General features: G+C 35.1%; 2 protein-coding genes, 2 long non-coding RNA genes and 2 pseudogenes across 5 annotated transcripts; 2 read left to right on the top strand and 4 right to left on the bottom strand.

The window, feature by feature from the left end:
- The first annotated feature begins 3,305 nt into the window (after positions 1-3,305).
- Positions 3,306-18,654, top strand: LOC120193171 (annotated as a pseudogene).
- A 22,688-nt stretch (positions 18,655-41,342) lies between these two features.
- LOC120193167 lies at positions 41,343-42,065 on the bottom strand. Its single transcript, XM_039195748.1, has 2 exons — positions 41,657-42,065; positions 41,343-41,578 (listed from the first exon to the last, which is right to left on the bottom strand). Exons 1-2 carry the CDS (start codon positions 42,063-42,065, stop codon positions 41,343-41,345), a joined length of 645 nt encoding a protein of 214 aa, XP_039051679.1.
- Positions 42,066-47,570: 5,505 nt separating this feature from the next.
- On the bottom strand, positions 47,571-74,138 carry LOC120193092. Its single transcript, XR_005522832.1, has 4 exons — positions 74,033-74,138; positions 60,306-60,319; positions 47,902-47,909; positions 47,571-47,581 (listed from the first exon to the last, which is right to left on the bottom strand). It is a non-coding gene; the product is annotated as an uncharacterized LOC120193092 (long non-coding RNA).
- LOC120193244 lies at positions 53,005-53,159 on the bottom strand (annotated as a pseudogene).
- Positions 71,882-74,817, top strand: LOC120193091 (zinc finger BED domain-containing protein DAYSLEEPER-like). Its single transcript, XM_039195702.1, has 2 exons — positions 71,882-71,992; positions 72,465-74,817. The coding sequence occupies exon 2, from the start codon at positions 72,479-72,481 to the stop codon at positions 74,630-74,632; it is 2,154 nt and encodes a 717-aa protein (XP_039051633.1). The 5' UTR covers positions 71,882-71,992; positions 72,465-72,478; the 3' UTR covers positions 74,633-74,817.
- A 10,174-nt stretch (positions 74,818-84,991) lies between these two features.
- LOC120193169 lies at positions 84,992-87,099 on the bottom strand. Of its 2 annotated transcripts, none has more exons than XR_005522838.1 (4): positions 86,891-87,099; positions 86,722-86,792; positions 85,973-86,211; positions 84,992-85,488 (listed from the first exon to the last, which is right to left on the bottom strand). It is a non-coding gene; the product is annotated as an uncharacterized LOC120193169 (long non-coding RNA). The 2 variants fall into 2 exon arrangements; XR_005522839.1 differs by having other exon boundaries at positions 85,989-86,211.
- Positions 87,100-124,746: the final 37,647 nt, after the last annotated feature.

The following is a 124,746-nucleotide window of genomic DNA, read 5'->3' as shown; positions in this document are numbered from 1 at the left end:
AACCCTGGTTTTTTTGCAAGGTGATGTAAATGATATACTATCATAAGCAATTGATATCAGTAAATCATCTAAGAGGAAGGCTAAATGTTCAGTCGAGTTCAGGAGAAGAAACTCTCCTGTTTGGGAGCATTACACCTTCATCAAATCTGTCGATGGTTCTATTTATGCCGAGTGTATTTAGTATTGTAAGCAAAAATGCAAAAAGGTATAAGTTGATATTGGTACATCTAACCCTAGAAGGCATACTGAGAAATGCCAATCTTATAAGGAACATCTTACTGAAAATCCTACTTTGGTAAGTTCTTTTGATCAAAACAAATACTGTGAATTGTTTGCTGAGGCTATTCTGTGTCATGGTTATGCATATAGTATTGTTGAGCATGAAAAACTTAGGGATTTGCATCATTACCTTAATTCATCTGTTAAGGATATATCTAGGTATATTGTTACTAAGTATTGCATGTTGGAGCATGAAAAGCTTCTACAAATGATAAAATGGTCAGGAGACTAAAAGATGATTTGAATGTCATTTCTCCTCTTCCCTACAATGGTAAGTACTTCCATATAAGGTGTGCTGCCCACATTTTAAACTTGATAGTTCAAAAAGGTTTGAATGTAATTGAATCTTCTGTTATTAAACTGTTGTTTTACTTGATCCTCGATATAAATTATAACTTCTGAAAGAGTTGTACAATGTTTTTTATGTTGAGGATGAGGTTCAAAGGAGGGTAAGTCTCATTTATAATGAGTTTCTTGAGTTATATATATTTTATTCAAAAAATGCACCTTGTGGTTCTTCCTCTTCTTCTTCTTCTGTCCCAAGTAACACATCCTTAGGCAGAAGTGACTTAAGTTCCGATTGGCCTCGACCATTTAGAAAATCAGATCTATTTCAGGTTAGTTATTACAATTTTAAGTTGAATTTTATCTTATTTATTTCCTGTTTTCATTTACTAATTTTTATCTTTTATTTTTTAGCATTTTGATGCCAATTTAGCTGCTTCAAGGAGTGGACGATATGATGTTGATTCTTACATCAGTTTGTCTTTTGTCCCTCATACTGGAGAAACTGACTTTGATATTTTGGATTATTGGAAAAATCAAAGTATTTCATATCCGACACTTTCTCGTATGGTGAGAGATATATTGGTTATTCCAATTACTTCAGTTGCATCTCAATCGTCCTTTAGTATGAGGGGTCGAATTTTGAACAAATTAAGAGCTAAACTCTTACCTAAAAATGTTGAGATTTTTATAGCAACCCCTAATTGGTTGTGTGGTTTTGAGTCGGAGGATAAGGATGAAGAATACCTTACCGTGGTTAACGAGTCTTCTATGTAAAAGTAATCCAAATTGTTTTTTTATGTTAATGTCATTAATATTTCAAATTGTTTATTAATTATTTTAATTTTCCTTTTAAATTTTTAGGGTGTCTAATGGTCACTGAAACCATTGGAATTGGAGATTCTGTATTCTTTATTTCCTTCGAAGGTAACTTAATATTTTATATTGATTATGTTTATTTAATAAAAGTTTCATATAGTTCATTAATAATTCTTTTTTTGTAGGGTGCCTTACAAGAAGCAATAGTTGGTGCTTGATTATGCTTTATATTGTTTGTTTCTATTTGATATTGCTTGCTTCTACTTGATATTTGTAAGGGTTTGGTAAAGTCGGAAATGTTTGACACTGTTGGCCATCGAATTCCCTTTGGCTTTACCACTGATTGTATGCTTTCTTAATGCATGATGCTTGCTGAATTGATGCAATGATGCTTGCTGAATTGGTACAGTGATGCTTGCTGGTTGCCACTGTCTATTACTCACTGATGCCTTATAAATTATTGTGTTGGTTTGACTTAAATCAATTTTTGAACCTTATAAATTATTATCTAAATAGTTACTCATGTTAAATTATGTTGGTGACATTTTGGCTTTTAAATCTAGAAAGTTGCCCATAATTGAACATGTTGGCAGCATTTAGATATAAAGGCTCGATGATGATATTTCTGGTAGTATAGTTAGGCTTTTAGCCTGGTAAAACCTTAGCTATAAGATATGAGAGCATTTATTTCAACATAAATTTATTTTGTTTAGTTGATGTTATTGTAATTTTATTGTATTCAAGTAAATTTTTGTTTTAGTATTTGTTATGTTATTCAAGTTTCAAATTTTTAATAAGTTCATCATTTAAACTAATATATATATATTTTTTTAAAATTTCAAGTTAAGTTATACTTAAATTATTAATCAATTTTCACATTAAAAGTAAATTAGATTTATGAATATTTTAACTCAATTTATATAATTTAATAAAATCATGTTTAATAAGACAATATCTAAATTTAATTTAGTTATTATAAATAAAATTTATAATATAAGAATTATAAATAATATAAAGAATTGTAAATAATATAAAAACTAAATTTATAATATACAAATTATAATTAATATAAAAATTAAATTTTAAAAAGTATTCATATTAATTTAATTATCATAAATTTATTATAAATTTAAAATAACATAACTATATTAATTGTAACTTATTACTTATAAGTTAGGTAAATATTAGATCACTTTAACAACATGTCAGATCATTTACAGGTTGAGTCAATTACATGTCAGGTTCATAATATGTCAGGTAGAAAACAAGTCAGGCAATACCAATTATTTACCAGGTCAATCTCGGGTTCGAGTTTATATTAGTCGTATGCAGTTCGAGTTCGGGTATCATATTTTTCGGTTCAATTCGGGTTCATGTCGTTCTCAGGTCGGGTGCAGGTCGGGTTCAGATTCATAATTTCCAGGTCCAACTCGGGTTCAGGTCAACACCAGCTCCGACTCAAGTTGGTTTCAGATCGTCACAGCGCAGATCAAAAACAATTTTAACTCGAATCGATTTCAATCAATTTTACAAATCAGATCAACTTTTAAAAGGTCTAAGCCTTACTAATGAATACTAAACTTATTATACGACTAAGGGAGGTGTCACCTCTGGAAATTGTTGGCACATCCTTAAAACAGTTAAGCAAAAAGAGAAAAAAAAAGGAAAAAAAGGAAAATGAAAGAAAAATGGTGGGGCAGTATATCAAAACGTGTTCGTTCAGTCCATGTACAAAACAAAGTTAACAAACAAAATCCAATCTTTCTGGCTATGCCCTCATATCCTTTCCTTCTATCTTTTTGCTGTTTCCGGTTAAACTGTAGCTCAACAATCTAACATGGATCACGATATTAAACCCAAGTTCTTCTCTTCTTGAGAGAGATCAATTTTATCCAACACCCTTTTCTCAAAACCACTTAAAACTTTTTTTTAATAAAATGGCAGCCACTGCTTCTCTATCTCTGCTGCCTGCATCACTTGGTTTCCCAAATGAACGCCCTTCTAACACTTCCCAATCTTTTTCGTATTCCTGTTCTGTTTTCCTCAATGGTTGAACCCGTCTCAGGTCACACGACAGCTTCGCTTGTGTGAGTTTCCCTTCTTCTTCTTCTTCTTCTTCTTCGACTTGTTCTTGGAGATTGAATAATGGTAGGGCTGGTACTCACCGTTTTGGGACGCTGGTGGTGGCTGCTTCTGGGGATTATTATGCCACTCTTGGAGTACCTAAATCTGCTTCCGGTAAAGAAATTAAGGCCGCTTATCGTAGATTAGCTCGTCAGGTACTTCACTCAGTTCAATTGTTTTGCATTTCCTTTCTGGGTTTTGTTACTGGCTTGTGTTCTTGTTGAAATAGTTAAAGATAGCTCAATAAGATGTTGGTGGGTTCTTTTTTTTTCTAGCATTTGAGTTGTGATAAAGAGGCAATTTTCCCCCAGCAAACTGAGAGCTCAAGGCTCAGGTTTTAACTGTTGGAGTTGGTGGATATGAGTGAATGCTTAGTTTTTGGTCTGATTTAAGTGTCTCATTTTTACACAAACCTTGTCTTCATTCTTTGACTGATTGAATATAATGGGTCATTCTATTGAGATGCTCAGCATTATTGTTTACTTGGAAAGTTTATTTGTGTTTAATTTGACTGCCTTTGGTGTCTTTCCCATTGTAGCTGATAGCCAGCCTAAACTTATATATCAATTCTATGTCTGCACCAGGAAAAACTGTCTAAGATGTTTTGCTTTCTTGTAAGTATTCCTAGTGCACTTGTATGTAACCTGTTGCCAGTCATAATATCAATGGCAGAAGAGCTATGATTAGAAATTATACGATTCTAATTGTACCTCATACACCACTATCACAAGCTGGTGTTTTCTATATTATGCTGTGAACTTCTGATCTGGTTTGATTCAATCAACCTATTTCCTTTCCTCTAGGAAATAAGCCTTCTGAGAAGGCAAATTGGTGCTTTTCCTCGATTTTTTTATTTGTATATGTCCTCGCATATAAATCTGAAGCTCCTAAGTTTGTATTGACACTGTGAACAATAATGAATTAACTATTTTTTAACTTTTGTTTCATTTCTCTTTGTAATCCAGACATTGTAACTTCTCATCTTCTTTTGAAGTATCATCCTGATGTCAATAAGGAGCCAGGAGCAACTGAAAAGTTTAAGGAGATTAGTGCTGCATATGAGGTATGCACAAAAAAATCTTAGATCAAGTTGCATTCATGTTGTTTGGCATTTACCATTTAGATTAAAAGGACTGTTAGTAATAGCCTTCATATTTTTCTGCCTTGAAATATTAAGTTATAGCTTCTCTTGTTTATCCTTTGGTTGCATATAAGGGTCTTGATATTTATACTGTTGATTGACATGGTTGTTTTATATTTTATTCCTTTCTCTGTTAATGACATAATTTTTTTGCCACCGGGAATGCTGTGAATTTTCTTTCCTAGAGGCTTAATTGTTTACACTACCATGTTCAAATTCATTCATCATATTGTCTTTTGAACAATGAAGTGCAACACTGTCAGGTGTTATCAGATGATAAAAAGAGATCATTGTATGATCAATATGGTGAAGCTGGAGTCAAGAGTGCAATAGGAGGACAGTCCAGTGCTTATACGGTATGCATTTACTCGTGTGTGTATGTTTAAGTTTGTACTTGGGAGTCATAACGGGAAGGGATATCTGGTATATGCTATGAAGTCTAGGCATACTTTACCATGATATTTTCTTCATTTAAATATATATTTTGGTTGTCTATTTCTAAATATTGGGTTGCCTGAGCATAAGGGATTTAAATAGCAGTTCGCTACCGCAATAGTGCCACTATATAGCAGTAGTGTTGCCATCCGAAACCATTATTGCATGACCACGATATCCACAATCATCGCAATAGCGTCTGCTAGGCCTGCAATGGCGATAAATGCAACGCAACCAAAAAACAATTTAAATCCCCGAGAATGTCACTTTGAATACGGAATTCACCTGATCATTGTGAGTAATTTTTTATGAGATTACCTGTCTGAGTCAGTATTGCCTTTTCACTTGCCAATTTGTGATTTGTCTATACCTTTAGGCAATGACTTCCTTTTGTTGCATAGTTAGGGGGTTCTCCCCCCCTCCCTTTGTGGAGATGTAGGCTTTGATTGTTTCACATTAGATGAGAAATCAAACAGTGGTGCACCATCATTCTGTGAAATGTTATAAAATGCTGTGATTGATGCTCTATGAACTAGCATGCAATTAGCCTATGCAGCACCAGTGACTAGGCATCTGTCTGTCTAAGTACCACTCAAGCATTATTTTTCTTCTCCTGCAGACTAATCCCTTTTATCTATTTGAAACATTCTTTGGATCAAGTATGGGTGGTTTTCCTGGCATGGATCAAGCTGGATTCAGAACAAGCCGTCGAAATACGGTTAGTAAAGGTGATGATATACGGTAAGTTGAGATCTTTGTTTGGTGTTTTGATGATTGTTACTGGTCCTTCATTATTCACTTTGTTTACAGTGAGTGTTGATTGACTGATTAGTATGTTTACTAAGGTTGCTACAGTCATCAATTCATATGTTTACTTAACTGTTTCTCGTTGAGTTTATTATTTTACAGCATTTCATTTTTTTGGGACAGTGTTTTCTTTCCTTGTTTAATCACGCTATTTCCAATGTTTGGATTTTTTAATCATTTGATTGTTTTCGTTTTATGCTCAAAACATGCTTCTCTCTGCACTTTTCATTTTTCTTTTTTTTTTGATAGGAATATAAGGCCTCAATAAAACCCCCTTCGTGATTAACGGAACTTAAAAATAGTTCCTTAATCCGCACAAGGAGGAAAAGAGTGCCCTAGGATTTTATTAAACTCAAATATAACAAAGTAATACAAACTAATCTCCCTTAAGAGATACAAAACCAGAAAGAAACAGCCCTTAACAGAACATAATTCAACCAATACCAGCCTTAGCTAGGACATCCGCCTCTATATTGGCTGTCCTACTAACCCAACTAATAAAACCTTCAAAAACACTAAGCTTTTGAATAATGTCTTTAACAATTTGAACATAAACAACAGGACAAGAGACCACATCCTTAACCCAGCCAACTGCCATCTTACTATCACTCTCAATAATCAATCTATCTTTAAACCTATGACAAATAGATTCATAAAAATCTAAACCATTTAGGATAGCCTTTAATTCCATTAAAGTTGGGGGCCCCGGACCAGCAGGCTCTTTGAAGGAGCCAAGAATCGAACCAGACATGTCTTTCAAAATACCACCTAAACCACTCCTCTTCCAATCACTCGAAGTAGCCGCATCCACATTCCCTCCCATCATATATCACTTGCCTGAGTGCTCTTTTTGATAAGTTTCAAATATGTCTTGCAAGTTTTGTTATGAAGAAATGTCCTTTATGTTAGATAAACCCTTGCTAATAATGTTAATCAAGTTTTGTTGTGTACAAGTTCTATATGTTTTTTTGTATGCATCTATGCATCATGGTTCAAAGGCTTTTATCATCAATGTTTTTCTGATAATTCCAATTTTTTCAGTTACAACATTACTTTAGAATTTTCAGAGGCTATTTTTGGAGCTGAAAAGGAATTTGAGCTTTCCCATTTAGAAACATGTGAAGTTTGTCTTGGAACTGGAGCAAAAGTTGGGTCAAAAATGAGGATATGCTCAACTTGTGGTGGAAGGGGTCAAGTTATGAGGACTGAGCAGACACCCTTTGGCATGTTTTCACAGGTAATTGGAATTTTTCTTGCCTAATGGACTGATCATTTCTTGATGTGGCCTTTTTTTGGGTTTTAAGTGTCTATCTGCCTTTAGGATCAGGACCTTGGTGGTAGTAGGCATTCTATTTACTTGTAGCAATGACCTACTATCTACTTGACATACATTTATTGTAGCCAATGGTGAAATTGAGGTTGGTTACCTGGATGATCGAAAGGTGGGATCGGTTCACTGGTTCTTGAGTTGGTCACATTTTATGCTAAAAAAAACCTATTATGTAAAAAAAGAAGTGAACATGAGAGTTTGTAATAGAAGCAAATTTTTTTAAAAATTGGAAAAGATAAAAAACAAAATAGGAATATTTGTTAGATGTAGCATTGCAAGAAGCTTGACACAATTACAACCAATAATCTCGAAATTCACATTATAAAATTCACACCTGAAACTAAAAACAACTCCTAGGATATTTATAACAAATGGCTCGGACTATTTTTTTTTATAGAAGTTGGAGGCCTCATTAAAAACTCCCTTCGTATTCGTCCATATACTAAGAAATATGTTAACGAACATTGGAAGGAAGAAAAGAGTACGTCATAGTTTATTAATAATAGTATCGAATACATATGGAAACACCAAATATTCTCAAATGGAGAGATACACCATTACAACAAACCAAAAACACCTAAAACTCTAACTTCCTCAACCAGAAAATCCCATCGACAATCATCCTGTCAATAATTTACTGTAGAAATCAGAGTAATTCTCTATATTTTCATATTATTTTCAATAGGACAAATTACATCTTTACATACAAATTATCTCTTTAAAGTAGGAAACACTTAAGAAATGAAAGATACTAATCCTAGGATGTGATCCCTTAAAATAAGGGATTGTATAAATATATGTACATAATCCCTTAACTAAAGGAATGATATCAAATCATAACAAATCATATCTCTATAATTCTTACACTCCCTCTCAAGCTGGAGAATATACATTGTATAATCCCAGCTTGAATATGAATTTATTGAAAACAGGCTTTGGCAAAGCCTTAGTAAGAATGTATGCAACTTGTTCTTCTGAAGGAATGTACGAAAGTGTGACTGTCTTTTTGTTAACTTGATCAGCTATAAAATGCCTATCAATCTCAACATGCTTTGTCCGATCATGTTGAACTGGGTTCTTGGCAATTTGAATAGCATATTGATTATCACACAAGACTTTAAAGTGATCCTCTTGCTTAGTGCCAAGTTCTTTTAGTAGCTTAAGTAGCCAAATTCCTTCGCATATTCCCAATGCTAGTGCTCTGAATTCAACATTAACACTACTTCTTGAAACGACAAATTGTTTCTTACTTCTCCAAGTTGTAAGGTTACCCCAAACAAATGTTCAGCAACCACTAGTGGATCTCTTTTCAGTAAGGTCTCCGGCCCAACTAGAGTTTGTAAAAATTTTAATAGTTCTGTTTTGTGTCTTCTTAAACATTAAGTCGTGTCCTGGAGTTTTCTTCAAGTACTTGAGAATTTTATTTGCTGCTGCCATATGCTCTTCAGTAGGATTAGTCATGTGTTGACTTATCACATTTACGAGAAATGCTATATTTGGCCTTGTCAAGGATAAATAAATTAGTTTCTCAACTAATCTTTGAAATTTCTCTGTCTACTAAAGACTCATCTTCTTTGCTAAATTTCAAGTTTGCTTCCATTGGTGTATCACTCGGCTTACAACAAAAAAAAAACCATTTTCTTTGAGTAAATCAAATACATATTTTCTTTGGTTGATTACAAGTCTTTCTTTTGATCTTGCCACCTCCATTCCTAGGAAATACCTTAGTTTTCCCAAGTCCTTGGTTTCGAATTCCTCATTTAACAACTACTTCAAATTGCAAATCTCTTCTTCATCATCTCCGGTAAGAATTATGTCGTCCACGTACACAATAAGGATAACTTTCTTATTTGTAGAAGTTACCTTGATGAAAGAGTATGATCGACGAGGGACTTCTTGTAGCCGTTTTTCATAATGACTTTAGTGAACCTCTCGAACCAAGCTCTGGGTGATTGTTTTAATCCGAATAGAGACTTGTTGAGCTTGCACACCTTGTTACTTCATTCAACAGACTTTAAGCCAGGTGGCAACTTCATATAGACTTCTTCTTCTAGCTTGCCATCAAGAAAAGTGTTTTTAAGTTTGTGGTTGTAATTGTTGGCTTTTATTTTGCTATGTTATATTACATCTTGAGGTGTATTTTACAAATAGAGTTATTATCTTAGGAGCTTTTTGTATGAAGATGTAAGATTTTTAGGTGATATGGTTTGTATTGGTGTATATTCTCGTATGAGGGTTCGGTGTTACCACATGTACTTGGTCTTCTATTTAATAAAATATGAGGCACTCTTTCTCCCTTCTAATGTTCTTCAACATACTTTTAAGTATGTGGAAGAATATGAAGGGAGTTTTTAATGAGACCTCCAACTTCTATAAAAAAAAAGAAAAGCGTTTTTTACATCAAGTTGGTGTAATTTCCAATCGCAATTTACAACCAAACTTAGGAGTACTCAAACAGTATTCAGCTTCGCCACAAGTGTAAAAGTTTTTGTGAAATCTATCCCATATGTTTGAGTAAAGCCTATGGCCACTAGTCTAGTTTTGTATCGTTGAATACTACCATCGGAGTTATACTTTACAGCAAAGATCCATTTACAACCAACAACCTTTTTTCCTTGAGGAAGGTCCGTAACGGTCCAAGTAGCATTTTTCTCTAGTGCACAAATTTCCTCTTCAACAGCCCTTCTCCATTTTGAATCCTTTAGAGCTTCAACTATGCTTGTGGGAACCTGTTCTTTATCCAAGTTTGCTGTAAATGCTTGAAAAGACGGCATCAATGAATTATAACCAGCAAATTTTTCAATAGGATGCTTGGTGCACTGTCTAACCCCTTTTCTAATAGCAATAGGGAAGTCATCTAGAGTAGGGGAAGTGGACTTACTGATTTCTTCTTCTATTTTGGCAGCTGGACCCAAATCTAATTCTCGGTAAGCATCAGATTGCAAAACAGCCTCAGGAATATGTTTTCTTTTCCTTGTATATACACGAAGTTGTTTGATTGGTGATGTTTGTGGAAGATTTTGAATGTGAGTAGGTGTGTTTTTAGGAAGGGTGTTTAAAGTAGGTGTGGGTTAAGTAGTGATAGGTACTACAGATGAATCAATGGGAGTAGTTACAGGTGACATATCTGCAGGTAAAGACAAAATTGGTGGCAATTCTGAAGGTTGAGAATGAAGAGTAGGAGGAGATACCTGATGTGGCTGAAAATCCTTCCATGTCTCCCCTTGAATTTCAACCTGAGTGAAATAGGGATCTTGCTCATAAAATGTTATATTCATAGTGGTAAAAAATCGTTTAGAAGGAGGATGATAGCATTTATAACCCTTCTTAAGTGAAGAATACCCAACCAATACACATTTTAATGATTTAGGATCTAACTTGGACTTATTAGGAGCAATGTTTTGGATAAAAACAGTACAACCAAATATTTTAAGTGGAAGAATGGAGAAGATAGGTTTAAAATGAGGAAAGTATTGCAAAAATATAGATTGAAGTGTTTGAAATTATAAGACCTTACTATGCATTCGATTAATTAAATATGTGGCAGTTAATAAGGCTTCCCCCCACAAATATTTTGGAACATTAGTGGTAAATAGAAGAGAAGAGCAACTTCAAGGAGGTGTCTATTTTTTCTTTCGGTAATGCCGTTTTGTTGTGGGGGTGTCAACACAAGAACTAATCTGAACTATGCCCTTTTCCTTGAAAAACACACCCAAAGACTTAGCAAAAAATTAAATGCCATTATTAGATTTAAAGAGCTGGATTTTAGACCAAATTGAGGGAGAACCATGTTATAAAATTGGGTAAAAACACCAGTAGTTTCAAATTTATCTTTTAGCAAATAAGTCCAAGTTATCCTACTGTGATAAACCACTTACAATTATCAGCATTTTTCACCCGAGAAGGGCCCCAAATATCACTGTGTATCAAAGCAATAGGGTGAGAAGGCTTATATGTAGAAGGAGAATAAGTTGATTTAGTATGTTTGGCAAGAGAGCAAACTTTGCAAGAAAAAGAATTTGGCCTTTTATGAATGAATAGAGAAGGAAAAACTTTTGCAAGATAGTGGAAACTAGGATGGTCTAAACGATAGTGCCATAACATAACATTATCATTTTTTTCTAAAACGGTGAAAGATTTTGAGATTTCGGTTTTAGTAGAGGCAGGAAGAATATAGAGACCATTCTGCAAGCTGGCCTTACCAATCATCTTCTTCGAGTTCAGTGCCTGCAAAGTACAATCAATATCATTAAAAATTGCAGAGCAGTGCAAGTCGGTGGAAAGTTTACTAACGGAAACGAGATTGCAAGCCAGATTTGGTACGAAGAGGACATTTTTAAGTACAATCTGGTCATTGAGAATAACAGTGCCCTGTCCTTCTATTTTGCACAAGGAACCATCAGCCGTTTTGATAGCTTTACCAAAGTTTGGAAAGAAATTGCAAAACAAATCCTTATTACCAGTCATATGATCCGTAGTACCAGAATCGAAGATCCAATTAGGGGTCAACTGGGAGGAGAAAAAAATTGTAGCATGAGGTTTACCTTCTAGTTCTTTCATGACCAGATGACCTTTTGATTGAGCAGCACAACCAGAAAAAGTTTATGGGTTTGAAGTTATCTCAGGAGTAGGATAAGAAGTTGTGGACATCGTAACCTAATCTGATACCATGTAGAAATCAGAGATTCTCTGTATTTTCATATTATTTTCAATAGGACAGATTACATCTTTATATACAAATTATCTCTCTAAAGTAGGAAACACTTAAGAAAGGAAAGATACTAATCCTAAGATGTGATCCTTTAAAATAAGGGATTGTATAAATATATGTACAGAACCCCTTAACTAAAGGAATGATATCATAACAAATCATATTTCTATAATTCCTACATTTACACCTCCAGCAAAAGGAACAAAACAACTCAAAAGAACAAAACAGAAAATAAAACCAACACCTGCAACCATTAAAGTAAATCAAAGCCCCAATTGAAGAAAAGAGATCTAATGATTATCGACTCGTCAGAGACCCCAGAATTTGATTTGAAGGAAGGCTCAATTTCATCCACCAATATTTTGAATGAGTTAGCACCGACCTTCAACTCCAACGACTCGTCAATTCTCAATTTTGCCTTTGTGATGATTTGAATTTTTGCTCGATCAAAAGATAATGGTGATTGACAGCTTTCGTCGATTGCTAATAATTTACCCCACTTGTCTGCAATGTTTTTGAAAGTATTCCAATTCCAAGCGTGAAAAGAACTCCCTCGCAAACTAACCACACTCGACGACATTCCACCACCACACTTTCTGACCAGGCTTTAACTCTGGAGAACCACTTAGCGAGAGTCTTCAAAAATCATAAGTACTGCATTTCCAGCAGCTCTTATCAATGAGAAACCAGTGAGTCCATTGACTTGCATTTGACTAGCGAGATTACCGATTTTGATAAAGTCCTTGCACCAACCCATTAGACATTTGCTCAACACGTGAAGTTTATCCTCGTCCATAACACCTTCAACTTCATTATGAAAATTTCTCGAAACAACTTCCATCCCCGACTTATGGTGAATAGTTATAGAGGACTTTCTCCAAAAAGAATGTCGAGGTTTAAATTTAGCCAAAGAAACACTAATTTTGCTTTCGTCAATATAGGAGCCATTCATTTATGAGATTGCTTTCCTTGCTTCTTCGATTTTTGCAAAACGGATGAACCCAATGCGAACGCCTTTTGAATTTCTTTTGTTTGGAATGAAAGCATCGATAACCGGACCGTGGATGCAAAAAAAAGATCCAAACCTCTTCCAATGGATCTTCTTTGGTAAATTTTCGATAAATAACGTGTAGCAACCACTTCTGTACCATTACGGATTTTCGGTTGGCCTTCCTTCCACCAATTCCGAGACTCGATTTTCCTCTTCCTTGCTTTTTCAGACGACTTTTCATCGGAACACCTCTTTGAATGCATTTCCCCACTTGATCTCGACTTACCCCTTCTATCTCCACCGCTCAACGACTGCTTCCGATTACCACCATTAACAATTTCCTTCTCAACAGGTGTATCTCGCCATTCACGGCTGACGATTTTCCGATTGTGATTGGGTAACTCGTTGTCGCCTCCTACCCTTCATCTTTGAGTAGGGATGGCAACTCAACCAGACCCGTTCGAGTCGAATTTTTTTAAAAAAATTTCGGGTTCGGGTCAAGTTTTTTTTTAATGCACTGTTCGGGTCGGGTTTAGGGTGAAAAAAATCCGACCCGACCCGAAAAATATATATAATTTTACCTATATATTTAGTGATAATTACAATATTACCCCTCTATATATAACTTTTTTCAATTAAATCACTGTTTTTATTGAATAAAAAAATATTTTTTAATTATTTCGGATCGGGTTTCTAAGTCATATATTCGGGTCGGGTCGGGTGAAACCTTAATTTCTTCGGGTCGGGTCGGGTCACGGGTGGAGGACCCTTTCTTCTCGGGTCGGGTGACCCAAAAACCCGACCCGACCCATTGCCATCCCTATATTTGAGCCATAACTCTCGGGCAGAACCATTAACCGAAATCTGGCCTTTCCTTTGGCAAAACCCAAAGGTGAGAAGGCCTTATATAACATCGGAACCAACCTGTCTCGGATCTGAGACGATCCAGCGGCTACCGAAGGAGAATACATTAAAAGCCGAACTGATGTCGTTCGATTTAAGGAGAAGGAACCCAAGCTCGAAACTGAATTACTGTAGACGGAAATAGTAACCGTCGATGGCGGCAGAAATAAAGAAACACTCGGCTTAGGTTCACTATGAAAGCCTATCCTTGATGCTGGCGTTCAAGCGAGCAAACCAGGAAGTTCCGATGTTCAACTGCAGAAGAGAAGGATGGAAAGTAGAATGCGTCGATTGGTGGTGGATAATCTTTTCACAAAGCAACAACTTGTTTCTTCAGGAAAAGCGGCTGGCAGAATCAACAATCTTCCTCTATATCTACAACGATCTAATTCGATTTTGAAAAAACCAGCGTCCGATCCATGCTTGGGGTGAAGAGATTATTTCCAGTGGTATATTTTCCTTCTTTTTCTGATGCCGGCTAGCGACGGTCGGAGACTGTTGACGGTGACTGTTGCGGCAGTGAAGCAGTGGCCGACCACTGGGTTATGAAAAAAGTGACGCCAGGGAGTGTGTATGAGATTTTCAAAGAAAGAAATTTTTTGAAAACGCCTGATTTTTAGAGAGAAGCTGGAGCTTCTCTCACTACACCTTTTAGTCAGTTAAAATTTTAATGGTTCGGACTATTATTTGCTGAAAACAAAACTAAATTCCTATAAAATAGAGGATAATGGATAACATGGCTGAACTGAAGTTGTGGAACATGGAGGATATCCAGGTTGTCAAGTAAGATTTGCAGCTCCTCTTTAGCATCATGTATATCATGGGAATCATGTAGGTCAAGTAGTTGAGAAAGGTGGACTTGGTCTTCCACTATCTCCACAAGAGCAGTGGAGCTATCTGTTTGACTCCAAAGATCAGTTTTGTACAAAAGAAATGTGTACTGCCTTACTGCTCGGAATCACTGAGAGAGCCATGTAGGCACATCTATGGAGGGATTTTTGTCTACCTTAGTAAAAAACTGACGATGCTGTCATGTAATGTATTACAGCCATATAAATTGTAATTTTTTTTTATTGATTCCGAATGTTGAATTTGACTCAATAAACATAAAGGAAGTAACACCTAAGACTTTGTTATGTTCTGTGTGCAGAACAGAGAGGTATTGAACATTTATAATATCTGTATTGGATGTAGGAAGGGTTTGATGATGTAGCTTTTAGATTAGGAAGCAATCATGTTTAAATATAATGATTTGATGAAATTTTAATTTTTTTCACAGTTTGTAGTTCGAACCTTGATTTCTGCTTAGAACCTATGTGATGATTTTATATAAGGTATTTCTTATATAGCTTCTCCATTGCAACACATTAGGTTTCTGTTTGTCCAAATTGTGGTGGGGACGGTGAAATTATTTCTGAAAATTGTCGGAAATGCTCTGGTAAAGGATGTATACGTGTAAAGAAAAATATCAAAGTCAAGGTTCCTCCTGGAGTTAGTGCAGGCAGTATCCTCAGAGTTGCAGAGGAGGGTGATGCTGGACCAAAAGGGTATGTAGATGGACTTTTTATTGTGTCTCTAACCTTGATGATGTCTTCTGCTATTAAAAGCTAATTACATTCTGAACTTGCATTTTTTTTCCGATCATACTAGATAGGTTCTTCCTTTAAAATATAGTATTGGATATATATAAGCTCATTTATGTCAGACATAGTGAGCTGATATGAAAGTTGCCCATAGGTTTCTTGGCAGATATAGATTTATATTTGTTTTGGACATTTAAAGGGTAAACATTAGTTTAGTGGTTACCTGGAAGAAGTTAAAATACGATCCAAGACTATATCTTACATCCTAACAGCCAATTCATGTTATATTGAATCACAAGGAGTGCATTTCCAGTCTTACAAGTCAACAGTTGTGAAGTTTGCCTTAAGTTATGATGATACTGATTTTCATTTTCTTGAATTCCTTGACCATGTTGGTTGAGCTTAACTTCTTGCAACTGTACTATGATTACACTGCTTTTATTCAGTATTGATATATATGGAGGATGGAGACAAACACACACACATATATATGTTTTCATTGAAGTGTTGCCACTGAAATGTTCTTATATTGTCCTTTTTAACCATTCCAGTTTATGTTCTTCCCTTTTGTTCTCAACTAGCACATTTTGTAATTTTTTTTCTGAATTCTGTTGCCTATTTATATTGTTTACGCTTTTTGGTTTTTGCAGGGGCCCTCCAGGTGATCTTTATGTATATCTAGATGTTCAAGAGATCCCAGGAATTCAAAGAGATGGCATAAATTTTTCCTCAATGGTGTCCATTAGTTACCTTGATGCCATACTTGGGTCTGTTGTCAAGGTAGTTCACTTTTCTCTATATCATCATATATATTCATGTATTTAATTCTTGACGCTTTAGTTTTCATATCCATTATTATAAATGGAGAAAGTTGTGTGAAAAAGCATGCATTTTTCTTTATTCATGCACGGTTTTGGAGAGTAATTTTGCTTATGGTAAACATGGGTCTGCAAATTTTCTCATTCATTCTCTGGTTCTTATTTGGTTGAAGATTGTTTTCAATATTTTATTTTTCAATAGTTTACTGTGCAACCCTATTCTTATCTGTTATACATTACCTTACAAAAGCATGTTCTCTAGTTTCCATAACCTGGAATAGCTTCAATCGTAGAGATGCATATGGCATTACGCCAAAAAGACTCTTCTTGAGAAATCTCATTCTTGCCCTGCACACCTAAGTTGTGTTTTCAGTTTCCTTAGCTATATCTGCTAAATTTTGGTTTGTTAACATGATATAAATATTTATGGTGGTAGCAGCTATATTCGTATTTCCCCGTCATCACTTCTCTTCGTTACTATGTTACTCGGACATGCGAGTGTTTATAAATTTGGGTTCGTTATTCGGTTTTCGCAATTATGAAGGGTGTTTTTAACGAGACCTCCAATTCTAATAAAAAAACTTTTACTCGGACATGGAGTGTTGGACAATATGTCCAGCACAGATATGTTCAATTTTTTTTTCAAGATTTTCATGTATGTGGATAGTTCTTGTAGGACCATATCCCTATACTCTTGTTCAAATATGCTTTTGATGTGGGTGTTGGTTACTTCAAGAAGAAGAGCCTAAGAACATATTTGTATCAAGTATTTGGCTCATTTTCACTAAAACAGGTGAAAACAGTGGAAGGGGTAACTGACCTACAGATCCCGCAAGGGACTCAACCAGGGGATGTATTAGTCCTTGCAAGAAAAGGCGCACCAAAGCTGAACAAACCATCTATACGTGGAGATCATTTATTCACAATCAAAGTTACCATACCGAATAGAATTAGGTACAATACTAATTTTATTATTGTTTAATTATGTGGAAATAGGATTAGCCAAACTGTGTTGAGAATTGAACATATAATTGTGATTTTTTTTAGATATTCCTTTCGGACCATATTTTTCCAAAAACAACTCATTTACCCAGAAGTCAACAAGTGGTCTAGTTTATGATGATGTAGTGAAGTTGCAAAAATCCATGTTGATCTATTTTATGGTGGCAAATTAGGTCTTAGTGCTAGTTGGGAAGAACATATTCTTTTTAATGGCCTAATTGGAGTTGAGAATGGTGCATTAATGCTATATTAGGATTTTTGTTAATTACACTTCTTGATTTTGAATCTTGTTAAAGAGCTGCATAAAAATAGTTCATGATGGGATATCTGAAATTTTGATTAAATTAGTTAATTTATGGCGTTTTACCGGAAACTGTAAATTAGTAACCTTTTTTTTGATAGATTATGTGAAAATTGTTCAATGGATATAGCAGTTTATTCTAATGATCTGGCCTGTTCCCTCAACGGCGTGAATTTATCTAAATTAGATATTTCCAGTAACCACATGCTGATTTTTTTCTTATATTTGCAGTTCCACAGAACGAGAATTGCTTGAAGAACTTGCCTCTCTGAGTAATTCAAGCGGCAGTCGCTCTCGAATTCGCCCCAGGACTCAGCCTTCGAGTAAGCAATGGCTTTTGCCTAATGCGGAAGACTATTTAGTTGTTAGTGTGGAAGTCTTACACACTGTCGTATAGCAAAAGCTTTCCGAATTTAATTAATACCACTGTCAATCTGGATTGTATGCATAAAGTTGTTTTCTTTCTCTTACATCCGCAAGATTAATGCTGTGGTAATCATAGATATTAGTTGTTTATTGTTTGGATTACATGAATTTAACGTTCATATTTACTCTTGCAGCCAAAGCTGCCGGAATTAAGGTTGGTGCCGATGCAGAGAAAACTGAAGAAGCAGCAGATGAGAATAATCCGTGGACAAAGTTAAAAAATTTCGCCGGGTAATCTCTCTTGCTGTGTTTCTGTGAGCATGCACATTCTCACAGGCTCGTCTTCTTCATGGATGTACGACTCCATATATATATATTAGATTCTATAAAGAGAAACTTGCGATGATATTTATTTCTTTGGCTTGGAGTGTGGAATTTTCGAGTTTGATGCACTGGGTATGAAACTTTACCGGCGCAGTCGTTTTAGAACCGCACAATCTGGAATTATGAAGCCAGATTTTAACTGTTTCTTTGATATGCCATTCACAGCAGATCTCTCTAGGCCAATATTTCCATTTCCATTGTCATTTTCATTCGAGTTTCTTTGTTGGTTTCCGGTTTTATGCTTTTACAGTAATAGAAAACGTGGTATTTTGCAGGTCGATTGCAAATAGAGCTGTTAAATGGTTAAAAGACAACCTTTAATTTGATGGATAGGGTTTCCTGCTCTTTTGCTAAATATTGTATCTTCCTTGTCATATAACATGGTGTCAACTTAATGTGGGAATTTTCTGTAGCTGCAAGTTCTTGGTTTTGCACTGAAGAGGAAACTGCAGCAACTTGTTTTAAATTTTCATTTGTATGCACAGTTTATTTTGGAATTAAAAGCAGCTGTGTATGCTTTTTGCAATTATTCAAATTACAAGCATAGTTTTGTTATATTTTAATAAAGCCATTTCATCTTGACAATATTGGTGAATTTACATTCAACACTTGCAATGATTTTTGCATATCTATTGGAATGAGTGTTGAACAACTTGCTCATTTTCATACACAAAAAATGGTCTTGTTGATTCATTTATCAAAAATATTAAGTTGATTACAAGATCATTACATGTGAAGTCAAAACTTTTGATTTTTGCTTGAGAAAATATCATATTGCATACAATAACACTAAGTTGCATAAGGCTAACAAATATCACAAGTTCTTCCCGTTACCAAATATTTTTAATTAAAAATTAAATGTTTCTCATCTGGAAATTTGAGTGTGTAATATATTTTTTGATTACTCTGTCACAACGTATAAAAATGGGTCAATAAATCATGTCATATCTAGTAATAACTGAAACTGTAATAAAAGTCGATGATATACTTCCATATTATATACACTAGAAATTTTAATTGATAATGTAGATCATGAACTGATATCAATTGGGCAATGTTGACTAATCATATGATAAGAGGTTTTATTTTTTAATTTTTATGAAAAATATAATAAAATCATCAATTCAATATCTCTTAAAAAGTTCATTTGATTATACAACTAACACTTGGAAGAAAAAAAAATACACCTGTAGTTTTATACTGTACACGAAATATTAAAAAAATAAAGATAATAAAATTTATGTAAATTGAATTATTATTATTATTACAATATGAAAATGTTTTAATATAGATTTAGAATTTTAGTATCTTTATTTTTAAATTTATTATTATAATGTATTTTTTAAAAGAATTTTAAGGGTTCTAAACCAAGTTTTTATAGTTCGGGGCATTTTTCAATGAAACAAACAATGGATTAACATACATGAGATCAAAAAAAGAGTGAAATACCTCGTCCTAAACACCATCTTTGCTATGTAGGCATCATTAATCTTTAACTGGTAATACCCTACCACAAGTTTATCTTGGAGAACATATACGCTCCTTTAAGCTGGTCAAAGAGGTCATCTATTCTAGGGAGGGGATAATAGTTTTTGATGGTTACCTTATTTAGCTGTTGATAGTTGATACACAACCTCATTGATCCATCTTTCTTCTTAACAAAGATAATTGGCGCTCCCTAAGAAGAAATGTTTGGTCGGATGAAACCCTTCTCTAGCAACACTTGGACTTGGCCTTCTAACTCCTTTAGCTCTGTTGGTGTCATGTGATAGGGAGCAATGGAAACCAGAGCGAAACTTGGCAACACCTCAATGCTAAATTCTAACTCTTGGTCTGGTGGTAATCCTGACAATTCTTCAGGAAACAAGTCCGGGAAGTCTCGAACGGTTCAAATATCGTTGAAGTGTGGGAACAAAAATTATGGCATCGATCACGTGAGCTAGAAAGGCTTTACAACCCCGATCAATCATCCGTTATCCCTTAATCACTGGAACAATCCTTATTCACCCAAGTTTCTCTCCAATCATCACTACTTTAGTTCCATCATCCTTCCTAAGCTTGAGTTGCCTAGGCCTGCACCTCAAAATAACATCGTGCTTCGAAAATTAATCCATGCCTAAGATTAAGTCAAACTTTCTAAACAATAATTCCATTAGGTCGGATGGGAAAACATTACCTTGAATTTTGACCGGATATTGACGATATACCTTAATGATAAAAACATCTAACCCATAGGACTAGACACTTTGACTTCTATCTCTAAATTCTCGGCTGACAGGTTTCTTTATCGTACTAATTCATAACATATATAAGAGTGTGTGGATCATGGGTCTACTAATGTTGTAACCGAAATAGAAAACATAGTAAAGGTACATGAGATCACGTCAACCGCGTCACACTCCTTCTAGGATCGAATGACGTACTGGCATAAGGCTACACGAGGTTCTACTCCAGTCACCAATCATCAGCGCCCCTAATGTGCTACTCAGAAGCAGAACTCCTACCTCGCGAAGGTCGTCCCCAACCCCTCTGAACTATCTGAACAAATATCTGAGTCGGTGCTGGAGTCTCACTCTATGTCTTGGGGCAATCCCGCCGAAGCATCCTCTAGTCCCAAAATGGCATGCTCCAAGGTTCCTCTTCTCATCGGTCAGACATGCTAGGAAATACATCCCCACATATCCACAATCTACACTCTAATCAGATCTCTTGGATTGATCACTGGGGTGTTAGAGTATGCCCAAAGACCAATCATATGATGATTGTAATAACACTTTTATTTATCGATTTTATTGAATAAAGACATTGCCGCTATTTCTTTCATTTATATATATGTGTTTAACATAAACTGGAAGATAATAAAGTCCATATAATGACATAATTATTATTATTAAAAGATCCCTAATCAAGTATTATTATGGGCATGGACAATAATAATACGCTTAAGACTAACATGTTATTAATTGATGACAACGAGTTGTCATTGACATAGAGATGTCAAAATTGATACATTATTATATTGTTAGAGAACAATGTATTGGATTGACCGACCATGAGCATATGTCTTGGATTATTATGTGACAATCATAACATTGCTCATGGTGATGACTATATGTATGATCCTCAGACTTGAGATCAATACTATCCCAACATATATTGTTGTATGTTTTGATGCAACTAAACAAGCTCCGTAACTGGTTGCTCTATAAAGACTGTTATTGAATATATCTCAAAATATGTAGTGGGTGTGTATGATTAAGATAGGATTTGTCCTTCCTGCATAATAGGAAATATATCACAGTCCACTTGATTGAGTAAGACTAGAAACGCATGGCCATGCTCGAATAAGTTGATATGAGATATCATAAACTATTCGTTAATTAAAGTCTACTCTAGATATCAAGAAACAATAGATGGGCTATACAAGTGTGACTATTCCAAGACTTGTGACTATTCTAGATATAAAGGACATAAGGATGTAATACATAAAAGAGTTAATCACCAAGATGATATGTCTAATCATATTTTCTTGTAACTTAGGTGACAATGATATATTGCTAGATGTCACTCATTGTATGTAATATTATAATTGTTCTAATAATTACTGCTAACGTTACAAGAACCTACAAGGTCACACCCTAGGATTGAAATGAGCAAAGATGTACAATTTATTGTACGTTACTAAAATATATATCTAGAGTTAATTAAATATATGTTTTAATAATCCTGAATATTTAATTTCAATTAATTAAATATAGATTTAATTAATTTGAAATAATAAAATCCCTAATATGATTAGGATAACTTGGATATAAAAAGGATTATTAAATTCTATTAATTAAATATAGATTTAATTAATTTGAAATAATAAAACCCTAATATGATTAGGGTAACTTGGCTATAAAAGGGTGTGTTAGGTCTAGCATCCGTTTTAGAACACACACACAAAACCTTCAGCCATTTTTCTCTCAAAATTGTTTTGGGGAAGAAAAATATTGCTCTCAATCGGGTGACCTGAGTAGAGGCTGAGACGTGATTTCGTGGAGGCTTACGATTCGAACCGATCTACACCACCAGTATTCACTGTTGTCCTTGCTGTTTTTCAAGGAACTCGCTGTAAGTATTCGTATCCTTTCCTCTCGATTTTAGTTTTTCATACTTGGATCACTGGTGAGACCGTCTAGTTTTGTTTCTGCTACGCCATGGGGTACATCAACGGTCCCAACAGTGGCATTAGAGCCACTTGTACGATCTGCATTTGGGTTAAATTTTTGGTTGATGCGATATGTATGAGATGCTTGTTTTAGTTTTATCGTTTTCGGTAAATATGCTGATATTATTGTTCGAATCGATAACCGCAAAGATTAATATGTTAATTTGTTAATATGTTTTTCAATCGATTTGTTGCTGGATGATCTGTGGGAGTGCGATAGTAGATCACGTTTGGAAGTGGAATAATGGTTGTTCCGATGCAGAAAACCTGGATTGAAAATCCCAAAAGCACGATTCTGTTGATAATTGTTATCAAATCGTGAAGTTTTTCCATGGAAACAGAAGTACTATTTTTCAAAAAAAAAATCCAACCGGTCGTACCACGACGGCCTAAGCGCGCTTGGGGCTCCGCCCCTATACCCCGCAAGGGGCTTCGCCCATTAACACCTCATCAGCAATAAAAATTGAAGGCCCATATTAATATTTTTAACAAAGGCGTAACAACATGTATATATATATATATATGATATGTTTGTTTTGCACGGTGTTTGATAAGCATAGTTATAACTCTTGTTCAATTTACAATGGTTTATTTTGAAATACGGTCTGTGAGCCGCGCCTTTCTATATCTCTGTTGTATTTCTCTTCTCATCTTACTCCCTCGTATGTAAACCGAGTTTCTTTTAAAATTGTAAACCTATGAAGATTCACAAGGAGCAGAAGAATGGTGAGAAGATGCTTAGAGAACAGTATTAGGCTTTAGGGTTCTTGGTTCTCCCATTAGCTTGGGATAGGCCACCTTAGTCATTGTTTTGGGCTATAACAACTGCATCTTATTTATTTTTATATTTGTTATGTATGCAATGCATCAAATGATAAAATAAGAATAAATATTGATGAGATCAATAAGGGCCTAATATTAAAACGAACAATGATGAGATAATTACGCAAATCCCTCTTTATAATCTAAGTTAACTTAACCGTCCAATATTTACCCTCGTTAAGGCTTTGATCAATATTGTGTGGGCTTTGTCAAAGCATTGGCACATAAATCTATCTTGGTTAAACGCGAATAATAAGCAAGTGATATTCACCAGTTGAAATATTGGTAATAACTTAGCTAGGTTATTCTAATAGGATTAGAAACCTAGAGGTTAAATATTTGGATAAGTCATGAGATGACTTGAACAAAAGTTGTTCATCAAAATGAGGAGTTACATGAGATGTAACTAGTAAAGTGTTACTTACCTAAATAATCATTATCCTAAAAAAAGCCAAAGCTGTTTAGGAAATTGATGTATTATGGATCCTCACCCACTAGAACAATTTTTGTTGAATTTTTTCAAAATTAAAACAAAGAGGGTTTTTAATTTTGAATAAAATAGTGGGAGTAATTTGTAAATAAAGTCCTATTTATAAATTTTAATTCGGTAAATTTACTTACTTTAATATTTCCATTGTTGTAGATTGCAAACAACACTTTATCACTGCGATCACTCCTTGAGAAGGATAAACTTAATGGCATAAACTTCCTTGACTGGTTTCGTAATTTGAGAATTGTTCTCAAACAGGAAAGGAAGGAATATGTCATTGAGGAACCTGTTCCTGATGAACCGGCAGTTAATGCTTCAAAAGCTGACAAAGACAAATTCAAGAAACATGTGGATGATATGTTAGATGTTGGATGTCTAATGCTTTCCACTATGACTCCTGAGCTTCAGAAGCAACATGAGGACATGGTTGCATATGAGATGATTCAAAATATCAAAGAAATATATGAAGGGCAAGCACGTCAAGAGAGATATGAGACTTCTAAAGCTCTATTTCAATGCAAAATGGAAGAGGGAACTCCTATAGGAGCTCATGTCATCAAGATGATGGGCTACATCCAAACGTTGGAAAAGCTGGGATTTCCTCTCAAAGATGAATTGGCTACCGATGTTATCCTGCAATTGTTTCCAGATAGCTTTAGTCAATTTGTCATTAATTTCAACATGAATGAAATTAACAAGACTTTACCACAATTACTTGGCATGTTACGAACTGATGAAAGTAACATGAAAAAGGTTGGACCTAAGCCCATTATGATGGTCCACAAGGACAAAGGAAATGGAAAGAAAAAGGTAGTGGCAAAGTCTAAGGGCAATGGTAAGACCAAACCAAAAGGAAAAAAATGCATTGAAACCCAAAGGGGGAGTTAGCAAAGAAGGAAAATATTTCCATTGCGATAAGACCGGACACTGGAAGAGAATCTGCCCTGTTTACATTGAAGAGGTCAAGAAGGCAAAAGCAAACAGAACGTTTGTTTCAGGTATTTATGTTATTGATGTTAATTTGTCAACATCTACTTCTTGGGTATTAGATACTGGTTGTGGTTCTCATATTTGTACTTCTGTACAATGACTGCAAAAGAGAAGGAATATGGTTAAAGGAGACGTGGACCTACGAGTGGGAAATGGAGCAAGAGTTGTTGCATTATCTATAGGGACATATGTTTTATCTTTTCCTAGTGGACTTGATTTAAATTTAGAGGATTGCTATTATGTCCCTAGTTTGATTAAGAACATTATTTCTATTTCTTATTTGGACAAAATTGGCTTTGAGATTATTATTAAGAATAATTGTTGTTCTTTTTATCTCGATAGTGTTTTTTATGGTTCAACACAATTGGTTAATGGTCTCTATATTTTGGATCAAGATAACATAATTTATAACATAAATACTAAGAGATCAAAAACAAATGACTCGAATCAAACTTATATTTGGCATTGTCGTTTAGGCCATATAAGTGAGAAACGCATATCAAAACTCTATAAAGATGGATTCTTAGATTCATTTGTTTTCGAACAATATGATGTATGCGAATCTTGCTTGTTGGGAAAAATGACTAAAGCTCATTTTAATAGTAAAGGTGGGCGAGGAAGTGATTTATTAGGGTTAATACATAGTGATGTATGTGGACCAATGAATACACAAGCCAGAGGAGGATTTCATTACTTCATTACTTTTACCGATGACTTCAGTCGGTATGGGTATATTTATCTTATACGCCATAAATCTGAAGCCCTTGAAAAGTTTAAGGAATTTAAAAATGAAGTACAAAATCAACTAGGAAAGAGTATTAAGGCACTTTGATCAGATCGAGGTCGAGAATAATTAAGCATAGAGTTTGATGAACTCCTAAAAGAATGTGGGATTGTCTCACAGCTTACACCACCTGGTACACCACAATGGAATGAAGTTTCTGAAAGAATGAATCGAACACTGTTAGACATGGTTCGATCGATGATGAGTCATAGTGATCTTCTGACTTCTTTTTGGGGACATGCACTTGAAACATCCGCTTTCACACTAAATCGTGTTCCATCTAAATTGGTTCAAAAGACACCATACGAGATATGGACTGAGAAACGTCCCAGTATGTCTTTTATGAATATTTGGGGGTTGTGAAGCTTATATAAAACATCAGATGTCTATAAATATCGAACCTAAATCTCATAAGAGTATATTTGTTGGATATCCTAAAGAAACTAAGGGATACTATTTCTTCAACCCTAACGAGAATAAAGTGTTTGTTGCTCGAACATGAGTTTTAATCGAAAGATAATTTCTCTCAAAGAAAGGGAAGGGTAGAAATATTTAACTTGGAGAAGTTCAAGAGCAACAAATAAATGAACCTAAATTTGAGCATGTTTCACAAGTTGTTGAGGAGCATTCAACAGATTTAGAAACAAAATCACTGCGTAGATCCACAAGAAAACATCGTGCACCTGAGAGATTTGGATTTCTCGTTACGACACATGGAGATGTTCTTCTTATGGATCAAGATGATCCCATGACTTATCAAGAGGCAGTGTCTAGCACAGACTTTGAGAAATGTCTTGAAGCCATGAGATCTGAGATGGATTCCATGTCAGTAAACCAAGTATGGACTTTGGTTGAACCACCTGAAGGGGTCAAACCTATAGGGTGTAAATGGGTTTTCAAGAAGAAAACTGACATAGATGGTAATGTACAAACATACAAGGGGCGATTAGTCGCTAAAGGTTTTTGACAAGTTCATGGTGTAGACTATGACGAAACATTCTTCCCTGTAGTTATGTTTAAGTCCATCCGGATCCTGCTCGCAATAGCTGTATTCCATGATTATGAAATATGAAAAATGGACGTCAAAACCACCTTCCTTAATGGAAAACTTGAAGAGGATGTGTATATGACACAACCAGAAGGTTTTATCTTTCCAGGAAATACTGGAAAGGTTTGTAAGCTATAAAGGTCTATTTATGGACTAAAGCAAGCTTCTCGAAGCTGGAATCTTCGTTTCAATAATGCATTCAAAGAGTTTGGTTACAATAGAAATGAAGATGAGCCTTGTGTTTATAAGAAGGCTAGTGGGAGCATTGTTTCTTTCCTAATCTTGAATGTAGACGACATACTCATCATAGGAAATAATATACCTACTTTATAGCCTGTTAAGACTTGGTTAAGTAGTTGTTTTCCTATGAAAGATTTGGGTGATGCAGCGTATATCTTAGGAGTTAAGATCTATAGAGATAGATCAAGATGACTTCTAGGTCTGTGTCAAAGCACATATATAGACAAAGTGTTGAAAAGGCTCAATATGGAAGAATCCAAGAAAAGATTTTTGCCTATGAGACATGGCATTTCTCTTTCTAAGGAAATGTGTCCTTCAACTCCACTAGAAAGAGAACGGATGAATAAGATTCCATATGCTTCGGCTATTGGTTCTATAATGTATGCCATGATATGTACTCAACCAGATGTATCGTATGCTCTAAGCATGACTAGTCGGTATCAAGTAAACCCTGGTGAAAATCACTGGGTTGCGGTTAAAAATATCCTTAAGTACTTAAAAAGAACTAAGGATAAATTTCTTGTCTATGGAGGGGAGAAAGAGCTTAGTATAAAAGGTTATACTGATGCTAGCTTCCAAACTGACAAGGATGACTCACGATCGCAATCGAGTTTTGTGTTTTGTCTTAATGGAGGTGCTATGAGCTAGAAAAGTTCGAAGCAAGACATAGTAGCTGATTCCACAACAAAGGCTGAATACATTGCAGCTAATGAAGCAGCAAAAGAGGCTGTTTGGATCAAGAAGTTTATATCGGAATTAGGGGTTATTCCTAGCATATCAGATGCTGTAGAACTCCGTTGTGATAATAATGGAGCCATTGCACAAGCAAAGGAACCCATATCTCTTCAACAATCCAAACATATTCTTAGGCGCTTTCATCTCATTCGAGAGATCATTGATCGAGGAGATGTGGAAATATGTAGAGTACACACGGATGACAACATTGTTGATCCCTTGATGAAGCCTCTTACACAACAGAGGTATGATCGTTACACTGAGTCACTCGGTATTAGATATGTGAATGATTGGTCTTAGTGCTAGTGGGAGATTGTTAGAGTATGCCCAAAGACCAATCATATGATGATTGTAATAATACTTTTATTTATCGATTTTATTGAATAAAGGCATTGCCGCTATTTCTTTCATTTATATATATGTGTTTAACATAAACTGGAAGATAATAAAGTCCATATAATGACATAATTATTATTATTAAAAGATCCCTAATCAAGTATTATTATGGGCATGGACAATAATAATACGCTTAAGACTAACATGTTATTAATTGATGACAACGAGTTGTCATTGACAAAGAGATGTCAAAATTGATACATTATTATATTGTTAGAGAACAATGTATTGGATTGACCGACCATGAGCATATGTCTTGGATTATTATGTGACAATCATAACATTGCTCATGGTGATGACTATATGTATGATCCTCAGACTTGAGATCAATACTATCCCAACATATATTGTTGTATGTTTTGATGCAGCTAAACAAGCTCCGTAACTGGTTGCTCTATAAAGACTGTTATTGAATATATCTCAAAATATGTAGTGGGTGTGTATGATTAAGATAGGATTTGTCCTTCCTACATAATAGGAAATATATCATAGGCCACTTGATTGAGTAAGACTAGAAACGCATGGCCATGCTCGAATAAGTTGATATGAGATATCATAAACTATTCGTTAATTAAAGTCTACTCTAGATATCAAGAAACAATAGATGGGCTATACAAGTGTGACTATTCCAAGACTTGTGACTATTCTAGATATAAAGGACATAAGGATGTAATACATAAAAGAGTTAATCACCAAGATAATATGTCGAATCATATTTTCTTGTAACTTATGTGACAATGATATATTGCTAGATGTCACTCATTGTATGTAATATTAGAATTGTTCTAATAATTACTGCTAACGTTACAAGAACCTACAAGGTCACACCATAGGATTGAAACGAGCAAAGATGTACAACTTGTTGTACGTTACTAAAATATATATCTATAGTTAATTAAATATATGTTTTAATAATCCTGAATATTTAATTTCAATTAATTAAATATAGATTTAATTAATTTGAAATAATACAATCCCTAATATGATTAGGGTAACTTGGATATAAAAAGGATTATTAAATTCCAATTAATTAAATATAGATTTAATTATTTTGAAATAATAAAATCCTAATATGATTAGGGTAACTTGGCTATAAAAGAGTGTGTTAGGTCTAGCAACCGTTTTAGAACACACACAAAACCTTCAGCCTTTTTTCTCTCAAAATTGTTTTGGGGAAGAAAAATATTGCTCTCAATCGGGTGACCTGAGTAGAGGCTGAGACGTGATTTCGTGGAGGCTTACGATTCGAACCGATCTACACCACCAGTATTCACTGTTGTCCTTGCTTTTTTTCAAGGAACCCACTGTAAGTATTCGCATCCCTTCCTCCCAATTTCAGTTTTTTATACTTGGATCGCTGGTGAGGCCGTCGAGTTTTGTTTCAGCTGCGCCATGGGGTGCACCGACAGTCCAAACATGGGGTCCTTCATGAACCTTGAGAATCTTTGGATCTCTTGGTCGGTGCCTGAGTGGGTCTTGAGGAATCTATCTCTCTGACTTTGTCTTGAAGCAACCATGAATGATCTAGACCTCATCCCCAAAACCCTCTCAATTATCTTCTCTTGACGAGTCAACTAGACGAAGATCCCAGGTGGGTCAATAGCCAAGTGAGTGAGAATTTCGAGATGGAGACCCTCCTTGAACCTTATGCAATGGTGGTACTAAGACGCCACCAAATCTGATGTGTACCTACTCAACTGGAGAAACTCCCTCTCATACTCGAACATCGATCGATCTCCCTAGGTCAGATGAAGGAATAAGTCTCTCATATCATCATTGTGTGCCTCCCCAATGTACTTCTATTGAACTCTGACAAGATGTTCTCCTACATCGGTCTATAGAGCTCTATGGCCATCTCGATGGTCTCCCACTAGCCTATGGAGTCACCTTTTTGCAAGATAGTAACGTACTTCAGATTATACTCGGGGGTTAAATGCAACCATCAAAGTGTACGTAACTTCTCCCTAAGCCACTGATCTATAACTACAGGGTCTTCGTCCTCAGAACCAAGGAATCGATCATCTTGTGTCTACGAAGTCTCTCGATAATAACTCCTGATGAGCTATGACTGAAGGAGATGAAGGTGTAAACGGGGTAGGTGGTACAACTGAAGTTCTAGGAATGGTCCTCACTATATGCCTCCGCAGTCAAATCCTTAAAAAAGGTCACCTCGTCGACACTAGCATCTCCCAAAATCTATAACTCAAAGTCCAAGACAAACTTATTTTCAGTGTCGCCTGCTAAGAAGGCTCGACTCTCCTCTCTACGCTCGTGGCTAGGGGTGGTGCTATCTTCCATGACTTTTCTTTGAAATAAACAAGGGGAAAAAACATTATCGTTGTTCCATATACCAAAGTACATCTCAATACTCTAGGGGAAATGTACAAATATATACTCTTATTGACTCTAACTTGCGGGTCTTATGAAAGAATGAACCTGATGCTCTGATACCACTAAATCTAACGTCTTAATCCAATATGATCCGAATATCGATTGACCAAGACATCACACGAGACCACCTGAAGTGGTTAACCCAAAAAATCATTTTAAAATAATTAAATCATAAATTTAAAGTCATCTATGACAATAAAATAAAAACATAGTGTTGAAGTTTACAAATACGGGGAGTCCCCAAAAATACATCCCAAATAAGTTTGACATGTATTTGAAAATATAATTATGACTTGAATACAATAAGGTTCATATACAATACATGCCCTCTAAAAATACTCAAGATGTACTTAAAAGCTTGTGTTAGTTTGGAATGCGGGCTATATGATAAGCTCCTCGAACGTTCCTCCTAAGAACCTACACATGAAAACAAATTTCGATCACTGAGCTCACAAGCTCAATGCCACACTAATAACCAAACTACATTACATGCATCCATTACATGCACATGTTAGTAAACGTAACTATTAGCATATGAAGATGCTAAGCTAAATATACACACAAAGGTAGGCATCGTGATGCGATATGAGGGTTTCACTACATCTCAGAAACACCCCCTCTAGCCTACCTAGGGTGAGATCCATAATTTCTACAGCGGAAGCGTTCACCCAATTAACTTACTCCTTTTGAGTACTTGAGGCATCTATGCTCGGTCGGAATGAAGTGCCTTGTGCACTATCTGAGACTTGTCTGGAAATTCTAACATACAAATGTTATCCTGCTACTAAAGTAACTCGGGTGTCCTGGTTGTTTCCTGAGTATCATACAAAGGCTAGTTTTATGACTTCCTAATTCATATTGTTTCTAGATGTAATTATAATTATCAGCATTGTTTCCACTTGAAATCTTATTTGTGAAGTTTCGATGAACTTTGATTGCTCTACCTGGACTCTTAAATCGAAGAGGGTTTCTTACCCAAATCATGGCAAGGGTACCGATAATGGGCCTTACAGCATCGATACTGACCCTTAAGTATCGATACCTATCCTGGGTATTGATACCAAAAATAGTTTTGGTGTTTTGAGAGTTTGCTCAATATTGATACCCTTAATTGGAGTACTGGTACTTTTATATAAGGGTATTAATACTACTCCGAGTACCGATGTAGAAAATGGCTTTGATATTTGAAAAATTGGCTGAGTATCGATACCCTTACTTAGGTTATAGATACCCATGGTATCGATACTCCTTTGAGTATGGATACCAAAATTGGCTACTAGAATTCATAATCTATAAATGGCATCAATACTACCTATTGAGTATCGATACTGTTTGAATGAGTGTCTATACTCTTGGCGTAGATACCCAAGCCTAGAAATACTCTGTTTTGAGCATGAAAATACAACCCAACATTACCCATTCTCCCTCTTAAGGTCATCAAGCGATGTTTAAGTCTTATGTTATTTGATAGGGGTCATAAAGAGTCATTTTTCCATGCTTGTAACACCATAAACTAGGATTTACCGTGAACGTACTCATACGCTTCATAAATTAATGCAAGCTAAGCAGATGCACTTAGTGACCCAAAAATGATGTAAGAAGGCTAAAAATGTGTTACCAGCTTTTAAGTTGATGGACACGTCTTCAATCAACCAAGAACCAATTTCTCATTGCCCTTGGTTTTGGAGCCTTCTCCAATCTCTCTCACTAATATAACATGGGAAATAAGTTACTAACTTAATTAAGAGACTAAGATGAAACTAGGAACACTTTCCCTAACTCAAACTTACCAAAAACAAACTAGAAATCCCTAGTTTCCTGAACCCCACTAAACCCCATCTATGGTTATTATGATTAAACTTTGAGATTGAGAGCTTAAAGAAAGCTTGAGGTGAGGGGATCATGATTCTTACCTTAGAATTTTTGAAATGAACTTAGAGGATTACCGAGTTTTCACCTTTACACTTTGCTTAGGGAAAGGAAACTATGAAAAATGAAGAGGTAGAAGGTAGGGGGCAAGAAAGGACGAAAATGAGGAAGAAAAGGTGAGCGGTTTAGCCTATTACATCACCCCATTAAAACAAATCAGCATTTGAAATAAAAATGGCGCAATAGCTCCTTTAGTCCTTCCTCTTCCATACCTGTGCTAAAAATACCCTTTTATGACATCATTTGGGCTTAATCCAAGCCCAAATCCATCCTTTAATTAGTCCAAGCTTTCCTATAAGTCTATTGGACTTATTTAAATCATCTCAGTTTAGTCCGAAACTACTAACCCGAGATTTGAGCATTACAATTTTTGAAGGTATTCATGTTCGTTCATGTAGCATTCGTGAACATGTATATTTAACATTAGTTTATATGTGTGTGAATATGTTCATTTGCAAGCTAAAAATGGTAATGTATAACACTAGTGTTTAAAATCGTTAAGCTTTACAGTTTAAACTTCAAATTTCATCGTGTGTTCAATTTAGTTCATACATTCACCAATACTTAAAATGTAAAAAAATAAAATAAAAAATAAACGAGTTTATAAATAGTCATGAACATAAACATTGAGTCGATAACGAGCTTGTTTGTGAACATAAATGAACCGAATACACATCTGTTGGTGTTTATTCGTGTATTAAATGAACATAAAAATTGTGTTCATACTTGTTTATTTAGTTTAACAAACCAACATAAACAAATGTTATGTGAACAGTTCACTTAACGCTATATTCATTTACACTCCAAATAATATAATTTATCCTTAAATTAATTACTCTGCATCGTTAAAATGATTTATATACTTTTTTATTAAAAATAATTTATAGCTATTTCAATTTTTAATTACTTAAGTTTTTTCAAAAACCTTTCGGTTTGTCTCTAATTTCTTCCTCCTACGTCTCATTTTCTTTCTAGATTTTCACTTTTTCTTTGTCTCATTTTCTACTTAGATTTTCACTTCAACACCTCTATTTTTGTTCTTCTCTCAAGATTGAGGTAAGATATCATTGTTTTCTATCTTCTTCAGGATTGTTTATGCCTTTTAGATCAAGCTTCGATACCCTCAATCATGATTTCTAATTTTGATGGAAATTTCATACGAGACTGATCTTTAAATGTCATTTTTCGTTCTTGATTATTAAACCTCGATTTACGAATGATTTTGTTTTACAAACTTGATTTGAAAGATTAAAACAAAATTTTAAATATCTTGATTAATTTTTCAGAATAAGATTAAGATGATGATTATTATGTTACAAAATGTAATTGATGTTTAAATATGATTAGTTTAGATTATAATAATGGACAGTTGATTGTGTGAATTCTCATCTGTAATCAAAATCATTGGATATAATGTCATGCCATATATCAAGAAAAGGAAATTATACATGTTGAACGGAGATTGGGACCAGGTGGATTTCTATTGGAGACATCTGGAGAAAATCAACTTGCATGGTCTTTAATGGCCAAATCTGGTCTGCCCCAGAAATTGTTCGGTCAGCTTGGACGTGGGCAAACCATCCGACAAAACCAAGCTTGGAAATCCCAACGCACACCAACATCCGTCGTTTACACGGGTGGTTACCGCCTCTTGCCAACGTAGTGAAGCTTAATACCGACGGTGCAGTCCACCGAACATCAATGGAGGCGACTAGTGGAGGAGTCATTCGCGTCAAGGATGGCAACTGGATAGCTAGCTATCACAGGAACATAGGTCGATGCCCCATGTTTCAAGCTGAACTCTGGGCAGTTCTGGATGGACTTACTATAGCCTGGAACAAGGGTTGTGGCGATGTTATTGTGGAGATTGATAACACTGAAGTAGTGAGATGCCTTAACACGCAGAATGGTGTGACAGACGACGCCATTACTCGCCGGATTCGTCGATGTGTTGACCAGCAGTGGAAGGTTAGATTCACTTGTACTAGCCGAGCAGTCAACCGACTTGATGACATCATAGCTCACCTTGAAAATGAAGGTCACCTGGGGCTTACCGTTATCCAAAGATCTCCGGCTGAAGTGCTGACAATCGTCAATGTTGGACTTCCCAAATAAGCAGTAGTTAAACCAATAGTTTCATAGTGGTTTTTTTTTCTTGTTACCAAAAAAAAATTATACATGTTGAAAATATAAGGGAATTGTGATGTGTTAACATCGTTTCATCGAACTTATAGTTATATTGAGCATAAAAATTATTAATTATTTTTCATTTAATTAAAAATTATAGTTTAAAAAATATTTATGAAATAAAATTACCAAATAATGTTCAAAAGGAAAAATAAAACCTTAAAACACAAATGCTTCCATTTTTTTATCAAACAAGGCCCTAATGTTTCCAACTATAATTTTTTTTATTAAGTTGAGGTGATTATAAAGTAGTATTTTTTTTTAAATATTCTCAACCATTTGACAATGAACGCTCAATTACCCTGTTGAAATTGATGGTGCTCAAACCCATAACCTCTAGGAACAACAACGATTCCTTTAACCATTAAGGTAAGTTGGTTCGCGCATTACAAATTTCAATCCTGGAGACAAATGTTTGTTAATTTTGAAATATATACTTATGTAGACCACTAATCTTATTTTAACTTCAAGCCAAGTTATAAATCGTAATGTTTGAATAATTGAAAACTAACTAACAAGTTGATTGAAGTAGTAAGCAATTTGATATCGATTAAGTAAGGTCTCAAGTTCGAGTCTTGTGTATGCAAAAAAATCCCCGCTCGGAGACTCACCCACCAAAACTAGGTGTGCGACCCGGGTCGGTCTAGAATAGTCAAGGCAAAGCCTTGGAACTGGAGGGCAACCAAAAAAAGTAATTGAAAATTAAAATGATATCGTTTTGATTTTTAGCATATTAATTTAATTACTTTTTTATTTGGTCCATAATTTTCATATTTCTTCAATTTTGATTTGTTTTTAGTTTAGTTTTGATCAAATTTGAAATACATACTCCTCAACCACTATAGAATATATATGTACAAATTCAATTATTCTATTTGGCCAAAATTTTATTATTTTTAGTTTAATTCCTTAACTTTATATTTTATTTAATTCGATTCTCTACCCGTAATTCTTCACAAATTTTCATTGTCATCAATTTGTTGATTTGTTTAATACTTCACTCCATATTTTATCTTCAAAATCACTCTTTTTTTAAAATAATATTTATAAATATATTATATAATTTTAGATGATATTAGTGATGCACCTATCTCTATTGCCCTTATTAGTTAATGATATCAAACCAAGTCTTATTTCAAAAAATCGATGATATTTGATATTTAAATAACATTATAAATTTTAGTTATACATGTGAAAAAGAATATGAAAAAATATATGTTAATTGCATATGATTTGTCACACCTCTATTTTATTTTCATTTATTTAAATGAATTTATTTTACTTTTTGAGGACCAAATTGCAAGATCATGAAGTTTTTAGGATAGGTTTTAAATTTCTAGAAAATTCAGAGACCCAACCCCAAATCTGCCCAACCCCTATCAGCCTAGAAAAATTGAAAAAAAAAGATGAAATAAGGCTAAAAAAGATTGAACGTATGACCTTAGGGTATGGTGTGCATTGCCTTAACCACTAGGTTAAGGTATTATTGATGTTTTAATTATTATAACTCATTTTTATTGGATCTGAACGAGTTAACACCCCCAAAAACCATTCTTCAACGTTGCCCGTTGCCCTTTGAAGATGAAGCTTCAACCTCCACCGTCCGACAACCGCAAAGTTCACTGTCGCCACCAATGTACTTACTGTTATCTCGCGATGAAAACGTCAGTCCCCCTTATCGAGAATCGACACCATTTTTCGTGGAGAGCTCCTGCCGTTGTTTTTCATGATTTCTTGTCAATCTTGATATTCGTTCACCTCACCACCCTGTCGTTGACTTCTATGTATCATTTCGATCAGAACCCAATTGATCAAACCTTCCCTGTCACCTCTATTGTGAGGGGTGAAAGGGAAGACGCTCTGGTCATTCTTGTAAATGTTTTCCCATTAGTTTTTGTTACAAATTGAGTATGAGCACTAGCTTAAAATCACATAATTCGTGATTTTGAAAAGTTTGGTGGCTATCCGACCACCAGAAGCGTTGCGCCCCCCACACGTTACCCCTATACGTGGCGTTTCTCTATATCCTGAGGGAAACTTTCAGATCGAGACCACATGAGCCGGTCCAGACCAGTTAAATCGGGCCAAGTCATGCCTGAGTCGATTTGAGTCGTGCCTAATCGATCCAAGCTATGCTTAGCTAAGTCGAGTTGTTTCTAGGCGAATCGTTGACCTTCATTGGCCTTTGTTTGACCGTTGATCGGGCATTGACTTTCTTTAAGACCACATATCATAGGCATTGACTATTTTCTAAAACCTCATATCCTGATATTTCAAGACATTTTGAGTTCAATTTTAGGTCCGTTATACCAAAAATCAAACCCGGTAACATGTTTTTCAGTGTTTTACCTTCTAATTCAATCCATTTTTCACAATTAAGTTTTGTTTCTGATGTAATTTCTTTTGCTATGTATCTGAGATATTAGAGGACCTCGAATTTAAGGTTAAGAACGATTCATTAGTGTTTAAATGGTCTATCAATGTAGCTCAAAACTCAAGTAATACCTTACTACCCTTTGTACACTTTATAAGACGTACTGGTAATTTGGCCAATGCATGAATGTTTATGCTTGGACTTGTGATTATTCTTTATTTTCTTAAACTCAATAGTAAACTAATTAAAACTTAGATGAATCATCTAGGAATTAGATAATTAATAGGAAATCCCAAAATCAGTGATTAATTTATAAATCAATTAACATCGAAATCCTTAACTCTGATTATTTCTATGAAAAGGTCGAGAGAATTACACCTTCGATGCCTCTAATCATTGGCTTTACCCAATATAACTCGCTAAGGGCTTCATTTATCTTAAGGGAAACATCAGAGAGAATCAGTTCTTAGATGGTTCGATTAGTCTTTCGCTCTTATACCCAAGTTAGACGAACGATTTGCATGTTTGTATCGATGCGGGGCTTCTCCCGAGTTTCCTCTGGCTTCGTCTATCTTAGGCATATTTCACTACCTTTCGGGTCTCGATGGGCATCTCTCACTCGAAACCTTCTTAGAAGATGAAGGTCGGTCAATAGTGCACCTGTGAAGGATCCCGGTAATCAGTTTTCTTTGATTTTTTGGGTTTTTTACCCGTTGACTCGCACACACGTCAAGCTCCCTGGTCTGTATTTTAGGACGGGCCACAAGGGGAGCTCGAAAGCCGATGCCCTGAGCACACTAATGTCGAAGCACGTTGAGATGACGCATGTTGTGTTCCATGATTAAGGTGCCGATGTCTCTATGGATATATTAAAGGCCCAGTCTTGGTCCACCACTACGATCCACGTTAGTCCTTACTGTAACATCCTAATCCAATTCGACCCGAAGATCCATGGTTACAATGCCACACAGGACCACCGAAATGGTCAACCCAAATATTTCTTTTGAAAGTGTTTATAATCATCAAAATAACTCATCATCATTGCAGAGGGAATTAAATCCAACATTTACAAATATAGGAGTCTTTCAAAATACTTACAATACAACTATAGAGTTTTGAATCAAAATTGAGTTATGACTCGAATACACGAGGTCCCTATAAAATACATGTCCTCTCAAAGAGACTCAAGACATACTCTGAAAATCTTCTGGCTTGGAATATACGAATGTGATAGGCTCCTCAACTATCCCCTCTATTAACCTGCACACGAAAACATATTCCATACTTTGCTCAACATATCAATTCCAATAAGAATATCTATGCAATACTACATGCCTTCATTACATGAACATGTTGGTGTGCGAGGTCATAACATGCATAATTACATATCAAGCATGAGATAGGCCAAGTGGTGTGGTCGGAGGTATTTACGTGCATCTTGGACAACACACTATCCTATCCAGGACATGATTGGTTTGGGGTAAGAACTAGAATTTACATGCGTCGAAACTTATTGCCCTTAGTCTACCTCAGATCCTCAAGAGGTCGGGGTGAGGTCCGAAATTTACATGCATCGAAAGCTCATATGCTCAAGAGCCCTTAGTCCAGCAGTATCAGTATCGATACTCACCCCTTGGGTATCAATACTCACCTGAGTATCGATACCAAAATTTGTTTTGATGTTTTGAAAAATACTTAGGTATCGATACTCCCATGAGTATCAATACTAAAATCAGCTTCGATGTTTTTAAAAATGCCTTAGTATTGATATTGGCCATCATAGTATCGATATAAGAACCTGAGTATCGATACTCCTTGAAGGATTATCGATACTGCCCTTATAAATTACTTAATTTTTGCCCATTATGAAGAATACTATCGGTACAATTATTCCAGTATCAATACCGACGAACCTGAGTGCTCTATTTTGAGCTTGAAATCATACCCAAAACTAACCTGTTTACTCCCCTAAGACTTACAAACATTTTTAAAGTCTTATTTAGTGTCTTAAAGATCAAAAGTTACTAACTTTCATGCTTATAAACAACAAAAATGAATATTGCCATGGAATCACTCTAGCATGATTACATGAACATAACCTACGAAAATGCTCATATCATGATCTACATGCAGTATGGACAAGTAAGAATCATGTTACCATGAAGTCTGGTGACTAAAAATGTTCTTGAATCACCCAAGGGTTAACTTTTCCTTTCCTCTTGCCTTTGAGCTCTCCCCTTGCTCATGCACTAATCAAAGCCAAGAAAATGAGTTGTTAACTCATTTTAAACTTAAGGGAGCACTACAAATGATTCTTACAACATAAAACTTCCCAAAATGAACTGAAATTCTCAGAGTTCATAAACTCATCTAAAACCCACTTTTTGATCACTCAATCGATAATTATGTTTAGAGGCTTGAATCGAAGCTAGGAATGAGGAGGTTATAGTTCTTACCATGGTTGTTTCTGAGGATACTTAGAAACCTTAAAGTTCAAAGCTTTGTATTAACCATGGATGGGAAAAAGATTAAGAAGAAGAGGTGAAGAAAAAAACAAAGGGATAAAAAAGAGGAGCATCGTGCAGACATGATATCATACCAAATAAATGGGATTCAACCTTTAGTTTGAAAAATGGGTTAATTACCCACCTAGTCCTTCCCCATTTGATGTATGATTAAAATCATCCCCTTTATAAACTAGTTGGGCTCAACCCTAGACCAAATAAAATCCACTTGGGTCCAAAGTTTCATATACTAAGGGAAAGATATTCTAAAGCCCATTTGAATAAACTCGAAACTCCTAACCTGTATTTTGGGGAATTACAACTCTCTCATCCTAAGAAAAATTTCATCCTCAAAATTTACCTGAATAGAAGAGGTGCAAATACTGAAGTTGTATATCTTCCTCGGGTTCCCATTTCACCTCTTCAATGCCATGGTTTCTCCACAAAACCACTACTAATGGTATCCTCTTGTTCGAAAGTTCATTAACATCTCTAGAAAGGATTCAGATCAGTTCTTCTTCATAGGTTAGATTTTACCTTACTTCAACTTATTTGAGGGGAATAACATAAGACGGATTAGATCAATATCTTCGGAGCATGGAGACATGAGACACATTGTGAATGCATTCTAACTCTAGAGACAAAGCTAACCAATAAGCCACTAGCCTAACTCACTCTATAGCATTATACGATCCAATGAATCTTGGGGTCAACTTAACCTTGCATCCAAAATGAAGTACATTTTTTTACGGGAAATCTTGAGAAATACCTTGTCTCTCACAAAGAACTCTATATCCTTATGATTCATATCAGCATAAGACATCTGTCTATTAGAGAGATGACTCTAAATCAACTGAACATTTTATTTGATTTCTCTTATCAAGTTAGGGCCTACTATCATGCTTTCATGGAGCTCTGTCCAACACAATGGGGGTTTTTCACTTGTACCCATACAAGGTTTCGTATGGAGCCATCTCAATGCTTGTCTGAAAAACTGTTGTTGTATGCGAACTATACCAAAGGTAAGTGATCCTCTCAACTACCCTCAAAATCTAAAATAGTGCATCTGAGCATATCTTCTAAAATTTGAATAACTCGCTCAGACTACCCGTCTGTCTGAGGATGAAAGGTAGTGCTATAATGGAGTTTACTACCCAAAGCTCCATGCAATGCTTTCCAGAATCGAGAAGTGAACTGGGATCTCTGTCAGATATGATCGAGAATGGACTTCATACAATCTTGTGGATGTAAAGTAGATTTAATCTCTCTAACATGTAGTTCATACGTACCGAAAGGAAATAAGTAGATTTGGTCAAGCGGTCCACAATCACCCACATTACATCATGCTGAAATCTCGTCATCGGTAAACTAGATACAAAGTCCATCATTACTCTCTCACATTTCCACTGCGAAATCTAAATCAGCTGCAATAATCTTGAGGGAACCTGATGTTCTGCCTTGACTTGTTGGCACACTGAGCACTTAGTAACAAATTTGACATATAATTGACGTTCCTGAAGTGTCTTTAAAATGATGCGAAGGTGTTGATCATGCTCTTCCTCGGATCGGGAGTACATAACAATATGGTCAATTAAAACCACCACAAACTAATTTAGATAAGGATGAAAGACATGTTTCATCAAATCCATGAATCTCGCTAGGGCATTGGTGAGTCTGAATGACATCACGAGGAACTCCTAATGGTCGTACCTTGTCCTGAAAGCTATATTAGGTATATCGACATCCTTAAAATTCAAATGATAATACCCTGACCTCAAATATATATTGCAAAATATACATACACCCTTATGTTGGATGAACAGATCATCAATCCAAGGGAGAGTGTAGTGATTCTTGATAGTTAACTTGTTTAGTTATACAGGTAATCGATGCATAATCTCATCGATCAATCATTTTTCTTGACAAAGTGAACTGAAGCTCCCCAAGGTGAAACGCTCGGTCAAATAAAACCCTTGTCCAAAAACTCTAGAATTTGGTTCTTTAGTTCCTTCAACTTTGTCAGTGCCATACGGTGGGGTGCAATGGACACCATAGCTGATCCTGACATAATCTCTATACTAAACTCAGTCTCACTTTCTGGTGATAACCCTGGAAACTCCTCTAGGAACACATCGGAGAACTCTCGGACAATATGAATATCCTCAAGCGTCAAAATAGAAACACGCGTATCCACAACTTACGCCAAGAAGGCTTTACATCCATGATTCAATAACCTCTACGACCTTATCACCGAAACAACCTTAGTTGTGTAACCTGAACTCCAATTGGTCATCACTACTTTAGTCCCATCGTCCTTGTGAAGTTTAATTTGTTTTATCTTGCACCTTAAACTTGCATCATTCTCAGTAAGCCAATCCATGCCTAATATCACATCGAATTCGCGAAATGGGAGATCTATCGAATCGGCTAAGAATACTTCACCTTGGAGCTCTATGGGGCAACAACGGTGAACCTTGTTAACCAAAATGTCTAATCCTAGGGTACTAGACACTCTGACCCCTATTTCTAAATCCTCGACTGAAATATTCCTCTCTTGAACCAATTTATAACAAATATAAGAATGGGTGGAACCCGTATCTACTATTGCAGTAACATAAATGGAGAAAACTATAAATATATCTAAAATCACATAAGCAACATTGTATCCCTCATGGGTGCACATAGTATACTAGTGTGATACTACTCAGGGCTTTTGGATGGACTCTGAGCTGGTGGTATTCCTGATATACTGCCCTGAACTAGCCCTGCCACCGATCAAGGATCCTCAGACTAGCTAAACATAATGAGCAGATCTCTGGAAGATGTAGGGGTTGAACTCTGAGCTCTGGGACAATCTCTAACAAAATGGTCCAAGGACCCATAACTAAAACAACCTCCAGTCGCTCGATAGGACTCCCCAGGGTGCCTCCTGCGACAAGTCGGGCACATTGAATATTCTGGTATCATTTTTTATCTATCACCACTAGATCCAGAAGCTAACAATAAAGGTCTCTTGTGGTAACCAGACCTACCCCTCGATCTGAGCTATGGGTTGCACCCCTAGATAGTCATGATGGTAGTTTCCCTAAACTCTGGGGCCCATTGTCTTATTTGATGATGATTGAGACTGTCGAGATGAATTTAGAGCCCTTTTATTGTTACCCACTGAATCACTCATCATCTGATATTTCTTGTTCAGAGTCATCTCCATGGATTTTTCCTGACAAGCCAGCTCTACGAAGACGTGAGGAGGATCGACTACCAAAAGAGCCAGGATGTCCAAATAAAGCCCTCCTTGAACCTCTTACAATGGTGAGCCTCTGTAGAAAGGAGCTCAGGTGCATACTTACTGAATTTGAGGAAATCTTTTTTATACTCAAGTACGGTCATATCACCATAAGTCAGGTGTAAAATCTGGTCGCATAAATCATCGATATGGGCATCATTGATGTACTTCTCTTCGAAATCTATCAGAAAATGATCCCAGGTTGTCATCTCTAGCTCTATTTCCATCTATATTGTATCCCATCAGTCAATCGCATCACCCTTCAGAAGGGTGGTGATGTATCCAACTTGCCTTCGGGAGTGATATGCAACTAACGAAGGGTATGAAGCATCTCCCGAAGCCACTAATCTATAGAAACAAAGACGTCATCTCTAGAACCGTAAATATCAGTTGTCCTATAATGCCAGAGCCTCTCCACCAGAGACTCTTGAGGCACCACAACAGACTAGGCTAGGGGTATAGGTGGGGTAGGTGGCATGATAGATGGATTCTGAATATCGTGTACTATCTACCTGAAGGTCGAAGTCAGATCACAAAAGAAAGTCTCCTCGTCAACTCCCAAATCCGCAGGCACATCATGGTTAAAATCAAGGGCATACTCGTTACCAAAATATTAGGCCAAGGAGGTGCGACTCTCCTCCTGGCCCTCATGACTCGGAATGTCATCATTAGCCATAATCGAATTCTAAAATTAGAAAGGAAAGAGAAGTATCTATCGTCATTCCAAAATCTTAAGTATTCTTGACATTCTAGGCGTATGTACTCACAAAGACGCTTACTGACTCTAACCCAAGGGTCGTAGGAATTATTAAACATGAACACTCTGATACCACTAAATGTAACACTCTAATCCAGTTCGACCAAAAGATCCATAGATTATGATGCCACACGGGACTACCAAAATGGTCAACCCAAAAATTTCTTTTACAAATATTGGATTCCTTAAAAAATACATACAATACAACCATAGAAGATGAAGGTCGGTCAATGGTGAACATATGAAGGATCCCGTTAATCAGTTTCCTTACGTTTTGTGTGTTTTTTACCCGTTAACTCGTATACATATCAAGCACCCTGGTACATGCTGAAACATGTTGAGACGACGCATATTGTGTTCCATGATTGAGGTGTCGATGTCTCTATGGATATATCAAAGGCATGAGCTTGGGCCGCCATTACAACACGTTAGTCCATATTGTAACATCTTAATCCAGTTTGACCCGAAGATCCATGATTATAATGCCACATAGGACCATCGAAATAGTCAACCCAAAAATTTCTTTTAAAAGCGTTTATAATCATCAAAATAACTCATCATCATTGCAGCGGGAATTAAACCCAACATTTACAAATATAGGAGTCCTTCAAAATATATACAATACAACCATAGAGTTTTAAATCAAAATAGAGTTATGACTTGAATACACAAGGACCTTATAAAATACATGTCCTCTAAAAGAGACTCAAGACATACTCTAGAAATCTTCTAGCTTGGAATGTACAGATATGATAGGCTCCTCAACGATCCCCTCTATTAACCTGCACACGAAAACATATTCCATACTGAGCTAACAAGTTCAGTTCCATAAGAATAGCTATACAATACTACATGCCTTCATTACACGAACATGTTGGTGTGCGAGATCATAACATGCATAATTACATATCAAACATGAGATAAGCCAAGTGGTGTGGTCGAAGGAATTTACGTGCATCTTAGACATTACACTATCCTATCCAGAACATGATTTCTTAGCATTAAGAACTAGAATTTACATGAGTCAAAACTTATAGCCCTTAGTCTACCTCAGATCCTCAAGAGGTCGGGGTGAGGTTCGAAATTTATATGCATCGAAAGCTCACATCCTCAAAAGCCCTAAGTCTAGCAGAATCAGTATCGATACTCACCCCTTGGGTATCGATACTCACCTGAGTATCGATACCAAAATTTGTTTTGAAAAATACTTGGGTATCTATACTCCCAAATAGAGCCTTAGTATCAATATTGGCCATCAGAGTATCGATACAAGAACCTGAGTATTGATACTCCTTGAAGGATTATCGATACGACCCTTATAAATTACTTAATTTTGCCCATTACGAAGAATAGTATCGGTACAATTATTCCAGTATCAATACCGACGATACCTGGGTGCTCTATTTTGAGCTTGAAATCATACCTAAAACTCACCTGTTTACTCCCCTAAGACTTACAAACATTTTTATAGTCTTATTTAGTGTCTTAGAGGTCAAAAGTTACTAATTTTCATGCTTACAAACAACAAAAACGAATATTGCCATGAAATCACTCTAGCATCCTTACATGAACATAACCTACGAAAATGCTCATATCATGATCTACATGCAGTATGGACAAGTAAGAATCGTGTTACCTTGAAGTTTGGTGACTAAAAATGTTCTTGAATCACCCAAGGGTTAACTTTTTCTTACCTCTTGCCTTTAAGCTCTCCCCTAACTCATGCACTAATCAAAGCCAAGAAAATGAGTTGTTAACTCATTTTAAACTTAAGGGAACACTACAAATGATTCTTACAACACAAAACTTCCCAAAAACGAACTGAAATTCTCAGAGATCAAAAACCCATATAAAACCCACTTTTTGATCACTTAATCGAAAACTATGTTTAAAGGCTTGAATCGAAGCTACAAATGAGGAGATTATAGTTCTTACCATGGTTGTTTATGAGGATATTTGGAAACCTTAAAGTTCAAAGATTTTATTAACCTTGGAGGGGAAAAAGATGAAGAAGAAGAGATGAAGAAATAAACAAAGGGATGAAAAAGAGGAGCGTCGTGTATACGTGATATCATCCCAAATAAATGGGATTCAACCTTTGGTTTGAAAAATGGGTTAATTACCCACCTAGTTATTCCCATTTGATGTATGATTAAAATTATCCCCTTTATAAACTAGTTGGGCTCATCCCAAGCCTAAATGAAATTCACTTGGGTCCAAAGTTTCATATACTAAGGAAAAGATATTCTAAAGGTCATTTAAATAAACCCAAAACTCCTAACCCGTATTTCAGGGATTTACAACTCTCCCCTCATAAGAAAAATTTCGTCCTCAAAATTTACCTGAATATAAAAGGTGAAGATACTGAAGTTGTATATCTTCCTCGTGTTCCCATTTTGCCTCCTCAATGCCATGGTTCCTCCACAAAACCTTTCCTATTGGTATCCTCTTGTTCCACAGTTCATTAATGTCTATGGAAATGATTAAGATCAGTTTTTCTTCATAGGTTAGTTTTTACCTTACTTCAACTTATTCTATGGGAATAACATAGGATGGATCAGATCAATATCATCAGAGCATAGAGACATGAAACACATTGTGAATGCATTCTAACTCTAGAGGCAAAGCTGACCGATAAGTCACTGGCCCAACTCTCTCTATAACCTTATACGATCCAATGAATCTTGGGGTCAACTTAACCTTGCGTCCAAAATAAAGTACCTTTTTTCATGAGGAAACCTTGAGAAATACCTTGTCTCCCACAAAGAACTCTATATCCTTAATATTCATATCAACATAAGACATTTGTCTGTTAGATAGATGACTCTAAATCAACTAAACTTTTTATTTGATTTCTCAGATTATGTTAGGGCCTACTATCATGCTTTTATGGAGCTCTGTCTAACACAATGGGGTTCTTCACTTACACCCATGCAAGGTTTCGTATGAAGCCATCTCAATGCTTGCTTGAAAAAATGTTGTTGTATGCGAACTCCACCAAGGGTAAGTGATCCTCTCAACTACCCTTTAAATCTAAAATGGTACATCTGAGAATATCTTCTAAAATCTGAATAACTCGCTCAGACTACCCGTCTGTCTGAGGATGAATGGTAGTGCTATAATGCAGTTTAGTACCCAAAGCTCCATGCAATGCTTTCCAGAATCGAGAAGTGAACTAGGGATCTCTTTCAGATATGATCGAGAATGGACTCCATACAATCTCGCAGATGTAAAGTTGAATTAATCTCTCTAACATGTAGTCTATACGTACCTAAAAGAAATAAGCAGATTTGGTCAAGCGGTCGACTATAACCCACACTGCATCATGCTGAAATCTTGTCATCGGTAGACTAGTTACAAAGTCCATCGTTACTCTCTCACATTTCCACTGTGAAGTCTAAACCAACTGCAATAATCTTGAGGGAACCTGATGTTCTGCCTTGACTTGTTGGCACACTGAGCACATAGCAACAAATTTGGACACTTATCTCTTAATGCGTAAGCACTAATACAATGGTCAGAGCTGTTGATACATCTTGTTGCTACCCAAATGAATGGAAAGAGGACTACAATATGCCTCATTAAGTATCTTGTTATGAAGGTTTCTATTTAAGGACACACATAGATGCCCTCAAAAGTACATTATGCTTCTATCGCGTAACTTAAAACCAGGGGCCTCATCTCGAATGACTTGCTCTACTCGGACATTCAATCGATCTTCTGAACCTTACAACCTCTTAACCTCACCCACTAACCCAGACTCAACTCTTAACTCGACCAAAAGACTTCCCGATTCCATCAAACTCATAACTCCACTACAGTCTTAATATTCAACGCATCAGCAACAACGTTCACTTTACCCAGATAAAATTCGATCACAAAATCATATTCCTTTAAAAGCTCTACTCATATTATTTTCCTCAAGTTTAACTCCTTCTGAGTAAGTAGATACTTCAGACTTTCGTGATTCGTAAAGATGTGACATGTCTCCTCGAACAAGTAGTGCCTTCAAATCTTCAAGAAAAATACCTTTACGGCAAGTTCCAAATCATGGGTGGGATAGTTTCTTTCATGAGGCTTGAGTTGATGGGACACATAGGCCACAAATTTCCCATCTTGCATCAAAATGCACCTTAAACCATTTAGGGATGCATCACTAAACACGGTGAAGTCTTTACCTTATTCCTGTTGGGTCAAGACAGGGGCTTGCATGAGAATTTCCTTCAATCGGTCAAAAATCTCTTTGCGCTTCTCATTCCATACAAAAGGAACTCCTTTATGAAGTAGCTTGGATAACTGAGTTGCAAACATGGAGAAACCTTTGACAAATCGACGGTAGTACCTGGCAAGGCTAAAGAAACTATGTACTTTGATGACACTCTTAGGCGGTCACTCTAACACTGCTTTGATATTTTGGGGGTCTACCCAGATGCCATTGACTACTACAACATGACCCAAAAGAGCGAGAACTCACACTCCCCAAACTTGGCATATAACTGACGTTCCTAGAGTGTCAGCAAAATGATACGTATGTGTTGATCATGCCTTCCTCGGATCGGGAGTACATAACAATATAGTCGATTAAAATCACCAAAAACTTATTCAAATAAGGATGAAAGACTTGTTTCATTAAATCCATGAATGTCACTAGGGCATTGGTGAGTCCGAACATCATCACGTGGAACTCCTAATGGTCGTACCTTGTTCTGAAAGCTATCTTAGGTATATCGGCATCCTTAAAATTCAAATGATAATACCCTGACCTCAAATATATATTGTAGAATATACATGCACCCTTAAGTTGGTCGAACATATCATCAATCCGAGGGACAGGGTAGCGATTCTTGATAGTTAACTTGTTTAGTTACAAGTAATCGATGCACAATCTCATCGACAAATCCTTTTTCTTGACAAAGTGAACCGAAGCTCCCTAAGGTGAAACGCTCAGTCGAATAAAACACTTATCCAAAAATTCTTAAATTTGGTTCTTTAGTTCCTTCAACTCTGTCGGTGCCATGTGGTAGGGTGAAATGGACACCAGAGCTGATCTTGACATAATCTCTATACTGAACTCAATCTTACTTTTCGGTGATAACCCTAAAAACTCCTCCAAGAACACTTCGGAGAACTCTCAGACAATATGAATATCCTCAAGTGTCAAAACAAAAACACGCGTATCCCAAACATAAACCAAGAAGACTTTACATCCCTGATTCAACAACCTCTACGCCCTTATTATCGAAACAACCTTAGTAGTACAACTCGAACTCCAATTGGTCATCACTACTTTGGTCCCATCGTCCTTGTGAAGTTTAATTTGTTTTTTCTTGCACCTCAAACTTGCATCATGCTCAGTAAGCCAATCCATACCTAATATCACATCGAACTCGCGAAACAGGAGCTCTATCAAATCAGCTAAGAATACTTCACCTTGGAGCTCTACGTGGCAACGATGGTGAACATTGTTAACTAAAACGTCTAATCTTAGGTTACTAGACACTCTGACCCTTATGGGTGCTCATAGTATACTGGCATGATGTTACTCGGGGCATCTGGATGGACTCTGACCTGGTGGTACTCCTGATATATAGCCCTAAATTAGCCCTACCACCCTTCGAGGACCCTCAGACTCACTGAACATAATGAGTAGATCTTTGGAAGATGCAGGGGTTGAACTCTAAGCTCTAGGATAATCTCTAACAAAATGGTCCAAGGACCCATAACTAAAACAACCTCCAATCGCTCGGTAGCACTCCTCATGGTGCCTCATGCCACAAGTTGGGCGCATCGAATTATTCAGTGTCATTTTTGACCTGTCACCACTAGATCTAGAAGCTAACGATAAAGGTCTCCTATGGTAACCAGACCTAGCTCTCGATCTGAGCTATGGGTTTCTCCCTTAAACAATCCTGATGGTGGTCTCCCTAAACTCTAGGGCCCAATACCCTCTTTGATGATAACTGAGACTGTCTATATGACTTCGGAGCCCTCCTACTGTGACCCACTGAATCACTGACCATCTGATCTTTCTTGTTCAGAGTCATCTCCATGGATTTTACCTGATAAGTCAGCTCTACGAAGACACGAGGAGGATCACCTTCCAGATGAGCCAGAATGTCCAAATAGAGCCTTCTATGAACCTCTTACAATGGTGAGCCTCTGTCGAAAGGAGCTCATGTGCATACTTACTAAATTTGAGGAATTCTTTGTTTATACTCAATTATGGTCATATCACCATGGGTCAGTTGCAAAAACTGGTTGCGTAAATCATCGATATGGGCCTCATTGATGTACTTCTCTCTGAACACTATCAGGAAATGATTCCAAGTGAGCATCTCTAGGTTTTTTCCAACTCTATTATCTCCCATCAGTCAATCACGTTACCCTTCAGAAGGGTAGTGATGTACTCCAACTTGCCTTTGGGAGTGAGGTACAACTAATGATGGGTACGAAGCGTCTCCCGAAGCCACTAATATTTAGAAACAAAGTGATCATCTCTAGAACTATAAAATATCAGTTGTACTATAATAGCATAGCTTCTCGACCTGAGACTCTTGAGGTACCACAATAAACTGGGTTGGGGTATAGGTGGGGTAAGTGGCATTGCAGATGGATTCTGAATAACGCGTACTATCTGCCTAAAGGTCGAAGTCACATCGCAAAAGAAAGTCTCATCGTCAACTCCCACATCCATCATGGTCAGAATCAAGGGCTTACTCATTACCAAAATATCAAGCCAAGGAGGTACGACTCTCCTCTTGGCCCTCATGACTCGGAACATCATCATCAGCCATAATCGAATCCTGAAATTAAAAGGGAAATAGAAGTCTCTATCGCCATTCCAAAATCTTATGTATTCTTAACACTCTAGGCGCATGTACTCACATAGAAACTTACTGACTCTAACCCAAGGGTCTTAGGAATGACTAAACATGAACGCTCTTATACCACTAAATGTAAAACCCTAATCCAGATCGACCTAAAGATCCATGGATTATGATGCCCCACGAGACTACCAAAATGGTCAACCCAAAAATTTCTTTTACAAATATAAGATTCCTTAAAAATACATACAATACAATCATAGAGTTTTAAATCAAAATATATTTATGACTCAAACACACAAGGGCCATATAGAATACATTCCCTCTAAAATAGACTCAAGACATACACTAAAAATCTTTTGGTCTATAATGAATGGATGTGATAGGCTCCTCAACGATCCCCTCTACTAATCTGTGCATAAAAATGCATTCCATACGCTGAGCTCACAAGCTCAGTGCCACGAGAATAACTATCCAATACTACATGCCTTCATTATATGAACATGTTGGTGTGCAAGGTCATAACATGCATAATTACATATCAAATATGAGATAGGCCAAGTGGTGTGGTCGGAGGAATTTATGTGCATCTCGGACAACACACTAGCCTATCTAGAATGTGATAGCTTGGGGTAAGAACTAAAATTTACATGCATCGAAACTTATAGCCCTTAGTCTATCTCAGATCCTCAAGAGGTCGGGGTGAGGTTCAGAATTTATGAGCAACACAAGCTCACATCTCGGACCTAGTCAAACATAGGGCACGATTCTAAAATTTATGTGCATCAAAATCCATACCGGTACAACCCAAAATTTACGTACATCATATGCGTATCAACAAAAAATATCTGGATATTTACAAACGAAGGGTGATCGTCATAATACTAGAGCAACTCGGGTGTCCAAACTGTTTCCCAAGTGTCATACAAGGCAAATCTTACTTCATTCTAACTTGCTTCTTTTTTAGGTGAGAAATTAGTTATCTTAATTATTTTCACTTGTATTGGATACTTGTAGCTTATATACACTCAAAACACCTAAGCCCGAACACCCAAAACCATTTAACCAAAATTGCTAAAAATCAATATGGGTATCGATACTGGGCCAACAGTATTAGTATCGATACTCACTCCTTGGGGTATTAATACTCACCTGAGTATCGATACCAAAATTTTCTTCGATGTTTTGATAAATACTTGGGTATCGATATTCCTGTAGGGAGTATTAATACCCAACCCTAGGTATCGATGCTCCCATGAGTATCGATACCATAATCAACTTCGATGGTTTTAAAAAATACCTCAGTATCAATATTGGCCATCATAATATCAATATCAGACATTGAGTGTTGATACACCATGAAGGGGTATCGATACTACCCTTATAAATTACTTGATTTTTGCTTATTACGAAGAACAGTATCGGTATAGTTCTTTCAGTATCGATACCAATAAACCTAGGTTTTCTATTTTGAGCACGAAATCATACCCAAAACTCATTCGTTTACTCCCTTAAGACTAACAAACATTTTTTTAAATCTTATTTAGTGTCTCAGAGGTCTAAAGGTACTAACTTTAATGCTTAAAAACAACAAAAACATATATTGCCATAAAATCACTCTAGCGTGCTTACATAAACATAACCTACGAAAATTCTCATATCATGATCTACATGCAGTATGGACAAGTTAGAATCGTGTTACTATGAAGCTTGATAACTAAAAACGTTCTTGAATCACCCAAGGATTAACTTTTCCTTGCCTCTTGCCTTTGAGCTCTCCCCTTGTTCATGCACTAATCAAAGCCAGGAAAATGAGTTGTTAACTAATTTGAAACTTAAGGGAACACTAGGAATGATTCTTACAACATAAAACTTCCCAAAAAAAAGGGACTGGAATTCCTAGATTTCATAAACCCCTCTAAAACCCACTTTTTGATAACTTAACCAAAACTTATATTTAGGGGCTTGAATCAAAGCTAGAAAGGAGGGGATTATAGTTTTTACCATGGTTGCTTATGAGGATACTTGGAATTCAAAGCTTTGTATTAACCTTGGAGGGGAAAGATATTAGGAAAAGGAGAGGAAGAAGACAACAAAGGGATGAGAAAGAGGAGCTCGGTGCAAACATTATATCATCCCAAATAAATGGGATTCAACCTTTGGTTTGAAAATGGGTTAATTACCCACCTAGTCCTTCCCTATTTGATGTTTGATTAAAATCATCCCCTTTGTAAGCTAGTTGGGCTCATCCCAAGCCCAAATGAAATCCACTTGGGTCTAATGTTTCATAATACTAAGGGAAAGATATTCTAAAGCCCATTTGAATAAACCTAAAACTCCTAACTCATGGTCCATCGTTGAGGACGCTTCTCTAGACTACAATTCAGACACCGAGGGTAATCGATTCTCAAGATGGACTCTTCCTGGTTCGGCTGATGTTACTAAGGGAATCCTGGTAAATTTATTTTCCTCTACTTATTGATATGATTAAATTCAATGAGTAATATCGCTTGACCTGAGGTCGCGATGTGAGCAATGTACGTGCGATATCATGAAGGTCTGAGAGTCCATATTGACGAGAATGCATGACTCAGAACGAGGTTACTCAAAGCATTACCATTGATTGTCACGACAATGTGGTCATCGTGTACTAAATTTTAGACCAATCGTGAGCAGTTTCTACACGGGATGCCAATATACGCCCATACCTCAATCGATACCCTATAGGTCAAGTTTAGATAAGGGAAACGATAGGTGACACCCTGAAATTCGTGCCCTCGACTTAATAGCTTAGGGTGTAACTTACGTTCAAGGAATCAATGGTTCATGGGATTCAACAATACCACCAAGTATCATATTTCGCTATGTTCTTCATCAATGCGAGAGCCAAGATATCCGTTGTCAAGATTTATTTTATGTTTTCATGACAAAGTAGTCATATCTATACTGTACATATACCATGAATGGGGCAAGGATAATAGATGAACGTCTTTTCATTCCAATTTCTTAGTGCAATTCATGTCGGGGATTGTTTATTTCGCCTTGGATAAACCAGGTTGTGCTGCCCAACAACCTAAGGGCATGTGAGAGCAAACAATCCTAGTACTTCGGGACTTGGAAGGGTCGAGGGGAAAAGATACACCCAAGCCCTCCAGATATTGTTCGAAAACATGTTTGTGGATCATTCTACTAGGTAGGTTTTGACAATGATCATTCCATAGTTTCATCTACGGATACCTTGGTACGACTTATCCTTCTTTTAAATGATAAGGTTTAATGGACTTATCATGATGTCGCAAGTAATGAACTGCCCACGTCACCATGACCTTAGCACTTCATCAGATCATTAAATCAGTAAGAGCGACAGGTGGTGTGTACAAAGGGTAAGGACGTAGTCAACACGAGCTGATGAGTTACGTTTAGTAGGAATTCCTCGTTAAAGACCAATAATTGCAATGATCTCTCCCTGTCACTATGAAATTTTAAAAGGCATTACAGACCTATTATTACCTCATACTTACTTGGCCTAAACAGTCATAGTCCTTCTAAGAAGCCAGTCACGAAGGATCACCTCAGTGTAGCTAGTTTACAGGCTGAGGTATCATTTGTTAACAGAATTAACCAGACAAATCACTCCACTAACTAAGAAGAACCATGCACGACCATCTATAGAATAAAAAAAAAGCGCTCTCAATCTGTCAATCCTTACTATGTATGGACCTTGTAAGTTTCCCCGTGTTGAGTCAAATTAATCTGTAGGCTCTACTCCTAGTGGTGCCCTTCTGTCCATTCCCTTTAAGTTTTAACCTTGTGACCATACTCCCCCTGGAACCCAAAGACTTTGATTTCTTATAATGTGCCGATGAAGTCCTAAAAGTAATATCTTTCGATCCCTGGTCAACATTGTTTATGATTAAGACTATGACGGTATCTGGTCATCTTCGAGCCCTCAATTTTTGTTCTTGATTAATGAAAACATCTTTGGAAAGTGCTTTTGCAATTTTTTATCTTTCATAAATCCAATAATTTATCTTCTTACTATGAAATACGATTTCCTTTAACTGTTTGTGTTAATTATTACTCTGATCCCGAAGGCTAACACAATAGGATTGAAATCTTGTGATGTTATCTCATGCTAATGTATACAAGCATAGACATGCTTTGAGCACTCTAATATCTTCAAAGTAACAACGTCACAAGAATGAGCTGACCAATTAAGGCTAGGAGTGCATCACTGAAGTAGGGACGAGCAGACCGATGTTCACCGTGAGGCAGACCATTTGACCCACCACTAGGATGAAATACGAGGTTTTAAACTATAATAATTTAAATATATGCTATTGGAGCTGAAACTACCATTGTTGTTGACCAGACTTGCTCTCCAATGTATCCTCATTAAGGGATTTATATTTTACTCATTCTAATTACCATACTCATAGACCCCACTATTTTTATTTATTGTCACTACCTCCCCGTGTCAGGATTGGATAATTTGCGCGCCTGTTTCCTTTCTTGGATGTGGTAGTTGTTTCTTAAGCTTCCTCTCCAGAATCGAACTCTAATTCTCTGTCACCCATCACTATCATAGTAGGCTAATAGAAATTTAAATGATGCATCGTTGGCACAAGGGTCGTGCAATCCATCGAGTTATCATGAATCATCAGAGTTCGCCTTTTATCTAATAAATGCATCCCTTTCAAAATTCGGGGTTTGTTTCACATATTAGCTCTAGAATTACTACGGTTATATGAGTAGCAAATACCATCAAACAAACTATAACTGATTTAATGAGTCATTCGCAGTTTCACAGTCTGAATTAGTTTATACTTACACATGTATGGCTCAGGCTCCGTTTATTTCATGTAATTGACTTTCCTGAAAATACTTTCCCTCTTTTCAGGTGTTTGGTTGTGAAATTAAATTACGGTCAATGGAAATGCAATTAAGGTCAAAGGAAAAGAAAGGATTCAACACGAGAAAATAACTTACCAATAAATTTTGGGTAAATCATTTTCCCAAACTTTCTTTGTTTACCTAAATCTTTTGCCCTAGATTTACATAGCTCATCACCATAACCCACTTATCAACAATCTTCGCTTTTTGTAGATTTTCTTCCCTTCACCAACTCTTTTGCTTTCATCAATTTTTCTTTACCCTCACTGTCCCTCCAACTTCTTTATCAAAGGTAAGCTTCATGCGCACTTTTTGTTGATCTTTGAGAAATGAGTTCTTGATCTTTTCAACTTAGGTTTTATGATTTTTTTTTCTTTATCTCTTTATGTTGTTGTTTTTTTGTGCTTATAAAAAATTTATGTTTTGTCTAAATTTTTAACCCATATTCAAATATTGAAAATTTTATGTTATTCTTTAGATTTTTAGAGAATATTTCTTTAATTTGGGCAAAAAACTTCATTCATAAAAATTCTATGTAAAAAAGTAGTTTTTTTATCTTGTTGGTGTCTTTCACTTGAATAAATTTATAGCAATTGTTATGACAACAATGAATAAAACACCTTAGGTGGGTGAGATGTTTGGAAACTCCTTTTAATTTAATTACTTTGAGCTACTGTAATTTTAATATTTTTGTTCACTTGCTTAGAAAATGAGATTGCAATTGACATGATATATTTATAGGTTAACTGATGTTGAAAACAATCGCTGCAGTGCTCAAAAGTTTAAATTTGCAACCTTTATAGTGCTTAAAATTTTCACAGACATTGCACTTAAACAAATTTATTTAATCAATCAAAATAATATTTAGTTTAATTTACATAAAAATAAATTGATATTGAAACAGAGAAAATCATATCTTTTAATCTCAATAACAAGTATCACATTTATTTTATGAGTAGTTAACAAGATATAAAAGGGCATGTTAATAATCAAACCTAGTTCTAGTATCTTTGTTCATACTATTATAGTTAAGCATATTTGATATCAAAATAGAACTCTATCCTTTTAACCCAACCATTCACATTTTGAAGACTAGGTGGATAAGAATTTCTTGAATTTTAAAAACTATGCTGCCAAATAAATAAATGTAACTGAATTTCTTAAAAGCATTAGTTCACAATTGTTCCATTGAAACTAGCTACTAACCTCAATAGCATACTGTTTCCAGTCTAGATTATTTTGATAAAGATATGGTGAAAGGAAGTTTTGCCAAAACATTTGTTGATATAGACTTAGATGATACAAATGAAATTTCAATGTCTGTTAAACTTCGATACTAAAGATGTTGATGAGGAAAGAAGTAAATTTTCTTCATCTGATACATCAAAGCTTAAAAGGGAAATTATTCAAGAAAGTGTAGAGGATGATTAGATTGTAAGAAACTTGGTGAGATTGTTAAATCATTGAAAAAAATTATTGAAGATAAGTCACCACATCTTTATGGAGAAGTGATGATATTGTTAGTTAAATGTGTTGTAGTACTGATTATGTAATTGAATAATGTTATTTTCTTATTATATTTTACTATTAATTATGTACTTGGATAATATTATTGTTTAAAAGTGGAGTAGTACTAATTATGCAGATTAATATTATTATTGTATTAATGTAGTGTAGTATTTTATACAATAGAAATAACATTGTTTAATGTTATACAGTTATAATTAATACCAACATTTCTTCCTTTTCGATGTAGGTATTAATCAAACATATTTTTTAAGATTATATCATTTGAACCTCAAGTATAAAAAATTAATTAGAAGTTAAAATTAGGGATGGACAAATAACTCATACCAGGTGGGTTCCAACCTGACCTAGTCAAATAGAGTCGAATTTTTTCTTTTAAAATTCGAGTTGGGTTTTGAAAGAGATATAATCAAGTTTGGGTCAAATTCAAATTTAAGGTCAAAAACTCCTAACCCGACCTGGCATGATATAAATAATATATATTGTTAATATATTTACAAAAATGTCATATATATATATATATATATATATATATATATATATATATATATATATATATATATATATAATTTAGGGTTTTTTTCCTTTTCTCATTTCCTTATTTTGTTTCAATATTTTCTTTTCTTCAGCCTTTTCATTCTTTTCTCCTCTCCCTATTTTTTCCTTCTCTTTTCCTTTTGTTCTTAATTTCAATCTTTCTCAAGATAAAACTTTTTCTTTTGTTACTAATATTTTCCTTTCTTGATTTTTCCAATTGTTCTTGAGATCAAAATCTGGTCTTCAAAATAAAATCTCAGATTGTTAGAATTACATTAGAACTTTTTTCACTATCTGTTTCATTCTTTTCTATTTTAGAAAAATATAAAACTTTGAGAGAATAAGAAGATATGTTCAAGAAATTTCAGATTTATTGTGGTTGTGTTTAAGATTTTTCTATCAATAAGTTGGAGTTGAACACTTCATCCAACATATAATTTGTTCATAGGAAAAGCCCCCAAAGTTAAGGGTTTCATGTTACAAACTTATAATCATAAAAAAACATTCATTTTTCTTTAACAATATGTTCTATATCTTTTCCACTTTATTTTTCTTTTATTCAATATGTATTTTTTAGTTTCTTCTATTTCTGGATCTTACAAACGTTACTATCTTCAAACTATAGGCATGCAAGCTTTTCATCGGTGTTTACACTATATATCAGGTTGGGTCCATTTAGAATCGGGTTTTAATATTAAATCTTGGGGTAGATTCGGGGTGGGTGAATAATAAAAAATAATACGATCGAAGTCGGATGAAGACTTCTTATTTTGGGGTCAGAGTCAGATTGACCAAAACCTGATATGTACCCATTTCTAGTTAAAATATGAAGATAATGTTAAAAATATTGTAACACCACGAAAATCAGGTGAGTAGTTTCGGGTATTATCATTGGGCTTAGAGTGTTTAAATAAGTTCAACTTAAATGGTTGGATCAAGAATAAGATGATTAGGCTTGTAGGAAAGCCCACAAGTTGATAAAAATGGCATTTTTATTTAGGCTTAAAAGATAAAGGACTAAAGAGGTAATTAGACCATTATTTGAAAATAAGGTTGAATTCCATTTATGTTTGTTGATGTAAACGGGAAAGAGAAAGCTGAAACTTTTCTCTCATTTTCTCTTTATTTTTCTTCTTTTTCCTCTTGCGAGCTTCAAAGGTGGATGCTTTAGTGTCTTGTAGAGCTAGTTTGAGAAATTAGAGGTATGAAAGGTAATGTTCATCCTTAGGGCTTCAATTCTAGCTCAAAACATTGAGGTTTGGCTATGGTGACCAAAGTATGGGTTTTAGAGGTGTTTTGTTTTAGGGACTAAGAGTGGTTCTAAATTTTTTCTAAGTGTTTAGAGATATGTTTCTAATCCCTTATAGCTTCAAAACGTGATATTAATTCCTTTGTTTTGCTTGGACAGTGCGAGATGTGTGAGAAAGCTCCAAGAGTAAGAACAAATAGAAACTTGTGCTAGGGTGACCTTTTGTGGACTCTTTTATCAGCTAGAGCTAAGATAACACATAAATAACTTCTCTCTACCATATATAGGTCATGAAACTATGTTTTGTTTGCTTGTAGTGTTCATGGTTGCAAAATGGGTTTTAATGGCAACGTTCTTATATAATTTTGTTGTTGTGTTAAAATGACTCTTTATGATGTTAATAGACCCCATAAGACTTAATAAACATTTGTTAGCCTTAAGGGGCTTATGAAATACTTTAGGAAGTCACTTTTGTGCCTAAACAGGGCATGATCGAGCAAGGGTATCGATACTAAAAAAATACCGATACTACCCTTTTGAACAAGGTAAAAATAAAGTAATTCGTGAAAGAGGTATCGATACTCCTTCAATGGGTATCGATACTCAAGGTCTACTACCGATACTCAAGGGATAGTATTGATACTGGGACAATTTGAGGATTTCATAATGCAATTTTGGTACTGATACTCATGGGAGTATCGATACCAATGAGAGAGTATCGATACTCTACATTAGGGTATCGATACGGGAATTAAATCGAAACATCGAAGCTAAATTTTGTATCAATACTCGTGGAAATATCGATACCCTAAGGCGAGTATAGATACTGAAAGGCTCAGTATCAGTATTGACATCTTGTTTTGGGCAGAAAATTTTGTTAACTTCCTAAGCTTAAAAGGGGGACTATAAGGGTTTTGAGGCTTCTTAAATAATACTACAAATGATAATATTATTCGAAACCCTTATGAACAACAACACTTATCATGTGGCATAAAATAGCCTTTGTTTGACACTCGAGAAATAATGATGACACTTGGGTTACTTGAGCGTATGCATGTCCTATTCGAATATATAAGTAGAGATATACATATTCTCTTTCCAGTGCTATGGCACTTTTGTATAACTATGAATGCACTTTTCGAACAGTACTAAGGCATTTTAGTATTAGTGCTAAGGCACTTCCATGATTTAATGGCAAACCCATATTATGATTCTTATGATGCTTTATTACATATCCTTATGCTATGATCTATGCTTAATGTATTCCATTGCAACATGACTTAACTTTCTAAGTGTTCATAGTTAATGGATGCATGTAGTATAGTGAAGTCGTTTATATTGAACTAAGCTCGTAACTCAATGTTTGGAATTATTTTTTTTCGTAGGTTAGTAAGTGTCGAACCCAAGAGCTTGTCATCAGTATGTTGGATTCCAGATATCAGCAGTTACAGAGTATGTTTTTATTACCTTAGTGTGTATGTATTTTCATAAACCCTTTTTGTATTTGAGTCATAACTCTTAGATTACTGTATTTTGAGAATTTCTTTGGGAGCTCCATTGTTTTGTAAACTTAACCACTTTTTGTATTTGGGTTAGTCACTTTGATGGTCCCGTGTAATGCCCAAACCCATTGAGTTTTGTTTTAAATCGGATTTGGGTGTTATATTTAAAGGTATTAGAGCATCAAGTTTAGTCGTTCCTAGGACCCGCGAGTTAGAGTCAACAAGAGTCGGTGATATACATACCCCTAGAGTGTTATTGTACTTGTTTATCTAGAATGGCAATAATAACTCCTTTTTTGAACTTTGTAGTATATGGCCGATGACCTAGTTCATAGTCAAAAGGATCACAATGAAAGTCGTACCTCACTCACTGGAGATACTGGTTATGAGTACGTTCCGGATTCTAAGAAGATGGGAATCCTAGAGGGGTAGGGATCAATGAGGCCACCTTGTTCAAGGACCTCACAAATATCCTTAGGAATATTATGTGAGATATTCCGAGAGCACTTGTCGCACATACCCCACTCGCGCCACCACCTGTAGTATCTCAAGAGTCACCCGTAGAGCGACTTCGAAGCTATAAGACCATAGACTTCTATGGCATTGGAAATAGTGACCCGATAATCATCAACCAATGACTCTGTGAGACACTTCACATATTGAGACAATTACACTTTACCCCCGAAAGGTAAGCTCGAGTGTATCACTGCCCTACAAAAAGGTGATGTCGTCGAATGGTGGGAGATACTCAAGCTAGCCTTATATCTCGCGAGGTTGACATGGGAGTACTTATTAGAGGAGTTCAGGCAGAAGTACATTGGGGTGGCTCGTATTGATGACCTGAAAGACCAGTTCACCCATCTTGTCTAAGTAGATCAATCGGTGATGGAGTATGAGCGTGACTTCTTTCGTTTGAGTCGTTACGCGCCTGAGTTAGTGATGACCAAGGACCACCGCTATAGGAGACTCATTGAGAGAATGCATATAGATATCCTCACGCAGTTGGCTGTTGATTCCCTACGAGTTTTCACAGAGCTGACCCACCAGGCTAAGATAATTGAGAGGGTTCTTTTGAGGAAGGCCAGTCTGATGAGTGGTTTGGGAGACTAGAGCTGAAGAGTACTAGATTCTTCAAGGCCATCTCAGTCTTCAGCCAAGAGGGCCAAGGACTCTCGAGGAGAAGGGAGGTCCTCACCATCGTAGTCTAAGAGGACTGGACAAAGTTTTGGACTCTACCAATGATCGGGGTAGCATAGGAGACCATTGACATTAGCTTTAGTGGCGAGCACCAGAGGTTTTGGTAGAGGATCATAGCCCCCACAATTCAAGCATTACGGTAAGTGACATTCGAGACTGCTTCAATGGAGGTAGCGCAACACCATCAGCTCCTCAAAGATTAACCCAGTAGTTCAAAGAAGCCTAGGATCAGTTAACAAAGGTAGTAGCTTGGTAGTATGGCAGCAGAGCAGGGGCACTACTCGATTAGTAGTTGGTCCTGAGGCTAGGGTCCCTTTGAGGTAGTACGCTATGAGGGCTTAGGAAGACTACGAGCTAACAGACGTCATCTCGGGTAACTTTACTATTTGTGGAACTCTAGTTACATCATTGATTGACCTTGGTTCTACTCATCCGTATTTGTATCATGATCTTGTCCAAGAGTGGGGTATTTTTTTTGATGATATTGAGGTTAAAATGAAAGTTTCGAGCCCCTTGAGACTGTATGTGCTTCTGGACAAGGTCCACTGTAGGTGTCCAGTAAAAATTCAAGGTCAAGTCTTTCCCGTTGATTTATGGCGATACCCTTCTGATAGTTCAATGTGGTCTTTGGAATAGATTGGTTGACTGAGCATGATGTGAGGTTAAAGTGCAAAGCTAGGCAACTTAAGTTTAAACGCAAGGATGGTACAAAATTAGTGATGACTAGCGGTGAGTTTCGAGGTACCTTTAGGATCATATCAGCCTTAGCTGCTCAGATATTAACCCGTCAGGGTTGTGAGGCATTTCTAGCCCATGTGATAGACACTCAAATTCCTAGCCCGATGCTCAAAGACATTCATACTATGAGAAACGTTCCCGAGGTATTTATGGAGGAGTTGCCCAGATTATCGCCAAATCATTAATTGGAGTTCAACATCGAGGTTTTACTCGGATCAGTTGCGTTGTCTATTACTCCGTACCGTATGGAACGAACCAAGTTATAGAATCTTAAGGTACAGATTCAAGAACTATTGGACCGAGGGTTCATTCGCTCGAGTATACTTCCATGGGGAGCACCAATGTTATTTGTAAAAAAGAATGATGGGTCGATGAGGCTATACATCGACTATAGTCAGCCGAATAAGTTCACGATTAGGAACTGGTATCCGCTCCCGAGGATAGATGATTTATTCAATCAACTTAGAGGAGCCAGAGTGTTTTCCAAAATATATCTGAGGTTGGGTTACTACCAGCTAAAAGTTAAGGATGAGGACATAGAGAAGATGACGCTTAGGACTAGATATGGTCACTATGAATTTTTAGTGATGCCATTTGGACTTACCAATTCACCCACTGTTTTTATGGATTTGATGAATCGGGTGTTCCACTTTTATTTGGACCAGTTTGTCTTGGTGTTCATCGATGACATCTTAGTTTACTCTCTATCAGAGGAGGAGCATGACAAACACCTTTAAATTGTACTTCAAATACTCAAGGAGCGTTAGTTGTTTGCAAAGTTCAGCAAATGTGAGTTTTGGTTATCCGAGGTATCCTTTTTGGGCCATGTGGTAACTATCGAGGGTATTCGAGTAGATCCCCAAAATATTCAAGCTGTGTTATGATGAGAGTCGTCAAAGAACTTATCCGAGGTGCGCAGTTTCCTTGGACTTGTCAGATATTACCGTCGCTTCATAAAAGTATTCTCTATGATTTTTCTCCTTTTTTCCAACTCCTTTAAAAATATAAGCCTTTCATTTGGAATGAAAAACATCAGCAGAGTTTCGATGGGTTGAAAGAGATTCTAACTTAAGCACTAGTTTTCACGCAACCTATGCCCCGGAAAGGAATATGTCGTGTTTAGAGATGTCTCGTTGAATGGTTTAGGGTGAGTCCTTATGCAAGAGGGAAAGTTATTGGCGTACGCTTTACAACAGCTTAAATCGCATGAACATAACTATCCTACCCACGATCTAGAGTTGGTCGTAGTAGTATTTACTTTGAAAATTTAGAGGCATTACCTCTTCGGGGAGAAGTGCTACATTTTCACCTACCACAAGAGCCTCAAATATCTGTTTACTCAGAAGGAGATGAATCTAATACAGTGTCGGTGGGTTGATCTACTGAAGGATTATGATTGCATCATAAAATACCATCCAAGGAAGGCTAATGTGGTGGTTGATGCTTTGAGTCGCAAGTCGATGTCTGACCTTCAAGCACTGTTAGCAAAGATGAGTCTGACTTCAGTTGGAAGCTTAATAGAAGAACTTCGGTTTGAGCCAGAATTATTTAAGGAAATAAAAGAATTAGAATCGTCAAATGAGCGTTTGATGACTAGGGCAGAACAAGTCCGTCGAGGTGAGCTGCCAAAGTTAAAGGATGGGGACGTGTTGTATTTCTGAAATTAACTTTGTGTACCAGCTAATATGGATTTAAGGGTAAGGATACTTGGTGAAGCCCATTGTAGTCCACTTTCTGTGCACCTTGGAAGTGATAAAATGTACCAAGAACTGTAATAACTATATTGGTGGACGGGTATAAAGAGAAAGGTATTTGAGTTCGTGTCCAAGTGTTTGGTTTATCAGTGAATGAAGGCAAAACATCAGGCTCCCTCCGATTTACTTCAGCTGATTCAAATAACTCAATGGAAATATGATATGGTAACTATGGATTTCGTTACTAGATTATAGAGAATTCATCAAAACCATGATGTTGTTTGGGTAATAATGACAAATTGACCAAATCTGTCCACTTTATAACAGTGCGAATGGACTTCTCTTTGGAAAGGTTAGTGCATATCTACATCAAGGAGATTGTGAGACTTCATGGGGTAACCACGTCAATCATTTTTTATGGAGACCCATGATTCACTTCAAGATTTTGGAAGGCATTACATGAGGCTTTGGTTACTAAGTTACATTTCAGCATTGCCTTTCACTCTCAGACTAATAAACAGTCTGAGAAGGTGATCCAGATTCTGGAAGATATGTTGTGATATTGTGTCATTGATTTTACAGGTAGCTAGGAGGATCACCTTCCATTGGTCGAGTTCACATACAACAACAGTTACCAAACTAGCATTGAGATAACACCCTACAAGGCGTTGTATGGGTAAAAATATAGAACTCCTTTGTGTTGGACCGAACTTAGTGAAAAGAAGTTGGTTGGTCCAGAGTTATTTGAGAGGTAGAGGATAAAGTACGATTGATCCAGAGTTGACTAAATAAAGCTTTTGATAGACAAAGTTCTTATGCGGATGTAAAATGGAAGGACATTAAGTTTAGTATGGGCAACAAGGTGTTTCTTAAAGTGTCACCTTGGACAAATGTCCTTTTATTTGGCCAGAAAGAAAAATTAACCCCGCATTTCATTGGACTTTATGAGATTCTTGATAGGGTTGGTTTTGTAGCCTATATACTAGCCTTACCACCCGAGATGGAGTGCGTTCATAATGTGTTCCACATGTCCATGCTTCGGAGTTACTGATCAGACCCATCACATGTGATTCTTTTAGAGCGGATTGAAGTGAGCCCATATATGTCCTATGTTGAGGAACCGTTAAAGATCTTGGCCCAAGTGTCAAGGAGCTAAGAAGTAAGATAATACTGCTACTTAAGGTCTTGTGGAGAAATCACGGAGTGGGGGAAGTAACTTAGGAAACTGAAGACGACATACAACTTCAGTACCCGCATTTTTTCAGAACAGGTAAATTTCGAGGACGAAATTCATTTTAGGAGGGGAGAGTTGTAACAACCCGAAATCGAGTTAGAAGTTTTGGGTATCGTCATTGGGCTTAAAGTGTTTAAATAATTTCAACTTAAATGGTTGGGTTAAGAATAAGATTATTAGGCTTGTAGGAAATCCCACAAGTTGATAAAAATGGAATTTTTTATTTAGGCTTGAAAGACGAAGGACTAAAGGGTAATTAGACCATTATTTGAAAATAAGGTTGAATTTCATTTATGTTTGTTGATGTAAACTTGGAAGGAAAACTGAAACTTTTCTCTCATTTTCCTCACCATTTTTATTTTTCTTCCTCTTGTGAGCTTCAAAGCTGGAAGCTTTAGTGTCTTACAGAGCTTTGAGAAATTAGAGGTAAGAAAGGCAATGTTTATCCTAAGGGCTTCAATTCCAGCTCAAAACCTTGAGGTTTGGCCATGGTGACCAAAGTATGGGTTTTAAAGGTGTTTTGTTTTAGGGCCTAAGAGTGTTTCTAAACTATTTCTAAGTGTTTAGAGACATGTTTCTAATCACTTGGAGCTTTAAAATGTGATATTAATTCCTTTTCTTTTCTTGGTTGGTGGGAGAAGTAGATGAGAGCTCCAAGAGCAAGAATAAGGAGAAACTTGTGCTAGGGTGACCTTTTATGGACTATTCCATCAACTAGAGCTAAGGTAACACATAAATAACTTCCCTATACCATATGTAGGTCATGAAACTTTTTTTTGTTTGCTTGTAGTGTTCATGGTTGCAAAATGGGTTTTAATGGTAACATGCTTATATGTTGTTTTTGTTGTGTTAAAATAACTCTTTATGATGTTAATAAACCCCATAAGACTTAATAAACATTTAGTAAACTTAAGGGGGCTTATAAGGGACTTTAAGAAGTTATTTTCGTGCCTAAACAGGGTATGTTCGAGCAGGGGTATCGGTACTCAAAGAACAGTATCGATATTCCCCTTTTGAACAGAGTAAAAATTAAGCAATTCGTGAAGGAGGTGTCGATACTCTCCATCAGGGTATTGATACTGTGAATTAAATCAAAACATCGAAGCTAAATTTGGTATAAATACTTGGGGAAATATCGATACCCTAAGCCCAGTATCGATACTGACAGGCTAGTATCACATTGAGATCCTGTTTTGGGCAGAAAAATTTGCCAACTTCATAAGCTTAAAAGGGGGACTATAAGGGCATCGAGGCTTCTTAAATAAGACTACAAATGAGAATATTATTCGAAACCCTTATGAACAACAACACTGATTATTTGGCATAAAACTAGCCTTTGTTTGACACTTAAGAAACAACGAGGACACTTGGATTACTTGAGCATATGCATGTCCTATTTGAATATGTAAGTAGAGATATTCAGATTCTCTTTCCAGTGCTATGGAACTTTTGTATCAGTGCGAATGCACTTTAGTAACAATGTTGAGGCACTTTAGCATTAGTGTTGAGGCACTTTAGTATTAGTGCTAAGGCACTTTAGTATTTATTTATTTGCAGGGATTACTTCCCATTACAGATGCGCATTTGAAGACTGCTTATGAAGTCTGTTCAACTATGTACTTATTTATTTATTTATACATGCATTGTATTTTATCTTTATTTTTAATTTTTTGATTGCCGGAGGTCTTCCACGGAAGCTGCTCTCTACCTGGTGTCGGGGGCAGCCTACTACTTTACCTCCCCCTTACCTCATTGTATATGGGAATAAGTTTTTATTGTTGTTGTTGTTGCACTTTAGTATTAGTGCTAAGGCACTTCCGTGATTTAATGGAAAACCCATATTATGGTTTTATGATGCCTTATTACATATCTTTATGCTATGATCTATGCTTAATGCATTCCGTTGCAACATGACATAACTTGCTAAGCATTCGTAGCTAATGGATGCATGTAGTATAGTGAAGTTGTTTATGTGGAACTGAGCTCGTAGCTCAGCGTTCGGAATTGTTTCCGTTAATAGGTTAGTTGGTACCGAACACGGGAGCTTATCGCCAGTCAGTTGGATTCCAGATATCAGTAGCTGTAGAGTATGTCTTGATTACCTTAGTGGGCATGTATTTTCATAGAGCCTTTTTGTATTTGAGTCATAACTCTTGAATTAATGTATTTTGAGAATTTATTTGGGAGCTCCCCTGATTTGTAAACTTAACGACTTTTATTATATTGCTTCAAGGCGATGAATTATGATTTGCAAAATGAATTGCTTTAAGAAAAATTTAGGTTAGCCACTTCAGTGGTCCGTGTAATGCCCAAACCCACCGAGTTTCATTTTAAATAGGATTTGGGTGTTACAAATATCATTGAATAAGAATCATCGAGACTTTTAAATCTAAAATAATATATTTATAATACAATTGACATAAATTATTTATATTATCTAATTTTTTTTAATATTAAAAAATGAATATACCGCATGCTACAAACCTACAACAACTTGTTTAAGCATCTCCTACTTCAGTCTGCTACGTAGCATGAATAGCTGCCGGCGGATTCCAATAGGTTTGACTACCAACAGGGAGGCTCCACGCTAGTTTAGCCATGCCATCTGCAACCTGATTACCTTCACGAAGGACATGAGCGAACTTCAAATGACATTCTCTATTCAGTAAATCAACAATATGATACTGTAAATGTAAATGCAATTCCATTCTTCCACCCTGTGTAAACAGTGAGTTTATATCCTTACTATCAACCTCAACCAAAACACGTTTGAAATCAATCTCCCAGGCCAATCGAATTCCTTGAAAAACTCTCCAGATTTTCGCCTCCGAGCATATACTAATAACCTTTGAGAAACCACTGAGCATATAGAGACATTAAATTTTAATTTGATATACTTATAAAATGTTGTAATATATACAAAAAAGTGATAAAAAATTTTTTTAACAATAAAATTAATTCAATTAAAAATAAAAAGATAAAAAAATTACAATATGTGTTCATATCAAACAAATTCCAAAAAAATATTTTCAGTAAAGATTACCAAACATTGGAAAATGAATTAAAAAATATCATCCAAACACCAGAAATACTTTCCAGAAACTATTTTCTAAGAATTGTAATTCATTTTCCATAATTCATTTTTCAAAAAACCAATTACAGTGAAACAAACAAACCCTTAATCTTTGAAACAAGTATATGAGTACTAACAAGATCAATCAGATAGCATTCCTTTGGTTCCAATATCGCAAGGGGAGATATTGAAGGGGAGTGCAGCACGACAATTCGATGTAAGTAGCAAGGAGTCTGCCAACACACACAACCATATCACCACTTAGATGCCCATTACGTAAGAGTAGTAGCATCCACGCCCACTAGTCCACAACCCACACGACCAATGACTTGGTCGAGGAGCGAAGAAAACAATAAACGAAAGCACACAACAACCGCTTGGAACGAAAACTAACAGAGGCTAGTATACCTGCCAATTTCCCATTAATAAGGCAACAAACAACGACAAGATCTTTGGATCCAAATATTTGAGGGATGTTATTATGAAATTTAGGGGAGCTTTTTTTAGTTTAGATGGAAAGGTTGGCTCTTTATTTTTTGTTTGGGGAAGGGTGGAAAAGTGTTTTTTTTAATATGAGGTGGATGCTCTTAGAGTTTGAGTGGAGGGAAAGGTTGGCTTGTTGCTTTTTGGGTAGGCTTTTTTTGTGAGGGGTGGGGTTGCAGCATAATCCACTTAGGGCTTCAATCTAGTCGGATGTGTACCCCTGGATGTCTTATCTCTCTCCACCTAGTAGGTTGTTGCCATCAAAGGACTTGGTACTAGGTGACAAATGTCTCGACAAGTAACGCAGAGCCAATATAGCACACAGACTAGACCAAAGTGACAAACAGTTACCGAGTTAATCAGACATGGAAAGACAATAACCAATGTTAGAAATATTTGGATATGGAATTACGAAAATAGACTTTTAGTGTAAAAATGACAAGGATTTGCCCCTGATATTGAAATTAACTTGAGAATTCAAACTTTACCCGATGAGGCTACTGATCCACATATTAAATTCCTAACATGTTTGGTAAGATTTCAGAAATCAGTTTATAGCCTCTGAGATAGTGAAAGTCTTAGAATTTTTTATTTCTAAACAAACACCCAAAGAACAATTGATCGGACATGATGCATATGATTAATATGAAGAAAATGACATGAATACCCTCATGCTCCAAATAACCAAATACCCTCATGTTTTAGAATGGCTTAAATACTCTCTTAACTCAGATTAAGTGAATTTCTTTGGATAGGTTCTGAAATACTGATAAAGCTTAAACGTTATAACATCACTAAGGATTCCGATACACGACCCAAATAAGTCAGTCCTCTTTGAGTTTTGTACAATACAAGAATAAGATAAATATCGCCTAAATATCCATTTGTCCCCTCAGATTGTGTTTAGTGATGATTCTGATCATGCAAGTAATTCCTTATAGACCTAAGGTATTCCCTCAAGTTGGCTCCTATATCCAATGGGTATAAGGTAAGTCCTTATTATATTGAATTACCAAATTCCCTAAGAATAATATGACTAAAATGCCCTTATAAGTTCTATGGATGGAATCACTCTAGAAACATTTGAATTCTTAAATAATTCTGATGTAAAGGTTCCTGAACACCTTCAAATATATTTGAATCTTAAATGATCCTAGGGTACCTATTTTTGAATGTCTGATTAGGTTTGTTAGATATCATACCCTTTTCAATAAGGATCTCATTTCTGAAAGCAATTTAATACTTTCTAAAATTTTGTTTTTCCTTCATGGTAATTATCAAGTACTTCTGAAGAATAAATTAGACTCTTTAGTGTGTTCTATGTGTATTTGGTTATTTTCTCTGATTTGAAATTGTGATTGTTCCTCTAATTTAAAAGTATGATCTCTAGTTTCTATTTATTAATACAAAAAATATATTTGATTCATGATTCCTGATATTACTGATGACCGTATGAAAATTGAATTTTTTTGGGGGTACCCTCTAGGATCTATCATGGAGTCTTTGTAAGTTCAGCTCCGATCATGCAAGTAATTCCTTATGGACCTAAGGTATTCCCTCAAGTTGGCTCCTATATCCAATGGGTATAAGGTAAATCCTTACGTATGTAGTTTTGGGGGACTGCAATTCGGTGTAAGGGTGGAGGGTAGTTATATGATTTAAATAAACAACACAATCACTTTTACAATATTTTACTCACAATTTCTTATATTGTTGTTTATTGTTTAATCTGATTTATATTGGGGTACTATCCAGAATCTATTATGGAGTCTTTGCATATTCAACTCCAATCAAGCTGGTAGTTCTGTATGGACATGAGGTATCCTATCAGGTTGGCACCTATGACCAATGGGCCTAAGGTAAGTCCTAATGGATGTGGTTCTGAAAAACTACATATCGGTGTTTAGTTGGAGGGTATTACTAAAATTTTATAATCTATGTTGTTGAAATAAACTACTACTATTTTTAAACTATTTCTACACTTAACTTTAGTTTTGTTGAAACACACTAGAATCTCCAATTCAATCTCCTAAATTTGTCTCTTTGGATGTTACCTTTGAATTGTAAGTTTCCTCATTATTTCTTGAAGAAATAATTAATGAACCCCAACCCAATATTAGAAATCATATATGCCTTAATTACTAAGAAAATTGGATGGTTTACCATATATCTGCTTGACCTTTAGCTTTTATGCAATAATTTTGTATTATTGGGCTTTCTCAAAGCTCATATATTACTTGTTATTTCAGATTAAAAAGAATTGATCCTATGTAGTTATCGACATCAATAATGAGAGTTCCTTCAATGTCACATGTGGAGTACGGTACAAATGTAATTAGGGGACATATAGGTCACAATTTATTTTTATATCAATGTTTAAAACTTGTTTTGATATTGTATAGAACGATTTCTTAATTTTATATAGTTATGTTGAAACAGTTTTACATTTTTTTTTTAATTTTTGTTGGATAAAATTGTATCTTTCCCATATTTTTAGTGTGGGTCATTCCGGTATCCCTAATATGACACCTCAGATCGGCTCGGGTCACCTGTAATAGTCTGAGGGGGTTACATGATTAGAGAGTCTTTTAAGTTTGAACCAATCACTACAATAATACTATATATAATTATATTTAATTTTAAACAGAAACTCAAATAAATATAATTGATTTGACTTGAATATATTAAAAAATAAAATAAAATTTAAATAATAAAATAATACTCTTAAACTTGACTAACTCAAATTTTTTCTACTCAACTTGATTCAATTGAGTACTAACCCAGACATATGTTAATTTTAAAATTTATACTTGTATGGATCATTAATATGATTACATACGTAATAACAGTTAAGAATTAAAATTAAAAGAGTATTTAATTATTAAAACCATCTAATATATGTAATATTGTTAAAATATCTTATTAAAAAAAGGAGGATTTAAACTCTCATGCTTCTCCTTTGATCAACAAACCTTGTTCAACCTATCCTCTATAGGTTAAACTTGTTATGTTAAAAAATGTTTAGATTTAGGTTTGAAACCCATGAATTGAAACTAAGGTTTGCAATCAAAGGCGGATCAAAAAAATATTTTTAAGTGTAAACACATACTTATTAATTATTGAAATTTTTTGTAAAAGTGGACAAAATAAATTTTTAAGGTGAACACTAATAATAAAATAAACAATTAATATAAAAAATTTGAATTTCAGACTCAACACAAGACCACCTTAAGTATGCTTTGCATTAGCCAATATTTGCATTAAATTATAAATCAAAATTGATTACCTGAAAACAATTCTTTACTTCCTACTGTTAATCAGGATAAAGAGAGTAGAGCCCACGAAGGTTACGGTAGATCCGCCCCCGAAGAGGGGAAAAAAAAAAATTGGAGCTTTGAGATGGTCCAAATCCAATTAAGACTTTTTCTCCGTGTATAAAGGCTGATGTGTATTTAATTCATAGGTCCAATTCCAATTTAGGGTTTTGATCTCTCTCTCTCTCTCTCTCTTTTTCTCACTGAACAAAACAAAGCTCTGAACTTCTTTTCGCCTCTGTTCCAGCCCAATTAACCTTCCTTGGCGCTTCCCTCTGTTACCCGAAATTCAAATTATTCAGGTAAAATAAATAAGCATATAAATCTATAACTTGGGTTTTCCTCGAAACGAGATATCTAATCTTTGAGTTTATTTCAGTGTAGTTTTGTGTTTCGAAGCCTTCTTTTTGATTTCGTGGTTATGGGTTTTACTTGGGAAGTTCTTATCGTTAATGGGTTTTGCTCAGAAACCTTTTTCTTCCTACTTATAGTATTGTTTCTTTTCTTCTTCCCTAGCTATTGTGCATATTTCGACAAGTTGTTCGCCTTTTCTAGGTCTTTTTTTCTTATTTGAGAGACTAAATGTTTCTTCCTGTTTATTTTGTAATGTGTTTTCATTGAAGTTTGGGGTTTCAATTATCGATCATTCGAGTTTCAGGATTGTTATTTTGCAAATATGACTGAAATTTTGTATCAATCTTATCTGGCGACTACTAGTTGTTGTCTTCATAATCTGAATGAGAATCTGTAATCAGATGTCTTCTATTATTGCAGGACAGTAAATTGAGATGGAGACTGCAATTGTTCCGGTTACCATGCCTAATACACCTATTACTCATATCGAGAACGGTGAGTCACTTGGTTCTGAAGTGCAGCCGAATAAACGGAAGAGGAAGAAGTCTATTGTGTGGGATTATTTTACCGAGGAGATTGTCGGAGATGGATCTATCAGGGCCTTCTGTAATCAGTGCAAGAGGTCATTTGCTTACATTACTGGTTCAAAGGTAGCTGGAACTAGCCACCTCAAAAGACACATTGAGTTGGGTATCTGCCCCGTGAGTCGTCAGAGAAATCAACAGATGTCGGACCCTAAAACTGGTAATGCCATTGATGGAACTCGAAAAAGACAACGAGTAACATATAGAACAGAAAACATCCCTTTTAACCAAGAGAACTGCAACCATGAGATAGCTAAGATGATCATAATGCATGAGTATCCCCTCCACATTGTAGAACACTCTGGTTTTATTGATTTTGTTCAGACTCTCCAACCCCAGTTCAATATGGTAAGTTTCAACACTATTCAAGGAGATTGTGTCGCTCTGTACTTGAAAGAGAAGCAGATCCTTCTCAATTTCATCAATGAAATCCCAGGCCGGGTCAGCCTTGCATTAGATTTGTGGATTTCAAATCAAACTGTGGGCTATGTTTTTCTAAGAGGACAATTCATCGATAGTGAATGGAATTTGCATCGTTGCCTGCTTAATGTAGTCACGGTACCCTCTCCTGATTCAGACGGTGCCTTACAGCAAGCTGTCATTTCTTGTCTATCTGATTGGCATTTGGAGGACAGGCTATTTACCCTTACACTTGATCAGTCCTTCTCGAACGAGAGCATAAACGAAAGCCTAAGAGCTCTGTTTTCTGTCAGGAATCCTTATGTGCTTCATGGTCAGTTATTGATTGGAAACTGCTTTGCTCGAGTTATAAGTCTTCTTGCACAAGAGGCACTATGGGCTGTAGGGGAAACCGTGAACAAAATCCGGGATTGTGTCAAGTTTGTGAAAACTTCAGATACACACGAGGAGACATTTTTCCATTTAAAGGAACAACTTAAATACTCCAGCTCGAAAGACATATTCATCGACGACCAAACAAAATGGAACACGACATATGACATGTTGTTGGTTGCCTGCGAACTAAAGCAGGTATTTCTTTGCTTGGAGACCTCCATTCCCGATTATAGCATAGCCCCATCAATGGATGATTGGAAGCAAATAGAAATTCTCTGCACATACCTGAAGCTTTTCTTTGATGCTGTCAGTATTTTAACCACCCAAACATGCCCGACTGCCAGTGCATTCTATCATGAAGTGTCAAAAGTTCAATTAGAGTTGACGCATGCCTCAATGAGCAATGACCCTTCTATCAGCAGCTTGACCAAGCCTTTGAAGGAGAAGTTTGATAGTTACTGGAGTGACTGCTTCTTAGCTTTGGCAATTGGTGTGGTAATGGATCCAAGGTTCAAAATGAAGCTTGTTGAGTTTAGCTTCTCTAGGATATATGGTGACGATGCTGGAATTTGGATTAAGATCGTTGATGATGGGATTCATGAGCTCTACCTTGAATATACCGCACAAGAAGTTCATCCAGCTAAAATGTTTGTGGAAGAACAGAACGAAAGCAGTATCCCTGAAGAGAATGGGAGCATCATCCCCAAAATTGAACACCCTGAAGAAGGATACCTTCACGGACTACTCGAAGAGGGATATCTTAAAGAGGGACCATCTGAACAAGTAGCTTGTCATGAAACGCCCCAGCCGGAAGTAGCATCCCGAGAAGTACCTTCTCAAGATCCTCTTATTTCTGTTGGAGATGGACTTTCAGATTTTGATGTCTATATCTCTGAGATCAGTGGTAGCCAGCAAACAAAATCGGAATTGGATCAATATCTCGAAGAGTCTCTTTTGCTGCGGGAACAAGATTTCAATATTTTGAGCTGGTGGAAACTAAACAAGACAAAGTATCCTATTCTCTGGAGGATGGCTTCCGACATTATGTCAATCCCATTTTCTACCGTTAATCCTGATTCCATTTTTGACACGGAGAGAAAAAAGATGAACAATTACAACAGTTCATTACGACCGGTGACACTCGAAGCTCTCATGTGCGCAAAGGATTGGCTTCAGTATGGAGTATCAGAGAGTTGGATGCAATTGTGAAGATGGAATTCAAGATTGCAGATTTTGTTTTCAATCTTCTGCAGGATATGATAGTTAGGACTCTTAGTTGTGCTTCCCATGTCAGTATAATTCCCCCCCCCCCACACATGCATTTAGATGTTTTGTAGGCTTTTTATTAGCTGCTAATGGAATTGACATCATTCTTCACATAATTTTTTCTTTGTTTCTTAGGCTCCAACTTTTTGATGCATTTATTTCCTTTAATAACAGATCTCTTGATGTATATGCAACTCTTTTAATGGTTTTCTAGTAATTGGCAGAGCTCTTTTCAAACCATTTCCAGTTCTCCTGCAAATCGTGTTATTCTGGCTTTTAACATCTGAATGATAATTGTTTTGGATATTTCCAACGGTGCTAGTATGTTTCAGTGCTGAATTTTTAAGAGTTACTTGCGTGACACGTCCTCAAATTATGATCATCATTCTAAACTAGTCCTAAAACTTTTAAACATTCTAATTTCATCTCTAAGAGGTTGTTTGTTTACATCAGAATGATTAAGCGCTGAATGATTCAAATGCTGAATGATTCAGAGCCTATGTATGAATTAGTTCTAAATGTAACATGTTGTTTGATAATGGCTCTGAATTATTCAGAATATACTTTTGTGTTGAATCATTCAGAATGTATTTCTGTGTTGAATCATTCAAAGGTGAGAAACAAACAGTTTGAATGTTGAACGGTTTAGCATTCAGCGTTGAATGGTTCCATTCAGAGCCAAACAAACAGCCTTTAAGTTGTATGACCTTTATTCTAAATTGGTCACTTAACTTTTTATACGTATATACTACTCACTTCTTTTATTAATAAAATTGTTAGGCCAAGTTATTTTTTTATATGTTAGAAAAGATAAAGCTTAAGTTAAACTATGGTGGAAACTGAATACACATTTGAATGAATTTAGAGATGAAATTGGAAGATTCAGATGTTTGAGGATCAATTTAAAATGAGGGTCACAGTTTGGTAATAAAATTGGAATGTTCAAAAGTTGAAGGACTAATTTAGAATAAGTCATAGTTTGGGGATGAGAGTAGAATATTTAAAATTTAAGAATCAATTTAAAAAGAGACTCCTAGCTTCTAGTTGACGTTCTTTGGATTGGATTTGGACCGCCAGTTAAGTTCCAGATTGGCCATGTGTCTATAGTTCCAAACAAGGCATCCCCTTTTTTAATAGCAGCTTTAACCTCGTTGATGTTCTCCATCAACCATAGCAGCTTAACGACGCTAAAATAAGTGCTTAAAGGCAAACCACATGATTCCACAAAATGTGTTCTCCCTCCTGGTAGTACTTCCTCCAATTTCCTAATATGAAGAATCACCTCAAACATCAAATACATAGATATCACACTGTCAATACAGAACAGGAAATGGAAATCCAAAAATATGTTGGTACAACTCTTCATTTATCCGACATTCGTATCTGACACATTTACGAACACGAGTATACGATATGATCCTATAATAAGTCTCCAAATACATGAAAATCTTGGAAGAAATTGGAGGAGACCTAATTCAAACACATACCCATATTCATCACTCATGAGTCCAAGTAACATAGCACTCAAACTAGGCTATTGACAGAAAACTAAAGGAATTCATAATTAGAAAAGCCTAGGGAATAAAAATCAAACATTCCTTCTTCATAATTGAAACTTTAACACCCAATTCAAAAAACAATCAAACAACCAACCAGCTGTTGGGGAGAACGGGTTATTTCTCACATGAACGTAGTTTTAAAATTGACCTAAAATGTCAAGATTAAAACCACCAAAGGTTGCACAGCGGATAAACCTGTCAAACTATTGAATATTGAAACACAATGGAAAAGAACCGAATAAAAAACAATAAAGGAGAGAACACACCAAATTTACGAGGTTCGACGAGAATATCGTCTACTCCTCGGGTACCACACCGGATGATAACTTCACTATATCGCCAATATTACAACAAATGGAATTCTTTGGAATTCCCAAAGTGGGAGAATGAAGAATACAAGAGGAAGAGAGAACTTGTTTTTGGGATGATTTCTAATGGAAATACTTAGGCCTATTTATAGTTGAGTTTCAAGAACAATATATTCAAAGTTTGGCCACCAACCAAGATGAAATTTCCAACTTGTCAACTTAATTTCTAGACAAATCTAACAAATCTCCACCTTGGCTTGAAATTACCAAGCCTACTCAACTTCTTCAACTCCCCAAATTTGTAGTGCCTCTAATTGCGCTCACAAGCGCCACACACCCGAAGGTGTTCATACTTTCAGGATGTTAATCAAGTTCAAACAATGATTGAACTTGATTACTGTTACCACCTTGGTCATCATATCTGCAGGATTTTTTGATGTCGTAATTTTCTGAAGTAGAATCTTTCCTTCTTCAAAGATCTCCCGCACAAAGTGATACATCACGTCGATATGCTTAGTCCTTGAATGGTAGACTTGATTTTTCGCTAAGTGAATAGCGCTCTGACTGTCACAATAGAGACTAATGTGACTTTGAACAACTCCTAAGTCTTCCATCAACCCGTTAAGCCAAATTGCTTCCTTTACAGCCTCTGAAACTGCCATGTATTCTGCCTCTGTAGTAGACAAGGCCACCGTAGATTGCAATGTAGACTTCCAACTTACTGAGGCTTTAGCAAGAGTAAACAAATACCCAGTAGTTGATCGACACTTATCCAAATCACCAGCATAATCGGAATCAACATATCCAACCATACACTGACCAAGTGCTTCATCCTGTTCAAAAACTAAACCAACATCCACGGTTTGTTGGAGATACCGTAGAATCCATTTCACAGCTTGCCAATGTCCTTCTCCAGGATCATTCATGTACCTGCTCACAACTCCAACTGCTTGTGAAATGTCAGGACGCGTACACACCATTGCATACATCAAGCTCCCAACTGCATTAGCATATGGAACTTTTGCCATATACACTCGTTCTTCGTTAGTTTTAGGAGATAATTGAGAACTAAGTTTCAAATGAGAAGTCAATGGGATACTTACATGTTTGGTATTTTCATTCATGCCAAAACATTGTAATATCTTTCTCGGATACTGCTTCTGTGTTAAACAAAGCTTCCCTCTCTGTCTATCTCTGCCTATCTCTGCTTATCTCCATACCAAGAATCTTCTTGGCCTCACCTAGATCTTTCATCTCAAACTCTTGATTCAACTGAGCCTTTAATTTGTCTATCTCATTTTGACTCTTCGAAGCGATCAACATATCGTCAACGTGCAAGAGAAGATAAATGAAAGATCCATCTTTGAGCTTTTGCAAATACACACAATGATCATATTTGCTTCTAGTATACTTTTTCCTCCTCAAAAAGCTATCAAATTGCTTGTACCACTGCCTCAGAGATTGCTTCAATCCATATAGCGATTTGTTCAGCTTACAAACCCATTTCTCACAACCACCATCTTTGTATCCTTCTGGCTGTGTCATATAGATCTCCTCTTTTAAATCACCGTGCAAGAAAGCCGTCTTTACATCAAGTTGAGCTAGCTCCAAATTCAACTATGCTACCAAGGCCAACAATATTCTAATGGAAGAATGCTTCACAATAGGGGAAAATACTTCATTGTAGTCGATTCCCTCCTTTTGAGCGTAGCCTTTAGCTACCAACCGTGCCTTGTAGCTAACATCTTTCTTGTTATGAGATCCATCTTTCTTTACAAATACCCACTTGCATCCAATGGCTCTTTTACCTTTCGGTAATTGTGCCAGTTTCCAAGTGTCGTTCTTTTGGAGAGATTGCATTTCTTTATCCATGGCACTTTTCCACTTATCAATTTCCAAGATTTGTATTGCTTCTTGGTAAGTGATAGGGATATCATCATCAAAAACTGGAAGAGCATAGGCCACCATATCAACGAATCGAGCAGGTCTACGAATTTCTCTCCTTGGCCTTGTAACTGCAAGTGTTTCTGGTGTCTCCAATGGTTCTTGGGTTTGAACCTCTTCATCTTCTGATTCTTCTATTGGAGTTGAAAAATCAGCTGCATCAACTTCTGGGATCATCATCTGCTGAAACTCCACCTGTTTTGGAGTATGCTCCACCTACTGCGGAGTACTACTTGTCTGGACAGCTTCACTTGTTACCTTCTTTAATAGGGCAGATTCATCAAAGGTAACATCTCTGCTACAAATCATCTTCTTGGTGTCTAAACACCAAAGACGGAATCCCTTCACTCAATGGGTGATTCCCATAAAGAGAGCCTTCTTTGCTCTCGGATCAAGCTTGGATTCCTTCACATGATAATAAGCAGTGGATCCAAATACATGTAAGGAATCATAATCAGTAGCAGGTTTTCCAGACCATACCTCCAATGATGTTTTTCCTCCTATCGCTGATGACGGCAGACGATTAATGAGATTGCCAGCATATGTCACAGCCTCAGCCCAAAATGCCTTGTCTAACCTTGCATTAGACAATATACATCGAACTTTCTCCAATAGTGTTCGATTCATACGTTCTGCCACCCCATTCTGTTGTGGTGTATGTCTAACAGTGAAGTGTCGAACAATACCATACTCATGGCAAACGTCAAAGAATGGGTCACTTTTATATTCCCCTCCATTGTCCGTCCTAAGACGTTTGATCTTTCTACCAGTCTGGTTCTCGATCATATTTTTCCATTTCAGGAAAATTTGAAGCACTTCATCTTTAGACTTCATCGGATACACCCAAACTCTTCTGGAAAAGTCATCTACAAAAGTTACAAAATAATGGTTTCCTCCCAAAGACGATGTCTTTGAAGGACCCCATACATATGAGTGAATATAATCTACAATACCTTTTGTATTATGTATAGTGGTGCCAAACTTCACTCTCTTATGCTTTCCCAGAACACAATGCTCGTAAAAGTTCAATTTGCAAGCCTTTGCACCTTTCAACAATCCTTTCTTTTCCATAATTTGAAAGGATTTCTCTCCAGCATGTCCCAACAGCATATGCCACAACTGGGTTGCGTCCAAATCATCACTCCGAAAGCTGCTACAACTGTTCCAATAATTGTACTACCTTGGTAGTAATACAAATTATTTTTCCTGATGCCCTTCATCATCACAAGTACGCCATATGTGACTTTTAAAACTCCATCTCTCATAGTGACTACTGAGCCTTTGGATTCTAAGGCTCCCAACGAGATGACATTTTTCTTCAAACTGGGCACGTATCGGACATCCGTCAGAACTCTGGTTGATCCATCTTGATTCTTCAATCGAATTGAACCTATCCCAACAGTTTTACAGGCATTGTCATTGCCCATATAAACAACTCCTGCATTTAGTTCCACTAAATCAGAGAACCACTCCCGATTAGGGGACATATGATAGGTGCAACCCGAATCTAATATCCACTCATCGGAATGGAATGTTATTGATGAAGCAACCAATAATATGTCAGAGTCATGTGCATCATGCTCTGCAACATATGCATCTGGAGCAGCTTTTCCTTTCTTCTTCAGCTTCGGACAATCATTCTTCCAATGGCCTTTCTCATGACAAAAGACACATTCATCTTTTCCCAATCTGGACTTCGACTTTGATCTCCCTCTCCACTTTGGCTTTTGACTTTTCGAGCGACCTCTTGCCACCATGGCCTCTGCTGCTTCGTACTTGCTCTCCTTCTTGGTTTTCTTCCTGAGTTCATAACTATACAAAGCAGCAGTTACATCTTTAAGGGTAACATTATCCTTACCATGAAGTAACGTTGTCTCAAGGTGCTCAAATTCATCTGGAAGAGATGACAACAACATCAAAGCCAAATCTTCATCTTTGAAGGTTTCATCCATGCCCAATAAGTCTTCCACTAGCTCATTGAACGCAGTGATGTGTTCATTCATACTGGTGCCTGGTTGATAATCAAATCTGAACAATCTTTTCTTCATTGGAGACGATTTTGAGAGCTTTTCTTAAGGAATTTTTCCTCCAAAGCTTTCCACATCTTACTTGCAGAAGTCTCGTTCTTGTAGCTATACTTATGCTCCCTGGAAAGAGAATATCGAATCGTGCTGCACGTCAAACGATTGATTGTTCCCCATTCTTTCTCCTCCATATATTCGGGCTTTTCTTCCTCAATGGCGATGTCTAGACCTTGTTGGAATAAAGCGTCTAACACCTCGCCTTGCCACATGCCAAAATGACCGGATCCATCGAACAACTCCACCGAGAAATTTGCATTTGACATCACCCTCCTCACCGGTCCAGATGAAGAGCTTGATGTCTCAACTGATCCGTATTTTGGCATTTTAATTCTAACGAACAATATTCAATATCACGAACTGTATCTTTTCAGCAACAGAACTACCAGGATAACCTCAACCGAAGCTCTGATACCAATTGTTGGGGAGAAAGGGTTATTTCCCACACGAACGTAGTTTTAAAATTGACCTAAAATGTCAAGATTAAAACCACCAAAGGTTGCACAGCAGATAAACCTGTCAAACTATTGAATATTGAAACACAATGGAAAAGAACCGAATAAAAAACAATAAAGGAGAGAACACACCAAATTTACGAGGTTCGACGAGAATATCGTCTACTCCTCGGGCACCACACCGGATGATAACTTCACTATATCACCAATATTACAACAAATGGAATTCTTTGGAATTCCAAAAGTGGGAGAATGAAGAATACAAGAGGAAGAAAGAACTTGTTTTTGGGATGATTTCTAATGGAAATACTTAGGCCTATTTATAATTGAGTTTCAAGAACAATATGTTCAAAGTTTGGCCACCTACCAAAGAATTTTTCAATGTGTACAAGTTAGCCACCAAATATGAAATTCACATGTTCAAAGTTTGGCCACCAACCAAGATGAAATTTCCAATAAATTGGCCACCAACCAAGATGAAATTTCTAACTTGTCAACTTAATTTCTAAACAAATCTAACACCAGCAAACAAAAATAACGAAGGAAATCGATAATGATTAACTACAAATAGAGCTGCTACGAGCATCCATCCAAACGATGGCGTTATAGAGAGGACAACCAGTAGATTTACTCCATACAACAGTTGTTTCTCTTTGATTGGTCAAACCAATTGCTTTCAATCCACTTTCAACATTGAGTCCATCAGCAGTAGCCTTCTCCAGTGCCTTTGTGATGCACGGCCTCACGCTCTCCATTATCCATTATATTCATTGGATCATGCTCCACCCATCTAACACCCCCAACACAATTCCCCAAAAAAACGCAAAAAAAAATCGAATAAACACATCGACAAATTTCATATTTGTGAAACGAAACAGAAACCCAACATGGAAATTTGATTTGGGAACCGAGTTTTGAAAGTAGTACTGAGTGAACTCGATCTGGTGGGAACCAGATATAATTGTTATAACGGTCCTTTTTCTATAACTATTTTCAATTGGATTCCTTTAAATAAAAATAAGGATAAACTATAGAAATAGTCACTGAACTTTTTAAATACTTGCATTTAGGTCTCCCAACTTTTAAAACTTGTAATACAGTCACTAAATATTTAGTTCGTTTGCAATATGGTCTCCGACATAATGGCCGTTTCACTGCCGTTATGGTAAATTATATAAATGCTCACTAAACTTTTAAAGCGCTTTCATTTAGGTCCCCCAACTTTTAAAACTTGCAACACAGTCATCAATTATATTCTAAACCCCAAATTCCAAAATGCTTTAATTAAATTCTAAACCTCAAATTCCAAAATACTTTAATTACATGCTCAACCCCAACCCCAAATTCATAATTCATTCTTAAAATCTATCATAACAAACTAAACTTCAAACAACAACCCTAAACCCTCAAAACATAACCGTTTTGAAAAAAATTAACCAATTATAAGTGAACAATAAGTGATTATGTTGGGTTTAGGGTTATGTTGGACCTAAATACTCAATTAAGTTTATAAAATAGTTGACTCGAATTTTTTTTCGATTTGAGTTTATTAAATTTAAATCAAGTCAAATTGAATTGAATTTTCGAGTTTATGTTTAAATTTAATTATAAATATTTATCATATTATAATATTTTTTTATTGTAATTCAGTTTAGTTTATAAAATAGTTGACTCAAAAATTTTTGATTTAATTTTAAAAAATTTAAATCAAGTCGAATTGAATTGAATTTCCGAGTTTCTGTTTAAATTTAATTATAAATATTTATAATACTGTAATATTATTTGATTCTAATTTAAATAGTTTTTTAACCATATACAACACATATATTTCTTCACATTTTCCCATATAAGGTATACATATATCATACAGAGTCAAGAGACTTGACTCAAACTTAAAAATTAATCCACTAATTACTAAAAATTTTGAGATATTCAAGTTGTATTTTACAACTGAATTTAACTTGAATTTTTTTTAAGTTGAGTTTATGAAATTACAACTCAAAGTCATTTTGTATCAAATTTTTTGAATCAATTCAATTCAAAAAATAATTTTTCCGAATCGAATTGAGTATTGTTCACTTATAGTTGGTTAAATCTAACTTTTAAATCCTAAACCCAACATAGTCACTTATTGTTATGGACCCAAAATGAACTAAATATTGTTGATTATGTTGGGTTAATTGGTGGGGAAATTTAGCATTTAGGGTTATGTTTTGAGGGTTTAAGCTTGTTGCTTTATGTTCAGTATGTTATGGTAGATTTTGAGATTAGATTATGAATTTGGGATTGGGCATGTAATTGTAGTATTTTGGAATTTGTGGTTTAGAATGTAATTGAAGTATTTTGGAATTTAGGGTTTAGAATGTAATTGATGACTATGTTGCAAGTTTTAAAAGTTGGGGTGACCTAAATGCAAGTGTCTGAAAAGTTCAGTGACCATTTATATAATTTATCCTAACGACCGTTACTTCGGGACCATATTGCAAGTTTTAAAAATTGGAGGATCTAAATGCAAGCATCTAAAAAGTTCAGTGACCATTTAATACTTTACCCTAAAAATAATAGTTTTATATATATTTAAATTGAGATAATGCAGATTATTATCCTAAATTCTGAATCAAATTTACAATCAAATAAGAATATTTTTTAAATTCAAATCGATTCAAATTTAAATGAAATAAATATATTTCTCAAATAAAATGGGTTAAAAATTTAATCCAACCCAAATCGTTATATCTTTATATTTTACCATATCAGGATTACTCTAATAACTAAGTGTAGCACCTCTCATCCAACCAAACCTATGGTCACGAGTGTTATAACATTTAGAGATTATATTTAAATGATTTTGTCAAAAAAATTAGGGTAAACTACAAAAATGACCACCCAACTATGGGCTTGATTTTGAAATTACCATTATTTTTAAATTTACACCAATATGACCATAAACTATTTAAATAGTTTCAATATAGCCACGTGCCGTCAACATTTAACATAAGTATTTACGTGGCATTTAACAAAATGGGTATATTATTGTACGGGTCCTTGTAAAGTTATGTATTCATGACATTGACATCCTGCTTTGTTTTCTTTCATTTTGGTCACAACTTGTATATGATTTGTTTCCTTGGATTTTCATTTAATACAATTGGTCATGATTGTGTTTTTTATTTGTCTAATGCCTTAATTTGAGCATTAAATTTAAAATATTTTATTCTAGTCATGTATTAAATTTATAGATTAAATCTCCTAGATTTTAGAATTAATCGTTGAGCCAATTCTCACACTTGTTATCAAGATAATATATTTGTTATATAACTTGTTCAGGTTTAGGCAAAAAAATAAAACTAAAATAACTTAGAGTCCATTTGTTTCACTGAAAACAGTTTTCAGAAAATGAAATCTAGAAAATGAATTACATTTTCCAGAAAATATTTTCCAGTGTTTGAATGGTACATTGTAAAATGTTTTACACTTTTGGTTAATTTTTCTGAAAACAATTTTCAGAATCTATTTTTAATAAAGAAGCATACATATTCGATATGTTTTTATTCTTTACCTTAGTTTTAAAGGTTCATTTTATTTTTATATAATTATATTTTATAAAAAATTGTATTTTTATAAGTACGTCAAACTATTTTTTTAGATAATATTAATAATTTATGTTGATTGTGTTATAAATACATTATTTAAGGTTTAAAATCTTAATGATACTTATTCATTCGTATTTTTAGAAATGAATTTCAACGTATAATTAATATTATGTAGGTTTATTTGATATAATATTAATAATTTATTAAAAATATATTATAAAAGTTCATAAATATTATGTAGGTTTAATTAATAGTACATCACATTAAAACAACAATAGTATATAACATTATAATAATAACAATAGTGTCAAAATGTATAATTAAAGGATTAATCACATTAAAACAACAATAATATCCACCCGTACATCAAGAAACTATACCATCAAGAAGAGACGCACTTGTACCAAATAAAACTGTAAACATGTTGCTAACACATGTATTAAACCAAAAATCAAGAAACTACACCTGACTAAACTTTGATAGAGCATAACAAAAATACACAAATAAAAAGGTCAACCAAATACTAGTTTGTTGATGAGAGGAAGAGGCCTTGTGTAGTTTTGGTGATAATATTTGTTGCCAAATTGGTATTAGATGCATCTTAACAATAAAACTGGTTATATGAACTCTTAACATTCAAGAGTCAACCCACAGCCACACCACAAAGAAGTTTCAGAGGAACCCAATGAGGAGGATACTGACAACGAAGTTTCAGAGGAACCCACTGAGGAGGATACTGACAAAGAAGTTTCAGAGGAACCCAATGAGGAGGATACTTAAAACGAGCAACATCTAAAATCAGGTCCATGTCCCTTCCAGCATGATAATCACCAAGAGGAGAAAAATGACCAGTGCCCGTCTGCAAAAAATATAGCCAATGCTATCCACCACTTAGCAAATGTAACAAGATGCAACTCCACTTGGATTTTAATACTGACACTAGGTTAATAAATAGCATGGTCAAAAGCATGGCACATTACATCAAAATGGAAGACTTAAAACACATCAATAAATGATTAACCAAAGACATGCCATAAGATTCAAATTATTTACAATGACAATTGCAATTATATACAAAATGCTAAAAGAATGATCACATCAGCTGATCTCATACAAAGATGAAATTTGTCTCCACATATCATTTTTAATATTGCTTCATGACACATTGTGACAAGTCGCAACATGAAAAGAATAGAAAATGGATAAAAAAGAAGTCTGACATTATTACATCCAATGCTGCAAGCATTTGAACTGATGAGCGTTCTGTTAATTAATATTATCACAAATGAAAGAGCAGGAAAACATACCCAGTATAAAGTATAAACTATAAAATTGAATCTCACATGTTTAAAAATTGACCTGTAATATGATGAAATTATATGACACTCATCAGAAGTGGAACATCTCACAACAAATTTACGGAAGTCATCCAAGGAGCTTTGATTTGTGTGGAACGCTTCATCTTTTGCTCCAGCACAATGAGCCAAACACACAAGCTTGCCAAATGATATTCCTTTCTCTTTAACTTTTTCCAAAGGCTCACAACAATCAAGCATAGATTCATCAAACCACCTCCAAGGTCCTACAAAAAGAAACTTATAACTGCTCAGGTGTATATTTTTAGATGACAGAAAATGCATTCTTCTACTCATGTATCAAACGTTCAAGGAAGTATGACACATATCAATGACACACTACTCCTATTACAGGAGACAGGGTTGAGACTATTCAAAAAATAAGAAAAATATAGACGTAAATATGGGTCAAATAGTCATAACTTCTCCTACAAAAAATCATCAAACAAGACGAAAATCAGAGCTCGAACCAACTAACACGAGATCGTATCGAATCCTGGACTAATTTAACTTCCTTACACGAACGAATAACATACAATTGGGGAAATCATTTCAATCCATTCAGATCCACAACCTTAATCCCCAATCCCTAATTCAGTTCTCAACTTATGAACAATTCAACACCATACCTATGAACATTGAACAAGATTAAGCGCATTTGGAGCTATAAATCTCCGAGAAATCACAACAAATCTGGGATTTTGAACAACAGGGAATCGATCAAAACAACCCCTAACCTGAAAGAAGCCCGAAATCTGAACTGGGTCGGTTGAATCTCCCCACTTTGGACCCTGGAATCGAAGACCTTCTAACAAAGAAAGTAAACCCAGATTCAGGAACATGCACATTCGGCATTTAAACGATTCAAGAGAGGGAAAAGGGTGATAATGGGGTGAAGAAAATTACCTTCAGTGAACTTGATAAAGGGTGTTCCGAAAGAGGGGTAGGTGCAAAAGCTAAAAAAATATAAGAGAATAATGGAGAGTGCTTTGGTGATGAAAAAGAAATGAAGGAATTAAAGGAAGAAATAGTGAAGTTTCGGTGTGGAGCAAGGGACGGGAGAACGAAGTTTAGAATCGGTGTGGAGCAAGGGACGGGAGAATGGTGGAAAATGACTTATGATTCCCAAATGGTAAGTCATTTCACTGTGTTTTTCTTTAAATTTTTCGTTGACCATAAAACAACCTATCGTTTTACGGGAATCAAATACAACTCCCAATCAAACAGACTCTTAATTGCATTTGAACCCAGATCAGTCAGTTACCGAGCAAAGCCTCAACCAATAAACTAAATCTAATATTTAGGAATCAATTAAATATTTTCTATATGTTATAGTTAATGATATAAATAAAAAATATTTATTTTATATTTATTTATTAATGATTATATATTAAATTATATTTAATATTAAACTAAAATTTATTTATACTCGAACTCACTAGCACAATTTAAAATCAAAAGATAAAATTATAATTTGAATCTTAAATATTTTTTCTTATGATTATAATTTGAATATGAAATTAATTTTTAATGATTTCATATATATATATATATATATATATATATAATCATTAAAAAATATGAAACAATAAATTTAATGGAAGTGTCACAATTTGATTGGATTAAAAAAATTTTAAATTAAAATTAAAAAACCATCTAATCAGATTGTGACATGTGTCACAATTTGATTGAGAAATAAATTTATTAAATTAAATTGAAATTATGTCCTAATTAAAAATTAAGAATTAAAGTTAATTTTGGTAACCAAATTGATTAATTCTAAAGTTAATGCTTAAATAAAGGTATTAGACAAATTAAAAAAAGAATCATGATCAAATTGCATTAAATGAAAATCCAAGGAAACAAATCATATACAAGTAGTGATCAAAATGGAAGAAAACAAAATAAGGTTCATGCGTAGCGAATACGTAACTTTACAAGGACTCACACCCTAATTATACCAATTTTATTAACTACTACATAAACATTTCCATTAAATGTTAACGAAATATGGCTATATTGAAACTACTTAAATAGTTCAATAGTTATATTGATGCAAATTTGAAAATAGTGATCATTTCGAGACGAAACCCATAGTTTGATGGTCATTTATGTTGTTTACCCAAAAATTACTTTTAAAATCTAAGGTAAACTATATGAATGGCTACTCAATTATAGAGTTGGTGTCAATGACCACTATTTTCAAAATTGAGTCAATAAGACCACTTAACTATTTAATTGGTTCCAATATAACCACTAGCCGTTAACATACATTTAATAGAAGTGTTTACGTGACAGTAAAAAAAATTAATATAATTACATATTTGATCTCAATACTTGTACATTTAATCAATTTTGTTGAATCACACTTTGATTTTGATATAACATGAATTTTTAAATAATTTAAGTTGTTAAAATTTGCATTTTACGATTTTATAAAATAATTTTTCATAAACTATTTTAAAGTGTTTTTAAGTGTGAAAAATAATCATAAGTGTTATTGAGTAATTTTACAAATTATAAGTTATTGTTTTAAAGCTCAAAACACTTGATTTTTAGCCAAATCCCCTTCTAGTCTCGAGACCAACATGCCAGTCTTGATACCAAAATTCCAATAGGCTTTTTGGTATCGATACCACGGTATTGGTATCAAGATATAGACCTGGTAAATTTGATTCGTACCTAATTACCCAAACTGATTTACCCTAACCGAGACCCGATATAGACCCGAATATGATAACTTAAAATTGATCCGAAACCTGAAATGAACCAAATTCAACAGAAACTAACTCGAATTATAGTTTAACTAAAACCAACTCAAACTGAAAGTAATTCGAACCGAAAGCAACCCAAACCAAAATCAATCCGAATCGAAAATAATCCAAATTGAAATCAACCTAAATTTAATTTACCCATACCCGATTCGAACCGAACTTTGACTCGATTTTAACCCAATAATTAAGTCTAAGTGAACAAATAATTTATTTATTTATTATTATCTAGTTTTAGTAATTAGATAAATAGTAGAATGATATATTTTTTATTCTCATTTTATATTTGTTGAACTATATTTTTGATATAACAATTTAAGGCAAAATGTTTTTGGACTTGAATTAACTTTAAAGTTTTCAAAAATAATTCAAAGTCCTTAAAAATGGATTTGAGCACAAAATGATTTTCACGTACAAAAAGTATCGATATTGTTCTTACAGTATCGATACCTCATGAACAATATTGATATTGTTCATATGGTACCGATACCAAAGGTAAGGGAAGTATCGATACTATCAGCAATGCTCAAATTCTAGAATGTAAAAATGGTATAGATACCCAAAGGGGTACCGATACTACTTTACATAGTAGTATCGGTACCATCAGGCCCCAACAACTAGTAACAGTGAGTTGATTTAAAAATAACAAATGTAGTACCGATACTCCTTTTAGGAGTATCGATAGCCTCTGTACTAGGAAGTTTTATTTTGCAGAGATTTCATCCCAAACAGTTAGAAATCATCCCAATGGCTAGAAACAGTTACAACTTCATTCCAACATAAAAATACAAGTTCAATACACTTGAAGAAGGGTTAGAACACCTATCCAAGCATTCAAACACAAGAGAAGAGTTTTCCAATCTTATTTTATCTCTCTTGTAAATATTAGTGTTTCAGTGAGCTAAATTTGTAAACACCCTACCTTTGAGAGGTTTTATTGTTTACTTTTTTTTACCTTTTGAAAAAGATAATTGGTTCTATCTTAGCCAAGTGAAAAGATAGGGAGTGTAATGGTTATCTCTTGATCCTTGAAAAAGAAAGAACAAATTAGTGAATTTGTTGGAAAATTTTAAGTGATGAGATTAGGTAGTGGAAGTAGACTTGGTTGATAAGTCAAACCATTATAAATCCTTGTGCCAAATTTCTCTATCTTTTACTCTCCTTACTCCATAAACAAATTATTGCCAATTCACCCTCTTGTAACTTTTTCGGTTGTTAATTTTAGCTTTCGCAAATCTTAACAATTGGTATCAGAGATTGACTCGTTAGAAGGCTTCACATCCTTGAGACGATCCCCGAAGAACCTTTATTGATTCCCGACGTAACCAGAAAAGAGATGGCTTCAACTTCCGGTGCTTATTACATGGAAGATTTTCAACCGGTCAACAAGCCACCCTATTTCAATGGAGCAAATTATGCCTATTGGAAGAATATGATGATGCTCTTCATTCAAGCCAACGATCTATGAGATTGGAACTCAATCATGAAGGGTTACTCCACTCCACTCGGTGAGATGGATGATTGGAGTGATGGAGAAAAGAAGAAGTTCCAACTCAATGCTAAGGCTATGTACATCATCTTTTGTGCATTAGGCCTGGATGAATATGGAATAGTCTTCTCTTGTTCCAATGCCAAGGATATATGGTATAAACTCTAAGTCACTCATGAAGGAACCGATGAAGTGAGGGAAACCAAGATAAGTCTTTTCAACCATAGCTACGAGAATTTCAAGATGAAACCCGATGAAGACATTAAAGCTATGGCGGATAGATTTTCCTTGATTGTCAACGGTCTCAAGGGATTTGGAGAAGTAATCCCTAATGAGAAGCTTGTGAATAAGATGATCTACTCTCTTCTAAAGTCTTGGAAATCGAAGAAGACGACGATCATTGAGGCTAAGAATCTAAAGTCTCTCACTCTCGATGAGCTGAATGGCTCTCTTATCACTCATGATTTGATGGTGAAGGAAGAGGAAGAAGATGAAGAGAAGCAAAATAAGAAGAAGAAGGGGGTAGGCATTACCTTCAAGTCCACCAATGAAAGTTATCAAGATTAAAATGAAGTGGTGGATGAAGACGATGATGAAGAAAAGGAGATGTCCAAGATCTTCAAAAAGTTCAAGAGATTCATGTCTTTCAAGGAAGTAAAGCATGAATCGACCAAGAAGAAGAATCCCTTGTGTGCTTCAATTTTCAAAGAATGGGGCATGTCAAGTATGAATGTCCTCTCCTAAATAAGAAGAGATCAAGCAAGAAAAAGACATTTGTGGCAGCTTAGAGTGATGAAGATTACTCCAATGATGAAGATGAAGTAGCCAACCTATGCCTCATGGCCATCCAAGAAGCTTCTATGGTATCTTCTAACTCAAATGAATTAAATTCACATTCTTTTGATGAGTTACAAGATGCTTATAATGAGTTGTATTTGGAATTTGAGACCATTAATTCCAAATATAAGAAATTAATTTAAGGTTGAAAACGATTTGGTTTTGAAAGCAAAAATTGATTTTGAAAATAAAAATGAAATTTTGAAAAATGATTTAAAGCTTTCAAAAGTCAAAATAAATGATTTAGAGAAAGAAAATTTTGATTTGAAAGTTAAGCTTGAGAGGTTAACAAAAGAAAAAGAATTAATTTCTAAAAACAGCTCATTATGTTTAACAATGGCAAAAATGATCACATTGTCATTTTCATGGTCATTTGGAGCATGCTTGTCCTATAAAGAAAATAAAATCTTTTAAAATTAGACAAGTATGGGTTCCTAAGGAAACAAGGGGCATTGAAACTAACGCTCAAGGATCCAAAGCAATTTGGATACCAAAATCTATTTAAATGTCTCTTGTAGGCGTGTGAGAGCAATATTGATGAAAATGAAGAAATCAAGATGCTCTAGCCACACTAAAAAAAGAATGGGTAACCTCTAAGCTTAAAAGCTTTTTAATTTTGCATAATTGGTTGCTCATTTGTTTCTTTGGCATGCATGAGTTTTGATCTTAAATGGTTATGTTTTGTTTTTTTTCATCTCATGTATGTTAAAAAGGTGTTATGATGAACATTTTAATTTTTTTAATGATTTTCATAATTTTTAATTCATCATAATGAATTTTGGTCAAAATTGGGTTTAAATGCAAATGATATCTCTCTAACAATTGATATCAAATTTTCAAAAATATTTCGATTTTAAATTTTTTTAAGTTTTTGACCTAAATTTAAATGTTTATGCATGTAATTTTAAAAATGCAAATGATATCTCTCTAACAATTGATATCTAATTTTTCAAATGCATAACATTTTTGGAAAGCTTTATGCATATGCACTTAATTTCAATTTGGTATTGCATAAAGTATTTTAAAATTGGATATATTGAATTTCATGTGCTACTAATATGTTTGTTATTCTTTGTTGAAATTGAATTTTATTTGAGTGTCAAGCTATTAAAGTCAATTTTTTGTTTGGAATGTAATTTTTGAGGGGGAGCTTTGATTTTTCAAACGTTTTTTAATGTCAAGTTTATCACTTACTTTCCAATGCTATTTTAGAACTTTAAAGTTGGATTATTTTTTTATATAACAAAAAGGGGGAGAAGTATGGTTTGAAAAATTCAATTTTTTAATGAAAAAGCAGGAGCTGAACATTTTCATACATTTTCCAACAATTATTATCTTTTTCATTAAATATTTAATTAAGGGGGAGTTTTGCCAAAAACAAAATTTCAAATGTTTTGTTATATTAATAAGGGGAAGATTGTTGAACTATATTTTGATATAACAATTTAAGGCAAAATGTTTTTGGACTTGAATTGGATTTATTCAAAGTTTTCAAAAATAATTCAAAGTCCTTAAAAGTGGATTTGAGCACAAACTGATTTTCACGTACAAGAAGTACCGATAATATTCTTATAGTATCGATACCTCATGAACAATACTGATGTTGTTCATATGGTACCGATACCAAAGGTAAGGAAAGTATCGATATTCACTAGGTAGTATTGATACTACCAGTAATGCTTAAATTCCAAAATGCAAAAATGGTACCGATACCCAAAGGGGTACCATACTACTTTACATAGTAGTATCGATACCATAGGCATAATATCGATAACATCAGGCCCCAACAGCTAATAACGACTAGTTGATTTAAAAATAACAAAGGTAGTACCTATACTCCCTTTAGGAGTATCGATACCCTCTTTACTGGGCAGTTTTATTTTGCAGAGATTTCATCCCAAACGGCTAGAAATCATCTCCAACGGCTAGAAACGGCCACAACTTCATTCCAACCTATAAATACAAGTTCAAGACACTTGAATAAGGGTTAGAACACCTATCCAAGCATTCAAACACAAGAGAAGAATTTTCCAATCTTATTTTATCTCTCTTGTAAATATTAGTGTTTTAGTGAGCTAAATTTGTAAATACCATACCTTTGAGAGGTTTTATTGTTTACTTCTTTTTACCTTTTATAAAAGGGGATTGGTTCTATCTTAGCCAAGTGAAAAAGATAGGGAGTGTAAAGGTTATCTCTTGATCCTTGAAAAAGAAAGAACAAATTAGTGAATTTATTGGAAAATCCTAAGTGAGGAGCTTAGGTAGTGGAAGTAGACTTGGTTGATAAGTCAAACCACTATAAATCCTTTTGCCAAATTTCTTTATCTTTTACTCTCCTTACTCCCTAAACAAATTATTGCCAATTCATCCTCTTGCAACTTTTTCGGTTGTTAATTCGAGCTTCCGCAAATCCTAACAATATTATACAATTAGTTCATCACCACATTTAGTAATAATTTAATAGTTCAATATAATCTTTACTATGTTAAAAGACCATCTCTATATCCAATAACTTCTAAATCATTCCAAAATATTATTTTTGAAAGGAAAGATTATAAAACAAAATTACTCAAACAAAAAATTCGAGTTTATGTGATATCTTTAATTCACATTATTCAGACGATTGAATATAATTAACTTTAAAAGAAAATAAATTTTGAATACAAGTGTCAAATAAAAAGTTCTCTTTCAAAATTAATCTAAAAATACAAACCAAGTCAAATAATGACACTCAACTATTCATGTATGCCAAACTCACTTATAATTTTCTATAAAAGAATTTCTTAATAAAACTTAAAAAATAAATAAAATTGTCTCAAAAACTTAAACTCAAGTACTCAACCTATTAAATCTTATAATATTGGTAAAAACAAATAACAATATAATATATGCATCAACTATTAGACTTTGTTGCAATCCAATCCACATCAGAGGTAATAAACTTGTCATCTTCCGTAGCTGCAAAATAATAATAATAATAATAATAAGTTGTTAATTTGTTTAAATTATTAGTGAAAGAGAAAATTAATCATTGTATTTTTTAATTTAAAACAAACATATGTAATAGACTAGTAATTCAAGAATATAATATAGTAAATTAGTTTTACTATAGGAAATAAAAAGAATTGAGATATAATAAAAATCTTACATTCATAACCGAACAACCAACTATGAGATATTATCAAAGCCTCCACATTTTCAGTGATATAAGAACTTCTTCACTTATTCAAAATTCGATCTCTTATACTAAAAGTTGATTATGAAGCAACAGTTTTGAGGGGCACGGTAATATATCTTGAGCAAGATAAGAAAGCTTTCCATATCGATGCTCATTTTCTTTCCAAAAATTAAGAATGTCCAGCTCCGCTTTCATATCCATTTTAAGATTGACTAAGTAAACATCCAATTGTGTTTTTGCACAATAAGAAAATGTGTCTTCTTTCTTGTAATAATAGTCCTAGAAAAACATTAAAGATAGAATAAAAATAAAAGGATAATAAACAAATTTATAAAAGAAAACGAATAAAATAAAATACAAATTAAAAATATAATATAGAAATTATTAAAACAATAAAAAAATTAAAGAAAAAAATGAAAAATTTACTGTAAAAAGGTCAAATTTACGCCCGTGATTTCCAGATGACATGCTCAAAGTATTCGAGTTTGAGCTTAATTCTAATGTTGTTTCGTGCGAGTCATGTGTTTTTGGAGTATATTGTTTAAAAAACATCTCTAACTTAAATTTGACATCACGAATCTTCAAAATAGCTTATGTTTCATTCTCAAATAAGCTTCCACAACAATACTTGAGAAAAGATAACTTACAACGAGGATAAAAAATCACTACAAAAGCAAATAATGTGTCATAATCATCCTCACTCGAGTTGAACCAATACTTATCAAATTTTTTCTTCATTTTTATTGCCATTGTTTTTAAATTTGCATCATTGTTTTTTGTCGATGCTGTTAAAAGTATAAATTTTTTCCAAACATTCCCCAAGTACAAATCTTCAGTAGGATAGTCACTTTCTGAAAATAACTCAGTTATATCAAAAAATGGTTCTAAAATATCTCAAATTTTCTCGAGTATTTCCCACTCTTCGGTGTTTGGACAATGGTGGAAAGAAGAATCGACAAAAACCATCTGCTTAAAAGCTTCAAGGTATAAAATAGCCCTATCAAGCATCATATATATATATATACATACATACATACATACATACATAGTTCCATCTTGTAGGAACATCAAGCCACAACACCTTAGTTTCTTCTATCTTTTCTAATTTCACACTTCGTCGAAAAATATTTTTTCTTGATTCTGATCATTTAATATACTTCACATAATCTCTCATCTTAACAATAATATGTTCAATTACCTTAAGTCCATTCTTGACAATGAGATTAACACATGTGCAGCACATTGAACATGAAAGTAAGCCCCTCCACATAATAATGCCCCTAGAGCATTAAAAGTTTTCTTCAAATGATCTTGCATTTTATCATTACTAGAAGCATTGTTTAATGTGATGGAAAAAATCTTATAGTCAATACCTCAATCTTGAACTAAGTCTAGCATAACACTAAACCTATTACTCCCTGTGTGTGGTGAGGCAACATGACAAAAATTCAAAAATCTACTATTTAACTTCCATTTAGCATCTACATTATGAGCGGTCAAACACAAATATCCCTCAGATTGACAGGATGTCCATATATCACATACCAAAGAAATCGACCAGAGACATTACTAAGAGTCTCTTTTAAGTTATTTCTTAAAGTTCTATGCAATTTCAAACAATCAACTTTTTCAGTGTTTCTAAATATACTTCTAACTTGATTGTTCAAATATGCATGAATTTTTCTATTACCTTCATGTTCAACCCAAGAAAAAGCATATCCATGCTTTATAATTGCTCTAGCCACCAAACCTCTATAAACCTTTTGGTCGTATAGATTATCTTCTGATCTTCTCCCTCTGTTCTCAATTTATTCTTATATGCAATACATTTGACAAGATGTTTTTGCATATATATGTTCCATAACGTGAGTTAGAAATAAAGGAAGCAATTTTGAAATATTTGTAAAGTGCCCTCTCTTTTCCATCCTTAGTTTCTTTGGGATCAAGATTGAGAAAATATATCTAAACCTTGCTTCGTTTCTTAGAAATACTTTGTGATTTCGATTGTGGTTCTGGTACAAGAACATTGTTAGTATTAACTTGAATCTCACAAATTTCATTTGATTTCATGGCTCTCAAAATAAAAAGAAATATTGTTAGTATCAACTTAAACCTCACATACATGTTAAAGAAAAACACAAAAAAATGCTCTATGAAGGTAGAATGGATGAACCTAATGCTACTTATTTTTTATTCTTTATATCGGTTTATGGTACTTATCTTTTCAGAGATCAATTTATCATATAAGTATCGTATCATATTTATTCTGTATTCAGGGATTGTCAATAGAAAAATGCAAGATTTTATGTCGAACACTAATTGATACTAAATCTCAATAAATTTTTGGAACCTTATGTTGTAGCATTTTTTTTATAAACATCGTAGTAGCAAATATAACTCCAACTTTACATATGCATTCAACATAAATGATAAGTGTAGGGATATAGTCTGGTCTTTGGAAAAAAATTCCCACTAAGTACCATACATCTCTTTTGTGTTTGACATAAAAAACATGATAAACTAAACCTAATAAGGTACTACAATTACAGGTGATATTATAGTTCGTAATTTAGCTCAATTACCCCATCTCAGCAAAACCCATCAACAAGATTTTAAAATATCAAACATACATAAATCGGATGAAAATAGCATTCTAAGATAAGCTTATAAATGCATACGATTCAACAATATAGATCTATGTCTTTCAAGCATTATTCTGTAAAGCTCGATGAAATAAGCATTTAATGAAATACAGGGTGTTAGTCTTAATTTTCTAGTTCAATCATCTAAGATCATATTCAATAAGCCAAAAATCATTCAAAAACTATATTCAAGTTCATGTTCAATCACTCAATTTTATTAATTCAGTATAAAGAACCTGAGTCTTTGACAGCTTGTGGCAAGGGAAGACATAAATGAATTGAAGATGGAGGGTTAATGGGTGCGACAGTGACTGAGTGATCGCTTGTGACTATGGAGGCGACAGGTGTGTGGTTGTGTGCAACGCGGCCGTTAGGAACTAGCCAACTAGGGATTGTAATTTTTTAATGGGTAAAGTATAGTCATGGTCACTAAACTTTTCTAAAGCTTTCATTTAGGTCCCCCAACTTTTAAAACTTGTAATACAGTCCCCCAACATTTAGTTTATTTGCAATATGGTCCCCAACCATTTGACGTTGTTACACTGCCGTTAGTACATTTGCAATATGGTCACTGAACTTTTCAGGCACTTGCATTTAGGTCTCCCAACTTTTAAAACTTGCAACACATACCTAAATTTCATTCTAAACCCCAAATTCCTTTTTGATCTCGAATTTCCTTTTTCGCTTCTCTTCTCATTTCCAGCGTAACTTTTCAGTCGGGGATGCATAGGAAATTCTAATCTAACTTTAAATTATGTGGAGATGTTGATTTGAATAAGGGTCCATTGAGAGAAGAAACGACCAAGGGACTATCGGGACCATCAACGATTCAAGGTGTAATGTTAGATACATGTCATCTCAGGTGAAGCATATATGTTCGATGAAATGCTTGTGAGAAAAAAATGGGGTTAAAAATGCAGAGTTGACAAATACTACTAAGATGAAGTAAATATCATTGTTGAAAGTCACCAACAAAGCTAGAATTATTTTGTATAAATGGCATATAATAATTTCTTCGTTTAATCCTTGTGCTTAAAGATTTTCCAATAGATGATCAAATATAATGAAATCCCAAACAACACATTCACCTCTCAGTCTCTTTCGCAACTCGAAAGGCATCATGACAGTGTCAAGTAGCTGCTCCAAATATACTACGCTATCATGATGCCTTTCGAATTACGTGCATGTAGAATTGTCTTCTAAAGCTATAATTCAATATAATTCAACTGTAAAATTTCCAAAACATGTAAAATCATTTAATTCGTTCACGATATATCAGTCCCATAATTAACATGAACTTATTAAAAATAATAGGAGCTCACAGTAAGCCGAAAACCATAGGTCAGATCAATACAATTCCCAGTAAACTAGTACCAGTAGTCTCTCGGATTGAGACTGGTGATTTCACAATGTCGATACTCACAACCTATTCCCTGATTTAAAGAAAAGCCAAACAAGAAGATAAAAAAAATTAGCCTAGGACCTTATTTCACTTCTTTTCTAATGGACTGAATATCTTTCATAAGGAGTACTAAAAGTTTTGATTAAGAAGAAAGAAAGAAAATTAGATGGTTTTGGTTCAAAACTAACACTAAATATCCAGATCATTGACATGCAGTTCCAGATACATAAAAATTTCAACAAAAAACACACAATGCAAGCTGAAAATGGGAAAGTGCGAAAGAGAAAAAGCTTACTTCTGAATAGCCCAAAAGAGAAAATAAATACCTTATTGCAAGTGAGGGGAGAGGCTAAGAAATAAATGCAATCAGTGTTGAGTTCAAACAAATCTTCCTCTATTTTTTCTTTGTAAATAAAAAGCTGAAAGACAGAGCACTGCTTGGGTTTACAATTTTACATGGCAGAAAATTGAAGAACAAAAACCAAACGAGAGGTGAATGCGCTGTTTGGGATTTCATTATATTTGATCATTTGTTGGAAAATATTTAAGTACAAGGATTAAATGAAGAAATTATTATATGTCATTTATACAAAATAATTCCAGCTTTGTTGGTGACTTTCAACAATGATACTTACTTCATCTTAGTAGTATTTGTCAACTCTGCATTTCTAACCTCATTGTTTTCTCACAAGCATTTCATCGAACATCTATGCTTCACCTGAGATGACATGTACTAACATTACACCTTGAATCGTTGATGGTCCCGATAATCCCTTGGTCGGGTCTTCTCTCAATGGACCCTTATTCAAGTCAACACCTCCACATAATTCAAAGTTAGATTAGAATTTCCCATGCATCCTCGGCTAAAAAGTTACGTTGGAAATTAGAAGAGAGAAACGAAAAAGGAAATTTGAGATTGAAAAGGAATTTGGGGTTTATAATGAAATTTAAGACTGTGTTGCAAGTTTTAAAAGTTGGGGGACCTAAATGCAAGCACCTAAAAAGTTTAGTGACCATATTGCAAACGTAATAACAGTAGTGTAACGGCGTCAAACGGTTGGGGATCATATTACAAACAGACTAAATATTGGGGGACCATTTTGTAAACGAATTAAATATTGGGGGATTGTATTATAAGTTTTAAAAGTTAGGGGACCTAAATGAAATCTTTTGAAAAGTTCAGTGACTATTATTATATTTTATCCTTTTTTAATTTGGGGTTGAGAATTGAATACAGGTAATGTGTTTTCACTTTTTAGTAAAATAATATAAAAATTAAATTGATATATATATATATATATATATATATATATTTATATATATATCATGTATTTGTTAAATATGATAAATGATAATTGGTTATAACAAAAGTAAAAAATTGTTTAGGCTTAATATTGCAATAAATCCTAGAATTTATTATGATTTATAAAGTTATTTTTATACTTTCAAATAGTATAATTTGATTTAATTCATTTAAACTAAAATTTTAGCCCCGAATTTGGGATGTGACTGTATATAGTCACATAAATTTTCTGAATTACAAGTTATAAAGAGTAGCATCGATGATTAAGACGACAAAGAGTGAAGATGGTTGACCCAAACATAAACAACTTGAATTAACTTGAAAATTTAAAGGTTGTTATGAACCAAAACCAACCTGAATCGACCCAAAATTCTAAAGGTTTATCCGAACCAAAACCAACCCGAATATCTAAAGCTTGACTTGAATAAAAACAACCGGTTTGATATTGACCTGACTTGAAACTAACCGATATGAGATTAACCCGATCTAAACACTAACCGATTTGATTTTCACCCGACCCGAAAATAATCAATCGACCTAATTTGACCCGACCCGAACTGAATTTTCATTAACCCGAACTAAACTCGAACCTGATCTGACCCTAATGATCTTAATCCAAACCGAATTCAATCCTAACCCAAAATAACTTGATCCGAAATGACCCGACCCAAACCCGATCCAAATGACCTGATTGCCACCTCTATCTAGACCGATTGATGAGTATTGATACTCATATAAACAATATTGATACTGGTGGTTCAAAAATTATAATTTTAACTGTTAAGATTACCGGTCTCGATACCAACTTCCCTGTATCGATACCAAATGTGCAAGTGAGCATTAAATGTTCAAAATTAATGAATCCAACGGCTCTAATCAATCCCCAACGGCTCCAAACGACTAGATTGATATTAGAAGACATAAAGGGGACCAAGATTCAAATAAACAACAACAAGAAAGTTAATTGCAAGATCCAACCAACATCAATAAAGTTTTAGAGCAAAAATTGTCAAATTCTTTGTAACACATTTGTGAGCTACATTGATAAATTTGCTCAAGTTTGATTTGGGTGAGTGCTTAAATTGTGCAAGTACATTTACCTTTTTGAGGTTTTTCTTTTGTTTTCTAGATTTATAATTACTCTTTGGGAGAGTGTGTATTTAAGGTTTTGGGGTATAAACCTTGAAGTGCTTGTAAGATTACACCTTGTCCTTAAATTGTAAGATTACACCTTGCCCTTAAATTGTAAGATTACACCTTGCCCTTAAATTGTAAGATTACACCTTGTCCTTAAAGGTTTACAAACCTAGTGAATTTGAGAAATCCTTAGTGTAAATGCTAAGGTAGTGGATATAGACTTGGTTTAGAAGTCAAACCACTCTAAATTCTTTGTGCAAAGTTTTTATTTCAATTGCTTCTACCATAAAATTTTCAAAGGTTAATTCACCCTCTTTTAGCGATTTTTGGTTGACCAATTAAGGTAACAATTGATATCAGAGTGGGTTTATATCGATAGTCTAACAACCTTGAGAAGATCCTAGGAGAGCTCTATCAAATTCTACATTCAACCAAGAAAGATGGATTCGACTTTCGGCTCATACTATTTCAAGGATTAACACTCCATCACTAGGCCACCCTACTTCAACAGAACAAATTATTCCTATTAGAAGAATTGGATGATGCTGTTCATCTAAGTCACCGACCTTACGGTTTTGGATGCCATCATTGAAGGTTCTCATTTTCCTCCAAGGAATCGACCAAAATGGACAAAAGAAGATAGGAAGCTTGCCCAACTCAATGCTTGTAACACCCTTTTTCCCATATACAACCTATATACGAGTCAAAGATGTGACGTCAGTCATATAAAACTTTTATTGTTCAAAATTTGATAAAATTTTGTTACATTTAAAATCAACCATTATAATTTAAAACACTGTAATAAAAATATCATTAAAACCATAATACAATTTATGTATACTAAATTTAAATATTATTCAGATAAAAGTATAAAATAATATTACTATATTTTAAAACTTTATATTACAAAACTACATTTAAAACATATATCAGAGCAGTTAAAATATTTATATTATACCATGTTACTACTTAAACAAAATATCAAAATAGATATCCTTATTTATTCAGATGGTAGATTGATTTCCCCTAATGTAATGCTGATTTGCTCCATAATCGGTAGTATATTCATTACCCTTCCCTATGTGTAAAACAATCACATGTAAAGTATATCATACTTAGTTAGGCATACTAGGCTTAAATAAAATAAAATAAAATAACAATGGATATAAAAATCTTAAATGTTCATAATAAAATAGTCATGTAAAAATCAAGTAAACAGATAAATGAAACTTATTTTAAATTGCTAATTTCAAGCTAGAAATTTCCACACACTCCGCTTCATTACTTAATAGCCCTAATGTATATCGCGTGAGAACCTAAGGTACGTGAGTCTCATCGAGTGCTAAATTAGAGTATAGATATTGTATAACATAGTATCACTATACTAGGTATCGGGATGATAGTTCATGACATCAAAACACCATGAAACCCATAGTTGCACACGTAGTACCGGGAGTACATAAATGTATTATACATTGGAGCACCAAAAGGTACTAATACTGAAGTGCATGAATGCATTAATATTGGAGTGCACGAATGTAATAAACTAGATCAATCTATAACACCCCATTTCATGGCATGCAAATTGCACCTTTAATCCTCATTACACATACATTGGGCTTTCACATTAAAATTTTAGTTTAATCAGATCAAAGGAATATCAACATTCTTTGCAAGTCACAAAAAAATATCGCAATTGTAATCATCGCTAAAAACCATTTGAATATCAATTCACGTATCAAACATTCAATTGTACAAAATAAATAATTTTTTTATAAATTCATTCGATTGGACATTTCACGCCTGAGATCATTTAAATCAAATAAAATAATAATCGAAATAAAATTTATAAATTCTAACTTCAATTCTTAAAACTTTTCTTTTCGGATAGAAATTGAGGTTGACTTATCGCAAGTCTTCATCGTCGAATAAATATATATAAATAATTAAATGCACTCACCTGCAATTCATATTGTTAAGTTTGAATTGCTATCCAATTTTCCCTTTTCATTCCGCTCTCTTAGACTTTGATTACCTATCATGATCTACCCGAAATTCAATTAACCGACAGAAACAATTTTCAAACATATGTTAGTATTTAACTAACATACTAAGCACTTATTCGAATAAAATTACGCTTTTCTTTAAATTAAGAGAAAATAACCTCAGTGACAAAAAATGCCTTATAATATACGATTTTAACCAACTTTTTTTGGATTTGCCAAAATGACCAACTAAATCGCAATGCGATAGTCGAAGTTCGCGTTGCGATTTATTCTTGCATTTGTTTCTTAAGAATTTTCTCTAAAAAGATATTATTCGCGCGGACGTGTCGAAGACACGTATTACCACGACCACGACCACGACCACGACCCCGACCCCGACCCCGACCCCGACCACAGCCACGGCCACGGCCACGGCCACGACCACGGCCCCGGCCACGACCACGACCACGACCACGGCCACGACCCCGGCCACGACCACGACGGCCACGGCCACGGCCACGACCACGGCCACGGCCACGGCCACGACCACGACCCCGGCCACGGCCACGACCACGACCACGACCACGACCCCGACCACGACCCCGGCCACGACCCCGGCCACGACCACGACCACGACCCCGGCCACGACCACGACCCCGGCCATGACCCCGGCCACGACCCCAGCCACGGCCACAACCACGACCCCGGCCAAGACCCCGGCCACGACCTCAGCCACGACCACGACCACGACCACGGCCCCGGCCACGACCGACCATGACCCCGGCCACGATCGGCCCCGGCCACGACCGACCACGGCCCCGGCCACGACCACGGCCACGAACACGACCCCGGCCACGACCACGACCACGACCCTGGCCACGACCACGACCACGACCCGACCCGAGACGAGACGGCGGCAGCAGCACGCGCAAGAGTCTCTAAAAAGATAGTATTCGCGCGGACGTGTCGAAGACACGTATTACCACGACCACGACCCCGACCCCGACCCCGACCCCGACCACGGCTCGACCCGAGATGAGACGGCGGTGGCGGCACGCGCAAGAGTCCCCCTTGTTCTCTATCACTCAACAAGAAAGTGGGAAAGCCAAGCCTTTAATACCATTCCCAATAGTGTTTCCAATACTATGTGGGATTGAGCATTACCAACACTTGTTTCCAATACAATGTGATTATTCAGGAAACAATTAACAATCATGCACCTTAAAACAACTGAATCAACAACCAATTGCATTAGTATTATACGATTAAATATGTTATAATTAAAAGTCAATCTACAATCAATCGCGATTATTGCAATTTTAAGAAAAACATTCAAAAATAATATCACTATTTAAGGCTCAATCCCACATAGTATTGGGAACAAGTGTTGGTAATGCTCAATCCCACATAGTATTGGAAACACTATTGGGAATGGTATTTAAGGCTTGGCTTTCCCACTTCCTTGTTGAGTGATAGAGAACAAGGGGGACTCTAGTGCGCCGCCGCCACCGCCGCCTCGTCTCGTCTCGGGTCGTGGTCGTGGTTGTGGTAATACGTGTCTTCGACACGTCTGCGCGAATACTATATTTTTAGAGAAAATTCTTAAGAAACAAATGCAATACCACCAGTCGTTGCGATTTTGGACTATCGCAACGAATTTGGAATAAATCACAACGCGAACTTCGACTATCGCAACGAACTTGGAATAAATCACAACGCGAACTTCGACTATCGCAACGAATTTGGAATAAATCGCAACGTGAACTTCAACTATCGCAACGAACTTGGAATAAATCGCAACACAAACTTGGACTATCGCAACGAATTTGGAATAAATCGCAACGCGAACTTCGACTATCGCAACGAATTTGGAAAATCGCAACGCGAACTTCGACTATCGCAACGCGAACTTGGACTATCGCAATGCGAATATGTAAATCGCAATGCGATAGTCGAAGTTCGCGTTGCGAATCTGGAAACTGATTTGCGATACCGGAGATCGCGTTGTGAATTATCGATCGCATTGCGATTTAGTTGGTCATTTTGGCAAATCCAAAAAAAGTTGGTTAAAATCGTATATTATAAGAAATTTTTGGTCACTGAGGTTATTTTCTCTTAAATTAAACCCCCATAATTCGAATACCTCCAACTTATTCTCTACCATTTATTTTATTCCATGATAGTCACCATTTCCAACCTCAAACAACATTTCCTAAGCAACTACGTAAATCTTGCATCTTTGCCATTTCATCACCAACTTCTCCTAAACTCCCAACTTAATCTTCCATCTATTATCATTCTCCAAAATAGTCCAATTCACTATTTTAATACCAATTCCCAGCATAGTAATGCAATTTCCCAACAATTTCCTAACACTCTTTCAACTTCACCAAGCTTGCAAAAAGGTCCCATAAACTTAACATTACTCCAAATTGATCCAAAACTTAATTCTAACGTTATGAAAACATCCTTTTATCTAATCTAAACCCTAAAGAAATTTTTGTACAATTTTTTTTGTATTTTTCTTCCTTAAGGTTGAAAGTTTTGGGGGGTTTCTTTAATGGTCTCCAACTTTGATTCAAGGTTGGTTTAGTCACCTACATCTCATTTCCATTCATTCTAATCATTCCCATATAAAAAATAAGTTAACATCAATAATTTCCTATAAATCCCATACATTACCGAATATTCCAAGTTGGTCCCTTTGTGGTTTTTAATTAACTTTTAAGCTTGTAATTGATTCCATAACACTCCTAAAATCAAAATCAAATCTTATTTCATTGATTTATCACCTCCCCTTCAACCACCAAAAAAACCCATTCACTCTTTACTCAAGAAATCATGAAAAAGTTATACCGAAAGAAAGAGAATTTAGTGGAGAAATTTTTCTTATTTCACACTTTAGTCCAAATTCTAATTAAAATGGATCAAAAATGAAAAAGAAAATCAAAATCACCTTGGCTAAGGAGTTTTCGGCCAGCTGAAGAAGATGGAGAGAAAATTCTTGAATTTTCATGCCAAATACATTCTAATTTGGGTCTTATAAAAATGGATTAAAAATTCATTTTGGCCCAAATGTCAAAATTGTCATTAAAGAATCCTATTATTTACTTCACCGCCACCTTTTTATCTCCATTTTAACAATCTTGAATAAATATAAAAATCCTACTTATCAATTTCCCACTTTGCCCTTCCAATTTTTCAAAAATTTAATTTAGTCATTAAATTGCATTATTCCACTTTATAGTGCAAATTCCAACAAATTCCACTAATTCACATAAAATTATACTAATTAAAAATATCAATATAATTTTTATAACCCCAAACTACCTTCTTTCAAATTTCTATAAGCTTTCAATTTGATCCGGTTATCCGAATAATATACCGAACTTTATCCTTTAATAGACTTTTATACAAACTACAAATCACAAATCTAAAACCCAATAAAATATTATTCTTGGGATGAATTGCTCATTACAAACCCAACATATAACTTTCGAAAATTTTTATTTTTAGTCCCTAAACTTCTATAAAATTACACTTTGACTACTAACTTCCAAATTTTACATTTTAGTCACTAATCCAAAATTTAGGGTATTACAATGCGAAAGCCATTCAAATTTCTTTTGTACACTTGGCTCGGACTAATATAGTAGAGTATTTTCTTGCTATAATGCTAAGGAGATATGAGACAAGTTGAAGGTGACCCATGAAGGAACTATCCAAGTGAAGAAGTCCAAGATTGACATTTTCACTCTCAACTAAGAGAACTTCAAGATGAATCCCGATGAAGATACTAAGATAATGTTTGATCGGTTCACTTCAATCATAAATGATTTGAAGAATTTTGGGAAGGTGTATCTCAATAACGAAGTAGCGAGAAATATGTTTGCCTCATTACCTGCACCATAGGAAAACAAAGCTACTACCATTGAAGAAGCCAAATATTTGGATTTGTACAGCCTCGATGAGCTCATCGGTTCATTACTCACTCATATGGTGAAACTCCAAAAGAAGAATGAAGAAGAAGGGAAAAAATAAAACGAAAAGCAAGTTGGTGTTGCTTTAAGATTCTTTATAGGTAAAGAATGCAATTCTGATGAAGTAGATGACGAAGAAGATGAATGATGGCCAATCTATTCAAGAGATTCAAAAGATTCATGTCATCCAAAGATAAAGAGACGAAGCATGAATTGAAGAAGGAGAATGATCCCATTATATGCTACCATTACTAAAAAACTGGGACACATTAAGTATGATTGTCCTCACATAAACAAGAAATGATAAAGAAAGCCAAATAAGACTGCTTTTGTGGCTACATGGAGTGATGAAGACGTCACCGATGACGAAAATGATGAAGTAGCTAAACTTTGCTTATGGCCATCTGAGAAGATTCAAAGGCATCCTCTAACTCATTTAATTCAAATTCATATATATTTGATGAGTTGTAAGATTCCTATGATGAATTAGTGTTAGAATGTGAGGTTATAATTTAAAAATACAAAATGATTCACTTAAAATTGAAAATTGAAAATGACTTACTTTCTAAGGCTAATAGTGAACTTGAAAGCAAAGTAAATGATTTGCAAGAAAAATTAAATGATTTTGAGAAAAAGAATATAGACTTGCAAAACTTGCTTTCCAAAGTTCATAAAGACCATCAAAAGAAAATTGATGATCTTGAGAAAGAAAAAGCTAATTTTGACAAAATTATCAAAAATAAATTTGAAAGAGGGACTTGCTCCAAATCAAAATTTGTCAAAAAATGGCTTTTACAATAGACATGTTTATTCCCTAAAATTTTATAAAAGAAAAAAGGTTAAAAGTATATGGGTCCATAAAGGACTCATTTCTACCAAAGATAAGGATATCCTATCTCTATGGATACCTAAGGGGACAAAATTGTTTGAAACTAACATTAATGGAACCAAAAATTTTGGGTACCAAAAGTTGCGTAGTTGTTTATTGTAGATGTGTTGGAGCAATGGTGAGAAATATCAAGGTATTTGGAAGCTCTAGACACACTAAGGAATGGCACTTGAAGAAAAGGAGAATTAACAAATAAACCTTAATTCAAGTGGTAAAATATTTCATTTCATACAATATTATGTTTCTACACGATTTTATGTGTTTTTTTCTTGATTGTGTGCCCCACATGGTGATCAATTACAATAAGTTAGGGAAAGTTAATATTACATGAATTGTATTTTTTTGGCCTTATAAGCATAATTTGATATCTTTTTGCCTTAAATTATTTTTTGGTATGTTTTGGACTTTGTTTGTTCTAACTAGATAATTCTTTAAAAGTCCATAATATACACTAGTAAAGTAACTGCGAAAATACTTTAATCTAGCATCAAATCATAATTTATAGTGCCTAAAAAATTTCTAGTGCATTACATAGTCTTAAAATCATTAGGTCCTTATTCCGATAGGCTTTGAGGGTTAAAAATATCAAAATTGGCATTTCCAATCCTTTGGTATTGAGACCACCGGTTTGGTATCGATACTGAAATTCCAGTAGCCAAAATTGATATCGATATTGCCTTAGAGTATCTATACCAGGTATGGAATCTCGAGATTGTCTGTCTCGATATCGAGATGGGGGTATCTATACACATTCAAAGGGGTTATTTTCCCCCAAAATTTTAATTTTTATCAAACTCTTAAAACCCTAAACTAAACCTTACTCTAAAGATCCCTAATCTTCACTCCAATTAACTGTAAATTCGTGCTAATCTCACCATTCATTTATCATCCTTAGTGGATTTTCTTTAAGGGACTTATAAAAAAATCACCTTTTTCATCAAAATTTGAGCTATTTTCGAATGAACCCATTTTCTTTATTTTTGGAAAATCATGCTTAAAAATCATCTTTAATCATATTTTTACATTGTATTTAGTTTTAAAAATAAGATATATATTGTTTGAACATATCTTCTTTGAATTAACAACCTAGTTATGTTCAAGAATTTTTTTTCAAAGTTTTTTTTGGGAAATTTTTCAAAAAAATGAGAAAATTGTTTACATTGGTTGCTATCGGGTTGCTTATTTGATATATCTTTTCATGTTTATCCTACATGAGGTTAACCCATTCACCAATCTTTGTTTAGAATCCTTGGTTTTAGGTTTATCTACCAAGAGTTCGACAAAATTCCCAAATAAATATTCCTCTTGTCATAGCCATTGTTTTTTTATAATAAAAAATGCATCTTAGAACGAACATAAAACATCCTAGGACTAATGGGACTATTCGTTCGAGTCAATCATCTAACTCCACAAGTTTTGAAAATGTTTGCTTTAGGGACCCAAATGCTCTTAACCTATTCAATCATTTTTTCCAAAACAAAACCCCTCCGTACCGAGCGTACCATTGACCCCAACTTTCTTATGACGTGGGTTTACTAATTCACCATTTTTGAAACCTTTGTTTCGTGGGGTTGGTTAGACTTGATTAGCATTACTCCCAAGTTTAATCCAAACCTTTTTCATGCTTTCTTCTCAAATGCTATCCTTGTCCATGCCAAAAATAACGAGAATAGAATCATAGGGATAGAGTCATACCTTATGCGCAAAACATTTACTCTTATTCCCTCATCCATTGTTACCTACTTAAGTTTTCAAGGACAATACATATGTTCCAATGGAAAGATTTTCCAATGATATCCCTACCTCTCTTGAGTTCTCCGGTCATCTCTTATTGCTCCTCATTACGTGGTTTTTCCATCCTTCTAGTGGTAAAGCTATTCATATGCGCTCTTGCGATTATTGATGGTTTTATCATATCAAGAACAACATTCGTCTTGCCATGATTATTTTCTTAGACCTTTTTCATATTGTTTCTAAAGGAGTCAATTACAACAAAATGCTTCCCTACGGTTGTATTATTAGTAACATCTTTAGGGAGAAACTTAAAGTGTCTACCTCCTATGACCCTCTTATTCCTATTATTTGTGTCATCGATCTCAAATCGGCCCACAAGTCCAATTGAGATTTTAATAAAAATATCAGTGAGCGAGGTCCTTATAGAAGACATCTCTTGGACAATGACATTCTTCAAAGAATTGGGAACTCGGGTGCTCACATGTCTATTATCGATAATTGCTTGGACATGCTTGAGTCTACTATCGATCGTCGCTTGGACTCGTTTGAGAATAATGTTCATTTGATATGTTATCATCACTTGATGCCTCCCTCTCTTTCGTCACCGCATCCAGATGAATAGGCTTTCCTATATTGCTTTTAGGACATTTTCATTTTGATTTTTTATGCACTTTTTATAACACCCTAGACCAGTACGATACATAGTCGATCGATTAGAATGCCACACGGAACCACCGAAGTGGCTAACTAAAATTTTTCTTTTAAATTTTGCATTTAAAATAATCGTTTTTAAATATTTTTACTAAGATAAATAATAAAATAGAATAGTTTACATCAGGAGCTCCAAAAAATAATAATTCAAATCATACAAACTAATGTTTAAATAAGTTACGACTTGAATATACAAAATAAGGTTTAAAAATATACATGCCCTCTAAAGATGAACTCGAGACGTACTCTACACTAGTCTAATATGGATCACTGCTGGAAAAAAGGTCCTTTGACTAGTCCTTGACTAACTTGCATAAGAAAACAAATTCCAAACACTGAGTTAACTAGCCCAGTGCCATACTAACAACTAAGCCATACTAAAAGTGTTCATACAATAATCAAGATAACTGATAAACTGTAGTAGTGAGTATACTTGTATATTGCACTCTCTACTCTATGGTAGACATGGTGTGGTTGAGGGTTCTACATCTCGAAGCTCACACACCCCTTTAGTCTACCGAGGATAGTACCCAGAATTTCTACATCCGACCAAACCCTTGAATAGCCCACTCCTTGAGTTTTTGACCTTGAACTCAATCTAGTAAGCTTAAAGTGCCTTGCACACTCCCTAAGGATATATCCAGACTGAATCTAAACTTTTAACACTGCTAGCATTTTTCTAAAGTAACTCGAGTGTCCTGATCGTTTCTTGACCATCAATAAAGGCTAGTTTTATGTCACCCTAATTGATTTTGTTTCTAAATGTTATTAAGCATCATAAATATTTTCACTTGTAGTCTTATTTGCTAAAATACTGAAGTGTTGGGGTACCTCGAGTCTAAATCCCTTAAAATTTGACTTTCTGGCCCAAAATAGACTGTTGGTATTGATATTGTCCCTTCAGTATCGATACCCTTGACATAGTTTTGATACTCTATGGAAGTAAAAACACTTCTTTAAAATGAGACTCGATACCACGCCTGGGAATCTCGTGACCGAGCCCTGAGTATTGATACTCTTGAAATTCGTACCCCAAAAATCTTGATTTTGCCCAGAAATTAAGAACAAGTCTTGATAATGACACTCCAGTAATGAGACCCAATCTGCAGAGTGCACAATTTAAGCACAAAAAGTCATATTTTCCTAGACCAAAGATCTTAGTGAGGTCCCCAATCATTATTAATGCTTTATGAGTGATATAAGGGTCATAAAAAAGGCCTTTAAACATGTTATAACTTCAAAACCTTTAATCTACCATAAAATTAACTCATCATACTTCAACTAAATTCTTAAGCAAATTCTACATCTTTAATGACCCACAAAGATTATAAAAGAGTTATAAGCGGGGTTATCTTGATTCTTGATTTATAAAACACCCTCAAACACTCAAGTGGTAACTTTCTGCTTTCCCCTTGCTCTTGAGCTTTGTCCCCATTTTTCACTAATCAATGATAAGTAAAGGTTAATATCTTATTTATTTTATTAAGTTAAACACATTATTTATAACTTAATCCACTAACATGTAGCTTGAATCACTTGATTCTCTTAACTCTCCACAAAACCCATTTGATTGTTTCAAAGGCTAAAACTTGAAAAATAAGACTTAAAATAAAGCTAAAAGGATAGGAAGTAACATTTTTACCTTGGTTTGAAATAAACTAGCTTGAATCATTAACTTTCTATTAAGAGAGAAGAAGAATAAAAGAGAAATGATGATGAAGAAGATGAGTGTTTGGTGAGAAAATGGGGAAGGTGGTTCACGTAAAATCATAAAATAGTGAGTGGTTTTTATACTTCAATTTGAACTATGAGTAAAATACTTTTATAGTCCCTCTAGTTCCTATTTCATACAAGACTCATTACTACTAAAAATATCTTGGGCCCATACTGAAGTCCCGCTAGCACTAAAATTGGTCTAACTATCTTATAGGGTCCTTTATGCTCAAACTTTAATTCTCGGGTTGACCCGAACTACTAACCCGAGATTAGATGGGTTAGAACTCTCGACGGGTTAGAACTCTTCCCTCCTAAAAAGAAATTTCGTTACCAAAATTTACCTGGATAGAAACGATGTGGGTACTGGAGCTTCATATTTTCCTCGATATCCCAAGTAGCTTCCTCGACCCCATGATTCCTCCAAGGCACCTTTACTAGGGGAATTTCCTTGTTCCTTAACTCATTCACTACCTTGGCCAGAATTCTGATCGACTTCTCTTCATAAGTCATTTCAAGGCTCAACTCAACTTGCTCTAATGGTAGGACATGAGAGGGTCAGAACGATATCTTCGAAGCATGAACACATGAAACATATTATGAATGCGTTCTAACTCTGGGGGTAAGGCTAGATGATATGCTATAGGTCTGATCGTCTCAAGTACCTTATAGGGACCAATGAAATACGAGGCTAACTTTCTTTTACTCCCAAACCAAAGTACATTTTCCAAGGAGACACCTTAAGGAAAATTTTACCGCCCACAACAAACTCAATGTCCTTGTGTTTCAAATCTGCATACGACCTCTACCTATCCGAAGCCTCTTTAAGTATACTCTAAATTACGTTAACATTTGCTTCAGTTTCTTAGATTAGATCTGGTCCCAATATCTTCCCCTCACTAAGCTTGATTCAACCAAGAGGAGTTCTACACTTGACCCTAAATAAAGCTTCGTATGGAACCATCTAGATGCTCGACTGATAACTATTATTGTACGCAAAATCCACCAAAGGTAGGTGATCTTCCCAACTACCCTCAAAATCAATAACAAAGTACCTAAGCATGTCCTCAAGAATTTAGATAATGTGTTCTGAATGGCCGTCTTTTTTAGGGTGGAAAGCAGTGCTGAAATGAAGTTTGGTACCAAAGGAATCATGAAGAACTTTCTAAAACCAAGAAGTAAATCTGGGGTCTCTATCTGATCAAAATCATAACTCCATTGAAACTCACTATCTCATGAATGTAGAGCTTCACTAGTCTCTTTAAGGTGAAGTCCATTCTAACCGGTAAAAAGTGAGCAGACTTGGTCAACCGATCCACTACCACCCAAACTACATCATGATTGCGTCTCATCATCGATAAACCGGTCACGAAATCCATAGCTACTCTGTCTCACTTCCACTGCGGTATCGAATTAGCTAGAGTAACCCTGATGGAACTGGATGTTTCGCCTTAACTTGTTGGCACACCAAACACTTTGCCATAAATTCAGAAATCTCTCTTTTCATGTCTGGCCAAAAGTATAATGGTCGAAGCTCTTGGTACACCTTATTGCTACCAGGGTGGACAGAAAGTGGACTACGATGTGCTTAATGAAGGATATTGCTACGAAACTGGTCAACATCAAGCACGCATAAACAAACCTTAAAGTACAATACATCACCATCTCATAATTTGAACCATAGGGCCTCACCTCGACGGACTTGCTCCACGTGAGCTCTTAGGTGTCTGTCTAAACTTTGTAACCTTTTGAATTCACCCACTAAATCGAACTCAACTCAAAGCTCAACTAACAAACCCCCGCCATTGGATATATTCAGGTGCGCTAACAAGGCTCTCAGCTCTGACATCAACTTTTGACTCAACGCATTTGCTACAACTGTAACACCCCTAATCCGTACCCGACCCGCATACGAATCCAATGTGTCACAATGACTTTTTCAAATCATAGATAATTAACAAATAAGGAAAATTTGAAATCTTCTACTCATAAATAGAAGGTGGAACCCTTAATTTAAAATAAGATAATAAATTTACATTCATACTTACATCAAAGTTTCAATAAATTATATAATAAAATAAAAGTAGGAGTTTCCAAAATATAGATCAGAGCATTTCAAATTAAACAAGTAGCACATGCCAACAGTTTACAAAATTAACAAAAACCTACATTTAATTTATCTTGATCCGATCTTCACGGGGTATACTATCCTCAACGAATCAATCTTTATCTTTCTTCAAACCTACGCGTCAGGAAATCACACACTAAGTTGATGACTTAGTGAGGACAGTACTAATAGTACTAAACTCTATAATTGAAATCTTTGGTTGTTTTTATCGAAACATTTCATAAGGAATTCCAATTTATTTTCCATATAAAAATATACTTATTTATATTATTCATTTTGTATAGCTTTGATCCAAATGCCCAACATATATTACTGAGAACTTTAGGTATTTGAGTACATAGAGGTTGTGCACTAATGTTGTCACCACAGGTCATAACTTGCATCGAAGTGCCACATAATTATCCCGAAGGACCACATAGGACCCTCGACTCTTGGCATACCAACTATACCTCTAATCCTCATACTTATACCTTGGGCTTTTAACCACATATTTAATTATCATTCATTATTCAAAGTACCTCTTATTCACATATGCACTTTTACATTGGGTCTTTTCGGATACACATTTTCGAAGATCACATTTCCATAATCATATACACATAATCATAAAACATATCTTACATAATATAATTTAAATAAAACATTGTAAAATATAACATAAAAGAAATTGAAAGGTTTTCGATCGAAAACACTGAGGTTGACTTATCGCAAGCCTTCCTCAATTCTAGTACGAAACCAAGAAGTTGCACTCACCTTTGCCTCACTGAAGTCCTAAAGAAGTCCTTAATACTTTTGGATGGAACTTATAATGTCGAGCTGACCGAAAGTTGATTATGTTCAACAACTACACAAAACAATCAAAAATCAATATCGTACTTCGAACATTTACATCCAATCATAACAACTGCTACTGAAAGAAACATTTAATTCCTCATTTCATGTTTAGTAGTATCGGTACTACCACTACAGTACTGATACTTCCCTTTTGGGGTATCGATACTCCCCTACGGTACCGATACCATTTTGATGTTATGGAATTTTATCTTGAAAATGGTATCGATACTATATCCTTGTTATCGATACTCCCAACTTAGTATCGATACCCTCCACAACCAGTACCAATACCACCGCTAGAATTCCATTGATTTAGCCTTGAAGTATCGGTAATGTTCTTCCGGTACCGATACTCAATGCCTAGAATTGCCATTTTCATTTCAAAAATCAACCAAAATCTTCCTAAATCTCTTACTTTTATCACACATTAAGCCTTTAAACTAACCCTTATTACGACTCTTAAACATGCAAAATCTCACCAAAACTCTTACATCTAAAATCATACCATGATTTCAACCAAGTCTTTAATTATTTCTATTACTCCTAATTCTTAAGTTTGATCATTTACAAGTCAAATATCTCAATAAAACTCCAAAAACTACACCTCATCAATAAATCATTTCAAAACCCATTTTACAAATCCCTTTCCAATTCACTCTTCTTGTTGTTTTAATCCTATACAAGCTTTCCTTAAGCTTATAAAACACCCAAGCTTTCAATACCAAACCAAATATTGAAGGAACCAACAAATTTACAAAAATCTTACCTTTACAATGGCTTTCACGGGCAAAGAGAAAGAAGATAGAAAAGTTTCCAGATTTTCCCTTTCTATTCCACGTGTTATCCCTTAAAAGAGAGAAGATAAAATCTTTCAGGTAAAATGACCATAATGCCCTTCCACTACTCTAAATTTAATATCAAGTCCTAACCAAAAATTTCCATAATAAATCCTTAAATTTTCAAATTATTCTAATTAAACCACTGAGTTTTGAATTCTTACCTTTTGGTCACTGACCCGATGAGTGGGATGTTACAAATCTCCCCCTTAAAAAAATTCATCATCAAATTTTCATTGCACAAAGAGGTGGGGATATTGCCTCCTCATATATTCTTCATGCTCCCATATAGCTTCTTCTACTTTATGGTTTCTCCAAAGAACCTTAACTAGCGTAATTATCTTATTTCTTAACTGCTTGTTCTCAAACACTTGAATTTGCACCGGTTCTTCATCATATGTCAGGTCAGCTTTTACTTCTATCACATCTGGAGTTATGATGTATGTTGGGTCTAATTGATATCTCCTAAGCATAGACACATGGAAAAGATTGTGGATCTTTTACATCTCTGGTGGCAACTCTAATTGATATAACAATAGTCCCATTCTCTTCAGAACTTCATAAGGTCCAATAAACCTAGGACTCAGTTTTCCTTTACGCCCAAAGTGAAGTACTTTCTTCCAAGGTGATACTTTTAGGAAAACCTTATCACATACTTGAAATTCAATTTGCTTTCTTTTCAAATCGGCGTATGACTTTTCTCTGTCTGATGCCACTTTCAGATTGTGCTGAATCACCTTAACCTTTTCTTCAACTTCTTTAATCAAGTCTGGGCCATGAACTTCCTAATCTTTTAATTAATACCAATTAAGTGGCATCCTATATTGCCTTCCATACAATGCTTTATACGGTGCCATTTTGATGATTGATTGATAGCTATTATTATAGGCAAATTCCATAATAGGCAAATATTTTTCCCACGCTCCAAAAAAATCTATCACATACGCTCTCAACATATCTTCCAGAATCTGAATCGTTCGCTCATATTGACCGTCGGTTTAAGGATGAAAAGCAGTGCTAAAATTTAACCGGGTACCCAAAACTCCTTGCAAAGACTTCTAAAATCTCGAAGTAAATCTGGGATCTCTATCAGAAATTATTGTAATTAGAACACCATGAAGTCACACTATCTCCTTGATATACAATTCAACATATTTTTCCATAGAGAAATTCGTTCACACAAGAATGAAATATGCAGTCTTTGTAACCCAAATTGAATCTTTTTTACTTGGCGAAAAAGGAAAACCTATTACAAAATCCATTGTGATTCTTTCCCATTTCCACTGAGGAATTGAGATCGGCTGCAATAATCCCGAAGGCACTTGATGTTTAGCTTTCACTCCTTGACAATTAAGACACTTCTACACAAAACTCCGTAATGTCTCTTTTCATGCCTGGCCACCAAAAATGCTCTTTCAAATCTTGATACATCTTGTTTCCTCCTAGGTGCATAGTTAAAGGACTACAATGTGCTTTATACAAAATATCTCTTTCAACTTGTCATAATTAGGAACACAAACTCGATTTTTGAAGTATAAACACCCATCCAACTTTACTTCAAAGTCCTTAAGTTCACCATTTTCTAATTGTCCAAACCAAGCTAAACATTTTTCACCATTCTATTGTAATTCTTGAATTTGTTCTAATAATAATGGTTTCAACGTTAATTCATCCATCAAAGCACCATTTTCCTCTAACACGATTCGGGGATTTAATCTACGTAAAGAGGAAAAAGTCTTCTGACTAAGAGCGTCAGCTACTACATTAGCTTTCCCGGGATAATAATCTATAATTGCATCGTAGTCCTTCAGTAACCCCATCCATCTTTTTTGCCTCAAATTTAACTCCTTCAGTGTCAACAAATATTTCAAACTCTTGTGATCGGTGAAAATGTATTAACAATCACCATATAAATAGTGTCGCTAAATTTTCAATGCAAAGACCACCGCTGCTAACTCAAGGTCATACATTGGATAATTCTTTTCATGAGGCTTAACTTGTCTAAAGCATAAGCAACTAACTTTTCATCCTGCATTAAAACACATCCTAAACCATTATGGGAAGCGTCGTTAAAAATCGTGAAATCCTTGTTCGATTTCGGTTGGGCCAACATCGAAACTTCTGTCAAAACTTTGTTCAATGATTCAAAACTCTTTTGGCAATCAGGAGTCCACTCAAAATGCACTTTTTTCTTAAAAATTTGGTTAAAGGCAGAGATATCATCGAAAAGTTTTTAACAATCCTTTGATAATAACCTGCTAGACCCAAGAAACTTCGAACTTCCGACACATTCTTCGGGATTTCCCATTCCAAAACAACTTTAACCTTCTGAGGAGATACTAAAATTCCCTCAGCAGAAACCATGTGTCCAAGAAATGCCACTTATGTTAACCAAAACTCACTTAGAAAACTTTGCATAAAGTTTCTTGTCTTGCAACGTTTGAAGAACCACACGAAGATGGGTATTATGCTCCTCCCTTGACTTTTAATACACTAAAATGTCATCAATAAAAATGACCACGAACTAATCTAGGTATGATTAGAAAAATCTATTCATTAGATCCAAAAACGCTACAGGTGCGTTAGTTAACCTGAATAGAAATACTACAAATTCGTAATGACCATACGGAGTTCTAAACGCCGTCTTTGGAACATCTTTTTCTTGTATTTTCAACTGATGATACCATAAGAATAAATCAATTTTTGAAAACATGGCAGCTCTATTGAGTTGATCAAATAAATTGTCGATCCTTGGAAAGGGATACTTGTTCTTTATGGTCACCTTGTTAAGTTGCCTATAATCAATACAATGGCGCATCGAACCATCTTTATTCTTTACGAATAACATTAGAGCACCCCAAGGTGACACACTAAGTCTAATAAATCCTTTATCTAAATGTTCCTGCAACTGAATCTTTAACTCTTTTAATTTTTTTGGGGTCATTTTGTATGGAGCCATTGAAATCGGTGTTGATCCTGACATCACTTCAATCTGAAAATCAACCTTCTTATGTAGACGTAAAGCAGGTAATTCTTCTGAAAACACTTCTGAAAACTCTCTGATTGTCAGAATATCTTCAAGCTTTCTTTCTTTGACTTTAGTATTGATTACATTGGCAATATACGCTTAGCATCCTTGACGCATTAATTTTTGAGCCGAAATCATTGATATCACATTAGCTAAGGAGTTGTTTCTTTCACTGACCACACTAACCTCCAATCCATCAAGACTTGTTAACATAACTCGCTTAAGTCGACAATCCATGTTGGTATAATAATGATAGAGATAATCCATACCTAATATAACCTTGAACTCGTCAAAGGATAATTCTATTAGATTAGCAGGGAATTCAATTCCCTGAATCCATATGGGACACCCTCGACATATTTGTTTCACTTGAGCACTTTGTCCTAAGGGATTTGTCACAACCACCTCGCTACTAATAGGTTCTAATAGAATTCTCAAGTCTTTCACCAATTTATTACTAACATAAGAATAATTCGATGTCGGATCAATCAGAACTAAAACATATTTACCATCTATCTGAAAAGTACCTGCAATGATTTCAGGATCATCATATTATGCAATGGTCTTTAGATTGTACACTCAAGTGGTGGAACACACTTCAGGTTGAGTGGTCAACTCAAACTGATTCCTTCTTCTACCACGACCTCTACCTCTTATAGGTACAGTAGTGGACCTTTCTGTTTGGGATGGCTCTCCCATTATCAATGGGCAGTCTCAAATAAAATGTTTAGCCTCTCCACACTTAAAATAATCTCCAGAGACACTTCGGCACATTCCACTATGGTTTTTCCACAATGCTGATATTGCTTTGGTTTATCCACTCCGAACTCCACTGAGTAAGTTTGTTTGGCTCTTCCCGGATTTGATCCTCTACTTGAGGATATTTCTGATTATGCTCTAGTATGAGGTCGATAACTCAAACCTTAATTTTTCTTTGATTGAGAGGCACTGGATGACGTACTAGCTCTCTTATTCCACTACGTCCTTTGCTCCACAAACCTCTCATTTTGAGCTCGCTCCAGTTCTTTACCTCTATTCACTAACTCTTGGAAAGAAGAGAGGTTGAGTACCAACAACAACTCTTTCAATCGAGGCCGTAAACCCTCCACAAACCAATTACAAGAGTCCTTCTCTATAGGGACAAACTTTGTTGCAAATCGACTCAGCTTGTTGAATTTGCACTCAAACTCATATACGGTGCGATTCCCTTACTTTAAACTCATAAATTATTTCTTCAACTATCGAATAAACTTATCCCCGATGTATTTGTTCTTAAACTCTTCTAAGAAAAATGACCATGTCACTTGGTCCCTTGCAGCTCTCATAGTCACATTAGACCACAAAATTCTAGCTTAACCTTGCGATAACGAAACTACACCATCCAATTTCTCCATTTCAGAACAATGGAGATTCTCTAGCATTATCTTAAGGTCATTAGGCTACATATCGAAAACAATAAGATCTTCCTCACCTTCTCCTCTAAATTCAGGATCTTCTAGGCTTCTCAAATCCTTAGGAACATTCATCTTAGGGGTTGAGGGAGCATACAGTTAGAAACGTGTCAGAATCGTGTCCAACGTTTGGAAGAATGTCCCCTGATCTTGCACAGGCACTCCCTGATGTGCATGTTCCTTACACTGCCTGCTTGAGGTAGGATAATTTATACTTTCTTCGATTATATCTCCCGCTTCACTTTAGGATCCCTCAAAGTTCGACATCTAATAAGATCAATCCACTAATGTATAAGCAAGGATAGCATACTAATCACCTTATCAAATAAGAAAGACTTACTTAAAAGTTAAAATGCACCCTTTTAAATAAAAAATGACTTTATTTTGAACTTAAAACCAATTAAACCATAGCTCTGATACCATTAAATGTAACACCTCTAACTTGTACCCGATCTGGATACGAATCTGAGGTGTCACGTTGACTTTTCAAATCATAGATAATTAACAAATAAGGAAAATTTAAAATTTTCTACTCATAAATAGAAGGCGTAACCCTTAATTATAAGATAATAAATTTACATTCATACTTACATCAAAGTTTTAATAAGTTATATAAGTACAAAAGTAGGAGTTTCCAAAACATATATCAGAGTATTTCAAATTAAACATGTAGTACATGCCAATAGTTTACAAAATTATCAAAAACCTACTTTTTATTTGTCTTGATCTGATCTTCATGGGGTATGTTATCCTCAACGAGTCAATCTTCAGCTTTCTTCAAACCTACGCGTGAGGGAATCACATGCTAAGTTGACGACTTAGTGTGGCAAATACTAAGAGTACTAAACTCTATAATTGAAATCTTTATTTGTTTTATTAAACCATTTCATAAGTAATTCCAATTCATTTTCCATATAAAAAAATATAATTATGTTTATTATTCATTTTGTATAGCTTTTTTCCAAATGCCCAACATATACTACTTAGAACCCTAGGTATTTGAGTACATTGAGGTTGTGTGCTAATGTTGTCACCACAGCTCGTAATTTGCACCGAAGTGCCACATAATTGTCCCGAAAGACCACATAAATTTGCACCGAAGTACCACATAGGTTTGCACCGAAGTGCCACATAATTGTCCCGAAAGACCATATAGATCTCTCGACTCTTGGCATGCCAACTATATCTCTAATCCTTGTACATATACCTTAGGTATTTAACCACATATTAAATTATCATTCATTATTCAAAGTACCTTCTTTTCACATATTGTTGAACTATGTTTTGATATAACAATTTAAGGTAAAATGTTTTTTGGGCTTGAATTGAATTTACAAAATTGTTTTTGGACTTAATTTAATTTATTCAAAGTTTTAAAAGGTTTCAAAAAAAATTCAAAGTCCATTAAATTTGGATTTGAGCCAAAATGCTAAAGGGTGTCAAAGTGCATCGATGCACCCCTACAGTGCATCCATGCACCTGCCACTAGTGCATCGATGCACCATGTAGTGCATCCATGCACTCTATTTCGAATGCACTTAGTGCATCGATGCATCCTACTGTGCATCGATGCATCCTACTGTGCATCGATGCATCCTGTTGTGCATTGATGCATTATGTTGTGCATCCATGCACCAAGGCTGCAACGACTAGTAACGGCTAGTTTATTTGAATTTAATGAAGGGGTATCGAAGCACCTTGATAGTGCACCGATGCACCATGTTATGGGCATCCTTTTTTAGTAGAAAAATCATCCCCAAACGGCTCCAAAACATCCCCAACGGTTATATACGACATCAAACACATTCCAAGCTATAAATACAAGCTAAGGACACTTGAAGAAGTAAGAGAAAAACTATCCAAGCAATCAAACACAAGAGAAGAGTTTTTCAATCTTATTTCATCTTTCTCTTGTAAATATTTTTTCTTGTGAGCTCAATCTTGTAAACACCTACCTTAGAGAGGTTTTCTTGTTTACTTATTTTATCCTTTTGTAAAGGGGAAAAGTTCTAGCTTATCCCGTGTAAAAGCTAGGGAAAGGTTCTAGTTTAGCCCGGAAAAACTAGGGAGTTGTAAGGTTATCTCTTTTTCCTCAAAAGAAAGAACAAATTAGTGAATTTGTTGGAAAATCCTTGGTGAGAAGTTAAGGTAGTGGACGTAGACTTTGGTTTAGAAAGTTGAACCACTCTAAATCGCTGTGCAATTTTCTATCTTTCAATCTCCTTACTCCCTAAACTCAAAAATCATTCCGACCTCTCTTTGCAAACCGTTCCGTTTGTCGAATCAAGCTTCCGAAAATCCCAACAATTGGCATCGGAGCCTAACTCGTTAAGAAGGTTTAACCACCTTGAGACGATCCTCGAAGAAGCTCTACCAATTTTTGACGCAACCGACAAAGAGATGACCTTTTCCTCCGGTGCTTATTATCTTGAAGAATATCCTATTATGGATTCATAACCGGTCAAGAAGCCACCCTTCTTCAATGGAGCAAATTATGCACATTGGAAGAATAAGATGATGTACTTTATTCAATCCTACAATCTAAGAGCTTGGAACTCAATCATGGACGGTAACTCCTCTCCACCCGGCAAGTACAACGATTGGAGTAGAGAAGAGCAGAAAAATTTTCAGCTTAACTCTAAGGCTGTACATATTCTATTATGTGCTTTAGGCCCAAATGAATATGGAAGAATATCATCTTGTTCCAGTGCCAAAGAGATTTGGAATAAGCTCCAAGTCACTCATGAAGGAACCGACGAAGTGAGGGAATCAAAGAAAAGTCTTCTCAACCATAGCTACGAGAACTTCAAGATGAAACCCGATAAAGACATAAAAACTATGACGGATAGATTTTCTATGATTGTCAACGGTCTCAAGGGATATGGAGAAGTAATCCCTAATGAGAAGCTTATGAGTAAGATGATCTAATCTCTTCCAAAGGAGTGGAAATCGAAGAAGACGACCATTATCGAAGCAAGAAACTTAAAGTCTCTCACTCTCGACGAGCTAATTGGTTCCCTTCTCACTCATGAGATGATGGTGAAGGAAGATGAAGAAAGGGAAGAGAAGAAAAACAAGAAGAAGAAGGAGGTAGGCATTGCCTTCAAATACACCAATGAAAGCTATCAAGATTCAAGTAATGAGGTGGATGAAGACGATGATAAACAAGAAGAAGAGATGGTCAAGCTCGTGAAGGAACTCAAGAGATTCATGATTTCCAAGGAAGTAAAACATGAATCAACCAAGAAGAAGAGTCCCCCGATATGCTTCAATTTTCAAAGAAAGGGGTATGTCAAGTATGAATGTCTTCTTCTAAGGAAAAAGGGGAAGAAGGCATTTGTTGCATCATGGAGCGATGATGATAATTCCAATGATGAAGATGAAGTAGTTAACATATGCCTCATAGCCACTCAAAAAGAATTCGAGGTATCTTCTAACTCAAATGAATTTAATTCACTTACTTTTGATGAGTTACAAGATGCTTATAATAGGTTGTATTTGGGATTTGAGACCATGAATTCCAAATATACAAAATTAATTTCAAAACTCAAAATTGAAAATAAATCGATTTTGAAAGCTAGAGTTGATTTTGAAAATCAAAATGAAATTTTGAAAAATGATTTAGATCTTTCAAAAATCAAATAAATGATTTAGAAAAGACAAATTTTGAGTTAGGAGTTAAGCTTAAAAGCTTAACAAAAGAAAAAGAATTAATTTCTAAAAACAACCTATTATGCTTAGAAATGACAAAATGCTCACATTGTTATTTTCATGGTCATAAGGAACAAATCTGTCCTTTGAATAAAGGAAAACGTTTTAAAATTAGGCAAGTATGGGTTCTGAAAGGAACAAGGGGCATAGAAACTAATGTTGAAGGATCCAAAGCAATTTGGATACCAAAATTTACTTAAATGTCTCTTGTAGGTGTGTGGGAGCAATAGTGATAAAAGTGATGATATTCAAGATGCTCTAGCCACACATGAAAAAGGAATGGCTAACCTTTAAACTTAATGCTTTTGATTTTGGTTATTTGGTTGCTCATTTGGATTTATGCATGCATGAGTTTTGATTTTGAATGATTATGCATTGTTTTAATCTCATGTATATTGAAAAGATGTTTTATGATGAACATTTTAAAGTTTTAAATGATTTTTCAGAATTTTTAGTTCATCATAATAAAATTTTGGTCAAAATTAGTTTTAAATGCAAATGATATCTCTCTAACAATTGATATCAACTTTTCAAATACTTTGTTTTTATAAATTTTAAATTTTGACCTAAATTTAAATGATTATGAATGTGATTTAAAATGCAAAAGATATCTCTCTAACAATTGATATCAAAATTTTCAAATGCATAACATTTTTGGAAAACTTTATGCATATGAACTTAATTTCAATAATTGATATTGCATAAAATATTTTAGACTTGGATGTATTGAATTTCATGTGCTACTAACATGTTTGTTATTCTTTGTTGAAATTCAATTTTGTTTAAGTGTCATGATCTTAAAAGCTAAATTTTGTTTGGAATTCTATTATTGAGGGGGAGCTTTGATTTTTTAAATGATTTTTAAATGTCAAATTTACCACTTACTCTCCAAAGTTATTTTGAACTTCAAAGATTGAATTATTTTTTATATAACAAAAAGGGGGAGAAGTTTGGTTTGAAAAATTCAATTTCTTAATGAAAAAGAGGGAGCTTAACATTTTCA

Source organism: Hibiscus syriacus, unplaced genomic scaffold (genome assembly GCF_006381635.1).
Source record: "Hibiscus syriacus cultivar Baekdansim isolate YM2019G1 unplaced genomic scaffold, ASM638163v2 tig00116989_pilon, whole genome shotgun sequence".
NCBI lineage: Eukaryota > Viridiplantae > Streptophyta > Magnoliopsida > Malvales > Malvaceae > Hibiscus > Hibiscus syriacus.
Note: the sequence above shows the minus strand (reverse complement) of the source record. Positions and strands in the feature narration are given on the sequence as shown.

Coding starts and splice junctions, on each gene's coding strand:
- LOC120193091 (XM_039195702.1), top strand. CDS start 72,479: ATGGAGACTGCAATTGTTCCGGTTACCATGCCTAATACACCTATTACT.
- LOC120193167 (XM_039195748.1), bottom strand. CDS start 42,065: ATGTGCACCCATGAGGGATACAATGTTGCTTATGTGATTTTAGATATA. Junction 41,579..41,656: donor GATGACCAATTGGAGTTCAG/GTTACACAACTA, acceptor TCTTGGCGTAAG/TTGTGGATACGCGTGTTTCT.